Below are 144179 nucleotides of genomic sequence, written 5' to 3'. Positions count from 1 at the left end.
TTGAGCCTGTGCCTTCTTCATCCCCCTTTCGCATAAATAAATACGAATATTGACATGGGATATCTTTTTCGAACCACAATTGCTCTGGAATTATTTAGCGAAGAATCTTAAATGATTACGTATTAATCATTAAAAATCGTTAGCTCATCGCGTTGGCAATTATTTTCCTCCGAAAATAAGATTTTTATTATTATTATTTAAACTAACTCCTAAGACAGAAATAAACTATCACAAAAGCGGTAAGTACATAAAATAGACGTCCAGTAAACTGAAAAATGCAACCAGATTGCAACCCAGAACCAACTTTTATGAACTTTAATTCACATGAAAATCATTGAAAAAGTTCCTTCCCCTCCCCACAGTTCAACTTTACATTTATATGCTTAGCAGTAATTTTAAGATTGCAGCCCTTCATCTGGCATCTTTGGGCTTAATTTTCACCTTTACTCACTAGGAGTTTACTCACTTGTCGACGAATTTTTGTGTGTGTATGACAATAAAAACTAATAATCGGCTCTGTCCGTCGAATGTTTTTTAAATAAAATGAATTTGAATATTTGAATTTGACTGACCGTTTTCTTCGTCTAAATAGTCTCTTATTTAGACAAAGAAAAAGGTCAGTCAAAAGCCGCGTTAGATGTGTGTTTCGTGGATATCACAACTCCTAGTGAGTAAAGGTGAAAAGTAAGCCCAAAGATGCCAGATGAAGGGCTTCTCCTTGGACCACTTGCACCTAATATGATTTCTTCCATGAGTCATACCCTTCTTTCTTCATAACCATTTGAGGTTAGACAGGACTTAGAGCGATGCAGGTGCTACAGATAGTAACAGTTTCATGACAAACTTTCTGTTTTGGAGTTTGAAGTAAAGGAGCAGAGTGAAGAAGTTATCAATGTAGAACCTGGTCTCTTTAGAGGGCATTTCTCCCTATCATAAGCTTTATGACAATACTACCAACAATACTCCATGATAGTATTTTTGCTGAATTCTTATAATTTGTTTGTCACCTTGGAAGGAATGCCCTAAAACGGAAGGGCTCCCTGAAAAACGGCTGACCAGATGTGGGATAAGGATAGTTGGTTGTAGAATTCCCAAAACAAATATGTTTAATTATAACTGCTCAGACAAAAAAAAACACAATACTACCACTAAGTCACGATGTACTACATTTGTCAAGGATGGTGGTCTTCTTTTCCCATATCATCATGATTTACTACTAGCCCGTCATATTTACTGAAGAATGACCCATGAATGGTTGCTGTCTAAACTAATGATTTTGAATCGAGTACAGGCATCAATGCATATTAAACTTGTAACTTTTAAGTACGGCAAAACTAAAAAAGTAAAGAAAAAATTTTTCTAAAAAATGAAGTGCAACATAAGTGGGAAAGTAAACTGGAAATTTTGATTTATATATTGCGTAAATTTGTAGTAGAATGGAATAGACTTTAATTTTTAAAAAATATTTCACAGCATGGTTGCCGAATTTGAATTTTACGTCACATATAGCACTAGTACATACATCATATCGAAAGAATTTGACCTTCACGTCAAACCTAATCCATTGGCTTTCAAGTCAAACACAATCCAATCAAAATACATAAAAAAAGATGAGTCAAAACTTAGTTTAAGTCAAAAACAAAAAATAAATCATAATTTCAATAGCCAGGGGTCTGTTTTTTAACTACTTTATATATTTGACGCTAAAAAAAGGCAAAAGAAACACTAAAAAGAATTTTGACAGTGGAGTTGTCTTACCAAGTGAAATTGAAAGATGGCAATAACTTCTCATCCTTGGGTAGACGATTTAAAAGCATTTGTAGCTGACAAAAGTATTTCTTGAGGGCAACACAGCCACTTGTATCTTTTGCACAGTTGATAGCTGCATATCGACAACCTTCAAATTCTCTTATTTCAGAGGCAAAAGACTCAGGGTTATCTTGGAAGTAATCACGGACAAGCTAAAAGAGTTAAAACATAAATAACTGCACCTTAAAAGTAACGAGCAAGTTCTTCAGAATAAAAATGTCTAATTCGTCACAACCAGTCTTTCCCAGTATGACCTGTCAGATGTTTTTCATCAATGTGCAGTCTTAAGCATGTAGCTATTATGCATACAAAAACTAATTAAATTCTGTCGAAACAAACAGAGGTGCTAACAATCAGGCAGACCAATAGCCCTGCCTAGGTAAAGAGCGAAGTGGGCAGAATGTTTTTTGTTTTGTTTTTTATTTCAGGCACACCGTATAGAAGGTATTGAAGAAACTTCGAAAGGAGCTCATTCGGTTGGGTATTGAATGTCCTAGTACCCTTTTTAAGAGTCATAATGATTGGAGGGCAACCAGCCTCCCTCCCACGCCCATCAATTCCCCAAACACATCCAATCGAAATTCTGGAATAACCATTCAGTTCAGCATAGCTGAAAAATCCAATAGCTATGTCTCTTTGGATGTCACCCCCCCTCCAGCCCTTGGGACAAGGGCTGTAAGTTATGTAATTCTCCCGTTGTTTACATATAGTATTTGTTATTGAGTAAGGTGGGCACGTTTGATCTTTAGTGTTCAAAATGACGAAGGGCATTCACGTGAACCTTTCAGAGAATGTTGAGCGGGGTGTTGAAATAGATCAAACCACACTGCGTGCATATGGGTTGTCAAAAGGGCGTGACTTAGGAATGAATAAGTGTATTTACTTAAAACTTCCAGGAAATCATAAGAGGGATGATCAATGGACCAAAAAGCCAATATTTGTATGCTACTGCTACCACTTCTACATCTGCTGCAACTACTACTACTACTGGTGCTAGAACTGCTACAACTGCAACTACTGCTTCTGTAGCAAGTACTACCGGGCCTTAGGGCATTGAAGAGAAAATCTGAGGAAATATTGAGGGGAAAAGCGAACTAAATTAATACATACTATGTGCATACAGATTGTCAAAAGGGCATATCAGCCGTTTCACTGGAACAGCTAACCATATCAAGCTGAAACTTCCAGGGCATCACGAAGGGATTGTCAACAGGCCAAAAGGCAACATGTACATACTGCTGCTGCTACTACTACTATTAACGAAACACTAATACTACTTCTACTACCACCACTACTACTATGAGTCTTCAAAAGGCATGGGGGGGGCGTTAAAATCATCACAGTTTCTACTCAAGTTGAGTTTGACTCAACGCGTCAAATCATTTATTATAATTTCTGTTTCTTTTGTGTCTCAGTTTTTTATTGATGGTTATTTTTTGGTAGTTTTAAGATTCGAAAATTATTTGACTTTATTTCTTCTCATTTTATGGTTAATGTAGCTCTTTACTTTTCTTTGAAAGGCTTATTTTGAGGAAATAGTTCTTGTGCATTGTTTGAAGTCAGGTGCTTCAGCTTTAGTTCCTGTCGAACGTATTAGAATCAGCACCAGAAAGCCGTCCTGGAATATGTGCCCTGATGTAGAAAAAGCTAAACAACGCGCGAGGTTTTGGCTACGCCTTTGTATTGCTTGTTATTGGCCCAAGCCTAACGAAGTGTTTAAAATTACACCAAATTCGACACGTCAGTTTAGATCTTCTTTCCGTCAAGCTGTATAAAAGCCGAAGCCAATGTGATAAATAGCAGCAAGTGTGTGTCTTCTACCATTTCGGTTCTCCGAATCGATGATTTGTAGCTCATTTTACTCTTTTTTTCTACATTTAATCAATCTATCCAGTTCATGTTTTCCTCCTGAATGAAAAATATCATTCCTCAAATTCTTCAGCAAGCCCATGTATTAGCATTGTCTGGTGATGATATCTACCATGCTTTGAAGATGGTAAAGAGACCAAGTGCTCCTGATATGGATGGTTTGTATTATTATCACTTCACCATAAGTGTACATTATTGTTAACATATTCAACTTTTATTACAAATGTATTTAGCTCAGTCTTTAGTTTCCGATAGTATTCTTTAGGGAATCTTAACAGTGGTTTTTTTAATATTTTTTAACAGTGGTTCTTTATATACTTGGTCGGCTGTTGGTTTTGGGAAAATGCAAAAAAAGGCCACTTTATTTTTGCATGATGGATATTTCAGGTGCATTTGAAAATTTCTTCATTGCTTAGTTCAAGCAGGAGTCAATTTTTCTGTCGGAAATATTATCCGATATCGGTATTATAATTCGTTTGTTTGGTTGAAATGGATGTCTGATAAATCTGAGCCAATCATAGGCAGCATAAGTCAATCGTAGGCTGCGATATTGGCACAGTATATTTTTTTTCTCTAACAAAGGCACTTCGCATAGAAGGAGTTGTCGTAGAAACTTTGAAAGGGGCTCATTCGATTGGAAACTGAAAGTTCTAGTGCCCTTTTTATGAGTCAATAAAGATTGGACGGCAACCAGCCCCACCCCACCCTTATCATTTCCCCAAAGACATCCAATCAATATTTTGAGTTAATCATTTTGTTCAGCATAGTTGACAGGTACAGTAATTATACCCCTGGGAAGGAACCCCCCCACAGTCCTTGGGACAAAAGCTATAGGTTATATTAATTGTCCATTATAAATATATAAAGTTTCTATGGAAGGTGTGGTCATATAAGCTTTGGAGGGGCTCGTTCGATTGGAAATCAAAAGTTCTAGTGCCCTTTTTAAGAGTCTAAAGTTATTGGGGGGTAGCTAGCCCCTCTCCCATGTCCTCATTTGACCAAAATCATGCAATAGAAAATTCAAGATAGCAATTTTGTTCAAAATATTCCAAAGATCATATAACAATGCCTCCATAGTTGACACAACCCCATAGAGCCCAGGGTCAAGGGCTGTAAGCTAAGCACCGCGAGCACATGAGGTTTTTATGGAACGGGTGGTCGTTTAAAGTTCGGGAGGGGCTCATTTGATTGGAAATCGGAAGTTCTAGTTCCCAATTTAGGAGTCAAAAGCGACTGGAGGGCAACCAGCCACTACCCTCTTCAAGCCCATCATTTTCCAAAACACATTAAATCGAAATTTTTAGGCAGCTATTTTGTTCAGGATTGTTGAAAGGTCCAGTAATTATGCCTTTGGGAATAACAACCCCCCCTAGCCCTCTGGGCGGGGCAAGGGTGATCAGGAATAACAAGGGCCCAAGCACAGATCCCTGAGAGACACCAATATTATCTAGAGACCTACGACCAGACACTTGACCATTTACATCCAAATGAATTTTTCGACCATGCTAGGAAGATCTTAAAAACTCAAGTCCTTTGCCTCTGATTCCCACATTATTGATTTTTTCAAGCAGGATTGTATGATTTATCATGTCAAATGCCTTCTTTATTTCATAAAAAGAGTAGAAACTTGATTTAGATTATCATTCTAGATGTTCATTTAGAGAGTCATTAATACTTAGTAAAAGTGCAGAAATAGCTTGTCCAGGTGAATGATAAGACCAAAAGCCAAATTGACTCTTAGAGAAAGAATTTATTTTATCAAATATAAAACAATTCGTTTTTTAATTAGCTTTTCTGATACCTCAGATAAAGGGGAAAGAATCGCTATCAGCAGATAATTACTTGGGTCTGTCTTATGTCCTTTTTTTAAATTGAAAGGACTCGGGCAACTTTCCATGTTTCTGGGAATATCCCAAGTAGTATGGATGTATTAAAAATATGAAGCAATGGAACAGAAATTACAATAACGAGATTTTTAAAAATGTTTGTAGATAATTTGTCTAAACCTAAGGAGTTCCACCCTTTGACTTCATCATTACGCTCTGAAGTTCATTAGGGGTAACAGGGGCAATAAAATATACTAGAATTTTGGGATGGTAAAAGATACCTTTGATATAAATGAGGCGGACATTCTGGAGAATCGAATGTCAGCTAATATTGGAAAAATAGTGAGAGAAATATTCAGCAACACTACTTTTTTCTTCCAGCTTAGTACCACTTTCATTTATGATTAATTCTGGGTGTGTTATGTTATCATTAGTCCCAATTTTTCCTTTAATGAATTTTCATAATAGATTATTTCACTTATTCTGAGAATTTTAGTCAACAAATTTTTATATGTTTTGAACCACTCTATACTATGATCTCAAGGGTACCTCATTCTTATCTTGTAGATACGACTTTTTTCATCAATAGATTTTAATAGTGAGGTGCTTATCCATGGTTTTTTGGGCGAAGGTCTTTTCTGATGCAAAGTATTATAAGGACAGTAAAGATACAACTTTTCGTTTGAAATCTTATAAAATGCACCGAAAGCGTTGTTTGGATCTTTCTCTTTAACTAGTTCATTCCAATCCACATTACTAAGTTTTGATTTTAACCTTGTTACATTTGTCTGTGAGTAAATTCTCCTTTTTATAGAACTACTTTTAGAGACTATCCTTTGTGCTTTGAAATACAACTTATACTTCATACTTTTTTATACTTATACTTTGTGCTTTGAATACAGTGCAAAACGAATCTTCCATAGCCACGAAAGTGGCTTCATATGGATCAGGTGCAAAAATATTGTCGATAAGAGAAGAAGCGGAATTAGTTACCCGAGTCGGGATAAGACGTACAGGGTTTATACTGTATGATAGATTGCACTCTAAGAACTGCAGCACAAGCCTATCAATTCTTTGCTGGTTAGATGGGACAATCTCCATTGAATTAAGGTTGAAGTCACCAAGAACCATAAACGGCATTCGGAGGTCCAGGAAATCTGACTTACTTCATGACAGAGGTTGATAAATTACAACAACTACTAGTTTGTCATTATTGAACATAAAACACTCAACAACACAGCTCTCAAAAACCATTTCAGCATTGAGGGATAAAAACTCTTCTCTTATTCGAGCTTGAAAACAATTTTTACAATCATTGCTAAGCCCCCACCTTTTTGTTGCTTTCTACTTATCTAAAAAAAATGGTAATTATAAATGTTAACTTTGCTTGCGGAATAATCGTCAAAAAAATGTCACTAATCCCAAAAATATCTGATTCTTGAAGGAAATTTTCAATTGCATCCTTTCTGCTACTTCATCTTCGACAATTCCAAAATGATATCCTCTGTGTACTAGGACTTATAGGGACTAAATCACCAGAGAACAAGTATTTGTTGGGAGGGAAAAGAAATTTATTAAGATTATCATTCTCAATGCAAGCTAAAGGTTATTGAAAAACCGCATTAAAAAGGACTGAATCTTTTTCAAATTCCTCTAATCTAGATACAGGGACCCTACAAACCATACAGATATACAAACCATATATATATCAGGACTATGAAGATACATATAATCAGAAGCTTTGACGTAGATAAACTAAGTGACAAGGGCGTCCAATATTCGTTTGGCGTCAAACTGTCCAATAAATTTGAAGCCCAATATAACCTACCAGAAGACGGCAAAGACGCTTGGGAGACGATCCGCAAAAGCTACACGGATACGGCCAAAGGAACCTTTGGGTTTAAAAAACCGGCTAAGCAACAGTGATATCCACAAAGACCTGAGGTCTCATAGAAAATGATAGAAATGTAAAGAAAAATACCACATCCAACAGATGACAATACATGGACAAAAAGGCCAGACGAGCCAAAGAAGCAGCAAGCCATGGAGACACACGAGCCGTATATCACCTTACCAAAGAAATAGTAGGCAAGTCATGTATTCAAGAATTCCAAGTGAAAGATGTAGATGGAAGGCTCCTGAAAGATGCAGAGGAACAATATGTTCATAGTAGATAAGTAGATTTAACTTTTCCTTCTGCAAAGAAACAAAAGTTGAAAGCAGAATCGAACTATTTTTTTTTCACAAGAATCAGAGGGAAAATGAAGTCGAACTAGGTAATAGCTATTACTAAGGAGTTGGCTTTCACCAATAGATCTGAATCAGACTGGTTGTCCACAAAAAGCTCCAGTACTCCAAAAAGAGCAGGCCACATGCCTTCCTTTTAAGACTTATTCCCTTTCTACTTATTTGAATGTTTTTTTTTTTTAACATAGGAGTTCTGATGGCCTTTTCCTCAGACCATGACCAAAAAAAAACTGAATGCATATTCTTGAATTTTATTGAAATTTAACTGTATTTCATAACATTAAATTCTAAAATGTGTTTTTAATTCTTGTAACCTTCACAGTTGCATAATTTTCCACTGCATTTCATATTCATATTTTATCTGATTCTTGGAATAATTCCAAGAGGAGATAGGAAAACTGACCTCATCGAGTCATTGTTGTCCTTTCTTTACAGCCCTTAGGAGAAAAGGCTTGGTCTAAAAAATGGAAAAATGAACCTCAGCCTCAGAAGATAGGGGACAAAAACTCAACTATGGCTGTCCAACAATCTCTTCTTGCAAACCTTGGCTCATCAACAATCCTCTTTTCTTATTCAACAAGGATTTTATGACACAAATTATTAGTTAAAATGAGCAACAATTATGCAAGCTGTTTTCTTTTTTCAGTTTGAATTGTGTGATCAGAAAGTTGGTAATTATCAAGTTGCCACTGCCACTTTAGTTCTTGTATCCATCTTCAGTTCACCCCATCTTTCCTAAGAAATTAAAAAATCCTCCCCTTTCTATGTGTTTCAAATTTGAGAGAAAAAAGCAATTAGGTGATCAATATATCCATTTTCTAAAACTACTAAGTAAATAAAAACTCTTTAAAAAAGAAAATACCCAGCTACACAGCATGGGTTCACTGAAAGAGTTACAGACATACAGCAGCCACTTTATAAGTAAAAAAATGTTGACGAATTTTGTAACTTTTCTTAGGTATTAAAGAAAGTTAGAGTATTACTATGGGTAGGATTTAGAAGTAAACTATTCTATTAGAATTTGAAGTGAAATAATACATTTAAACCATTGTTGAGGTTTTCACGTTGGCCAACATAGCTGACAATAATGGTAAATCTACACCCAATAGAAAACTGATGGAGAAGATTACTGTCAATGCAATGCTTCTATAGGGGTAATCTGTTTCATTCTTAATGTTCTTAATTCTTAATTAATTCTTAATCATTCTTAATTCTTAATCTTTCTCCAGCATTTCAATACATGAAAAAGTACAGGAACGAGAAAAAAACTACAAAGAGATTGTAGACAAACACTTGCAGACAGTTTTGTTTTGCCATTAGATACCTGTCAATATATAAGTCAAATACTAGCAAGAAAGCTTACATGGCTTTCCATGAAGGAATTTTTCATGAGGGAAGACATTTCTATGAAGAGGGCACCAGATTTCCCAGCATTACTTAAAAAACGATCAAAAATTAAATAAAGAAAAACAAGTTTTTTCAACTGAAAGTAAGGAGCAACATTAAAACTTAAAATAGTCAGAAATTATTACGTATATGAGGGGTTCACCCTCTAGTCAATACCTTGCTCTTTACACTAAAGATTTTTAGTATTTAAAACAGCTATTTATTCTAATTAAAGGGCTTTTGTGATTCAGGGGTAATTCTCAAAGAATTGGAACAAAATTCGAACTTTAGCATAAAGAACAAGGTATTGTTTGCTTTAAATCTTAGTTTTGCTCCTTACTTTCAGTCGAAAAAACTTGCTTTTCTTTATTTAAACACAATAAGTATGAAATAAGACTTGCCCAAAACTCAAGCAGATGGATGGAATGACCAAGGGAGTGACAATTCTAGGCTAAGGATGTGAGAGAGATCTATGAAATGTAGGATCTAGACCTAGACAGGTATATAAAAAATCTTTAAAGGGGATAAATTTTACTGCCATGCAGCACTTCCATCAAAGCATACAATAGAAAACCAAAAGGGACTGCTAAGAGCAAGACATTAAACTCTTAAACAAATTTGTTGGGAATTTCATGGGGGGCCTGGGCCCCCTCTAAATATACTACTGCTTCTATATTGCTACTATTATTACTGCTGCTGCTGCTACTAAAGCTAAGGCTACTATTACATTAAATTGAATTAAATATACTGCTACTAAAACTGCTACTACTACTACTGCTACAAAAGCTAGGGTGTTAAGGCTACGTTGAAGCTGTATTGAACTAAATCAAAACACACTAGGTTGTCAAGAGGATGCATCAGCAATGCCTCAAGAATGATTGATGGGAAAGCTGAAACTTTCAGCACGTTTTAAAGGGGATATTGAATAAAACCGAAGATGCTATGTTCCAACTGCTACTAATTGTACTACTGTCAATTGTGCTAAGATACTTTCTCTCTGTGTTTACTTATCCTTTGTCAGGCCACTATTGGAATATGTATATTCACGACCTTCAAGTGAACTCAGTGATGAAATTGAGTGGGTCTAAAAGCGTGTGGTCAGGATCATTTACAAAGAGGGCAAAATTCCATACTCCTTCCTCATTAAAGCTGCGCGCATTACCCCCTTAAAAGAAAGGAGGGGAAAAGTTTGCTTGCATTTCGCTAAATCAGTCATTTCCAGTCCCTGAACTGACGACTTACTCCTGAATTTCCAAATCCCATTAGACCCCAACTCTCCCAGTCAGCCTCCTTAGCAATTCCAACTTACTGTCCCATCCATGCTGTTACAGACAGGTTTCGCAAAAGTTTTATCCCCTTTATTCTGGAGCACCTTAATAATCATTTGTGATTGTGTCCTTACCAAAACCAACTCCTTTGTCTCTCTTCCTGTTGATGGTGTATCACCACATAATGTTCCCCTTCTCATCTATTGCAGTTTTTATTTTTGCTTATATGTAATATTTTTGTTATCTAATCTCTCAGCAATGGTCAAGCTTTCTGATTTGCCATTTATCTTTGATGATTTTGTCTTTTTAATTTAAACCTTTTGATTTTGACATGTTGACTGTTTATTTGACTTAATGTAATGTGTTGAATGTGTTAAGTTGACTTAATGTGCCTATTTGAAATTTTGTTTTCTTTACCTTTATGTGACATATAAAGCAAATTCGGCTCTTAGAGCTTGTGACAGAGCATCATCTCTTGAGGCTGTCATTATACTTTGACAAAGCAAAACGTGGACAATATATCCAATACACCCAGATAAAAAAAAGAATATTCAATTCAATCCGTTTCCTTTTTTGACACAGAATGAGATCCCAACAATCTTTTAGGTATGCCAAGTTCAAATTGTCATTACTTGGGTTTTCTTGCAAAAAAAATTGGGATCAGCACTAATGCATCAAGATACATCTAATCATCTCTAAAATGTAGCCACATTGGTGTTTCTTGATAAAATTAAGTTAAAATAGCAGCTAATATTATATTGATAAAACTGTGTTCCAAGTGTTGAAAATTTTTGTCTGATGTAGTGGAATACCAGACTGAATAAAAATGTTCCTTCAGCCAAATTCAAATATAGATATTGGTTTCTATTATGAGATTCATTCCTTTTATGAACAACAAAGAAATCTTTGCTGGACCACTAAAGCTGATAGAAAGTGGGCCATTCCATATAGTGTTTATAGAGCAACCTATATCACAATATTATATTATAGATATCTAGGTCACACAATTACACTCCACATGATAATCCAATTTCATCCCTATACTTAAGGCAATTTTTTCAGTTTTTTGCTTTGGCTATCTGAATAGCATTTTATACATTTACACATTTAAAAAAAATTGAGGAGAATCAAAGAAATAAAGTAAAAAGAATAAACATGTCAAATGCACCAGGATCTGCCTTCAAGTATACCCCAAGTACTTCAACATGTGTTGGATTGGGTCTCTGACTTACAACAACAGTTACAACAGTTAGACTTGATGTTTTTCCTACATACTGAAACCCTTTTAAAACCAAAAAATTGTTAAATTAAACCTTCAAGAGTTGAAAATGTTTTTTTTTTACAAAAACTGTTGAACCATTGGTATCTTTACCCTAGTACTATAAAGTACCTGTGTGGTGTTTTTAAAGTACTAAATAGTACCTTTATGGTGCCAAACGGCTTCTTTTTTTCAGTTTTTACTGTCATTTTCACTTGCTTTGAGAAAATTGGCTCCAACTTTGCCCCCACCCCAGAATTTTGATGAAATTATGCCCTTGGAGGGGATGCCATTTTAGCCTACAAGTTACTGAGGGCTAATACTCTTCCAGCATTATTCCCTACTATTGGTACCCACTCAAGAACTAGAGGTTATCACCTGAAACTTGCCAAGCAGTCTACAATATTTAGAGTCTGCACTCAAATTTTTTTCATCATGAATTGTCAACAGTTGGAAGAAACTATCTAATGGAACAGTTACTGCTGAATCCATGTGATATTTTCAAATAAAGGCTAGATGCTGAGTGGTCCTCCAGAGAGTGTAAACTGAATTGGGATGTTACTGATCATGGAACAGCACCTGGTCACTAAAGAACTTTGTATTAAACTCAAGACATCATTCTGGAGTTCTAGAAGGAGCAATCCCTAGATTGCTCCTAGTTATAATTTAAGGTACATTAATCAGAATTCTGTGCAAAACCATGTTGTTTACTAGGCTATAATTCTCTTTGGGGGCACCACCCCTCAGGGTGACCCTGCAGAGCTGTTTATAGTCATGGTTAGGCAAACTTGTGAAAATGTAATAAACATAAGGTAGTAATAAAAGGAAACATGATAACCTAATTAGAAGAAACATGCTGCATATTATAAAGTTAGAATTTCGTCATTTTAGTGTTTTCTTTTAGTTATATACATTCAGGCTATATCTGGGACTCAGGGATGAGGGATGGATTGTCCCAAACATGAATATAATATTTGGAAAGCTCATAAAATAAGAGATATGATAATATTACTCTAATTAACATGTTTCCTTCTGTGATGCCATGAATATATACTGTTACCATAAAACACTTTCATTATGCCTCATTTGAGCTGTAGATCTATTTCTGATGATTCTACATGAAAATGCATAGATTGTCAAAGGTCAAAAAAGTCAATGTTCATGGGAGGTGAAGTTGGGCATTTAAAAAGACCTTCCTAGGGTAATGTTGAGACTCTAAACTAAACACCTAGAATTCTACCTAGCACAGGGTAATGGTTTTAAAGCACAATTAGGGTTTTTTATTGTATAATTGGATCATTAAGAAGGAAATACTGAAAAATTCTGAAAAAACTTTAAAATACTGCCTTGTATAATTTCTAAAAGCACTTCACTATACATTACCCCCAGCCCACCTCACCTAATGTGAAATATATAGCTCAAATTAAATATATCCAGCAAATTTTTTCTGTTTTTTCATTATATAGTTCTTTTGTTCAAATAGATTTAGCACCAAAGAGGCAACATCAATGAATGTACAGCTGACAAAACAAATTAGCAAGGATGAAATTGAATAAGTCAACTGATGCTTTTTCATAATTCAATAATTGCTTCAAGGAGAGATTGAATTTTAGCCCTTAAAGGATTAAATCAGCCTATATCAACAGGAAGTTTTAAAATTTGTTTCTAAAAAACTGGCAAGGGGAAAAAATTGTCATTTATAGTTCATTCAGGAATAGTAATTATTATTTTCATTAGCCTAAAACTTTAAATGGTAAAACGTCAGGCTAGTACAAAAACAAAGTTGCAGAAATCTTAGGAAGTGCCAGAAACTTCTTGAAAATTATGTCAGTTTTGATGTGATGTTGTTCCTAGTAGTATTTAGTATTTGGATTAACAATACTTCTGGACTACTAAGGTCCCTGAGCTGACCCTGCAGTGTGTTGCTATACCAAGGTTCAATCTAAAGGTTATGTTTTACCAAACTAAGGTTAAACCCACAGTACCGCTACATGACAGATGTCATTTTCAAAGGGTTTCAAGCTCTATTTAAAAATTCCTGCAATTTTGTATTCAAAATAACATTTTACTATGAAGACTAAGGAAAATGACAATTACCATCCCTGAGTCAGCTACAAATGACAATTTTTCTCACTGGACAGCAATTTTTGGAACATGTTTTAAACTATTTGTAACTTGGGGCAGTTTTAAGATTGGGGGCCTCATTAAGAGCTCAAAATGTAACTTTACAGAAGCAATTATTGAAATATGAGAGAACATAAAAAACATCAAGTGATGTATTCACTTTCAGCCTAGCTAAATTATACTGTCAAATACAAATTTACAGTAAGTTAGCAGTTTTCATTGTAGTTTAGCTAGGATGAAAGTGGATACATAGCTTGATGTCTTTTCTTATGTTCTTCCATTGTTTAATCATTTTTTCAGGGGGAAATTCTATTTTGAGCCCTTAATGGAGCCCCAAAAGGTAAAACAGCCCAGAGAAACAAAAAAAATTAAAAACTTCTTTCTAAAAAACATGTTACTTGATCATGTTGTTTCAAGAAATAAGGTTATAGCTTTTAAAAAAGATTTGGTTGGAACCTCTTTTTAAGAAGGGCAGTGTATAGAACCATAATATGTATGGCATTTGTATGACCTGTTTTACTCAATGCCCCTGAAAAGAGCTTTAAGAATTTGTCTCTTCTTCTTCTTCTTTGGAAAATCAGCACTTGGAGTCTAAAGACAGTCACCTTTTGGCTTCATACAAAAATTTTCTACTAGTTTACTTGTTTCAAAAATTCATACTCGTCTTTCCAATTATACTTCGATTTAAGCAAACTGAAGTAGGTTTCTGGGTCACATCAACCATGCTAAAACTATGTCATTCCTCTTTAGAAAACAAATAATCTCCAAAAATAACATTCTTTGCTCATTTCCTGGCAGCTTGATATTAAGCAGTTCCCTTGTGTCAGGCTTCATTTTCAATCTTGAAAAAACAATTCTTATTTTATTTGTCAACCTTGCAATACTATTGTAGCTAAAGATGAAGCTCTGTGAAGTCTCATAGACTAAAAAACAAAAACTACAATTTGGGTACCCTCTTTTTTCTAGTTGTATTCTTCTTTCCTCTAGATCAATGTATCACTTTTAATTCAGAAGTATAGGGCATTTTCTTCACGTGATGGAAAAATGAGTACTAGCTGTGATAGATTCTTCTTGAGAATTCTCCTCATTTGCATCACATAGAGTTTTTGATTTTAGTGTTGGGTCTATGTGGATGTCTGTGGTTTTATTTGCAAGTAAACTGGCTACCTTATTATGTTTAATACCTTGGTGATTTGGCACATGATGTAGCCTAGATAAAGCATGATATTTCTTCCTTGAATACTCAACATAGATAACTTCAAAGACCACACTGCCTTTCCATGACAAAAGTAAAACAGTTCAAAATAGGGATGATACCTTTTTATTGACAGTGAATAGAGTTTTACTGCTGATGATGAACACTGTATATGTGTTCAAAATATCCAGTTAAATAATTTTATATCTATTCACTGTCAATAAAAAGGTATCATTCCTATTTTTAACTGTTTTACTTTTGTCCTTGAATACTCCTTATTAATTTCCTGAGACTTGCTATATCCGAGTCTATTACTGACCTATGCACTTGGCTTATGAGCTGTAAGGCAGACTTAGAGCATGAGAGCAAGATCACCTTAGTTTCAGGAAGCTTTTTATTAATGGCATTTAGAGCTTCAAATACAGCCTTTAGCTTAGCCAGAAGGATGAATGTGTCATTTGGAAGCCTAGTGGATATATTTAAGCAATATTCAGGAATAACTGCAGTTGCTGCTGCCCTACCTGTAAATATTTGTGAGAAATTCCTGAAGCAGGTTGTCATTTTTGCTTGAAACTAGCTTGCACTTGACTGGGAAGGTAACTTGAATTTTGCCTGGAATAAGCTCCAAGCAAGTTTCAACTGGTGCAAACTTCCATTTGGGGGGCTCTTGAAAATAGTTAAATTGGATGACCTTGTCTTTCCATGTCAAAACTAAATCATTAAAGAGCACCCACAACCTACTTTGGGTATCTAGTTTTTCCAAAGGACTAGAGGCAAAAACTATTTCAAAAACTGGATGATCATAGCCAATTACTTAGATCTTTGTGAAATATTTAACAATCAGTATATTTCTCCTGTCTTGTAAGCATTCCAAAAGAATTCTAAGTGTATAACTTGGCAACTTTTTGGGACATCCATTGCTGACTTTATTTCCATGCTTTCAATGGTTTCCAGCTTCACCAGACTTGTCTAACAGCAGCCTACAAATACTTCTTAGAGTGTATTTTATCTTGGAATGTATAAACCTCTTGTAGAAGTTCAGTATCACAATAGGAGAAATGGCCCATTTTGTGCCAGCTATTCATTTCAAGATCAAAAGTCTCTACACAAAAGATTGTTATTTTACTGATTTTATTCAATTCTTCCAGATCTCTCATAAAATTTAGGCTCTCATATAATCCCCAAAAACATTGGCAAGTGATGACCCATGATTTGCATACTGTCTAGGCAAATAACTGGGGGCTGAAGAAAATTTTCATCTGAAAAGCAACAGCCTTGGTTTTCTTGGCAGTGAATATGCTTTTGAGAATGCCAGCAGCTCTGTCATCATTTTCTCAATTTTCTTTGCCAATTGGTCCAAATCTTTAGCAGTATCCTATATTGCCAGATCATCTGCAAATTCAGCTCTTCTAGCAGTGTTACTAATAAAGAAAAGTTTACTTAAGAGCAATATGAAGAGCAAAGGGCTAAGGGCAAAACCATGTGGTAGGCCAATTTTGTGCATTCAGGTATATTTGTTTATTTTTTTTTTTTCAATTTGTTCAGTCTAAGGAGTTTATTCATTAATTGTGGTACCAACCAACACCCATGGGTTCAATACTTGTACACTGTCATTTGTGTATTGTTGCTTATTGTTTTGTTTACTGTTAATCTGTAATACAACAAGCCTGTGGCCTACTCTGTTTTTACTTAAAATAAATAAATTAAAATAGAAAATAAAACTTTTTAGTGAGAGAAATTGCCATTTATAGCTGATATGGGAATGTTAATTACTAATTCCCTTATTCTTAATAGTAAACTTGTCATTTTGAAAACAAATTTGCAAGAATGGGTAAAATTCTAGTTTAATGACTTCTTACTATCTTGGAAAGGGGTTAGGTTAGGAAAATGAAACTTTCAGAGATGGGTCTACATGCTAAAGTATATCCCAGGAAGGCATTTGAAAGTACCTAACTTGACTCTTTCTCCCTCTAGAGGGCCCTGAAATTTGCCAACATGACAGGTCTATACCTACTGAAATTTTGACAAAACAACATTTTACCTTAATTTTCAGTTACCATTTGCTTTTTCTATGCCTTTAGTTCTAAAAATATAATTTCTGTTATTTGAGTAGAATTTTGAGCCATATCAATGTTTTTTTTTTAAGTTTAGGAAATGTATTTACATATCTTTAAACCTTATAAATTGGGATTGAGCAAAGTTGTGAAACTGAAAACAATTTTGCTGCATTTCATTTCAGCAGAAGATCTACTTTGCAAGGTTTCAATTTTATAAGACACATATTTTTATAGGTCATCAAAGGTCAGGACCCTCTAGAGGGAGAGGGAGTAGAGGTGGGTACTCCAAAATACCTTCACAGGACATACTTTGGTCAATGTTGGTATTACCTGAACAATTGTTTTGGGTCATGAAACTATTGTTAATAGATACATTTTGACTTTTTGAACATCTTTTCTCTCTTGCAAAACTATCACAGACTCACTGTTATGGAGTTATTATATATTTGCAGATTAGGGGGGAGGGGGGGGGGGGGGGTAAAGCATAGTATATATTATATATAGCAATGGTTAGTTTACATATTTAATATATGCTATGCTTTACCCCCACCCCCCTAATGTGCAAATATATAGCCCAAATTTGTTTCTAAAGTATTACAGATTTGCAATTTCAAATATCCAATCAACAAAAACAGAAGTGATTGCAATTCTATATGTATAAATATAAGAATATACCTATCTGGCTGGAATAACTCCATAATGGTGAGTTTGCCGTAGTTTTGCAAGAGAGAATGGATGTTCAAAAAGTCAAATGCATCTATTAACAATAGTTTCATGACCCAAAATAATTGTCAGGTAATACCAACATTAACCCATACTTTAGCCTGTAGACACATCCCTCAAAGTTTCATTTTCCTAACCCAGCTTCTCTTGGAGATAGCAAGAAGTCACTAAACTAGAATTTTACCCAGGAATGTTTAAAAATGTCTATACCTAGAAACCCTTCAGGAATGATGTTGGATTCCTGATGATATCATTTTGAGGGGTTTAAGGCTCTTTTTAGAAATAATCTTTAAGTGGCTCATGGTCCTTAAATATTACATAGTCTTTATGATTCTGAGCATTAACTAGGCTAACAATATTCAAATTCAAAATACATCCTTGGACTTGTGTCTACCCAGCCTACAATTGACAAGAATAGGCTTATCTATGCAATACCTTTTTTAAACAAAATTCCAAGTCACATTCACTATTCCCTTTCTTAAGCTCAAAACTCAGGAAAGGAAGTCTTGGAACATCTTCCATCACCAAGGATATGAATTATAATACCCTTTCCGCTTTCTGACCTATAATTCCCAAATGATGATATTTCTTTCTTCTAATAAATTTATCTGTGCTCAAGTTCAACTCCGGTTTGTTTTCGGCGATTTACCATTTCAAACTTAAACAAACTAAGATTAAATCCACTGCTGTTTGGAAAAAAGGTATTCTCGGCTTTCGTTAGTTGATTAGCTTTCAGTCTATAACACAGCAAATGATTACAAGAGTCAGAGTTTGGTTATTTTAGACAGTGCAGATACTGATATTAACAAAAGAAATGGAAGTAAAATACTTTGAAAATAGAAATGTCAATATGATTGCCGCCAAAATGAAAACGCCTTAAAGAAAGATTGGAAAACTTTTTCCTACTATCGCTGCAACTGCAATAGGATTCTTAAAATTCATTATTTGATGTATCACAGAAAAGTGATTTGATTCTCTTAAGACTTATTTCTATATGTCGTTTTATAGAAAAACAAAATACAAATAGACCAATGAAAGTGCGAAAAATATGTTTATTTAACAGTGAATGGGAAAACTGGGTTTCTAATTGACTGCCTATTTAGAATTTTGTACAAACATAAAATGAAAACGCGGCTTTACACCGTCAATCCATCATCTGGACACAGAATGCAAACAGTAGTCCATGCGATATTGCAGACTAAGCAGAGAACAAAGAGCGAGGCGTCAACCATGTATAATAATCTTTAAATATTGGTGTCGCTGTTCACACTCCAAACTAATTTTGACTTTGGTATTATACTAAGAATTACATAAGAAACGAGTTTTTTTTAACTAAAAGTAAGGATCAAAATCTAAACTTAAAGCGAACTGAAACTGTTCTGTATACTAAGGGGTAGCCCCCTCCTCAATACAGCCTTAAGTTTTTACAATAAAGCCTTTCGCACTTTCTAAGATAGCTTCCTATTCTAATTAAGTGACCTTTGTCTTCTAGTACCCGATCTTATAAAATTGGGACAAACAGTCAAACTTTAGCGTACAGAGCAAGGTGACGAAGAGGAGGATATCCCGTTTATAAACGAAATAATTTCCGTTCGTTCCGAGTTTTAATGTTGCTCCTTACTTCCAATTAAAAAAAAACTTGTTTCTTATTTAGTTTCGGGTCATTTTCAACTAATGCTGGTAAGTCTTGCTCAATTTTTATGAAACAGTTCTCCCCATCTTCACAGGAGAACCCTTGGTGGAAGTTTCCTTACACATAACATACAACTCCCCTAAAATTTCCTCCATACAGTTCTATTCCTGCTGAAAATCTTGCAATGCAGGAGCTCTTGGCATCCGATATAGACAACACAAATTTATATATTTAGCCACAATTCTTCAGAACGAGTTCATTATCTTTCTTTTAGCTCAGGTTTGAGAGAAGATCCTCAACAAAGTTTTGGATTCAGAATTTTTTTCTGTGACACGATGCACGATGTTTCACATTTTGATAAGCTTGCAGAAGTAATCCGCAATACCAACTCAGAAGGGACACCTGGCAAGATACTATTAGATATTAGCAAGGCTAATAACGAGACCGGTCAGGGCCTAGTAGAAAGTACAGTAGGATCATCGTCAAAGAGAGAAATTCCTCGGATAAGCTAGCTTTTCAGTATTATTACTATGTAAGAGCGATGTCTGGTCAATTAAACAGAGCCCAGCAGGACATGTCTAAACTTCTTGATTGGCTTGTGCCCTATATTCCCTGACAGGCCCATAAACTAAACATTATTCAAGAACATAGTGGTAATTCATCTCTTTTGATAGTCAAACTTTTCGACATCCTTGACAAAATAATAGTGTTCTTCTCTTCTTCTACGAAGCATTTTGCCGCCCTTACAGGAAACCGTTAGTCTCCAAAACTTATCGGAAACTCGGTGAACTGCAAAGGCTGAAACAGTACAAACACTTAATTTGAAGCAATAGTTTCAATCATTTACGAAACAAAACAGATAAAGAACACTGATGCTAAGTCTAAGGGACAAGCTAGCGGCCTTCTGAAAAGGATTCTAAACTTACGAATTTATCGCCTGTCTCATCTTTATAAAAAAAAAATCATGTTCGAAGGAGAGGATATCAACATTATCGATGCAATCGAGATATTTGAAGCTATAAAGAAACTTTTTGAAAGAATATTGGAAGATGAAATGAACAATTTCATTGACAGTGCAAAAGTTTTCACCAGAACAAGAGAAGTCAATCTAGAGGAAGATTTCTTCAGACATAATCGTTGGCGACTTGAACCATCTTTTTTTGACACCCGAGTACAGAGGCAAGCCTAGATCTCAATGTATCAACTCTATAGATAACATTTTAGAATCATCATTGAAAGGTTGACAACAATTCTGGGAGATAATCTCAGAGATCGCCTTGTAAATTTTCACCCATTTTGATCCTAAGTTGAGCCTCCTTTAAAAAAAGAGCTTCAGTTGCAGATAATTAGCTAGTAACAAAGTTTTTTTTTCAAACCAAGAAATACCATCAGATCCAAATGCTTTTCAGGTCGAGCTACAAGTTCTGTTTCAGTTTTGCCATGGCACTATTTGCTTCAGAGAAGTCCTAGGTGAATGAAATTGCCGGCAACACCAGCTTAAGCAAGCCAATCGCCTTTGCAAATTGGTTGCGATAACACCTGTTGCAGTTGTTCATGACGAAAGAATATTTAGTAACCTCAAGATTGTCAAGAATTTGCTGAGAACTGCCACAGCTAATTTTTGACTAGATTCCTTATTTTTTTGGCGAATGAAAAGGACCTCACCGTTGCCATTGACTTAAACAAAAGCATCCAGCGGTGGTCGACTTTGAAGAACAGGTGAATACAAACATAGCTGTTTTTAGTTACTAATGATGTATTCTGATTTAGCTTTTTGTTTGTCTCCGCTGTAAAGTACAAATAATAGAACATATATTATAATAAATTTTCAAGAGTCATATAATGCAACATAGGCTTGAAAATTTATATTAAGAAGACTAAGTCGCTAAAATTAGGAATAAGCGAAGATGAAAAGGTGATGTTGAGCAATGAATGTTAAAAAGACTAATTCGCTAAGGCTAGGAATAAGTGAAAGTGAAAAGGTGACGTTGAGCAATGAAAAAATTGATCAGGTGGACAGCTTCACTTACCTTGATAGTATTATTAGTAAAGACGGTGGGAGAAGTGAAGTAGAAAAGTAGAAAGATAAAAGTAGAATAGCCAAGGCTCAGGATGTTTTTTTTTCACAGTTGAAAAAAAGTTTGAAAGAATAGGGATCTAGTTATGCAGACCAAGATTAGAATATTGGAAGCTACAGTGATGACAATGATCAAATATGGCTCTGGAGCATGGGCACTCCGAAAAGGCAGATAAAGCTTAGCTAGATGTTTTTCAGAGAAAGTGCTTACGTTCTGCACTGGGTATCCGGCTAACTGAAAGTGTTTCAAACAGTAGGCTGTACGAAAAATATGGTTCAATCCCGCTTTCTAAGGCTATAGAGAGAGAAAGTTTGAGTGGGCTCGGGCGTATTCTGTGGATGAAGGATTAGAGATTGTCCTTTACAGCCAATCATCTAGGGCTAAATAGAAAGCAGGTCTCTGTGGTTGGGGTAGGAGTATATCATAAAGATGATTTTAAGAAAAATGAGAATTTCCTGGGACTGTGTAAAGAACTTTGAATAGATTGGGATGGAAAGAAAGTGTGCGTAGCTCTATCGGCCTACGACAGCTTGTTGTAACGGTAAGTTGCTAGTAGCAGTAGTAGTAGTAGCATCAGTAGTAGTAGTTCACGCAGGTTAATGAATTTATGTTCACAGTAGTTCACGCAATTTCTGTTAATAATTTGGTTACGTCTAGGCCAGGGTTTTCTTTTGTTTTTAGACAGGCCATGCTATGGAACTGGTTAAATGAGGTTATTAAAATAGTAATTAAAGTCAAATTTAAAAGGGTTTTGAGAATTGAAGTGTTTTCTAAATATTATTTTGATGATTTCGATGGTTTATTCTGTTTTAAAACTCCTCCTGAGGTTATCATTAGGCTGTTTTTTTTTTATTTGTTTGTTTATCCCTCCTCCAAATAACGCTTTGGCATGTGTAGGAGCTGTGCTAATGATAATTTTTGTTTTTAATAACAGATAACTCTAACTTGCTTTTGGAACATATTGAAGGAATGTTGAAAAGGTTGGAGTAAAACTAATCCCCCACCCATTTGCTTTTTAGACGCAATCTCCTAAAACACACCTGGTTTAAAATCTTCATTTGAATTCACAAAGTTCAAAGATTTTCTAAAAAGATATTAATTAATCAATGTTCAGGAAAGGTGTGATTCATCTGAAAAAAGGAGAAATAAATCTGCTCTAATGGTTTGTGATGTGTGATTTTCTTTCTTCCCAACAATGAAAAAATGTTTTTTATGAATGATCTTTACTGGTATTAGTATCATGACTTTAAACACAAAAAATTGTCACGAGGTTAAACATTTCAAGATTCTAATTTGTATTTTACCCCATGACACTGCCTCATATTTGTAGAATACTGAAAAACTGTGTCCGAGGGTTCAGTTGTAGAAAGCTTCAGTTACACAAGGGCTCAGTTGCACGGGGGTTTAGTTGCAAGGGAGCTCAGTTGCATAGGGGCTCAGTTACAGCAGGGTTAAGTTGCATCGGGTTTTAGTTCCATAGAGGTTCAGATCCATGGGGATTCATCTACATGGGGGTTCGCTTAAATGGAATTGAGTTGCAGAGGGGGTTCAGATACAGAAGAGTTCAGTTAAATTAGGTTTAGTTGCACGAGAGTTCATTTACTCAAGGGTTCCGCTGAATGGGGTTTCAGCTACATGGGTCCAGTTTCTTGGGGTTCAGTTAGACGGTAGTTTTTTAAAAACTTCCGCAAGATTTTTATTTGACAACCCTGACATTTAAGCAAAATATATGAACCTAAATACCATGGAACACAAATACTCTGTCTTACTTCCTACCTATAATGAAAAAGAAAATCTTCCGATTATTGTTTGGCTTCTTGTCAAAACGTTTGAAGACAGGTAGTTTTGTAAAATTCTAGTTAATTGACTTCTTGCTATCTCAGAAAGGGTTTAGGCTATGAAAATGAAACTTTCAGGGATGAATCTACAAACTAAAGTATGTCCTGGGAAGGTATTTTGAAGTAACTACCTCTACTCCTTCTCCCTCTAGAAGGCCCTGACCTTTGATGACCTTTAAAAATATGTGTGTTATAAAAGTGAAACCTTGCAAAATAGATCTTCTGCTTAATTGAAGTACAACAAAATTGTTTTCAGCTTCATAAATTTGCTCAATTCCATTTTATAAGGTTTGAAAGATATGCAAATACATATCATTTTTGAAAAAAACATTGATATGGCTCAAAATTCTACTCAAATAACAGTAATGGCATTTTCAGAACTAAAGGCAGAGAAAAAGCAACTAGTAGCCTAACTGAAAATTAAGGTAAAATGTTGTTTTGTCAAAATTTCAATTGGTATAGACCTGTCATGTAGGCAAATTTCAGGGCCCTCTAGAGGGAGAAGTAGTGGAAGTGGGTACTTTAAAATACCTTCCCAAGACATTGGCTACTTTAGCCTGTAGACCCATCCCTGAAAGTTTCATTTTCCTAACCTAACCCATTTCTGAGATAGCAAGAAGTCAATCAACTTGAATTTTACCAGTAGTTTTTTTTTTTTTACTAAATTTACTTTGATGCTGATATTTCATAACATACCTAATGCATTGATGTTGTTGACTGAGGCTACCCTAGGCTACTTTAAATCAGTTTTCCAACAAAAAACCAATTCTTTTAAAAATTGGACACATAAGGCTATTCTTAATACTGCAAAAACCAAAGAAAAGTATAGCCAGTACTCTGAGGTTTTCCAGTCAATATAGTCCAATGAGCACTGTTAATGCAATTTTGCCATAACCTTGTGTAATGTGACCAAATTTAACTTTAAGCAATTCACAACAATTTTCTGGGTAAAACTCTAGTGTAACTACTTTTGGCTTAATTAGAAATAGTGTAGGCTAGGAAAATGAAACTCTCAGTAGGGTAAAGTGACCAGTAGTTGGCCACTTTGATCACTCTGCACACTTTTTGACATTTAATCTACTGTAACTTCTCTATTATACCACCTAGAAACTTGATTTTTTTGCAGTTAGAATTGCCTCTGTTTTTTGAACAAGTAGCCTAATGAATCCAAGGCCAAAAATACACTCCAGGAAGGTATTACCAAGCAACTATGTTAATCTCTTCTGATTTTAAGTCTTTGAAATTCACCTACTTGATAGGTTTATTATACCTTAATACCTTAATTTTTAGGTTATAGTTTTGGTTTTTCTGGTTTTAATCTTGAAAATGCAATTCTTATTATTTGAGTTTAGCTTTAAATCATATCTATAGGTTTTCCTAAATTTAGGAAATTATTTACAGGTCTCCAAAACCTCATAATTTGAGATTAAGCAAAGTTGTGAAGCTGAAAATACTTTTGTTGTACTTAATATAACAGAAGATCTATTTTCAAGGTTTCACTTCTAGATCACAAAGACTTTCAAAGTTTATGAAACGTCAGTGCACTGTACAGAGAGGAGGAGTGGAGGTAGATAATTCAAAATACACTCCCAGGAGATACTTTAGTCTATAGATTCACTTCCAAAATTTTCCTAATCTTACTGCTTTCTAAGATACCAAGAAGAGACAAATTAGAATTTTGCTGATTTGGAAGTCTTGCCTTTTTTTGCTAATACATAGTAGGCTAATCATTAGGAACACAGAACTATTTGAAGGAAGCCCTAAAAAGCTTTTGAAAACTTTTCCTTCCTAAAGGTACATTGATTTACCCTAACCATGTTCCCTGATAAATGAATATACAGTACACTCTATGTATTTTCATTGTGTTTTTGATCTGCAAATAGCAAATGCCTAAAATTTTCAGTTTTATTTATTTATTTAATTGAACTCCAATCTACAAAACTTAAAAATTATAGAGCATAAATAGAAAAAAGAAAAGAAGACAATACAGTAAAAGACTGAAAATAGTGATGACTTTTATTTCAATAAAAGAGAAATATCATCAAAGCCATTACTGCTATTCTTACTATTACTGCTACTTCTTTTATTCCACAAGCAAAGGGTATTAAGGTGAAGCTTTTAAGGAATATTAAGGGAGACATTAAACTAAATCAAAACAAACAATGAGCCTGTGGACTTTCAAAAAGGTGACAAAGCAACACCTGAAGAACAACTTATATTATTAATTTAGACCTTTAAAGGTAATTTGTGGGGAATTTTGCACTAGCCAGAAGGCACTATATGTATATACTTTTAATAATACCACTATAGTTAATGTAATTAATGATGCTAAAGGAATTAAGATAAACTTTTAGAGAGCATTTAGGAGTTTCAATTACAGGAAAAATAGTATGCATGCAGGTTTTCAAAAGGGCATATAAGCAATAGAAATAATATCACTCTATAATAGCTAGAAATATCATTGAAACTTTTAAAGGAGCTAATTCAATTTTAAATTATATGTTCTGTTGCCTTTTTTAGAGTAACAAGAGACTAAAGTTTAAGTTGTTTTGTGACATGGGAGCTTTATAGTTAAGGGACATAGATTGGGAGGGTTCTATTGACCAGTCTCTATAACCTTGGAGATGAAATCATTATCATGACGTTTAGGTCTGCCGAGATGGACAGATTCCCTTGGGAACGAACCAGTAGACAATAGGAACTGTACCTGTACCTTGACTCAAAGACAAACACAGTTATTGACAATAATTTTATTTTCCTTACTTCATATACAACTTCAGGTAAAATGACTCCAATGAAAGATAGCAGTATAAAGTGCATCAAAGAGTGACTACCAAAAAACTGAATTTCACTCCTAACTTTTGGTTCACCTTATATATCTGAATCAACCCGGATTTCTAAATTAAGCACTGGGTAGACTGACCTCAGAAATGTTGCAACACAACTCTTATTTTGATTATACAACATATGGCCTAACCTCCTTGCAAAGATTTATTATAACGAGGGTTTTCACCTTCAGTTTGTTGACCAGACCAGAAATAGAAATCTGGTTTCTAATTGGCTTTATTCAAAACTTTGAATCTAATTTTGGTAGTCAAAAAAGTATCATTTTTTGCTTGCAGTAAGATTTGTACCAAAGGTAAAAAGTATCATTTTATTTGCTTGCTATAAAACTTGTGCCAAAAAGCACAAATCCTATGAGATAATGAATTTACACTTTAAAATCTTTATATGTATAAGAGATTCTTATTTTAAAACCTTCTAGAGTGAATGAATGAGAGATTTGGTTTTGAGTTCTGAAAGGGGGAGGGGGGTTGCTGGTCCATATGTTACATATCCCCTATCCCGCTGTAGATTGACGCCCTCGTCAATCAGAACGTCCCCTGTCCTTAAGTTTTATCTTTCTTACAGTTTCTTATTGTTAAAATATTTTTATTTTAATTCTTTCACCACAAAAATGATTATCTAAAGAAAACGTACATACCTACACCTTGTATTGCACCTACACCTTACACTTGAATTACATTAATACATCACTTGACATGAATAAGGTTTATACGTGAATACCTGGTTTCAAAAAAATTTTTGTTTTTGTATTTATTTAGTTTTCAATTGATCCCAGGTATCCTTACAATAAAGTGTAAAATATACAACATTATATAAAAAGAATTACCACTTGTACTTTTATTAAGTTTCAACTATTCACAATTTGGCACTTTTTAATTGTTCATCACTTTGTATTTTTGGAATATTACACACCGATCACGATTCTCATGTCCTTGCCCTATTTACTGATTGAACTAATATAAATACAAATTGAACAATAAATACAAATATATGTAACATATGGACCAGCAACCCCCCTCCCCCTTTCAGAACTCAAAACCAAATCTCTCATTCATTCACTCTAGAAGGTTTTAAAATAAGAATCTCTTATACATATAAAGATTTTAAAGTGTAAATTCATTATCTCATAGGATTTGTGCTTTTTGGCACAAGTTTTATAGCAAGCAAATAAAATGATACTTTTTACCTTTGGTACAAATCTTACTGCAAGCAAAAAATGATACTTTTAGATTCTAACTTTTGAATAAAGCCAATTAGAAACCAGGTTTCTATTTCTGGTCTGGTCAACAAACAGAAGGTGAAAACCCTCGTTATAATAAACCTTTGCAAGGAGGTTAGGCCATATGTTTTATAATCAAAATAAGAGTTGTGTTGCAACATTTCAGAGGTCAGTCTACCCAGTGCTTAATTTAGAAATCCGGGTTGATTCGGGATATTTAAGGTGAACCAAAAGTTAGGAGTGAAATTCAGTTTTTTGGTAGTCACTTTTTGATGCACTTTATACTGGTATCTTTCATTGGAGTCATTTTACCTGAAGTTGTATATGAAGTAAGAAAATAAAATTATTGTCAATAATTGTGTTTGTCTTTGAGTCAAGGTATAGGTACAGTTCCTATTGTCTACTGGTTCGTTCCCAAGGGAATCTGCCCATCTCGGCAGACCTAAACGTCATGATAATGATTTCGTCTCCAAGGTTATAGAGACTGGTCAATAGAACCCTCCCAATCTATATCCCTTAACTATAAAGCTCCCATGTCACAAAACAACTTAAACTTTATAAGAAATCCATAACTTTATAAGAACCCCCCCCCCCCCGTAACATTTGGCACGGTCGTCAATAAAGACACTAAAGGAACTGTATATGCCTGACAACATGACTACCTGCTACCATAGACAAATATAATTATTTACAAATTATTTTTTGATTTTTAAGTGCATTTAATTTTACATTACTTAAGTTAAGTATAATTTTATTTCTACTTATGTATTTTTTTGTGTGTACCCCATCTTAAAGCAATTAGAATCTTCAGTAGTTAACAACAAATAAATTTTAAATGAAAACTACAATTTTATATACCGCATAGCTTCAATAATTCCTTAAAGAAAAACTGAACTAAAATAACAAATATGGCTCAGGAACAAGATGAATTATTAAAAGCGCAACAAATTATTGCAACTTCGGTAGAAATTGCAAAATCATTACCTGATTATGAAGGGGATACAGATGTAGATCAATTCAACATCCATTTAGGACAATTTGTTGAAATGACAAAAATTGACTTAAAAGTACTAAAAAACATGCTACTCTTAAGACTAAAAGGACAGGCTTTGACATTTTTAAAACAAATCGAAAATACCGTAGGAACTGAAACCACCTCGACAATTAACTCAATAGAGTTATTGCAACAGGCTTTTCAAAAGAGATTCATCGATACTAGTTCGTTGAACAGACCCAAAACGTCAGGGAATATTTAAATAAAATTAGAATCGCAACAGAAGCGCGATACGGTCCAGGTGAAGGGGAATTATATGAAAAAATAATACTAAACGTATTTAAACAGGGACTCAACCCAAAACTATATCGTCTCTTAATTTCCAAAATATCGACAACTTAGAACTGGCAGTTCAGGAGATAGAGACAGCCGTGGAAATCGATTCCATAGTCCTGCAGCATCAAAAACTATCAATAAATGCGGTAGAAAGTAAAACAGCTATAAAATCAAGAAATCCCTCTCCGCGATTTTTCTCCAGAGAATCATCGCCAAAACCGCTTTGAAATCAAATTCGAACCACCACACCTCCAAGACAAGTACGCTTTGCCCCCAATAATCAAATGAGGGCACAAGCCAATAATGAACCACTAAGGTGCTACGCCTGTAACCGGTTAGGTCACATTGCAAGAAATTGTTCTACAAACAATAATTATCGCCCGAATTTTAGGGGATCGAGCAACCATTTGTCCAGGGGGACAAACTATAATGGGTACGCCCCTAGAGGCAATCGAGGGAACACCTTTTTAACAAGAGGTAATTATCCAACCCAAAATTTCCAACGCAGTACGAATCAGTATCGCGGAGGGTATCGCGGAAGGACAAACCAACCTAACAATGGTTGGAATAGAAACACAAGAGGTAACTTTATCAGCCGACGGAACCCATATAACAACTCAACTTCAATTAATGATCAAGAAAACCAAAATAGAACTAATGAAAACTCTACACCCGAAATCTGGGAACCCCAGGGAAACGACTCAAGCCCCCAAAATTCATAGGACCAAAATTTGGTGGCAAAATAATATATAGGTCCCCGCCAGTGATTATACCATTTTTAAGTGCAAATACTAGTAATATGTTACCAGTATTTGAAAATTTTAATGCAGGAAATATTTATTTCTCAGCCCTTATAGATTCAGGGGCAACAGTAAATGTGATAAATACATCCGTATTTAACAAATTACCCAATTATATTAAACGACGAATGAGCAATATATGTCCCAATTTATCAAGTGTGACCGGACATGACCTGGATGTAAAAGGCACTGTGTACCTAACCTTGCGCAAAGATAACAGAAATTTCTATACTCGATTTATAGTTTGTAAAAATCTTCCATACGAGGCGATAATATGCGCTAACTTTTTAAAAGCCAATAAAATATTATTAGATGTAGCAAATTCAAAGTTTATCTATCCGACAATAACCAAATCAGAAATAAATAACATATAAGCAAACAAGGTAAAGGAAAACATAGGCAACATGAAGGAGTATAGAGAGAAACAAATTCAAGAAATTTCATATTTATGGAAAAAACTAGCGAATATAGAAACTCCCAGAAAAAAAACAGAAGATAATATCCTAAACTCAATAAAAGAAAGTCATAACGAAAAATATTATGGATTCGTAGTGAGAAAAACTAAAATTCCCCCTAAATCAATGCAGAGGGTCCAAATATCACAAATGTTAGAACCAGTTAATGATAAAAATGAAATTTGGGTAGCATCGCTGTCGGAAGATCTCCCGAAAAATGTAGTTTGCGAAGAACAAATTATAAATTACGAAAAGGGTGAAGGTTATATTTGGGTAACGAACACCCACGAAAACGACCTAATCACCCTAAGTAAAGGTACATGTTTAGTAGAGATACAAATAGTATCGGAATCCGATATTAATAATTGGAAAAATTCGGAAAAAAACTTAGTGAATAATATCAAAGTTGACAAAGAATATCCACTGACGAGATCTCAATTTCTTGAAAAATTCGAACTAAGTCACATAACCGATGTTTCATTAAAACAAAAATTATGCGACTTATTATGGGAATATAAAGATTTCTTTTCGACATCTGAAGACGACATAGGACTTATCCCATTTTATGAACACGCAATACAAACCACGGGGCCGCCAGTTGCAAAACAACCATACAGAATTCCTTATAAACATAAAGAATGGCTAATAAACAAAATACATGAACTCGAAAAAAATCGAATCATAAGGCCAAGCATAAGCCCAGACTCTGCCCCCGTTATTTTAGTCCCGAAAAAGAATAATGACCTTAGATTAGTGGTAGATTATAGAGCTTCAAATAAACAGGTAGTAAGTGACAAATTTCCCCTACCTAGAATAGACGAAATTCTAGATTCAATATCAAATAAAAATAAAATATTTACTTCCCTAGATTTGACACAAGGTTATCATCAAGTAAAAATAGCAGAGGCCGATGTTTTTAAAACAGCTTTTTCAACAGCAGAATGTGGTTCTTATGAATACTTAAGAGTACCATTTGGACTAAAAACCAGTTCAAGTGCATTGTGTAGACCCCTCCTTCATTTATTAAGAGGTCTAAATAACATAATCATTTTGTTGATGACGTCATAGCTATGGACAAATATACGGAAGACCATTTAGTAACCCTAGCAAAAGTGTTTGAGAAATTTAGAGAAGGCAATTTAAAATGTAGACCAGAAAAAGTAAATCTTTTTCAAACCAAACTAAAATTTTTAGGAGTAGTTGTAACACAAGGACAAATTTCCCCAGACCCTGAAAAGATAGAATCTGTTAAAAATATAAAACCCCCTCAAACAATTAAACAATTACGAGGAATCTTAGGATTAATGAGCTACTTTCGAAAATTTATAAGAAATTACGCACAAGTAGCAAAACCTCTCACGGACCTCACTAGAGGGAACCCCCAAAAAATTACGTGGTCTAAAATAGCTCAAAATTCATTAGATCATTTGAAAAAGGCTTTGACTTCAGAACCTATCTTATCTTTACCCGATTTCCAAACAGGACAATTCGTTGTTACAACGGATGCCTCAACCAAGGGGATTGGGGCGATTCTCTCCCAAATAATAAACGGGGAAGAAAAAGTTATAGCATATGCTTCGCGTACTCTTATACCTGGAGAAAGTAATTATTCTGCGACACAACTTGAATTATTATCGATTATCCACCATTTAGAAAAATTTAAACATTACTTGGTAGGACGAAAATTTAAACTACGTTCCGATCATAAAAGTCTTCAATACCTACAGACTTTCAAAAAGCCGTCCGGAATCCTCGCGAGATGGATCTTAAAAATTCAAGATTTAGATTATGAATTTGAACATCTCAAAGGAAAACAAAACGCCCCATGCGACTATCTTAGTAGGTTTCCAGATAATGCCCCCTTAAAAGATGAAAATGAAGAAATTAACACGATAAAAGAAAAACATGCTCCAAAAAATAAAAATTTAAAAATGCAGACCAATAATTTGGTAGAAGAAAAACACAAAGACAGCCCACTATCTTTAGATAATATAAAAATACATCAAAAGAAAGATAATATTTGTGCTGCGCTAATAGAATATTTCTTATATGATAAAGAGCTACCCGATGAAATGAAATCTTTTAAAAAAGAAATTGATAATTATTATTACGATTTAGATGAACAAATACTATGTAAAATAATGACCGATAGCGATAAAAGAAATCAAACTTTCATTATACCAGTGTTGCCCCAAATTTGGAAAAACCCGCTTTTGAATTTTTTCATTCTGAAGTGGGAGGTCCTCTGGGAATAGATAAGACCTTCCATAGATTAAAACAATACTTTTTCGTTGATTCAGCCTTAACAAAGTTAAAAAATTATGTTAATAATTGTGAAACATGTAATTTAAGAAAAAATCCTCAAGTCTACCCTAATCCAGGAATAGGAAGAATGCCTACGGCCCGGTTCCCCTTTGATATAGTTTCTTTTGATTTATATGGTACTAGCGGAGGACTACCCACGTCTAATGAAGGACACACCTGTGTACTGTCAGTAATTGATCACTTTTCTGGTTTCACGTTTGCTAAACCATTAAAAAAATCAAAGCGCGTATGCAACGTCAAAAGCACTTGCTAAAATATTCCTTAATTTCGGTATTTCTAATACAGTATTAAGCGATAATGGCCCTAACTTCGTGTCAAAAGTAACCAAGGATTTAATGTCTTTTCTTCAAATAAGTATATTGGTATCGAGCCCCTATCACCCCCAGGCCAATGGGAAAATCGAGAACAGACACAAACTATTCTCTAATATTTTAAGTATTTATACGAAAGAAAATCGCAGGGATTGGCACGAAACCTTACCTTATTTAACAAATGTAATTAATACAGCTTATTCCCATGTCATTCGTTATAACCCATTTTATATATTATTCGGACAAGACTTTAGAATCCCCTATAATGAAATTATAGAGTCACGACAATATTATAATGATTCTCAAGATTATAAACAAGTATTTATCAATAGAATGAGGAAAACTTATAAACTTGTAAAACAAGAGATAGAAAAATCAAAAAGGAAGCAAGAGGCAAAAAGTATTCCTAACGTCAAAGGTAAACTCGACTTCCAAGTAGGAGATTGCGTTTACTTAAAAAATGAAAACAAATCGGACGGCAAGAAGCTTTCTGGCCGATACCTAGGACCGTTAAGAATAATTAAGAGGTATGATAATAATGTTACATTTAAACTATTAAAACCAAAAACAGGAAAAACTTATAAAACCCATGTTAGTCGTATAAAAAGGGCAAAATTCCCAGAAACATGGACCCCTCAACCTTCAACGCCAAATACCTCGGAGGACGAAAATGAACCACCTCGCTCTAGACTAAGTGAACTTAAACCATTTAATTTTAAACAAGGATATTTTGAAAATAGTAGCGACGAGGAAAAATTTAATGAATTTGTAACCATGACAAATATGGTTACTCCCAAAAAAAGTACCCTCGTTACGCGGAGACGGAGGAATAGTGATTCATCTTCCAGTGAGGAGTCAGAAGCATTGGACTATACGATTTCTCCAAAGTCACAATTTTTTCCAGATAAAATTTCAACCCCTTACCCCCCAAAACGTTTCCCCGACAATTTGGTGAACCCTGTTTCACCAATAGACTGACCTCAGAAATGTTGCAACACAACTCTTATTTTGATTATACAACATATGGCCTAACCTTCTTGCAAAGATTTATTATAACGAGGGTTTTCACCTTCAGTTTGTTGACCAGACCAGAAATAGAAATCTGGTTTCTAATTGGCTTTATTCAAAAGTTTGAATCTAATTTTGGTAATCAAAAAAGTATCATTTTTTGCTTGCAGTAAGATTTGTACCAAAGGTAAAAAGTATCATTTTTTTGCTTGCTATAAAACTTGTGCCAAAAAGCACAAATCCTATGAGATAACTTTAAAATCTTTATATGTATAAGAGATTCTTATTTTAAAACCTTCTAGAGTGAATGAATGAGAGATTTGGTTTTGAGTTCTGAAAGGGGGAGGGGGGTTGCTGGTCCATATGTTACACAGCGACTATGTCTTTATAGATATTGGGCATGTAAACCCCCCACAATTATACAATCAGCCTATTATGCTTCAAAACTAAATGTTGCTTTAAAATAAATCAATAGTCATTGTGTTTATGGTTGCCAATAAGACACCTCAGCAATACATCAAGAAAAACTAGGGGTATTAAGTCGAAACTTTTTTTGAATACTACTATTACTCCTTCTGCTCTCACAATTTAAATAAATAAAAAAAATGTTTAAGTCTATCCAGGTTGTCAATAAGACCTTCTTTGGAAAAAAGAGACATTCTGTAGAGACCAGATACTATATATAGATAAAATCTTTTTGGAATGATGTTAAGTTTTATTTTCCAGGTCAACTTCAGAAGCTATAAAATTAAATTAAAATATAAATAAAATAAAAATCAAACTGCTAACTGCTATAAAATAAAAAATACTGTTTGTAAAACTCCTGAGGATAAAATATCAAAACAAAGGAGCAACCAACCATAATAAAATATTCTAATATATGATTCATATTTTTTTGTAATTAAACTAGTTCTATTACTATCAAAAACCATTCCTATTAATAACCCTATCAACCCATACATCCGTTACAATAGGCTGATGGTCAGATCCAAAAACTCATAGAGCCCTAAAATCCCCACATACCAACCAGTGGCTTACATCAACTAAAATATAATCAATTACACTGGAACTTCCAATCCCAAAATGTAAAATCAGCCCTTTCTTTATTCTTTTCCAATCTCCTTCTTATTATTTATAACTTATCAATCCCATACAAGTCTAAAGATTTACTTCCCCAACTATTCTTTTTCCACCAACTGGCCTTACTTATCCCTTTTTGTACATCTTCGAATCTTCTTGCATATTTTCATCATTCCTATGTTGTACTAAGTTAATAGATATTCCTGAGATACTGCAGACACGCCCTTTTGTCAACCTGGTTGTGTATAATGTCTTTTAATTATGTTAAATGTTCCCTAATAGCTTCAACTTAATATCCTTAGTTATTGAAGAAATATGGTAAATACATTCTCTTGAAAACCTGTATGCACATAATATATTTTGATTTAGTTCAACATCCCCCTTGTCCAGGGACGTAGCTCCAGCATTTTTATCGGGGTGGGGGTGGGACAAGAGGGTTCTACACCCAGAGAATCAAAAGGCACGGGCTATATAATAGTTTTTCTGCAAATCATTGTGGGGTGGGGGGAAAGTGCCTCTTCCCAAACGACGCCTCTGCCCTTGACATTCCTTGATAGTTTCAACTTAATGCACTTAGCAATCTATGAGATATTGCAGATATCCCTTTTTGAAGACCTGCAAACACACATTGTCTTTTAATTTAGTTCAACATCCCCTTCAGCGTTCTCTGAAAGTTTCAACTAAAAACCCTAAAATGTTACTATGATTTGGTAGATAATAGACTTTGAACTCAACGTTCTGAGGATTATCTCTAGGGGAAGCAGACTACATGACAACTGATCATCAGGTGGAGCTTTTTGACAGATATTCATGCTTTTAGGTCCCTTTTGAAGGTTATCACTGCAAAAGATGTTGCAACTAGTTAGTTCTGTTGTCTCTCCATTAATAGTTTTTTTTCAACTCAGATAAAAAGCATGTATCTGTAGAGCAGCAACTTAGCTGCCATATCAAAATGCCCCTGGAGCAACAGAGGGGGCTTTCCATGATTGTTGCTAGAGTTTGATTTTTTTATGGATCATTTTGGTAAACACTCAAGGAGAGGTGTGTCTGTTGTTGGGGCCTCAGTAAAATTGAGACAATACTTAATCATGGGTCAGGTGTAAAAAACACATATAGATAGAATAGAGCTGCTTGCAAAAAAAAAAAAATCTAGAAGAGGTGTTGAAGTTCTCCCCATTTATGAGAAGAAGTTGACCTCACTCTTCTCAATGGAATAGAGGAAGAAAGATTTAAGGAGATAGATAATCCCTTGAAAACACGAGGACTTGATTGCTATAATAGGTTCTTCTTCAAAAATAGTAATATGGATAGTTTTATATTTATCTTGGTTTATTTAGATACTCTTTAGCCTATCTGTAGTAAAGTTGATGAACCATGCACCATCTCAATCTTATTTTGTCCACAATTCTATTATTTTGGCTGATTCTTCCCTATACCAGATAATCAAGAATTGGGTGTAAATTAAAATGGCATTTGTTTGTGTCTTCAACCGTTTTTTCTTTTTTTTTTTTTTTTTTTTTTTACCAAATTCTTCATCTTATTTGCTAGGGTAGTTTTTATATAAAACTTTTTTTTTTTCAGCAAGTATGACTACGAAATTATTATCATTGACGATGGAAGTCCTGATGGAACACAGAATGCTGCAAAACAATTAGAGAAAATATATGGTTCAGATAAAATTGTAAGCTTTTATTAGAGAAACTAATGGTAATCAAATAAGTATTGTATGGCAATGTCCTTGCATAGAACAAGAAAACACGTGCTCTCTGAATAGAATTGTTCTTTAACAATAAGCATATTAAGATTTTGTTAGAATAGTGTCTTTGTTTTTTACATCTAGGCTATTTTGTCAAAATCCATCATGAACTTCGTCTTTAGTTACAGTCCTTATAATATACTTATTGGTTGTCTTATGTTTGCTATAGCTCTTTGCCTTTTTAAAAGAATAAGAATTGTATCCTATAATTTCCCTAGTACTTTTGAAATTCTGATCTTGCTTTGCAAAATGTTGTCAATTCACAAATAAGGAAATTGTATGATGTTACTCCAAGGCCCAATTTTGAGGTATAGCGTACATTGAACGACTTTCTTTTTTCTAATGTATGAACCTTAATTTTTGGGAATCAATTTACTGAGGGCTTTATATAAAGAGGTTTGGGAAACCTAGGGGTTTGTCTCAGAACAAAAAAAAAAAAAAGTCACCAAACAGTAATAATGTCTAAAAGACAATAATGTCTTTTAATTATGTTAAATGTTCATAGGAACAACATAGGAACATCAATCACTACATCATTATTCATTTTTCGTTTTTGTCTTACATTGAGCAGAAGATAGAAGAACCATTTTTGCTAAAAAAAAAAAAAAAAGGTAACAATAGATATATTTGTGCTGTGGTTTCAGTTCACGAAAATTTAGGAATGGAAATATATTTTTAAAATCTAGGAGAGGGGGGAGAGCAAACTTTCTTTTTTGTCAATTTTTTCAATGAAAATCACCCAGAAAAGAGTATTTTTAAGAAAGTTATTTTTGAGGGGGGAATCTAGGGACACATGCCCCCTGCACTTCCCCTCAAATGACACCATTGTATTTGTGCATCATTTTAAATTAATGTAACTTTTGAGAAATAGTCACTGTATACTTTTTGAGCTTATACTTAAGTATTATTTTTATAAAGCTTTTTTATTCAAGTTTTCATATTTTATTGTGAAACAATATTTTAATATTTATGCTAAGTTTGATGCTAATGTCTGTCCTAACAAAGAAAGTCTAGTTGACATATTTCATATTTATAGACATAATTCTGATAGTTTTAAGGGCATTTTGAAAAGAAATAATGAAGTCGAAATTTTGAAGAAAGTAAGATACATTTTATGGAAATAAGTATAGGCATTAACCTTCAAGTCGAACAATTCTGCAGACAGTTAATATGTAAAGCAAGTTATTCTTTAGAAAACTTGTAAATCAACTATTTTGAGTTGGTTTATTATTATTATTATTATTATTATTGTTAATCAATCCATTTTTGGCTAAAATGTGCTATTTTCCTTCCTTAATGGAATAATTCACCTCGCTCTAACTTGTTAATGAAATGCTGCCGTATTGGATTGCCCCCCCCCCCCGACGCATTTTTCAATTTTTTTTTTGTTCTTAATGTTCAACCATCTGCAAAGTATCTTATACTCTGTAAAAAACAAATTTTTAAAATCAAATGAAAATTTCAATTTCTTTAAAAAAAAGTAAGAATGAGTTGAAAAGATATTTTCCAAAAAAAAAATGTTTGTCAAAGAAAACTAATAAGCAGAACCTGGAAATCAAAATCGAAGAAAAACTATGTCAATGAATAAATGGACCCCAAAACGAAAAGAAATAAAAATGAAAAATCTCATAAAAACATAAAGATAATAGATACTTCTTTGAATGAATAGATAAAACGAGAAGAAATAAAAACAAACAGTCAAATCATATTTAAAACAAATAGAAATAACAACAAATGAAATTAGGACTACCAATCCCTTAACCCTCTAAGGCCAAAGTGTGATTTACCCCTTACTGAAACGATTTGTGTTTTGAGCACTGTGTTTTTGTTTGTTGCAAAATCGACAACAGCAAAGCCATATCGCAAGGCTAATCTGTGTTTACAAAGAAAATGCTTATTTGTAAGCCCTACCGCAATAAAACTGGGGCAAACTCTTCCCCCTCTTAAACCCTGCAAAAGGATTGAATGTCATATGCGCTTTACTGAAAAGATGTGTACTTTGAACAGTGTGTTTTTTTTTTTGCCAAAACACCAACAAAAAGGAAAATCCCGAGAATAGCCAAGAATAACCCGAGAATAACCAAGGTCGTTTTGGGTAGATCGGAGCCAATTTTCCAAAATCAAATGAAAATGACAGTAAAAACTAAAAAATAAGCCATTTAGAACCAGAAAGGTACCAAAAGGCACTTTATAGTACTATAGAGGTAAATGTGTACTATGTTGCGAAAACACCAACAACAGCAAAAAAGAAAATCCCGAGAATTATTAAGATTACAGGAAAGAAAAACAATTCTTATAATAATTTGGTTTGTGACTTTCAATTTAATTCTATTGGACTTAATTCCAATTTAATTCAATTGGAGTCAATTTTCCAAAATCAAGTGAAAATGACAGTAAAAACAAAAAAATAAGCCATTTTGTACCAGAAAGGTACTATAAAGGTACTCTATAGTTCTATAAAGGGTGATGTGTACTATGTTGCCAAAACACAAACAATAGCAAAAAAGAAAATCCCAAGAATAACCAAGATTACAGGAAAGAAAACTTTCTTATAATAATTGGTTTGTGACTTTCAATTTAATTCTATTGGATTTAATTCAATTGTAGCCAATTTTCCAAAATCATGTGAAAATGGCAGTAAAAACTAAAAAATAAGCCATTTGGTACCAGAAAGGTACTATAAAGTACTATAAGTTTACTTTATGGTACTATAAGGTAAATGTGTAAATGTTGCCAAAACACCAACAACAGCAAAAAAGAAAATCCCAACCAAGTAACCGAAGTAACCAAGATTACTGAAAAAAAAAAATCCTATAATAATTTGATTTGTGACTTTCAATTAAATTCTACTGGATTTAATTCCAAATTTATTCAATTGGAACCGATTTTCCAAAATCAAGTGAAAATGACAGTAAAAACTAAAAAATAAGCCGTTTGGTACCAGAAAGGCACTATAAAGTACTATAAAGGTAACTATACAGTACTATAAAAGTAAATGTGGAAATGTTGCCAAAACATCAACAACAGCAAAAAAAGAAAATCTCGAGAATAAACAAGACTACAGAAAAAAAAAGTTCTTAGAATAATTTGGTTTGTGACTTTCAATTTAACTCTATTATTTCAACACGGTGCTTCTTTTGTCAAAACTTGTCCTATTGATTCTATTTCATTCATATATGGGAAGTGATGACAATTTTTTAAGCAATCTGTTCAATTCTTTGGAGCAATATTTTGAGTTAATGAATCAATAAATGATTTTTAACTTTTGGCTTTATAAGCATTTGAGAATGAATATTTTATTTTTATGTATTTTAAATATATTTTGTTTTCAGTAAAGTGCAAATGATGTTCTGCTCCATAGAAGGTTTAGAGGGAAACGGTAGTCCTACTATATATTTAGTAATTAGTGTTTTAGGTTTGACTCTGTTATTAATTGTAGTTTTTTTTTCGTTCTAGGATTCATTTATTCATCCATAGTAGTATATGTTGTATTTATTTTAATTTGATTATTCATTTTAAAGTCTGTTAGTTTTGTGTTTCATTTGTTCATTCATTTTAATTTCTGTTTAGCTATATTACTTTAGTTTTCTAGTTTTAGGTTTTAAAATGGCTCACATATTTTGAAAAATACATATATATATATATATATATATATATATATATATATATATATATATATATATATATATATATATATATACTCTTTAACACATATATGGGAGAAGAACCCATATATACGCCCTGATTAGAGTAGCTGAACAGCTTGCAGCTGTAAGTTTTAAAATGATCAGGAACAAATAGTTCATTGACTTATTTCTGGATCTCCTAGCCATCCAACCCCAAAAAGACTTGTTTCTTTTGGCCAGGGAACGATCCCTGAAAGTATTGACCCAATCGGACATCAAAAATAAAACAAACCTCCCTCTCCCCCTTTTTTCTACTATAAAACAATCTGTAAAGACTTGGCAATTTACATTATTCAGGGCTCCTGCCCGAGAGACTTCGGGGCTGTGTCATTCATGGGCATGTGATTATTGGACCTTCAAAAAATCCTAAAAAAAAATATGGCCGCCTCAAAATTTTAACCCACTATAATGAGAGGTCGGGCCGGAGGCTGGCCATGCTCCAGTTTCTTTAAATAGGCAAGAGAAATTTCCATATGAATTACCTACCTTTAAAGTCTGTACAACCCTTCCCTCCCATACAAACTGGCCGAGGTAAAATAATAAAAGATTATACAGCTTGCCTCTGACTACCGGTTTTTTTACGGATTGTTTGTTTTTATAGGTTTTACGACCACGAGAAAAAAAGCTTGGCTTAGGTACTGCGTATGTCCACGGTATGAAACATGCAACTGGAGATTTCGTTATAATAATGGATGCAGACTTATCTCATCACGTAAGCGTTTTGGTGTACTTACTTGACTATTTCTACTTGAAAATGGAGAAGGGAGAGTTTTGTCAACTTGAAGGGTTGTTGTTATAGGCAAATGAAAAATTTTGAATCAATCGGCCCTAGATTATTTTTGTACTATGGCCTTTCTTTACAAATTATGTATGGTAACAAGAGTGATCTATATCATTATTCTGAGAAGGGAGATGCTTGAGGGTGTTATATTTGTGCCGTGGAGCCACATTACGGCTTGCTAGTTCTTTCTTTTGTGAAAAGCTACGGCTTGCGTAGCTTCTTTCTTAAGGAAAACTTTAGACTTCCAGAAAGTAAAAAAAAAAAAAAATCAAAGATGGACTTTGAAATTTTAATTTTTGAGTTTTTTTTTTTTTAATTCCCGTTTTCAACTCCTGGCCCTTGCGACGAGTGATTTCATTGATGTTTATTAATTGCAGTAAAATTCTATACATTTGTTTTGTAAGAAACTTCATGGATACAAAAATCAGTAGAAAAGAGAAAACAGTTAGCTAGTGGAAGACTTATTTCTTTTGTAGGCTGAATCCGTGGCAAACGTGAACTGAAACATGCAGTTATTTTATTCTTGAGATATAGTCGCATGGGTTGTATTTGTGTCCCATAGGCCACATTTGGTGCAACACTTTACATGATCTGCTCTTTCGCGATTGTACCCTAAATCAGTCTTATTTATAATTTAAGGCTATTAGTTGGGTATACCTTATTCTGTCACATTTTCAAACAGTAAAGGAACAATATCCCATGGAAATACCAAAAAAACTTTATATAGTTTTTAAAAACCAAAAAACTTTGGGTTACAAAATGCATTGTATTTGGTTTTTAAAACTTCCAACTAGGATAGTCCTTTCCCTAAGAGACCTTCGAGCTTTATGAAAATTGTTTACCTTATGCTGTCTTATGTATTTTGTCCTTTGTTCATTTGTATCTCCTTCTGGAGACTCAAGAATTTGAGAGAACATAACTAGACATTAGGTCAAAGAATCATAGAAATAATATGGTGCCGCTTCAGTCATTAAAACGCAAGGCTTTTCTTTTTGGTGGGAGATCATGTTTCTTATTTTTTTTTATTTTTGTTCTCCTTATTTCCTCAGCCAGTCCGAACTACTCCTGGACCTCAAGTGGGAGACGAATTTTAATCAGCATTTTAAGTAAAATTTAAGTTCTATATTTTTATCTATAATAGTATTTATGGTATGATCACATTTGACGCTAGTATTGTTGATAGATTCCTATTGAAACTCTTTAACTGTATACATTTACAATGGGGGTCATCCTACACATCCCGACAAATGGCTATTAATAGGACCCTCCCCCCTAAAAAACGATGTTTTTTCATAGGACCCCCCCCCCTCTCCCCAAGAAAAGGGAATAATAGGTATTAGTAGGGAATTTTGCGGTAATCTACTTCTAAATACTTCATAATTTTGATACAACCAATGAAAACTCTCAGTATACCGTGGTTTTCAAGCATGAGTAGACCTAAAAGGGTCCAGTTGGCAAAAAATTTTTATTGTTTGTGTGTTTTTGGTATTTTAATGGATTTGTAAATTTGGAATTATTTGGAATTATCATTTATTTATTTAACAAGAAATTATTTAGTAAATAATTTGTTTAATTAATATTTATTTATTTTTGCTTCGGGTATCATGATATTATGTAGTGTTATTATGTATGAAAAATTTCCCCTCTAAATGCTAAAGCGAACCTTTTAAATAGTCCAATAGCCTTTCAATCAAAAAACGTTTTATTATAGTAGGTTACATTTGTTCTATAATTCAGTCATAATTCTGGGAGCTCTTATTTTTCTTACCATTTTGACTGTCGTCCTTTTTTAGCCTATGTTAATCCCTATTTTTTAGCCCAAGTTTTCTTAAAAAAATTATTATCACTATCACTACTAATAATTTAATATCAGCTATTAAAAAAACAGCTTAACATAAACAAATCCCCTCCAAATGCTAAAGCAAGCCTTTCGAGTAGTTCAATAGTATTTCAATCAAAAGACGTTACATTGTAGTATGTTACATTTTTCTATATTTCAGTCACAACTCTGGAAGCTCTTATTTTTCTTACCATTTTAACTGTCGTTCTTTTTTAGCCTAAATTTATCCCGAAATTCATAGAAAAACAGAAGGAAAAGGACTATGATATTGTATCTGGGACTCGTTATGAAGGTGGAGGAGGAGTCTGTGGTTGGGATCTCAAACGGAAGCTTATTTCACGAGGAGCCAATTTCCTTACTCAGTTGCTTCTCCGACCTGGTGCCTCTGATTTAACGGGGAGCTTTCGGTAAGTATTTTTTGCTTAGTAAGCATCTGAACCCTTTTTGCTCATTGGTATCTGTTGGTATCATGTTTAATAATATGGGCTATAAGCTTAGCTAAAAGACTGAATTTGTGGATAATTTTTAGTGAAAACTTCTAAAGTTTGCTGAGGTCAAACATAAAGTTTAAAGCAGTAGTTATGATTGTTTTACTTATTGCTTAAGTTTCAGTATATGCGAGCTTAAAATGTATTTTAAAGCAATCACAACTTAATAAGAAAAAAAATGAAACTTTAAGCACAAAGAGCTGGGATCTTAGGGGAATAGCAATTCCCCTCGGATATTTGTAATATCTTTGTTGGCTCTCAATTTTGACACTGGTCATTAATCTATTTGAAAAAGCTTGTTTTCAAGTGTATATTACGTTCGTATTTAATATTATATTCAATAATTTAATAATGATTTATAAATATTTTATCAATATCATATTTATCAATAATTTAAGGGAGACTATCTCCCACTCCTTACACTCAGGTTTAACTTTTTTTTTGTGACAATGCTAGAAGGATCTAAGAGACTATTTAGTGTGTTTACTTAACAGAGTAAATATAAGGACTCCCTCCAACCTGGTCTTTTACCTAAAGTCTTATCAAAAATTTCTAGGAGAGGCGGTCTCTTTGGGAATTCCCCCCCCCCCCACCTTACCCACCTCTGAGGAGGGGAGCACATAAATTTAGCTTTCCCTCTTAAAAGATGATATTTCAGATGACAAAATTATAGTTTATTTCAGAATTTCTGAATTGAGAATTTGCCCTCAGAATGAAAGAATGAAAGTTGGCTTGCTTTTTAACTAAATTACTAGAATTTGAGATGTTCTTGGAACTAGGGAAAAATGAATTTTAAAGGTAAATGAATCTTAAACTAACTGAGATGGTAAATATATTTAATGGTAAAATTGTCTTTAAGGTGGTCCTTTACCACCTTGTCAGGGTTGGTGTGTTGAGAATGACACACTCTGCTTTCCTAGCAGACCCTGTAGGAATATTGTTTTAGAACATTGCTTTACAGTAAACTTGTCTTATAGAGGACTCCATAAAATTCAGATTCTTGACATCAATCATAGTATCAATACTACAGTTAATTAATTTCTCCTGATTTTATGGAAGTAGTTTAATTAGGCTTAGGAGGGTTTGTCAGACACAGTTTCCCCACACAGACATGCAAAGCGGAAATATATAATTGAGTGTTTTTTCCCGCTCCAAGCCTTAAACTATATGTGAAAATACAAGCCTGTACAGTGCATGTATGGAACTGTTTCTGAATGTATCCATGACTATAAAATACCTTCTTTGTATATCCCCCCTCTCCCCGTGAAAAAAAATCCCTGAAAGGAAATACAGGCTATGTCACTGTTTCTAGAATTTCCTTTATTTGTTGGTTAATTCATTATGATATTAATTCGCGTCAAGTGTGTGACTTGTTGCTACAAAAATGTGGTAATAATTTGATGTAAATAAAAATATTACTGAAGGGGGGGGGGAGGTAAAAACCCTATAAGAAAAGAAAACAAAACAATCAGTACAGTGTTATTGTGATAGGTTGAGTGAATAATAGAAGTTGTTGATGAAGCTATTTGAGCTTTGAATATTTTAACGAAGGTAGTGGATACTGTCTCATGTGGTAGTTTTTTCTTTCTTTTTTCTAGACTTTCCATATCATTTCTCCTTTTAAGGTTTGAATAATGGCTTAATCAGAAAGTCATTGTTTGTTTTTCTGCTTTTTTTTTCTCTCTCTCTCTTTTTTTTAGCCTCTATAAGAAATCCGTACTTGAGAAGCTCGTTGCCGAAACGAAATCCAAAGGCTATGTTTTTCAAATGGAAATGATCGTGAGAGCCCGTCAATTTGGTTTTACTATTGGAGAGGTTTGTTTTTAAGTTTCTTTCAAAGGCCAAATCAGTGTGGCACCTAAGCAAGTCTGAGCAGTCGAAAAGCCAAAATGGTTAAAGCTGGTTTCCTGTTGTATTCAGCGTCGATTGGTTTCCATACAAAGATTGCACTCTTTTTGACTGTTTTCCTGTTACTTGAGAGCGACAATCTTTGTTCCGATTTGACTTCTGAATAATTATCTATAAATCATTGTCTCTTGGAAACTGCAACTTGAATGAATGAGAGTAGATGACGGTATTTCATTCTCGGTATTTCATGTTTCATTTCTTTCATACAAAGACTATTTTACGAGATTTTCATTATCCGTTCGAGATTACTGTTCTATTTTCCTAGGCAACAGATGTCGGAGCGTGACGAAAAATCACCTGATTCCATTAAACCAACAAAGGAGAAAAATAAAAAAGACTAAGTAATGTTAAGGCTTTGGCTTGATTCTGAGGCTCTTGTTAAATAGTGGAGAAAATTACAATTATAATGATATAACGCTTAAATAAGGCTAAAAAGCCACTAAAAATGCCCAGAACTGTTGTATGTTTGTTTATGTGGTTAAGTGGGGAGTATATTCTTCATACGATTAATGCTCACGAGCAATGTGTTACATAATTGTCAAGTGTCTGTAATCAAACAGTTCGTGGTAACGAACTGTTTGATTTAATTCTAGAGAAAACTAGTATTTAATTCTAGAGAAAGATTGATCAGGTTGGGAGCTTCAGTTACCTTGGTAGTATTATTAGTAAAGATGGTGGGAGCAGTGAAGATGTATAAAGTAGAATAGCTAAAGCTCAGGGTGTTTTTTCACAGTTAAAAAAAGTTTGGAAGAATAGAAAGATAAGCCTACAAACCAAGATTAGAATATTGGAAGCTACAGTGATGACAGTGGTCAAATATGGCTCTGAAGCATGGACACTCCGAAAAGCAGATGAAAATTTACTAGATGTTTTCCAGAGAAATTGCCTACGGATTGTTCTGGGTACCCGGCTGACTGACCGTATTTCAAACAGTAGGTTGTACGAAAAGTGTGGTTCAATCCCGCTTTCTGGGGCTATAATGAAAGAAAGGTTGAGATGGCTAGGCCACGTTCTGCGGATGAAGGATGACAGATTACCGAAGATTGTCCTTTTTGGCCAACCGTCTGGGGCTACACGGAAAGCAGGTCGTCCTTGTCTGGGTTGGGAGGATGTCATAAATAAGGATTTAAAGGAAATGGGAACTTCCTGGGAGGGTGTAAAGAGGGAGGCTTTAAATAGATTAGGTTGGAGGAGGAGCGTGCGTAGCTGTGTTGGCCTCAGGCGGCTTGGTGCTGCAGTGAGTTATTAGTAGTAGTAGTAGTATGAATTTTACGAAACCTGTCAAAAACTGACAAAAAGTACTGTAAACTATTGGAAAATTTATGAATTCTTGCAATCTTTACGTCAATAAACTTTTTTTTTTTTTTCTTTTTTTTTTTTTGATCAGTCACTTTTTGGAAGCTTATTTTGCAAAATCTCTTGAATAGACGAATGTTTGGACCTCTCTTTGCATTAAATCAGAAAATAAGTTTTTCAACTGAAAGTAAGGAGTAACATTAAAACTTGAAACGAATAGAAGATTTTTCTTATATGAAAGGGGTTGCCCCTTCCTCAATACGTCGCTCTTCACGCTCAAGTTTTTTAATACTTTAAAAAAGCTACTTATTCTAATTAAACGGCTCTTGAGTTCAACATGTTGTATTTAAAGAATGGAGATGAGAAGTCAAAGTCTTGCGTAAAGAGTGGGGTATTGAGGAAGGGGTAACTCCCCTCATATACAGATGAATTATTGTTCGTTTTCAGTTTTAATGTTGATCCTTACTTTCAATTGGAAACACTCGTTTTTCTACTTTAATATCTGGCCACTTTTTAAATAACGCCGGCCCCCAACACGGAAAATTCCTCTGTGGAAAGTCCTTCCCACGTAAAATACCCCTCCCCCCGAAAGTTTCTTGCGGATTATTCTGCCTGAAAAATTCTCCCTAGCATACTTTCATTTGAACAAGACTTTAATTTCAGAGATTTTTTTCAAATCTTCTGGAACCTCTCCATGGAAAATATTTTCTCGAACACACCCCTCCCCAGTGGAAAGCTACGCCCCCGGAGACAATTCCTACTCTGCTGAAAATTTACCCCGGACAATTCCCCCAGAAGATTTCCTCATGTAAAATTGAGGCGACAAAGAGATTGTAATACAAATGAAAAGAATTTCCTATAGGAATTCTAGCAAATTCCCCCAGTGTTAAACTTTCCCTGAAAATTTCATGCAGCGCAACAGTGCTGCCTAAGTAAAGAACGGTGTTGGCACTATGCAATAGTGCTGCAATAGTGCTGCCTAAGTAAAGAACGATGTTGGCACTATGTATTATTTATTGATATTATTTTATTAAGGGTTGTCGTAGAAACTTCAAAAAGGGCTCATTCAATTGGAAATTGAGAGGGCTAGTGCCCTTTTTCATAGGCGAAAGTGATCGGACGGCAAATGAATCCCAACCCACGCCCATCATTTCCCCAAACACTTCTGATCAAAATTTTGATATAGCTGTTTATTTCGTCGTTGTTGAAAGGTCTGGAAATTATGTCTTTGAGGATGTCTTTAATGAGACCTAAGTGTTGTCATAAAAAATTCAAAAAGGGCTCATTCGATTGGAAATTGAGAGAGCTAGTGCCCTTTTTATAGTCGAAAGTGATTAGAGGCCAAATTCCCCCCCCCCAGGTCCATTTTTCCCCAAACATTTCCTATAAAAAATTTTATGTAGCCATTTTGTTCAACGTAGTTGAAAGGTCCGGAAATTATGTATCTGGGGGTGACCCCCCTCCCAGCCCTCAGGGAAAGGGTTATAAGCTATGGCGTGGGGGCATATAAGACTTTTATAGAAAGCGTGGTCATATATACTTAGGAGACGGCTCATTGATTGGTAATCAGAAGCTCTAATGCCCTTTTTAAGAGTCAAAGTAATCGAAGTGATCGATTGCATCTAATAGAAATTGTGAGATAGCCATTTTATTCAAAATAGTCTAAATATCATATAACAAGGATTTTGGAACTGAAACAAACTCCCAGAGCCAGGGGCAAGGGTTGTAAGCTATGCCTCATGGGTGTTTAAGGCTTTTTTTTGGTTGGAAATTGGAGGTTCAAGTTCCTTTTTAGAGTCAAAAGTGGTGTAGGGCAGCTACCCCCCCCCCCTTCCGACTATATTTTTTCACCAAACGAATCTGATTAAAATTGTGAGATAGCGATTATTGCTCAAAATAGTCCAAAGAACATATAACAATGCCTACATTTAGAATTACTCTAGGTTTGACACAACCCCCAAGCGCCCTGGGGATAGGGTCTTAAGTCATCCCCTGGGGGCATGTTAGGTATTAATGGAATGGGTGGTTGTATTGACTTCAGATGGGGCTCATTTGGTTTGAAGTTATAATGCCCTTTTTAAGAGTCAAAAGTGATTTGAGAGCTACCAGCCCCCTCCCCCCTCGCTCATCATTTCCCTAAAGACGTCCAATGAAAATTTAGAGATAGTATCTTCGTTTATTGTAGTTGAAGTATCCAGAAATTATCTCTTTTAGGAATACAACTCCGCCCCCTAAACCTAAATAAGGTTTTTACAGAAAGGGTGGTCGTATGTACTTCGGAGGGGACTCATTGGATGGATAATCAGAATTTCGAGTGCCCTCATGAGTCAAAGTGATCTGAGGACAGCTACCCCCCACGCGTTGTGTTATTCTGAAATATATCCAATAGAAATTTTGAGACAGTCATTTTATTCAAAAATTTCCAAAGATCATATAACAAGACTTGTGGGGCAGATACATAGTACCAGGGCGTGGTAGCGAAGGTTGTAAGTTACGCCGCGTGGGATTTAAGGCTTTTATGTAAGGAATGGCTGTTTACCTTTAGAAGAGGCTCATTCGGTTGAAAGTTTGAAGTTTTATTTCTTTTTTAAGTTTCAAAAATGATGGAGGGCATTAAGCCCCCCCCTGACAACCCTTTTTTCACCAAACGTATCTGATTGAAATTATGAGGTAGTGATTCTGTCCAAAATAGTTCAAAGAACATATAATAATGCCTCCAGCGTTGATATCACCCCCCAGTGCCCTAAGGAATGGGTTGTAAGTTACCCCTATCCTACAGCTCTTAGGGCAAGGGTTGTAAGTTATGCCCTGGGAGCATGTAAGGTTCTTATAGAAAGGGGGTCGTATATACTTTGGATCATATACGACCAATATGCAATATGCACATGTTACTACCGCTCTTAATACTGCTGCTACTACTGCTACTAATACTACTACTAATACAACACTAACGCTGCATCTAATTCTACTACCACCGAAACTACTGTGATAATAGTTCTATTAAGGCCAAGTCTTTGAAGGTAAAATTTGAGAGAATATTGATGGCAAATTTGAACTAACAAAATACACTATGTGCATTTAGATTGTCAAAGTAGGGTATCTTAAGAATTGATTTGTGTATTAAGTTGGAACTCTCAGAGAATACTTAAAGTGGAAGATTAATTGACCAAAAAGCAATATGTACACACTACATACTAATGCTACTGCTACTGCAAAATTTACTAGTTTTACCTCTGCTATTAGTATTGTTCTAACTACTACTTCTATCGCAACTAGTTGTAACGTTAAGAGCATTAACATGAAAATTTCAAGAAATATATGAATCTACAGGTTATCAAAAGAGCAAATCCACAATGTCATAGCAATGGCTAATTGTATTAAGTTGAGTAGTTGCACTACTGCTGTGACTACTATTAAAACTATCCCTAATTGTATGAAAGTGAAATTTTCAGAGAATATTTCTGAAAATTTATATTGTACGGAGGACAACCTGCCATCCGTATGCAGGTTGTCAAAAGGGCATATCAGCAATATCCTAGGAACAGTTTCGTGTACTGCTGCTACTACTACTAGTGCTATCAAAGCTAAGACTACTACTATTAACTCTACTCCTACTGCTACTACTATAACTACCGGTGCTACTACTACTTTTAATAAACCTATGGGTATTAAGGTAAAAATGTTGGACTTTCAACTTCAACTTTATTAATATCAAATAATCAATACATGCATCTCTTTTAACATCCCCACAAAAGACTCCATGGCCTAAGAAAGTAGGGAAAAACATTGCAATCACATCTATCAAGGTTCATAATACAAGATAAGGGAAATAAACACGGAGAGGAAAAAAAATAACAAAAAAGAAAAACAGAAAAATGCAAACAATTATGTCGAGCCGTTTTATTTTTATTAATTATGCTTAATTGAACTGGCAAATTTTGTATTACTATTATTACTTATATTAAAAAAAAAACAGAAAAAAACAAGAAGAATAATTAACCTAAATGAATTTTCATTAATCTTTTGATGACCTCAATAGATTGGCAATCTCTGATTGTCTACGGCAGGGAGTTTCTAACCCTACAACATGCTAAAATCTGACCTCATGGTGTTCGAACAACCAATAAAACTTCAGAGTTACGAGTTAACACTAATTCGGGGTTATAACAATTTCAAAAACAAGAGAGAAGTTGACCCTGAAGGTATTTATGAATAAAAATAGCACAAGATAGGAAATACTGTAGACGGAACCTAAGGAGAGAATTTGTTGGCGTATTATACGTATCTGAAACTAACGGACGGGACTTTTCATGAAAAAGAGAAAGTGGTTTTGATATTGATGGGAAAGTACTCATCCAAAAAATAGAACAGTAATTTATGTACGTCTGTATGGGAAAATTATAAAGAAGCTTCAAAATTCATCCAGGAAAAATATACCTTAGCCTACGTATCATACCTAACTTTCTTGACACTTTTATTCGGAGAAGGCTAATATGGTTCTTAAATTAAGTATTCTCATCGACAAGGACTCCTAGAAACCTAACAAACCTATTTTGTGATCTAGAAATAATACCTTTAGAACTTGGAATAATATTCAAACCCAATATAAAAATATCAATATAAGAATATCAATATAAAACCAAAGATCGCTCTTTCTACCAACTTTGTGGATGACAATTATGCGCGCGGACTTCAGTGCCTGAGGGAAAACTCCACATTCAAACGACCTATTAATAGGTTTTATTAGCGGAGTCAGTATCGCTGGGAGAATAGACTTGACTACTCGAGTGGGTACTAAATCAGGTCCTGAAGAAGACGATCCCTTTAAATTAGAAACTATAATTCTATATAACTATTTCGAAAATCAGGCAAATTTTCTCGGGCTTAGCTTTTGATTGGTAAACCCTAAACTTAATGAATTTTATATATTTGGAATAACCATGAAAAGACAACTCTTTTGATGGATCTATTGATATAAAAATCCCTTTTTTAGTTTCGGTTGCCATTGAGTGGAGTCGCTCCTTAATTAGAGTTCATTACCACGAACCGTTTGATACACGCGTGTTCATGTAACTATAATGATGCAAAGAACCAAATATACTCAGCCGAATTGATTTTTTTGACAGAGTAAATATATGACAAAGTTAAAGCTCAAAAATAATACCGAGAAAAATACGAAGAAACCCTGTATTATCGAGCAAAATTAGCAATAAAAACAACAATCATTTTTATCAAACGAACAATAATACCGAGCAATCCTGTATTATCAAAAAAAAATTAGCAACACAAACAACAATCATTTTTTTTCACTTTTTTTTCTTTCTAGGCATCGATATGCAAATATCTACCGTACATTGGTCCAAAAAAATCAAGGAGTACTTTCAGTATCCAATTTCCTAGGATCAACAACAATCTAAATAACCGTTTCAAAATTCAATGAAGCATTATAATCACTAGATGCAAAAAAAAAAATCCCATCTCAGGGTTTTTTCTTTTTATTAAGTTAATCCCAAACGAAAATTTTTGTCGGAAAACCGACAAACAAGTCAACTTCCATTCGGAGCCAGTCTGTAGGCAGTACCAGACAATAAATTCCTTGTAGTTGCTTAATAACCACCTGCGCTGAAGCGGGAGAATAAAACCCATGCACAAGACAGATTAATCGTATGAACAGTCTCTTAATACAGTTGAAAATACCCCCCCCCCCGCCTATCCTAAATCAACCATTTATTATTTTTAGAAACCATCAAATGAATATGTAAAACAAATTATCTTCAGAGTAAAAAAAGGAGAAAAACCTTATTCTATGTAACATTTATTTTGAATTAAAACGGTTTTTAAATAAAAATAAATATGCGAATATTATCAAAAATTTGTCAATTTATAGAGATACTAGAAATTTAAATATTAATTCAATTTACGATATTATTTTTGAAGATGAACACATAATCAAAAACTGTAATAAAGTGTTGCCAAATCTCCAAGGGATAAAAATAAATACAAACACAAAGACTGGCAGCATCGGATGCTAGCATTAGATTACTTGTCTACAGAATAACCAAGTCTATTTTAAATTTATTGTCTTATTTTTGCCACTTGCTTTTGTCGATTCAAAGAGGTAGCTCGCTAAAAGTATGTTAGTAGTAATTGTATATATTTCAGTTTGATATTTCATTTTATTCTTATATATATATATATATATATATATATATATATATATATATATATATATATATATATATATATATATATATATATATATATTCTTTTCGTCTGAGATTTTAGTTCTTTTTTGTTTTCCTTGAATGCTGCAGACGCCTTGATTTAGAGCTTAAGTGGCTACCGCTTGGTCTTCAGCCACAAGCGAAATATTCGTTTGATTGTTTCTCTTCTTTTTCTTTATACTGACAATAGACCCGTTTGTCTTCTCTATATTTATTTCTTTGTTTCAATCAGGAAAGTCCACTTGGCGTCGAAATTTTACAGATCAAATTCATTTACTGAATACTTACAATATCTGTATGTAACTCAATGATGCTTTTGAATGGTTGTCTCCTTATCGCCCAGCCTATGAAAAAAAAAACTGAAAATATAGTGAAACCTTTGAATATTCTGGTGGTAGAATAATAATTTGAAAAAGGAATGGGTTAGAGCATATCCTCACATAGATAACTATGTTCGGTCAAAATCAATACAATATCCAGGAATAACCCAGGGTATACCAGTTTTTAAGTAGGAATTGTGAATATCTTTAATACCAAAATATCATCTCGTAATAGTGAATATGTCATTTTTTGTGTTTAAAATAAAATAGCAGATAAGAACAACCCTGTGGCTGTGTTTCATCGAAAATGTAGAATTTTTTTGTGAGAATGAAAACGCTGATAATGGTAATTTTCTATTGACCTTTAATGGGATACTCCCTTAAAATAATCCAGAGATAATTGTCGCTGTTACCCCTAAAGGTCGCATCTAAGATTTTTCACACTTGTAATATTTTTGTCAAATGCCATTAACGAAGCTGTTTTATTGCAAACGATCAACAGAGTAATGCACACCAGGAGGATCAAAGTGTAATTTGACATGCATTGTCCTTCTGTTTCGTCCTTCGACAACAGCTTAGCAAACTGTATTTGGCAACAAATATTTGGCAACTATATTAGAAATGTGAAAATGTTAGATTTTTCGTTTGAGCCTGACGGCGACGATATGTATAAATGTTTCAGTGTTAAAGTTGTAATGAAGACCTACGCGATCTGTAATGAACGTGACAATCACGCATAAAGATGTACGGGGATCATAAAAAATAAAAAGCCTTCCTTTTGACTATAAAATTGCTTTTTTCCTTATTTGAAAAATTAAGGAAAAAAGGCTTATGGAAAGCCAATTAACATAATTTCACCAAAATAACGTGTATGAGGTGTTCATGCACTGACTGCGATATTTAATAAAATATTGATCATCTTCTTCTTTAGGGGTCTATGTGCTGTCTCTTTAATTAGCGCACTAAAGCTCTGCTTTTATTTCAGGTTCCAATATCGTTTGTAGATCGAGTTTACGGTGAATCTAAACTTGGCAAAAGTGAAGTCGTACAATTTGTCAAGGGTCTTTTATATTTGTTCGCAACAACATAAAACATTCCGCTCAACCATTAGAATTTTTACGGGAATTTTCTATTTTGCTAGTATTTTATTAGGCTAGAAGTTTTTTTTTCTCTTTAATGTGTCATATACAATATTTTCAAGATACTGCTCCAATTTAGAGTTTATTTGAAACATGAAAGATTTTTAAGTAATTCCGAAAAATTGGTCTGTTTATTATAACTAGGCTAAAAAATAAATTAATAATAACAACCCTAGCCAGCTGAGAGCTAAGCATGATGCTTTTAGTTAGCACATAAATAAATGTAAAGCGACGCCAAGTAACAAAAAGATCTTCGGGTAAAAAAGTAAAACAATAAAATTTGAAGCTGAAAACCTGAAACAAAAGACAAGAGGAAATAGCTAGAGAAGGTTACCTCAGCACAATTATAATGTGATTCAGAATTAAGGCTAAATCTATCACAATTATAATCAGCTAAATCAGAACTAAATCTGATTTAAAAATAATCCTGACTTAAGAATAATCCTGAAGAAATACCTTTTCATTGAAGAACGGCTATTTAAATCTGGGATTATTTAAGTGAAATTAAACTTATTAGAAGCCAAATATTAAAGGTTTCGTATCTAAGTATCTGCTTCTAGTGATTTCAATTCATTTGGATGTTGGCAGCAAGTAATACATTGTTGTCTGCACTGGAAAAAAAAAAGAAATTTTGTGGAAAACCGGATTTTTCATAATTTAACTCTGTCTGATATCCGGAATATCCCGGATGTGTGTTATGATTTGTCTTCAGTGTATATTGCAAAACATTGCTAGAATGAAACCAAAGAATAACTTCCAAGAAAAACACATTCCTTTTGTCAAGATTCCACCTCTACCTGAAAAAAAAAACAATTTTTTTGTGACAAAATAATTTGTTTGTAATTCTTTGGAGATGATTTCGCATATTTAATTGTTCGCCTATCAAATATTCGAAATGTCTGAGTCATGCTGTTGACATAATAGCAAATGTAATTATGATGGAATGGGCAATAAAGTCGTAATTTTTCGCTACTTCTTATAAAATGGGTCAAAAACCACGAAATATAATAATTCAGGCTTTCAAGTCACTAGTTTAGTGCATAAGACTCCTACAATTAAGCTGGGTTTTGATACCAAAGAAAAACAGCCGTGAACTACAGTTTCCACACAATTGCCAAGGAAAGGTCATGTTGTAATTGATAAGTCCCATGTCCAAAATAAGAATAATGTAATACCCGACGCAAGAAAATTGTCTATTTCATTAAAATGTAAAAGCACTATAAATAGAAAATTAATACAAAATGGATACAAGTAAGTTACCAGAAAGGGCTAATGAGAGAAATATTACTAGCATAAACTGGTTACGGTGCTTTGAATCTCTAGGCTAATTCATAGCTGATATACTCCAATTAAAACAACGATCAATTTACTCAATACAAACTAAAATTGCTATAAAAAGGGAGACAAAATTTACGCAGAATCAAAAAATTCAGACCATTCCTGAATAGCTTCCAGTAGCTTCCTTCAATTTATCATACGTTACATAAGACGGTAAGGCAAGCTGATTCGAGCACGTGCGAGGGATTAATAGGTGATCGGTTGCCATATCATCGCTATGAATATGGAATTCGTGTAGTATATTCACTCCTTCAAGGGTAGCAAAGCCTTGAAGATGCATTTTTGAAGAATCTATGACAAATTGCCAAGCTTTGCTCTGTTTCTCTGATTAAAACTATGTAGAGCCCGCCAAATCTTCAACAATAATTTTAGGAAGTGCGGATACTAAAAGTTCCAGGTCTTGTTCATTAGCTATAGATATGAGCCTTTTTTAAGACCCTTTTACTTCTGGAGACAAATTGTCTTCTTTAGGTAGTGGTGTTGGTTAATCCGTAAAATTTGTGGGTTTAGGGGATGGTGGCCCTTGTAGCTCAGCAGGAGTAAGCTCATCCTTTTATTTTTTACAGTTGACCTATGAACTAGCAAGAAAGTCTCTACCGTAGGCTGTAAAGTACAACTCTCAGACGTTTTGGACAGTAATTTCAAATGTTTACTCGAAGTTATCCAAAGTTTATCTAAAACAAGTTGCTCACTAAGATATTTTTCTGGCACTTCTGGCAGAATATAGTCACTTATTTCAACTTCATTGTCAACTCCAACTGAAACTTCTTCAGTAGTAATGTTGCTCTCGTTCGACATCAGTTTGTCTACCTCTAACAGCTCCAGCTGCTGACTGTTGAATTTTTCAATATGGGTCCCACTAAATGAAGAACAAGCTTTTACACAAGAAATAGGCCTGATTAGAGTTGCAGTTAATGGTATCATAAAGGGAAACCGTAAATGTCTAACAGGTCCTTCAAAAGTCTTAGGTTTTGATGGGGTAGATAAAGCCACATTATTGCTGGTAAAGCGATCTACCTTCACACTTTTATAACTTTTGGACGAGTTTGATTCTTCAGCTACTTCTTTCATTTTTTCGCTGACAGTTAGCTTTTGAAGGCAGGAGACGCCGTAACTTATTCAAAAGAATTGAAGTCTTGTCCCTTATCTCACATCCTATTTCCCTGACTTAAACTAGAAGTAGCTTTTAATGTATTTTCTAGGCCTTTTTAGAACAATTCTTAGACATTAATGAATCAAAAACGAGTCCAAGTGAAGGCTCAAAGATCCTATTTAACGTGAATGCCTGAGTTTTAGAGTTTCTTAGTATATTCCTACTTTTGCAGTTCTCAATGCTCCCAATGACGCAATCTACCTTCCTGACGCCTCAAAAATGACGCTGTCAACTCAGGTAATCTCAACAACACAAGAGAGAGTGCCTTCAATATTTGTTCGGTTAATAGAGCTGATCTTTTCGTTAAGCCAGCTTGGCAATTTATCCCCTGATTATCCTATTTCGGATGCAGAGGTGTTAGGGCGTGACAAAACATCCTAGAGACTAGGAACAGAATAATATTTTTTGTCTTTGGGATTTTTCTCTGACTTTTCATCAGCTTCTTCTTTAGGCAAGACACTTTTAGGGAATATTTATACTAGCTAAACAATAACATTTATGGATGAATCCACACAGCAGGTGCGTCTTATGAATGCGCAAGAATACTGTTTTTCTGTACACCTGACACTTCCGAGTCAGTCACATGAAAAATTATGGCTAAGGCACTAGTTTTAAAACCCAGAACAGTATCCATTTTAATGTTGAACCAGTCAGATTTGCCTCTTTTTTAACAGGTAACTGAGCTTCATTTCTTAGAGATGTGTCTTTCATTTGCTCCAAAATAAGACTTTTATCACCCCTGACGGGTTTGACAGTTATAAGAAAGGTTTCATATGACAGATGACAATCTTGAAATTTATACTTTGCTTCAGAAACACATCCACCGACAGGGGCTTTTGTGCGCAAAGGTCCTTCCCCAAGAAAACTCATGTTACAGAAAATGTGCCAAATATTATAGCCGAAATTAGTATTTTACCGACTGTATTTGTCCATTTCACTTTTTGACCAAGGAGTTATAACCATTTCGGCTTTTAAATGAATATTTGATTACTATTGTGACATTTTTGAAAAAAAAGTGAAAATTACACTAAATTAAGTGAGAGTTTTCTCTCTCCTCTTTTGGCGACTACATTTAAGATCGAAAAGTAAAGACTGGCATTTTTTTATTTATTGATAATGACAATTTAAAAATGAAAATAAACGAATAAGATTTTTTGAGGACTTTATGCATGCCTACACCCAGTGCTACATGTTTGACATCCACAGACTTTTTTCTTCTTCTTTTTTTTGGCTAGAAAAATGTCTAGAACTATCGCTTAAAACAAATTTTAATTTGTTCTTAGGTTTTTAGGTTTTTTGGATTCCCACTATTGTCTTGTATTGGATTTAATTACTCTAAAAAAAAAAACTATTTCCATTCCAGGTAACAAAAGTGATAGTTAAAACTTAAATTTTTGATGTGTTTGTTTAAATGTTTTTCTTATGAGTATCAAGCTGTTTTTAAAATTATTTAAAAGTAATACTCAGCTAATCGGTTTGTTTCTTATATTTTATTATAGTTGTATGCTATCATATTATCTACCTTTGTACTAGGGAAACCCAGGGACAGTTAAAAAAAAAAATTGAAAAGTATTAAGGTAGTGAGAAACTAATTGAATTATTTAGCAAGCGTTTATTTCATTATTATAAATGACTTTGTACACTGCACAGCTCCTTTAAATATAGATCTGACTTGACCAGTAACTGGGATCCTCTTAGATTTTAATGAAAAGTAGAAAATGAAAAGTTTCTCGAGTTTGAAGTTAGTCTTTCTAAAGGTGCGTTATTTGTATGTTATTATGTAACTTGTTTGCAATTTAAGGAATTTTGGTTTTGGTGTTACGTAGTTGTAGTTAATATGATATTTCAGTTTGAAATAAATATTACTGATTCAAGCAGATTTTTTTCAATTCAACTCTCTTTTGCTACTAAGAATGAATTTATCTTTGTGTAAGATAGCCTAATTGAACTTTCAAAGATTTTCAGAATCTGATAATTAAGACGATTTATGAAAATTCGGTTCACCTGACATTACTAGTTTCTTTAAATTACGAAAAAAGTTTGTCTCAAACCCATTAAAGTTTAAGTGTTATTTTACTAAAGTTATAACCTATTTTCACCTTTTTTTTCCTTCTTATTTTTGTGTATTTTCGACATAATACCTTAAATTAGTTATATGTTTTCCAAGACCACACTGTCTTTCTATGACAGACAAATAATCGTTCAAATGGGGACAAGCTCTTTTATTAGACAGTGAAAACGGATACAAAAGTCTGGATATTTCAATCATATATACGGCGATCGTCATTTGCAGAATGGGTCACCCAAGTCATCTGCATAATCTGAATCTACGAAGGAGAAATTCACCTTCCCATTCGATTCCATGCTCTCCCATAGCCTTTTTTGTGTGTTCTTTAGGATAAAGTCCATCAAAATAATCTATCAACGGGGAGAGGACACAACCGTGCTTCCTGATTTTAGACCTGATTCTAGACTACTACTAACCTTTCTTCGTACCTTAACCTCTACCTATTTACTTATCTGGTTTACCATCCAATGACAGGACTTTCCCTAAAGTTTTTCTATCTCCTGTGTCAAATTTCTGTCTACAATCCATAAAATTGAGGACTAAACGAGTCTAATGATTCAGATACTTTTCAATTATTAACATAAGATTGAGAAATTAATTTTAAGTCTTTCTGAAAGCTAATAAAAGTGTCAAATGTTCAAAGGCTAAATACGGAAAGAAACTCCGTATTAAAGTTATGATAAGAGAGAGGTTGTCCAGTTTTTACTTCTAAGTAATCTAATGTTCAAGCAGCTGATACGGAAAAGGAATTTATAAGAATGAAAAAAAAAACTTAGTCTTAAAAATGATTGATAAGATAAAAAATAAAAAATTCTTTGATATTGATAAGTCGACTTTAAATGCATATATGCTTTTATACATTTGTGTGTGTTGGCTAACCACCGATTTCGATATTTAATATCATTTTATTTGTGACGAAATATTGTAAAAAAAAATCGCAAAAATCTATGGGTAAAATAAACTTAAAAGGTGGAAATTTTTTATAGATGGTCAAGGATAGGCGTATTATATACTACACCTGAAGCGGTTGTAAGACCTATCGAAATTTGATGGGAAGTACAAGCTAATGTAGTAGTTCTGATGTTAGGGGATCAGGACGCGACCCAATATTTTAGGGGGAATAGGGAGGGCCTTAGAATCTCGTCAACAGGACATCCAGCAGAAAGGGTTATTGGATCTCAACCAAATTCGGTGATGAGTAAGAGTACGTGTCTGTTGGTCCTTACTTCTTTTTATCTCTGTTGAGGGAAGGGCTCCCTAAAGGCTTGTTATACCGACATCTCCTTAAAAGTTTTGGGATTTAAATCAAACTTGGTAGAAAATAGGAGTAAATCTTCTAGTTGTACTTTTTTGTTTCCACATCCATTTTAGTCTCTGTGGGATAGGTAACCCTCCCCCTTCCATTATTTTCATCCTGACATTTTCTAAAACGAGTTGCCAAGCATAAATAAAAAACCGTGAAAGTATTTATAGTAACTTATTATAACGTCTCTTACAAAGACTGGTCCAACAGCAGAGGTTAGGGCAAGTGTCGTCAATTGCGTAAATGGCAAGGAAGCCGCAGTTGGGTATATGTCCTCTTGATCCCCCCCCCCTAATATTTTGGAAAGTAATATTTTCAGGGTAACTCCATTTAAAAAATGCCTTTTTTATATATTTTCATTGAAACAACTGGAAAAAACGAAAAATTCACCTCCGCCCCTAAATTTCATTCAGTTAAAGGGAATAATTTAGGACTATTAGTGTGCAAACAGAAGGTGTGAATCCAACGTGATTAGCCACTGTTGCTTCTGTTGCTCAGAAAATACTTTTTTTGATCCCAGTTGTTGCAGTATTCCATGGGGCAGAGGACTGGCTCGCTCCTTTCTTTTACTTCTTTTTCATAGGCTAGCGATGTCCGGGTTGCAGCGCTAGCTTACAACCTAGTAAGAGACGATCACGTCCAGTTCTAAGAAATACAATAACCCATAACTTCTAAAAATAGTGTCAGATCGAAACACAAAGTACACTATTAGCACCGCCTTGTCCGAAATTCCTACGGAGGAAACATACAGCATATTGGCTTGAACAACAAAGAAAATATGTTGGCTTGAAAAACAAGAAAAGTGGCTTGATCTACCATATTCTGCATCGGCGGCATCTTTTTTTCTGTTCTTTTTTTTTTTTTTCAACTCAGACAACTGGGCACTGGAAAATCATAGAGAGCTGTTTAATGGCTTTATTTAAAGGAATTTGCTACATATAGTGTCTTTAGTAATCCACGTTTATCTTTCGACAAGATAATTTCATTTTAGTTCTCAGTTTAGGATCGCTAAAGTTATTATGTAAATTGCAAAAATATTTATGTTGTCTGAGCAATCGTTTTAATTTTCAAATTAAAACTAGAAAATACCTGAAAATTTTTGACTTAGTTTTTTTTTTGTTAAATTATAACTATTGACCAAGTGATTTTATGGGAATGATTTTAAACATTGACAAGATATGGTCTTCAGTGAACGAAAGAAAAGAAAGTATAACAGAAAAAAGTATCAGAGTCAAGTAATCCAAATATCTACTTTAAGAAAAGAAAACTACAAAAGAAATAGGGATAAAATCCTGAAATATTAGAGAATATTTCAGAAAAGTCTATTTAAGAAAGATAAAAGGGCCGCCGAACGGAATAGAGCTCGAGCGTATGTGAGGATGGTTACTAAGTTGACATGTGATCCATGTTTTAAGAAAATGAAATATGGCAGAGAAAAACAGAGGTATTTAACAGACCATTGGTATCGAGAAGCGAAAATTGAGAGAGCCAACCAAATGATCAAGGAGCGTTATCATAATGATGACGATTACCGAAAATAATATAGAAAAAATTATTGCTACCAAAATAATTAGTAAATAATGGGGTGACGGAAGCTATAGTAAAAAAAAGTCAAACCTATGTAAGGCTGTACCAAAGAACCCATAAAGATAAAGTTAAAAAGTATATCCAGAAGTCCAATTAGACGGCAAAAATGCATGCTTATCTTGATAAACTGAGAAACATTTTACAAATGTATTATCGGGATTACGAAAAGTATTCAAGATTACAGATCTCTTTGAAAGAGCTGATGTTGTTGAAAAGTCGGCTAGAAACTCTCTGTCAAAACTTCATAGTAATATCCAAAAGAAATGTTGTATGTTTAATGAAAAGCTTCCAAGTTATGGACTGGAAACTGTGGAACAATTTACAGATTCAATGGAAAATATTAGACTGCACTGTGAATATACGGAAGCGTACTTCTTAGAAAATTTGTATATTAATCAAACAGTTCGTGGTAACGAACTGTAGTAAGGAGCGACCCGGCTCAATAGTAAACGAAACTCTAAAAAACGGAATTTTGATGCCAAAAGATATATCAAAAGAATCGGATTTTCATGCTGATTTTAAATATATAAGTTTCATCAACTTTAGTCTTCATCATCAAAAGTTACGAGCCTGAGAAAATTTGCCTTATTTAGGAATAACCCCTAAAAATCATAGAATCATAATCACACCATCGCATTCGGCGTATCATAGAACCCTGTAGCAAAAATTTCAAGCTCCTATCTACAAAAATTTAGAATTTTCATATTTTTTGCCAGAAGACAGATCAGGGGTGCGTGTTTATTTATTTTTATTTTCTTTTTTTTCCAGGGGTCATCATATCGACCAAGTGGTCCTAGAATGTCGCAAGAGGGCTCATTCTAACGGAAATGAAAAGTTCTAGTGGCCTTTTTAAGTGACCAAAAAAATTTGAGGGCACCTAGGCCCCCTCCCACGCTCATTTTTTCCCAAAGTCAACGGATCAAAATTTTGAGATTGCCATTTTATTCCACATAGTCGAAAACCATAATAATTATGTCTTTGGAGATGACTTACTCCCCCACAGTCCCTGGGGGAGGGGCTGCAAGTTACAAACTTTGACCAGTGTTTACATACAGTAATGGTTATTGGGAAGTTGTCAGACGTTTTCAGGGGGAGTTTTTTGGTTTTGGGGGTGGGTTTGAGGGGATTTGGCTAGATGGGAGGATCTTTCCTTGGAGGAATATGTCATGGGGGAAGAGAAATTCAATGAAAAGGGCGCAGGATTTTCTAGCATTACTATAAAAAAACAATGAAAAAATACACATGAAAAAGATTTTTCAATTGAAAGTAAGGAGTAGCATTAAAACTTAAAACGAACAGATATTATTACGAATATGAGGGGTTCTTCTCCTCCTAAATACCTCACTCTTTATGCTAAAGTATTTTTAGTAATTTCGACTATTTATTCTACGGCCTTTCTGATTCAGGGGTCATTCTTAAAGAATTGGGACAAAACTTAAGATTTACTTTAAAGAGCGAGGTATTAACGAGGGGACAAACCCCCTCATATACATAATCAAAATATAAGAACATAAAAGTTTGTTACGTAAGTTAATTCTTAAGTTACTTATTTTTTTACTAATAATAACGTTCGTTAAAAATTAAAAGTTCTAGTTCCTTTTTAAGTAACCGAAAAATTGGAGGGCAGCTTGGCCTCCTTCCCACACCTTATTTCTCAAAATCGTCTGATCAAAACTAAGAGAAAGCCATTTAGCCAAAAAAAGAATTAATATACAAATTTCATTTTAATAATTTATGTGCGGAGCGCCAAAATCAAACATGCATTAATTCAAAAACGTTCAGAAATTAAATAAAAAAACTAGTTTTTTTTTAACTGAAAGTAAGGAACGGCATTAAAACCTAAAACGAACAGAAATTATTCTGTGTCTGAAAGGGTCTGTTCCCTTCTCAACGCCCCGCTCTTTACGCTAAAGTTTGACTCTTTCTCTCAATTCTACTTTATTGAACAGCAAAAAACTTTAGCGTAAAGAGCGGGACGTTGAGAAGGGAATATACTGTGTAAGAAGGAATTTCATACACAGTATAATTTCTGTTCGTTTTAAATTTTAATGTCGCTCCTTACTTCAGTTAAAAAAATAGTTTTTTTTTATTTAATTTTGGAAGGATCTATTGCAGTTTATGTACCAGTGATACCAATATATATAAAAGCCTACATATGAACAACGAAGGGAAAGTTATGTTTTTCAGTTATGGCGAAAACGAACCCGGTAGGGTTATTAGCATACGTTTTTGTAAAACTGATGGTTTAGAACAAATTCCTGGAATTACTCCTCAAGAAAAAAGTATTTATAACTATGTTTTCATAATTTATGTTAGTTCTACTGAATATTCGGCAAAAAATGTTTTGTGTAGCAAAACAGGCTCTACTGAAGAGCTCAAGAAAACTATTGAAAAATATTCTGAAACTAGATCTGACAAGGAGATTATGACGACTGAACTCACCAATAACAATTTGATTACACATTCTGAAAAAGAAAAAAAAATGGGCAGCCTTTGACCTGGCAATGTCATCTTGATATCTGCAAGCTCTATCTGACGGATATTGAAACATGTCAAATTCCTTTTGAAATCCTTAAAAATAAAATAACATTAAAATCTTCAAGTTACAAAATCGTTGATTTCTACCTTTGCGGTTTGGATTATTGTGAAATCAATTACAGAGACATAAGAAAGCATGGGTGTTTGTTGTAGTACTGTAGCCCAAACGAGGGATGTCAGAGCTTTTTGCGGTCTCAAGGGGCACTAGCTCCACATTTTCCTGTATTGACGTGTTTCATTAATAGTGTATATAAGGCAGCATCAAAATCTAAGATGATACAATAAATTAATACACTGAAAGTCGAGGGTTCGTACAAAGAACTAAGGGATTATTTAGAAAAAGTATCAAGAAGACTCGATTATAATTGTCAAGGCGTCATCTATAGTGATAGCAATATTAGAGTTTGAAAATGAATTATGCAAATGATATTGCATGAAAATGCAATAGTTAAGTTATTTGGTGAGAGCCTTTATAAGGTGGCTAACATCAGGGATGCATACGCCACAAAGCATTGTGACTGTTATGAGTAGATAAAGACGAAATATCAATTGAAGCCTATAAGATCCCTTTCAAATAGGAAAGGTTTTGATGTAATGTTGTCCATGATTTAGAACACATAGTCGAGGATATACCGGAAGCTCACAAAGAACAGCTGATTGATTGTACAAGTTGGAAAGAGGATGTCATAGATTCATTCACAGTCTGTGATTACTGTGCTGGGAGACTGCTGAAAAGTCAGGAAATGTCCGATCTGTGTTAAGTAACCTTCATATCGACTGTACACCGGAATGTATAAAGTGTCTCAACAAGTTTGAAATGGCGATGATTCGATTTGTTATGCCTTTTCTTACGGTTGTCAGATTAGGGCAAGTAAATGCGTTGAAGAGACCTAGAACAGAACTTATTGACGCTCTTAAGGGTAGAATAGTATATCTACCTGTTGTTGTGCAAGCAAATTGAGACATTCAACCTGAAAAACTTTTTATCATTGATAGTTTTGTAATTATTGTTAATGGTCAGCCTACTTACAATAAGAATGTTTGGACTGCACTAATAGATTTGAGAAAAGTCCATGAAGCACTGTTGTGGATCAGAGAGAACATCAGTATCTGTAAAACAATACACGCATACACCCTAGAAGATTTAAATAAAACACTTGAAACGCGTCTTGCTGAAAAAGCGGTTGATGTTGATATTTCACCTGAAATACGGGAAGCTGCAATCCTTCAGAATCTGACAGAAAGGGCCAAATCTACATTGGTTGAACATTTTTCTGTCCAACCATTCAATTCAGTGGTTCCAAAAGTTTTTATGATAGATTTTAAGCAAATGAAAGATCTTGAAACTGACCAATTTCAAATCAAGAAAAGATGAAAGTGAAGACGTTTTCAGGAAGAACTTGATCTAAAGGTGTTTCCAAATCTTTTCCCAGGGGGCAAAAATGGCATGTGTGACAAAGCAAGACCTTTTTGGATTAGGAATGCAGAATATATCAAATCAAGGCTTCTTAGCAGACAAATAAGTTTCGTCTTGACAAACAGTTTCTTTTTCACAGCTTCCAATTGCAAGAACCTTCCTACATATGTAATAACGTCAGTCATATGCTGCTTACTGTGAAACCAAATCAAAATGCTTGTTAGTTTATAGACAGGCTTCATTCCCGAGATGGGGAGATGGAAGCGGCTTTGTTATCTGTTCAGCCAAAAATCTCAGCAGTGCTTTCAATCTCTTTCCTATAAGTAAAGTCAATGATTGAGCGATTGGGTCCACTGACTTTATTCCTGACAGCTTCATGGGCTGAATAGCACTCTCCTGAACTTATTGACTGCTTACGGACTGTCTACTACTCACCTCAAAAAAAGGCTGTTTGAACCATGTATCATGCATTACAGAAAGAATCCGACGAGATGAAATAGGCTTACTATGGAAGACGAAACTTAGTGTGTCTGCTAAGAAGCCTTGATTTAATATATTCTGCATTCCTAATCCGAAAAGGTCTTTTTTTTAAAAAACCTCCTTCTGTGGAAAAAAATTTTAATTGATCAAACAGCTCGTGGTAACGAACTGTAGTAAGGAGCAACCCAGCTCAATAGTAACCTAAACACGAAAAAATGGAATTTTGATACCATTAGTTACATCAAAAGAATCGCATCTTAATGCTGATTTTAAATATATAAGTTTTATCAGGTTTAGTCTTACCCATCAAAAGTAATGAGCCTGAGAAAATTTGCCTTATTTTAAAAAATAGGGAGAAAGATCCCTTAAAGGTCATACAATCTTAACGAAAATCACACCATCAGATTCAGCGTATCAGAGAACCCTATTGTAGAAGTTTCAAGCTCCTATCTATAAAAATGTGGAATTTCGCATTTTTTGCCAGAAGACACATCACGAATGCGTGTTTATTTGTTTTTATTTTTTGCTTAGGGCTGATTGTGTCGACTCAGTGGTCCTAGAATATCGAAAGAGGGTTCATTCTAACGAAAATTAAAAGTCCTAGTGGCCTTTTTAAGTGACCAAAAAAATCGGAGGACACCTAGCACCCTTCCCACGCTCATTTTATCCCCAAAGTCACCGGATCAAAATTCTGAGATAGGCATTTTATTCACCATAGTCGAAAAACCTAATACTATTTCTTTGGAGACGACTTACTCCCCACAGTCCCCGTGGGAGGGGCTGCAAGTTACAAACTTTGACCAGTGTTTACATATAGTAATGGTTATTGAAAATGTACAGACGTTTTCAGGGGGATTTTTTTGGTTTGCTGGGGTTGAGAAAGGGAGTTACGTGGGAGGACCTTTCCACGGAGGAATTGGTCATGGGGGAAGAGAATTTCAATGAAAGGAGTGCAGGAATTTCTAGCATTATTTGAAAAAAAACAAAGGAAAAAATAAGTATGAAAAGTTTTTCAACTGAAAGTGAGGAGCAGCATTAAAACTTAAAACGAACCGAAATTATTACGCATATGAGGGGTTCACCTTCTCGTAATACCTCGCTCTTTAAGCTAAAGTATTTTTTAATAATTTCAACTATTTATTCTACGGCTTTTGCGATTCAGGGGTCATTCTTAAGGAATTGGGACAAAATTTAAGCTTTAGTGTAAAGACCGAGGTATTGACGAGGGCGTGAACCCCTTCATATACGCAATAAAAACATACGAATATAGAAGTTCGTTACGTAAATTAATTCGTAAGTTACGTATATTTTTTACTAATGAAAACGTTCGTAAAATATTAAAAGTTCTAGTTGCCTTTTTAAGTAACCAAAAATTGGAGGGCAACTAGGCCTCCTCCCCCGTTCCTTTTTTCTCAAAATCTTCCGATTAAAACTATGAGAAAGCCATTTAGCCAAAAAAAAATTGATATGCAAATTTCGTTTTAATTATCTATGTGCGGAGAGCCAAGATCAAAACATGCATTAATTTAAAAACGTTCAGAAATTTAAATGAAAAAACAAGTTTATTTAACTGAAAGTAAGGAGCGACATTGAAACTTAAAACGATCAGAAATTACTCCGTATATGAAAAGGGCTTTTCCTCCTCAACGCCCCGCTCTTTACGCGAAAGTTTTTTACTGTTTTAAAAAGTAGAGTTAAGAGAAAGAGGCAAACTTTAGCGTAAAGAGCGGGGCGTTAAGGAGGAAAAGCGACTCTCATTAAGCGGCAATGCTAATGTGAGACACTGTGAGAGAAAAATGACAGAATCTTTTTTCTAATCTGAAGTTTGAAGGACTTTTTTAAAACAAAACATCTATTATGGAAATTGCTACGAAAAATCTGGCAACCATAGCATGAAATATCAAAGTGATCAAGATATCGCCTGTAGAATAAGTAATTTGCCTCTTCCTAGTCCAGAGAAATGATGGTGATAACGACAAGATTCACATAATTTTAACCTTTTCTAGTAAGTCCTTTGAAAAAATTGTATTTCGAAGGAAAATTGTAATATTCTGGTTTTATTCAATGGTTTTAAATGGGGATGAGGCTACTCTTTAATCTTCCCAAGTTAAAGGGACGGATGCCAAAAATTTTATTTCGTGCAAATTTCTTAGCAGATGTTGTGTTTATTTCCAAAGAAAATGGCAGGGCTTATCAGTTTTTCCGTGGATTTCATGGTGAGAAATTCTCTAAATATGACAAGGTGTTCATATTTTCCATCTTTTGAATTCGAATGCCCAGTGAACAGGTTATTTTTCTTATATTTTATCAAATGTTCGTCTTTTTTTTTGTAGGTACTCTAAATATTCATAATACGTGGCTTCACGAATTAATTGTAAAGTTCTATTTTAACAAAACATAGCAAATCAGTCATTACTAAACTGATATAGATAAAACTGAAGATGTAGTCCTATCAATATTCGACGAGTTTAAGCTATCCAGTTCGTTTGGTAATCCACTTGTCTAACCAAGTGGTTCTCAAACTGTGGTACGCTTACCCCTTGGGGGTACGCATACCCCCCCCCAAAAAAAATTTTTTTACCCACAAATAGTTTAAACAATTTACCCACAAAAAACAAAACCATTTACCCACAAAACAAATTTTTAGGGGTACACGGCCGGCCAGCCAAAAAATAACGCTTAATCTCTAGGACTGGCCATTTTATTTATATTTATGCTACAGTTTGCTTAATACCGGTAACTGAGAAGGGGTAGCTAAAATGTTTTGTGGGTAAGAAGGGCAACAGTGTCTAAATAAGTTTGAGAACCACTGGTCTAACTTATCAATAGTTCGACTCTGTAATTGAGCAAGGTAGTCATTGGGAGAGCCTGAGGGGTTTGGGGATTCAAAACTGTCCCCGAAATTAAAACTGGGACGAAAATCTGCAAATCTGGAAACGTGCATGGTTTTCAAAATCCTCACTTTGGTCAAACCCCTCTCTCTCTCCCTCCCTCCCTCCCTCTTTCCCCCCTCTCTCTCTCCCTCTTTCTTTATGAAACTCAAATATTGCCCTTTTCAAGGGACCAAAAAGATTGGAGCGCAACTGGCCCCCCTTCCACGCCCCTTTTTTTCTGAAAAACGTATCATTCAAATTTTGAGATAGCCATTTGATTGAGGATAGTTGAGACGTCCAATTACTATGCCTTTGGGATGATGTGGCCCCCCCAGAGTCCCCAAAGAAGGGGCTGTAACTTATGCAGTTTGTTAATTGTTCACATTCATATTTGCTATTGGGAAATATACGGACATTTCTGGGGGAATTTTCAGTGGGGTATTTTCACAACGGAGGATTTTTTGTGAAGAAGAAAATTTTCAATGGAAATTTTACATGGGGAGGGGAATTATATAGAGAATTTCCTGGTATGATTTGGAAAACAATCAAAAATCAAATAAAAAACTCTTTTTCAGCTGACAGCAAGAAGCTACATTAAAGCTTAAAATGAACAAAAACTATTCCGTATATAAGGGGGGCTGAATTTTCTCAATTCTCGCTCTTTAAGCTAAACTTTGACTTTTCGTCACAATTCTTTAAGAAAGACTGCTCAAACTCAAGGGCCGTTGGATAAGAATATGAAGTATTTTTGAATAGCTTTAACTTTAGCATGAAGAGCGAGGCTTGAGGAAGAGGCAGCCCCTCATATATGGGATAATTTCTGTTCATTTTAAGTTTTAATGTTGCTCCTTATTTTCAGTTGAAAAAAACTTGCCTTTTCATTCAATTTTTACTAGTATAGTCTTGCTTTTTTTGTTCAAATTTTCACTAGTTTCGTCGTGAATAGATCTTGATTTTGCTACTTATATTCTGATTGCTCACCTAACGCATTGAATACGACACGCGAGTTTTTGTTATCTGACCTTTAAACTATTTTTTAACAAAATGGCTATCTCAAAATTTTTATCGGATGGGTTTGGGGAAAAGGATGTGGGGGAGGGGGACTAGTTGACCTCGGCTCTCTCTTGAGTCTTAAAAAGTGAACTAGAACTTTCAATTTCCAATCAAACGAGTCCTCTCTGAAGTTTATAGCAGCAACCCTTGCATAAGAAACATATGTGCCCCCAGGGCATAACTTACAACGGCTGCCCCCGGGCCCTGGGGCCTTGTATTGACTCTCGAGTTTTCGTTATCTGACCTGCGAACTATTTTTAACAAAATGGATATCTCAAAATGTTTATCTGATGCGTTTGGGGAAAAAAGGGCGTGGGGGGCTAGTTGCCCTCCAATCTCTCCTGACTCTCAAAAACTGAACTAGAACTTTCAAATTCCAATCTAATGAGCCCTTTCTGAAGTTTATACCAGCATCCCTTCCATAAGGACCATGTATATCCCACGGGCATAACTTATAACGACTGCCGCGGGCCCTGGGGGGTTGTGTCGACACCAAAATTTTTGTTATCTGATCTGTGAGCTATTTTTAACAAAATGGCTATCTCAAAATTGTTCCTCAATTTTTCAATTCAATTCAATTTTTCATTTACAAAAAAAAACTAAATTACTAATGACCACCCCAAAATTTGATGCAAAAAAGCACTTGCGACGGGGCGCCTACTTAATTTAAAAAAAAAAAAAATTAATCGAATGAACAGAACCAAATTAAAACAGATAAAAAATAAATAAATTACGTAACTAAAATAAAACTATAACCAATATCTCATAAACCATTCTACCATAATAATAATAATAATAATAATAATAATAATAGGAGCAATAAAAATAATAATAAATATATAAAACTACGAACCTTTTCCTAATAAACATTTTTCAAATTACTTTTAAATAAGCCGAGGTGCTCAACCACCCGAATACTTTCTGGAATGGAGTTCCATACATGGGGTCATGAAAATCTAAAAGGGAAACCAGCCCTCGTTCCACTTTTATTTGGTACAACAAAATTATCAGCATGACGAGTCTCACAACTGTGTAGTGACCTATTGTTACTAAAATAGCCACGAAAAACCTCACGACTTACATAGTTCCAACATTGGTATGCAAAAATTCCTAACTGGTAGTCATGCAACTGTCCTACATTAAGCACTTGTAATTTGTTGAAGCAAGTTGAAGTGTTGGTGACACTTTCTACGTAGCCTCCAATAAAACGTATCGCTTTATATTGATGGATCTGAACACGTTTGAAATTTGTATAAAACTTGCTTGACCTTAACAAGCATTCATATGAAACATAGGAGAGAATCAAAGCGTGGTATAATAACAATAATGCCATTGAGATAAAAAATTCTTAAAGCGTCGAATTGCACCAAGACCACGGGCAACCTTTGTTGCAACAACATCACTGTGACGTTTCCATGATAAACTGCAATCAATATAAAAACCCAAATAATGAATTTTACTGAACTTGTACAATAGGCTTGTTTTCGAACATAATTTTATCAACAATATCACGAGGCTTTACTTATTCTAGAATACAATACAATAATAATCTTGGCAACATTTACTGATAATGCTATCTATATAAACCAAGTAAAGAAGTGGACCGAGGACTGACCCCTGTGGTACACCACCCGATATAGCGAAGAAGAAACACCATAAACCACTACTTTAATAGACCATCCACACAGATAGCTTTCAAACCACTATAAACTCACTCCTTTAATGCCTAAACATTCTAATCTTCGCAGTAAAGTTCTAAAATCAACCGTATCAAATGCTTTTTTTAAATTAAAAAAAGTTGTTAGGGGATCTCGCCTTTTTCAAAACAATTATCTACAAAATCAACAAGATGAATGGCAGCATGGCTAGTTGAATGACCTTTTTGAAACCCCAATTGGGTTTCAATTAGTAGACAATATTTCGTGAGATGTTCATATAAGTGTCGGTGAGTCACTTTCTCCAGTATTTTAGGGAATAACGGCAGTATCGAGATTGGTCTCCAGTTTCCAGAACCTGCCTTGACACCCTTTACAAAGGGGAGTAACTTTAGCTTGCTTCAAGGCTTCTGAAAAGGCCCCGGTATCCAGTGACAAGTTGATGATATAGAGTATACCTGTTAATATATACATCATTACAGCCTTAAAAGTTCTCAGATTCACGCCATCAATCCCAGCCGACTTCAATTTTATGCTTTTCACTATTTTCATCACTTCGTCAGTTGCCTCTGATGTAGACTAGCGTACGTGAATTGAATGTCAATGTACCCTTATCCGAATTGCATCAAGACAGAATAGATGTTTGTCACGTCACCACTGAAAAACATGATGCTTTATTGCGCTAAAGAGATTTACGGTGTGTTCCAGAACTCTTATCATTAATGATAATTAATTTTTTCGTATTAATTATGTTCGAAGACAACGGGTCGCACAAAATTTTTAGGAAATTTGTATTACTGTAAGCGTAAGACGGACTACGATGCTACACTTTTCTATGTAATGCCAAAATTTCAGGGGCTAAATTTGTTGTCATGACTTTTTAGACTGAACGCAGTAACTATTAAAGTCCTGATCATACCCTTAGTTATTTATGTTAAATTACTTGGTATTACAAGGGCGAGGTGCTTAAACTTCAAGAAACTCTTAAGCTTAAACTTCTGGAATACTTCAAGAAGTTATGAAATACCTCCATATCAGGCTTTTACCCAATCATTTGAGTCAATGCTAACAACTACCGGCTTGGTGAGAATCTGAAGTTAGCAACGAATTTGCTGCCGCACTTACCCCAAGACTATAGTTATTTGTACACAGCCCGGACGATTACAGGTGATTACCCTTAGTCATTCAGGAGTTACGCCTTTTTGACAACCTGCGTACACAAGACGTGTTTTGATTTAGTTCAACACTCCCCTTAACATTCTCTGAAAGGCTCACCTGAATACCCTGTGTGTTCTTGGGAAGACGAACGTGCATACCTTTCACAGCCCTGAGGGCTGGGAGAGTTGACATCCCAAAAGGCATAAATAATGGACCTTTCAACAATGCTGAAGAAAATAGATGTCTCGAAGTTTTGAGTTGATGTTTGTTCTGGAAAACAATAGGCATGGGGGTGAGGGCTGGTTACCCTCAAATTACATTTGACTCTTAAAAAGGGCACTATAACTTCCGATTTTCGATCAAATGAGTCCAATATGATGTTTATACGACCACCGATCCCATAAGAAAACTTACAGGGCCCCCGGGGCACAATTTACAACCCTCGCCTCCAGGTTCTGAGGGGTTGTAGTATGATCTTCAGACTATTTAGAACAAAATGGATATCTTGAATTGTTTATCGGCTACATTTAGGGGAAAGAGGATGGAGGGGGGGGCTAGTGGCCCTATTTTGAACAAAATGGCTGTCTCAAAGTTTCTATCTGATGCATTTGGGGAAAGAGGACGTAGCAAGGGGCTAGATGCCCTTTGATCATTTTTTACTCTTAAAAAGGCCACTAGAGCTTTTTTTTTTAAATTAATAACCCACCTCCGAAATTTTTACGACCACCCCTTCTTAAGAAACCCTATATATTAATGATGGGCAACTACTATGACCTACAGCCCTTGCCGTGAGGCCTTTGGGATGAGGGTTTATCCTCAAAGACAAAATTACTGGACCTTTCCACTACGCTGAACAAAATGGCTATCTAAAAATTTTGATTGGATGTGTTTGGGGAAAAGATGGGTGTGGGGGGACTAGCTGCCCTCCAGTTATTTCTTACTTTTTAAAAGTACACTAGAACTTTCAATTTCCAATCACTTGAATTTATACCATTAAATAATTATAATTATACTGTTACCATTAAATCCATTATACATATTAAATTTACACCTATTAAATAATATTACCATTAAATTTATCATTAAATAAAATTATACCATTTTACTTCGGTAACAGTGTTATCTTTCTTTACGCATATGAAGGGAGGTAAGCTAGGGGGTACCCTGCATTCCACACCTTTATCAATCAAACGTTTGCGGATATTAAGCAGCTCCGTGGAACGTCATCTCCAATAAACACAGACTTGTAGGACCCAAACTCTTTCCCTTTAAGATGGTATATTTTCATGACGAAGAGACAATCCATTTACAAGCACGTCCGAAATCAGGGATGCAGCATCGTTGGCAGGTACATCATTCAGACCCCGGAAAAATAAATTGGAAATTTTGTCTCGATTTTCATCAATAATTGACTGGTTGACGACCAAATTTACTTATTCATTGTATTTACCAATCATCTGCGACTGACCCTTGACAATAGTCTTTAGAGCTAGGAGTTCAGATTTAACTCTTGTAAGTTCATTCTCAGTCGAATTATTTTTATTTTTCAGGATTGTTCACGATTATTCATTAAACTCAAATCAGTGTTGATTTCAAGAATATTTTTATTTTCCATTTATTTATTATTATTTTCCAGTATTTGAACAACATTTTCTGCATTCGTTCTCTGACAATCAGCCATGCAGATCTCGTCAGAATTCCTTGTTGAATTCATTGCCTGATCTGATAATTCAGCTTCTATTTGGTTGCGTTTCCCCCTGGTTTTTCTTCCCATGATGGCCAAATGAAACGAAAATCAGTCAATCGCCAATCTTTTTATGAGCTTATTATTTATCCACGCTAGCTCACAGCGTGCGGTTTGCATATGCCGTCACCCAAAATTTGAAAAAACTCGAACGTAGGAATCTTTCGTCAGGAACCCCCCTTTAAGGATATCCACTTACACCATTTCATGCCCGTTAAATTTATAAGTATACTCATAGAAATCTTCAACATATCATAGCCCCGTTGCGTTAGGGCAAGGCAATCAAACCAGTTCGAATGCCCAGTAAAGAAAAACTTGCCTCACAGGTTTATTAATAGTCCAATATCCATTACGAAAATCCAGTTCTCACTCAAAGAAAGCTAGTTTGCTACTGAGGTTAAGTATTTAATATAATGCGTTCTGGGCGACCTGCTTTCCATTATTTTCTGTGTCAGTTTCCGTAATTTGTTTCTAAAGAATTATATTTTCATCATCATTTGGTATATTTCAGTATGATTAACCTAACTTCACTTCTTGAGCGTGGTCGATGTCATGGTTGCAGTGGTAGCTGCAATCTAGTAAAGAGCGGACAACAGCCCATAGTAACCAAAAATTACAAAATACGTTTAGAAAAAAACTGCCTAGTGAAACAGATTGTCATCTGACACCGATTCAAGAATAGCAACTATTATTTAGGTTTGTATTAAAATAAAGTTTTTACGAAAAGAAATTTATGGTGATTTCGAAAAAACCTGAAAACCCTTGAAAATGGCGTCATATCAAAATGAAAACACGCTAAGCTCAAAGAAGATATTGAAAAAAATCGATTTTGCAGTGCGTCAGTGGATGAAGAACTTGAGTGTTGGCGGTATAATACATGAGTACCGTTACACAATTATGATCCTATAAAACCAATAGACTATAATCCGATCATCAGCCGCCGAATTTCAGTTACTAGCGCGTTAAACTTAGAATCAGAATGGCAAGGGTACAAATCGTTAGTCAGGTATTTTTTCGACTATGGTTTTGATTATTTTTCTGCTAATTTTCTATTTTTGCGATTTTTTTTTTGGTGAAATGTGAAATGTTCCATACACTATTTCCGGAACCAAATGCGCCCCAGACCTCAACTCCTTGCCATTTAGGGGCTGGAGGAGTGCAGGCATGTGGCTATGGAAGCACTCAAAGTTCTATCTTCAAAGAAGAATTACTTATCATTATATTTATTTGTTCATATTATTTACTTTTTATACTATTTAGTAGACATAATAAAACTATTTATACTGTATATAAAGAAATCATAGCACTAAAAACCTATTTACATTTTTTTTTTCTGTGATATTTTTCTATTTGTCAGGTTACTTTCCAACTTCCTTTTGTTTGTTGCTATTCCAAACATGTATATCTGAAGTATTTTGGTGTTTATGAGGGGGAGGGGAAGATGTTTAGTAAAATAAGTTATACATACCAACATTTTCTTTAGGTTTTGAAAACCTCAAAAATATCTTTAGAAAAATAGTTACTCTTCCCTAACTGTCAAGGTTGACCAAGTTCAAGAATCGTGTACACCATTTTCTGTCGCATGGATTTCTTGGCGCTATTTGAAAAACAATCAGAAACTAAATAACCAAAAAAGTTTTTTTTTTCAACTGAAACTAAGGAGCGGCATTACAACTTAAAACAAACAGAAATTATCCCTATATGATGGGGGCTGTCCCCCACCCCACACCCAAAAAATAAAAAGATCATTGTAGTGTTCGCTTTTACATTAAATTCAAATTAAAAACGGGCAAAGATTAATTTAAAATAAATAAACAAATTTTTTTAGGGAAGTAAAGAGAGAAGTTGAAACTTAAAACGAACAAAATTATTGTTTCACCATCTATCCAACAGTATCAGTAAAACTAGTACAAATAAACCAACTAATAATTATATTTCCTTATAATACGTAAGTACCCAAACACCAACAATAGGCTTGTTAAAACATAAGTAAAATAGTCATTTTCTGTACTTTGTATAGAGCCACAAAAGTCTGAAGATTCCACATTTCTTTGGCAGGTGGGTAGAACTTTTTTTTCTTTTTTTTTTTTGTTCAACGTTCAAGTCAAACCATTTCTTAAAAAAAAAGGTCTCAAGCTGCGTCTCCTTCCAACAGGAAAGTGACACAGCGTTACCGTAATTTTCGGGGCGGCGGGGGATTTGGACCCACTTGTTTGGCAAATCAAATCTCCGCAAAAGGGAGTGGAGTAGTGAAATGGTACTAGTTGTGGGAAACATTTCGCCCTAGTAAAATCTCTACATGTAGGCTAACATTGACCAGATACAGAAACCTATATTCAACTAGATTTTCTGTCTTACAAAGCACATTGCGTATCGGTAAGACGAAGAATAAGGTAAGCTAGTAAGCAATATACATCGAAATGCTTAAAAAAAGGAAACTCTTTTACGGATTTGCAATTAGCTTCTTGCGCATGTTTCGTATCAAGGTTACATCATGGCCCGGAGTTTAATTTTCTCTCATTCAGAAACCGAGCTAGCCTTAGGATTTAGTATTTTTTTGCGCTTGACGTATACATTGAAATCAGGTGTCAGGGAAAATTGATTAAGAAAAGTTGACTGTGTTAGATAATTGTGAGTTGTCTTTGATTCTTTTAAAGTTAAGGACTTAGTTGAAGTTGGAAAATCGCAAGCAAAAGTTTCTTTAAATAGTTGAACAAAATAGGTTGTACATTGTTACGTAAGTAAACGATATAGATTTCGCAGTTTGTACTTGCAGATATTTCAAAGAGGTTAAGTTCATTGTTATTTTTCCAAAAGACATTTCTGTTTGTTCCTTCTCCTACTAAAACAAAAAAAAAATCATTAGGTGTGTCAGCTTATAAAACTAAGGAAAGTTTTACATTGTTTCTTGGGTCTATTTTTCATCAAGTAGGTTAAAAATGCCTAATAATACTAATTTCAGAAAACATGGCAAACTTTACTCAGTGGTGTCGCTTAGGAGGAACCCAATAATTTGGAGAAAATCGTACTTATCTATTATACCGCCAACACTCAAGTTTACACTGTAAAACTCGAGAACAAACCGGCTTTTTCTGTCTGTTGGCTATTAAGAAACAATTAGCTTACGCCCAGTGGAAAACATGTAGCGTGTGGCAGTTTACATTGGGATTATATAATTCTGGCTATATATTTGCACATTAGGGTGGTTCGGTTAAGTTACCCCCACCTCCCTAATATGCAAATACATAGCCCAAATTTATTTCTAAAGTTGTATATTTTCATCAAGTTTTGGTAGGCTATTTTTCATTAGGATTCATAACCTAACTTTACTTCTTGAGTGTTGGCGGTAGAATACACAAGTACCGAAAAAAATATATATTTATAACCCATGCCCCTTGACCCTCTGGATGGAGACCCCTCTCCCCCCTCCAATAAAAATGTTGGAGCCACGCCCCTGACTCCATTTATAACCCAGGGCTATATTCAAGTATTAGGAGGGGACAGAGACGCAAATGCGACGGATGCGATGTTTTTTATTTGGAAAGTGTTGAGCGAGGAATCGAAAGCTACAAGTTCTTCCTTTTTTAAAGCTAGCCTAGTTTCCACAGACCGTCATGATTTCCTACATAGCGCACTGAAATTGCCCCCACGACAGGTGTAGGGCTAATAGTACGAAGGCCTGGGCCTAGAAGAAGCCTAGACAACTTGGAAAAAGGTTATATGTGTTGTTTTCCAATGGATAAGTGTTCGTACTAGCATCTGCCCCCTTAGCTTTTCTGATATCTATGAAAACCAAAACGCTATTGGGAAAACATTAAGAAATAGCCAATTGGCTTAGAATTAGCCTATCAAAATTGATCTATATTGACTTCCAATCTCAGATCAGATGTCAAATTTCGGTGACAAGTAGGGAGAAATGTAGGGAAGGGTGTGCAAACCACAGGATGGCTGGCCCCCAATCCCCCATTGGATTTCCTGGTTTAAGGGTTGTGAAGCGGAGATCAGCACCACCGGTAGTGATAGGGGCTTTAAGTCCAACGCCATGTTTTCCTTACTTTCCCGTATATGCCATAAATAGACAGACTACCATTATTATGTAATTCAAATATCCAATTAAATTAACACTCATAGAGGATCGGATTGGTAAGCTTTAGCCATTGATGAAGGTCAGTAAATTTTTTAAGGGGAGAGGGTAGCCAAGATCTCAAAAAGCGAATTTTAAGTCAACATTTCTAGCTTTCTAAGAGTATAGAGTGATTAAAAATGACGGCAGAGGGGCACTTAACCTCTGACCTTCCTTCGTTTGAAAGAATATATTTGTATTAAGCCAACCAAATGGGAGGCTACAGGGTAATAACTCGCCTCTTATTATGAAAATGAATGTTTAACAGGAAATATTACTTTGGAAATAGGCTACCAAAACAATGGTATTAATAGCTGCATCTAAGTGCAAAGAGTAGGGCTTGATTCCCTTTTTTTTTATCAGAATTTGGCATAAGCCTAGGATAAGGGGAGAGGGTAGCCAAGATCTCAAAAAGCGAATTTTAAGTCAACATTTCTAGCTTTCTAAGAGTATAGAGTGATTAAAAATGACGGCAGAGGGGCACTTAACCTCTGACCTTCCTTCGTTTGAAAGAATATATTTGTATTAAGCCAACCAAATGGGAGGCTACAGGGTAATAACTCGCCTCTTATTATGAAAATGAATGTTTAACAGGAAATATTACTTTGGAAATAGGCTACCAAAGCAATGGTATTAATAGCTGCATCTAAGTGCAAAGAGTAGGGCTTGATTCCCTTTTTTTTATCAGAATTTGGCATAAGCCTAGGACCTCGGCTATACACAAGAAAACATGTTAAGAAAACAATTCTTACTTCATAATATGCAAAATAATCCTTAGTTCATTTTGCAGGGGAAAAACTTTTATCTTCACTTCTTTCCTTATATTTCCAGTTTTTCTGTCACATTTCTAAATATTTGTGTCTATTCTCTAAGCCTTGAAAAGTGTTTATAAACAAACGACCCCTAACCTAATTTATCACTATTTGTCTATTGACAAGTTTTGTGAGAAATAATTAGATGAAACTGACGGTGTTTAATCGTGTATATATATAGAATATCAAAAACGGAAAAGTGCGGTCAAATCCATGTTTATTTTTCAGATTTTTTTTTTTTTTAAATTGTACAGCAGTGAAAGAAGTGAAGATAAAGGTTCTCCCCCTGCAAAATGCATTAACTGGGATTATTCTGCGTATTATGAAATAACAATTATTTTCTTAACATGTTTCCTTGTTTATAGCTAGGGTCCTAGGCCTATACCCATAATTTTATTTGGTACTTGTGAATTAGCCAGTACACACTCGAGAAGTGAAGTCCGGTTAATCATAATGAAATATATCAAAATATGATGAAAATATAACACTTTAGTAACAAAATAATGGGAATTACAGCAAAGGATTATGGAAGGGACGCATTATATTAAATACCGAATCTAACATAACGTAACACAACCAAAATACCATCTTTATATATTTAATATTTAATAAATATATAACTACAACGTATATTTCAACTGAGCCTAAGCTAATTGTCTCAGCATTCAGACAGCTATAAACCTATTATTGTGTGATCTTGCAGGTCCAAATTCTCTAGTGTGTACTGGGTAATACACAAGTAGATTTATTCTTTTTTTTAACACTTAAAGGAGCCAACCTCTCGAAGCATTATTGTAGAAAGTCTATACTTTGCTGTAAATATGGGCGGCTACGTGGTGGTAGTCGGACTCGTGTTTAACCCTGAACTTGATATTACATGGACAAATTTAATTTAACAGAATTTAAATTGATTTTTTTTTCAGTGAATGGAAAAATTGTCATTTATAAAATTATTCTGGATATGTGGGGGTATTCTGGTTTATTGAGAAAGTGTTCAGGGTTTAACTTCTGCAGATTTTACGATAAGTGTAGATTTCGGACACAATTGATGAACATGCCGTTACATTTTGGAACGCGACGAATAGTTCTTGCCTGGGGCTGAAAAGGGGATTTTAGCTTGTCCTTGAGCCGGAGCCTGATTTGTCTTGGACTCTAATGATTTGCTTTGCCAAGTGTCTATTTCTCCTAGCCATGATCCTGGTTTTGTGTAGAAAGCTTCGTTGCAATTTCTATTTGTAACTCGGTTTGAATTTGTCGTTTAATTTGCTACACTTGGGACTATGGCAGAGAAATGTTATTCACATGTGCTTCGTTAACTTTCATTGTTCTCGCAATGCCAAGAAATTGGAGCCTACCATTTGCTCCTTTCATAATAGTAATATTTTTTTTTTACTTTTTTGGCCTACAAGTAGTGAGGGGGCTCCAGTTTTGAGAGGGGTCCTTGCCCTTCGAGTCCCGATCCCGACAATTTTTTTGAAATTCTTCAAGACGTAGGTGCATATTACGTAATAGGGAATGTTTTCTAAGAAATGCAGGTGTCTGTTACGTAATAGGGAATGTTTACTTTGGCTGTTACGTGATAGGGAGTGTTTCATTTGGTTGTTACGTAATGGGGTTTGGGGTGTTAAGTAATAGAATTTGTTAGTCCACTAGTCAAGGAGGGAAGTTTTTAAGACATTGTTCTTCAGGACGTTTTTTAAACAAGACGTTTTTAAGACATTTCTCTTCAAGACGTTTCAAGACATTCCAAGACGTTTTTCTTCAAAACGTTTTTCATGACATCCCAAGACGTTTTCTAAGACATTTTTCTTCAAGACGTTTCAAGACATCCCAAGATATTTTCTTAGCTATTTTTTCTTCAAGGCGTTTTTCTTCATGATCTCTTTACATCTTATGTAATAGTGGGAATCTTTTCTAATTTAAGGATGACGCATTCACACGTGACTTGTTTCTTCAGGCTCCCGTGGGGGATCCCCCACTTATAACTAAGGAGGACACGCACATGGGTGTTAGGTAATGACGGTGAACACATGGGTTGTTGCATAATACTTTAAGAGATTTCATTTTTTTCAATGCGTTTTTCTCAGGGAACCTTTATGTTCTAAAGACTTTTTTATACCCATTAGCATTCGAAAGGGCATTTCCATACAATGGAATGAAGCCCTAGACAGCTGGACCAGCAATTTGTTCCTATTATTTCTATTCAGGAAATAGATTCTGCGAAATATCCTATTCGACCCATGGAGAAATCCCTGTCCTTCTTGCTAGAGTGATTAAGCTATTGATTACGTGTTTCCTATGACTGCAATTATTCAGATGCAGAGGGGAAAATCGATTGCTAGAAATTGCTTACACTTGGTACGCACGCTCATGTTAAGTAATTCTTTAGAGAGTGTTATCAGATAATATTGCTATCAGAGATGAAATGAAAGTGAGAGTACCATTATGACTAGAATATGCTAAACCTTCATACATGATCCAAATTTGTCTTTTCCTCTTTATTTTACAGAATTTTACACTTATATTAAGGGCATTCTCGAGTGAGCATACCTATGTGCATAGGCTACAAGATGCTTAATTGCATTAGTGTAATAAATTAAAATTTTATCCTGGATCAATAAATCTAAAGGATAGAAACTTTTGTACATACAAATTTTATTAATAAAAGTAAATTTACAATGCATTATTAAAACACAAAAAAGCAGTTAAAACTCAACAACGAAAAAAAAATTATGAAAAATACGACATAGGATAAAATATAACAAAAAGGACCATGAATTAAAGAAAGATGTGAGTCCTAGCAACCATTTTTAGAGGGGGGGGGGTGATATTAGAGGTAAATTTAAGGTTTTAATGAAAATCCTGTTTTGACGCCTTGAAAAACGTCTTGAAGAAAAATGTCTCAGAAAACGGCTTGGAGTGTCTTGAAATGTTTTGAAAAAAAGTCTTGAAGTAAAGCGTTTTAGAAAACATCTTGGGATGTCTTGAAGAGAAATGTCTTCAAAACGTCTTGGGACGTTTTGAAACGTCTTGAAGAGAAATGTCTTAAAAACATCTTGGGATGTCTTGAAACGTCTTGAAGAAACGTCTTGAAGAAAAATGTCTTAAAAACTTCCCTGCTTGACTAGTGGACTCTGACAAACCTTATTATGTAACACCTCAAACCCTGTTACGTAACAACCAAATGAAACCCTCCCTATTGCATAACAGCCAATGTAAACCCCCCTATTACATAACAGCCAAAGTAAACCCTCTCTGTTACATAACAGCCAAAGTAAATCCTTCCTATTACGTAACAGACACCTGCATCTCTTAGAAATATACCCTATTACGTAACATGCACCTGTGTCTTGAAAAAGTTTTACAAAAGTGTCGGGATCAGGATTTGAAGAGATACTGGAACCTCCTCACTACTCCTGCAGCAAGAAAATTCAATTTCGAACTAAGACAGATAGGTTACCATTCTTCAGATAAATAAATAAAAAGGTCTTTTTTTAACTGAAGATGAGAAGCAACTTTAAACTCAAAACAAATAGAAATCAATCCATAAATGAAGAGGTTGCCCCCCTCCTCAATACCTTGCTCTTTACGCTAAAGTTTTATGCACTTTTAAAAAAGCTTCCTATCCTAATGAAACAGCCCTTGTGTTTCGGGAGCCGTTCTTAAAGAATTGGGACAGAAAGTCAAACTTAGGCGTAGAGCGTAAGGTCTTGAGATGGGAGAGGGACCCCTTCACATACGGCTTAGTTTTTGTTTGTTTTGAGTTTTGGTGTTGCTCCTTAAATCAGTTGAAAAAACATGCATATTTTATTTAATTTCTTTTCGTTTCTAAAAACTTCCGGTAAATTTTGTTCAGCCTCCATGAAAAACTATCTCCCCTCACGGGAAACTCCTTTATTGAAATTTCATCCCCGTAAAAAGCACCCCCTTCCGCAAGATTCCGCACAACAAATAATGTGATTAAAAAATGGAAAAATTTCATAATTTGCAGTCCTCTCCCGAAGGGCTGTGGGTTTACGTTACCCATAAAGGCATATTTATTGGATCTTTCGACTATGCTGAACAAAATGACTATCTCAGAATTTGATCTAGTGAATTTGAGGAAAAAAGGATATGAGAGGGAGGATAGTTGCCCTCCACTACATTTGGTCTTCGATCTTCTTCGGCTAATATTTTGATACCATCATCCCTGGGGAAAAGGCCTGTACATGAAAGTGCTTTGATCTGAAATTAAATAATTCTTTAAAGTCTTTAATTACATCCTCTTATAACCTCCAATTTTTATTATAGGATTGCACCTCAAAGTGTGTGACTGGTATTCAGTCCACCACTTGAGAAACCACCCGAAGAATACTCGCTAAAAGATTTTTACTTTTGTTCCTTAAAGAATGATCCTATAGGTCCTCTTTGATGCATGAAATGATCAAGAGCAATTAAAATGTGTTCAACTGTCTGGCATATCACTAGCTTCTATAATTGGTTCACTTTTGAAAGCGACAACATCGATGTGTGTCGACAAATAAATAAATTTGATTTTATGCAGAAACGGTGCCACTCTAATGGAAACTATCATTTGAAAAGCTTGGCAACTATAGTTTCTAGTCAATTGTGAAGAAACAAAACTAAAGCTATGGTGCCTCAACTCTTTTTTGGCAAAATCGACCAAAGTCTGCTGCACCACTTGAAGCTACTTAGCCAACATAAATACAGTTTCATTTTATTAGCTTGTTCTTTTTTCCCTATTTTAAGTCCCAATTGCCGACATAACAAATCTCCTGATTATATGAGTGGTATGTAACCGTGACCTAGAGAACAACTGAAAAGAAAAGAGAGATGAGAGTACAAGAAAAACAAAATAGCTATTACAGTAATTCTCATTTACTCGGTACTTTTTCAGAAGAGACCATAAATGTTACGAACAAATTGAACATATTTGGTAAAATTATAGCAAAAATTGAACAGGCATTTTTTTTCGAAAATTTATTTTTTGGGGAATTCTTGTTAAGCATGAACAACCTCTTTAATTTAATTCTCTTATTTTATATTAGCTGTGTGCTTCTATAATAGACAATAGTATATGTTATGCCCAAACATTTTTTTTCCGTTTAAACTTATCGGTATTTAGTCGAGAATATTAAGCCCATATTTAATTTAAAATAAGTTACATCAAGATTTTCTTCTTTTTGAAAAGAAGATCTCAAGTGCCAAAATGGGTTTTGTGGAATAGATATTGATCACCTGAAAGATACTGCCATCTGTCCAGTCACAAGCAGTGTCTACTCGCAAAAGTTTTAAATCAGCAACACAAGCCGAATTTTAACCTTCAAATGTAAAGTAGGTCTAATTTTGTCATTGTGTTTTCACTAATACGGAGATGTACTATCTTCCCAGTAGAGCTGGGATAAGCTTTGTATCCATCTTTTATTTCTTTTTAGTGGCCTCTGGCCTTCATTTTGAATTGAAGCAGTTTTGGTGGGCTGTGCCTGTATTAAAATTGGTGTTTGGGTTATTTTCTATGTAATTTTGGTTAATTTTTTATTTGTGTAAAAAAAGTAAGAAAAGTTGGCTTCACCAATTTTTAAATTTGTAGTGCAAGTGTTAGAAGCTAGGGAAGGTTGTGGCTCATCTTGTCAGGTTAGCCTAGGCTATATTCCACTGTGCACTATTTAGGCTATCATGGACATTTCCTTTTAAAGCTCTTCATAAATGTGTTGATTGGGGGGAGGTTTGGGTTTAAAGGGAAGCAAACTACATTTAGGAACAACATAAGTAAGAATTTTTGAATGTTTTAAAGGAGTTTTGGTAAATTTCTAGTTAATTGACTTCTTGCTATCTCAGAAAGGCTTTAGGTTAGGAAAATGAAACTTTCAGGGATGAATCTACAGGCTAAAGTGTGTCTTGGGAAGGTATTTTGAAGCAAATATCTCCACTCCTTCCCCCTCTAGTGGGCCCTGACTTAGAATTGATTCTAAATATACTAATGGGTACCCCTTGTCTGTTAATATTTTCTGAATGTCACATTTGATTAATCAAATATGTCAACAATAAAGACAGAGAAGAGAGCATACAATTTTTTATGTTGTCAAAAGACATAGTTTAATTTTCACCAGTGTGGTATTATTTTCAATCCTGAACTTAAGAAGTTCAGCAACTTTTTAATTTAGCAGCAAAGCTAGGTACTAGCTACCAGCATGTAAATACATGGTTTTGACTTTGAATAAAGATGGTTTGCTTTACAATTTCCAAGCATCGAAAAGTATGTAAGCTTGCACATACTAGTGATATTCAAAATTCACAATTTCTGTATAAAATATATTGCCATTGTATTTTTATGAAAAGACAATCATGCAAAGTGTATGTGATCAGTGAACCACCTTCCATTAACCCCTTCCTACCCAAAAAAAAACTGTTGAAAACTTTGCATTACACTAAGGAAAGTTAGCATTCTCTTGATTATTAGCCTGCTGATCAGATATTGCTGGTGAAAAGATAGAGTAAAAGATCAAGATAGAGTAAAAGATGGTGAAAAGATCAAGTAAGGAAAAGATCACCTTACTTGATAAATAATTTAAATTAGTCTAAAATAGAGAAAAAACCCACAATGTGAAAATTCTGTAAAGGGTTTTTGAGACAAATATATTTTGACGCATGCATATTCCTGAAAATTGAAATCCATGAATGGGTGATTTCTCTGGACTAAACAAGCAATAAAATAATTAATTTTCCATTGCCTGAACTTGAAATAAAACTTCTCACAAACAAAAGAAATTATTTAAAAGGTATGAAATGACTTTTTGTATTTTAGCTCTTTTACATTCTGCAATATATTTGCATATTCAAAGGGCTATTTTTAGCTCTTGCCAAGGTCTAACTATCCTTTGTCTGAAAATGTTTTATACCATTGTCCAAAATAAAAAATGTTACTTACCAACATAAAAACAGGTTTAGCTTTGGTATAAAGTGGCCACTATTTTGCACAGAACTTAGTCACACATGCAATACAGTTATTTACTGTCTGCAGTGGCAGATCCAGGGGGCATGTGCCCATCCTTAATGTAGTGGCTGATTTGGGATTGGGACTGCTTGTTATGGGTGGGGCTGGGATGAAAGTTATTTTTTGTATTAGGTTTTCAGTAGTTGTTTTTAATAAGTTTTTAATTGTTAAGACTGTTTCTTTTCACAAACAAGTTTGAAACAAAGTTTCAGTTACTCTGTGCGGTCTATGTTAGATTTTACTGATGATGTATACTGCCTAAAAGCATTTATCAAGGAAATTTCTCTCTATTACAACAAAAGCCAACTGGGAGGTAACAAATCTACATTTCGTAATAACAACAAGGGAAATTTAAAATCTCAACCTCTTAAGGCTGTTGAAATTATATTTCAGGATTGTGCTGTTACACAAGGCTGAAAAACTTTAACATTTAATCTTCTTTTTACTGTCAAAAACTTGTTTTCGAGTCTTGGTATGGCACAGAGACAAAGAAATTGATATCATTCCTTTTTTTTGCTGTCTTAAAATTTGAGTTTGCTTTTTTGCTAAGCAGGGTGGTTTTTACAACATTGTTGTTTTTAAGGGGATTTTTATAATAGAAAGTAAATATATGAGAAGTGCAAAAATCATTAACTTAAGTTTTGAATTTGGTGAGCAAATGGTGGCCACTTTAAGCTTATTTTCATCTAATTTTAAAGCTCTGCATAATATGGAATATCACCTCCTCTGTTCATTTTAAAACATTAAAATAAAGGCCAAACTCTTTAGAAATACCTGAGCTTTAATAAAGGTTTGTAAAAGTCTACACTTATGTATAAGTATATGAATTAAAGTACTCTTTCAAAGGTCAGAGTAGTCATTTAAGGAAAACAGATTTTTGAAAAATTGTTTATAAAAGGGAAATAATTGTGTGTTTTTTTTTCTAACCAGTATAGATTGGTCTCTGACTTCTTGGTTTGAATCAGTGGAATGGCACCAATTTTTTTTCAAAAGTTTACTAAAGAAAGGCTTAAAAAAGTTGATATTCACTCCACTTGAGTTGACCACAGAAATGGAATGCAACTACAATATTATTTAAGAATCTTTCACCTTCTTGATACCAACCAGTCACAACATATAGTTATGTTTTTGTATAGGGGTTGCATATATTTGTTCATTTAATTTTACAAACAGCTATATATACCGCTGAGGAATTTTATACTTACGTGTATACATGCCATTCAATCATATTTCCATGACTGGTTGTTTATAAATCAAAATTACTTAATGCAATTACTTAAGGCTAAATCTGAGCTGATATTTAAAATTTTTATTTTTGTGCTCAACAGACATGTCAGAATTTAAACATTTATATTGAATATCTGAAACTTTAAGATTAAAAAAAATAATTACAAATCTACCACAGCCTGAAACCCTGAGAATTTAAATCACCAATATGTACCTATCAAATACAAAAATCACAAACACATAATTATTTATTTTTGAAGAAGTATTTTGACACATTTACTTAGTTTGAAGCACATACCTACATGCATCTTTATTGGAGTTCATATTTTTCTGACGATTTTCGTCTTTATTTGAATATTTTAGGATGAATAGAAGAGGAAGTACTAACAAAGAGCTCTAAACTGACAGGACTCTAGACTGACAGCACTAGTCATTATAAAAATTCACCGAAATATTTCGGTAGAGATTAACTATGCATGAAATAGACATGGCAGGAGTAGAAATAAAGAAATGGACTTAGCCTTATAAAGCTATGAATTCTGTAATTTATGCAAAATATACCAAACTTTAAAAGGTGGAAAGATATGCTACATTGTTATGAAAAGTGGAATTTTGATTAGTAAATTATGATATTTTGTCAAAGTTTGCACCGTTTATTAAAGTGTTATTTTTAAAAAGAAAGTGACTATTTAATTCTTTATTATCTGTGCTTAAATCCCCTGTTTAAAATTTTTTCTAGATGTTTCTGTCACTTTGTTCTACCCCTAAAAGAACTAATACTTGATGTTTAATACATTTTCTATGAATATAGAAGTTGCATCTTAATCTTCATTTCCTATTCTTCATTACTATCATAATTACTAAGTGATGACACAATGTTAGGTGACATGCTAAATGGTTTGACCTGTGTCGCAAAGGATGCATGACCCAAAAGATGGTTCAAGGCCTTTTTTTTTGTCAATACAAAGCTTAACTCATTCGCTATAGTGGTCAGAAGTGCAAAGGCGAAAAACTATGCCGAAAATATTAAATATCATTTTTTCAGATCTTTAACAGCTTTTTATTTTTTCATTGCAGGGTAGTTTTTATAACGTACTATTTTTTTTCAGTATTTTTGTACCATTTTAATTCCAACAAATTTATCAGAACTTTAACCATTGCCAGATTTTAGATTGAATTGCAACCATTTCCACTACCTATCTATGACGCCTAATTGTTGAGGTTCCTTTTAAATTGCTGGTATTTCTTTGTTTGCAAGTTTATCAAAGCAACCTATTGTGCACACCCTGTTAAAAAATCCTGGATCCGCCCCTGAGTGTCTGCTGACAAAACTTTTGCTAGCAAGACTTCCAGTTCGTTAGTGTAGCCTATTCATCCTAGCCATTCACTTGGAAAAATCAGAGTTTAGAGGCATTTTATTTTATAGGAAAGATGAAGAGTAAAGTAAATATAACTTCTAGGAAAAAATCCAGAGGTAAACTAAGGGTTAGGAAGGGTTTTTCATGTACCCTACTCATTCTCATCCATGTCTTGGACATGAATATTAACTCATTGCACTTTTCTTTCCATGTCATCGGCCACAGTTTCTTAAGGTTTAATTTAGTTAATTGATCACCATTGTTTCCACTATTCTTGTCACATTTATGGTGGTTATCCCCTCTTTGACTACTGCAATACTTTTTCTGTATTATCTGCTAATTTTGATTTATGGGAATATAACCTTCAGAAATTGATCTCTGATGTCCCCCAAAAATACTTATACTGACGTAAAGAACATTATCTCGTAAAATGAAGGTTGAATTAATCTAATTATCTTCAGAACGGTAACTATTTCTGGTATTACGCATGTTCTTATTTCTATGCTCATTTTTTTTAAACATATTTGGATGTTTTGGGAAGTCTGGCTCTTCTGGTGCATTATCATTCCACACTTGATTGTGTCCACATTTTCCCAGTGCCTCCTCTGCGTGGTCTTTTTGATTTTTGAGAAAAAAAGATATTTCAGCAGCTGTGTTAGGTAACAAGGATGGGCAGTTTAGCTTAGTGATTTATTTTTTAATAGATTGACAAAAAACTTAACATAAACACATCACCTCCAAATGCCACAGTGTGATATGGAGGAGGGATAACCAAACAAATAAAAAAACACACAAAAAACGAATTGAAGCAAAGGTAAGACAACCACAGATGAATGCATATGTGTATTGACATGATGCAATAGCCATCATTCTTCACCACAACACAAGTTTGGTTACACTGGATTCATACAGTCTTTCAAGCACTCGAGAAGCTTATTTTGGATGTCAAAATTCACTGCTTTTCTTTCAGGATTTTTGTCACATATTGTTATCAAATAATCTATGTAATTGTAAATTTTTTAGGAGAAGTCTCAGAGGATGAGATGGCCAACATAATTTTGAACCTTTGTGCAAAAAAGTAGAAATCCCAAAATTTTTAGAATCTTAATAGCATGAGCTAGTGCAGTTTTTTTTTCATCCTGTTTTCTTGTTATCAACTACATGGACATTATGTCCTATTCATTTTATCTTTGGAGATATTTTATCTTTTTAGACAGATCTACCCCTCCCACGCTAAATAAAAAGACATGTAAGCATCACACTCCAAAATTACTTTAATCATAGAATCCTATCTGATAACCTGTATGTTTATTTCTGTCCAAGATTTTTGGATGAAAATCATTAAATAACTTACTGTGCTACAGTCAGAATTTTAGTCTCCCCCAGAAAGGTTTTTTTGTGAGAAAAACACAAAAAAAGTAAGATAAATTTCAAAAGGTTCCCACAATTTTAGGGGGAGTGGTAATTTTGAATCACTTCCCTTGAACATTTTGCTGACTCAGATAATAATGGGGCTAGTAATTACTTTAGGAAAAGTAAGCCATATCTGTAGTCAAACTATAAATGTTTACATTTGAATCTTATCAAGATATCAACAAAAAATGAAATGTAGCAAACTTAAATACTCCTATTCTTAAGTAAGTGCTCTTTGGAAGAGTAAAACTAAGGCCACGTTCTGAATAAAAACCCACCTTTGAAAATTTTCAGTATGAAAATATATTCTATGTGTTTCAAAGGGTATCTCAGAGACCTCTTTGTTGTCAGGACACTATTTCTATCAAAATTTTTATTCTTAATCCTGTCCCGTTTCTTGATTTGAAAAAAGGGAACTAATTTATATCACCCAAAGAAAAAAAAAGCATGAAAATGTTAGTATTAAAATTCATGTACAGATCCTATGGGGGGGCTGGAGAAGGTTCCAGTCACCCTGAAGGTTAGAACACTTTCCTGGAAAAAATATTATAGCCTTGTATTCTCTATTCTCTAAACTGTCCCTCTCCCTGTAAGTAATGCAACAACCTCATTTTTTGACATTGGATTTTGACATGCCAGTACTACTACTATGTCAAAATGTTTGGGATTTTATTGCTATACATGCTTACATAGTGATTGTCCTTGTTTGTAAGCTCCCACTTAAACAAAATATCCCTCTCCCATGAAAAAAGAGAAACAAACAATTTGGCAATGATTAATGATTCAGAATTTCCAGCATACATAGAGTCAGGCATGCACTTGGGAGTTTCTTTTGGGTAAAAGGACAAATTCTCGAATTAGCGAAAAGTATGCAAATTGTATGAATATTTAAGGCACTGATTTATTTTCTACTGTATTGTTTTTATTGGGGCACAGCAATTACATTCTAATGCGTATTTTTGTCATTTTCTTGTGGCTGCTTTAACATAAGTGATTAAATAAAGTGTTGCTCTTATATGGTACTGCTTATCAAAGTTGGCTGTACTTCACAGGGAACTAAGCTTACAGTGCATATATACAAAAACATTTCTTTCCAGACACATTCACAGGAATTTAATGCAAAGTTGCTCAACAACTGTTAATAGGTCCAGGGGTACAGATTAAAAAAAGAAAAAAAAAAAAAAAGCAAATTAGACTTGTATCTTCAGCCTTGAAGAAAATATTGCTGCAAAGATTTTGGAGGGGCTACTTACTTCAGTCCTATGCTTTATCTGTTAAATAAAAATAACAAGTTTTTTCAACTGAAAGTAAGGAGCAACATTAAAACTTAAAACAAAGAGAAATCGTTCCGTACATGAATGAGGTTGCAAAGAGAAATCATTCTGTATATGAAGGGGGTTGCTCCCTCTTAAATACCTCGCTCTTCATGCTGAAGTATCCTGGAACTTTTAAAAAACTTCTTATTCTAATTAAACAGTCCTTGTGTTTCAGGAGTCGTTCTTAAAGAATTGGGACAAAAAGTCAAACTTTGGCGTTAATTTGTGTTGGTTTAAGTTTATATGTTGCTCCTTACTTTTAGTTGAAAAAAATTGTTTTTATTCAATTTCTGATTGTTTTACAAAGAATGCCGGATAATCCGCTTGAATTAAAGTTCAGTAGTTGCAGGTGCCAAGCCATGGCTAATTGTTGGAAAACCAAAGACAGATAGTCTAAGTGAATGAGAGGCAGATTTGGAATAAGCCCTCTTTGGGATTGTATAAAATGTCATTTTATTTGTTGATAGATAAGTCTATCGCTCATCTGTCCATACGTCATGCCAAACGATTCTTTCTTCTATGGGTGTATCATTTTGTTTTGCTTGTATATTGTGTTGGTGATCTATATATATAAAAATAAGTTGTCTGTCGAGTGACGTCATTATAAGTCCGCATATGACGTCTGAATTATTTCATCACTAAATGTTGGGGTGGTATTCAGATCTATACTTCATGATTCTAATGATTGCCCTTGAGCTTTGTTGATGGTGATTGCTAATCGACCATTCCCTGTGTTGCCGTCGTCATTATATATCCCCCTGTGCCCCCCGGCGTCCCCGTTGTAGTTCTGTCCCTGAGTCCCGGTCGTCATTTATATTCCCTGTGTCCCGCTCGTCATTTGTGTCCCGGTGTCCCAGTCTGTGATTTCGCTTTGAGTGTCCCAGGCGTCATTTATATTCCTTGTGTCCCGGTGTCCCGGTCGTCATTTGTGTCCCGGTCTGTATATACATTCGTTTTTGAATTGGTCTTTTTTTTTAGTTTTTAGTTTTTTACCTTTTTTTTAGTTTTTTTAGTTATACCTCATGATTCTAAGGATTGCCCTTGAGCTTTGTTGATGGTGATTGCTAATCGAACATTCCCTGTGTCCCCGTCGTCATTTATATATCCCCCTGTGCCCCCGGCGTCCCTGTTGTAGTTGTGTCCCGGTCGTCATTTATATTCCCTGTGTCCCGGTCGTCATATGTATCCCGGTGTCCCGGTCTGTATATACATTCGTTTTTGAAATGGTATATGATGAAATAAATTTTTGTATTTTTCCCCTTTTTTTCTTTTTAGTTTTTTTTTATTTTTATTTTTTTTTTAGTTTTGTTTTTCTCCTTTATTTTTCCCTTTTTTTCCTTTTTTTATTTTTTTTTCTTTTTTTTTTTTATTTTTTTAGCTTTTTTAGTTTTTTTATTAGTTTTTAGTTTTTTTTCTTTTTAGTTTTTTTGTAGTTTTTACCTTTTTTTAGTTTTTTTAGTTTTTTTTTTACTTATGTCCTGGTCGTCATTTATACTCCCTGTGTCCCGGTCGTCATTTGTGTCCTGGTGCTTTGTTGATGGTGATTGCTAATCGAACATTCCTTGTGTCCCGGTCGCTTTCTCTTTGAGTGTCCCGGTCGTCATTTATATTCCCTATGTGCCGGTGTCCCGGTCGTCATTTGTGTCCCGATGTCCCGGTCTGTAATTTCGTCAGTTGAAAACATGACGTCAGTCGACACACAAACATGACGTCACTCGACAGACACACACACACACACAGACAACTTATTTTTATATATGTAGAAGATATACCAATTCAAAAACGAATATATCAAGCCAAAGTAGCTGATTTGGTAGAGCGTTATGTTTCTGGTTGTAGGTCCGAGAGGTTCCAGGTTCGAACCTTGAATACAAAAGAAAAAAAACTAAAAAAGGTAAAAACTACAAAAGAAACTAAAAACAAAATACTAAAAAAGCTAGAAAACTAAAAAAAGGTAAAAAACTAAAAAAAAGGTAAAAACTACAAAACTAAAAACTAAAAAAAGCTAAAAACTACAAAAAAAAACTAAAAAGAAAGAAAAACTAAAAACTAATAAAAAAACTAAAAAAGAAAAAAAAACTAAAAAAAGGAAAAAAACTGGAAAATAATGGAGAAAAAGAAAACTAAAAAAAAACTAAAATTAAAAAAACTAAAAAGGTATGGGACACAACTACAACGGGGACGCCGGGGGGGCAGAGGGGGGATATATAAATGACTGATTAGCAATCACCATCAACAAATCTCAAGGGCAATCATTAGAATAATGAGGTATAGATCTGAATACGGATTGTTTTTCCCATGGACAATTATATGTTGCATGTTCAAGAGTCGGTAAACCTGACAATCTATTTATATGTACAGACAATGGGACAGCGAAGAATGTTGTATATTCGCAAGTTTTACGTAGTTAAAAACATATATATATATATATATATATATATATATATATATATATATATATATATATATATATATATATATATATATATATTCACAGGTGGGACACAGGGACACAACTACAATGGTGCGTAACTAATATAGCGCGTAACGACTTACGCGTGCGGGGGGCTTGGGGGGCGAAGCGCCCCCACCAACTAGGTGTTGGGTTGGCGCGAAGAGCCACCCCAACAGCTAGTATGATAATAAAAGTTAAAAAGCACTGCCGTCTATTATGACGTCTCTCCATAAGAATAGGAAAAGGACTCCCCCTCCTTAAATCAAAGTTTGTCCAAAGAACAACCCCTCCCACAGAGAAATTTTAGAAATTTTGCTTTGAAGTAATTTTTTATGCTTTGATCCCTCTGTAAAGGTCATTTGCTAAGGTTCATCTCCCCCCCTAAGGCTTGTATCTGTCTGCACCTCTATAATTTACCTTAGATTTGACATGTGTGTTTCTTCTAAGTTTCTAATTGTTACAAGAAACGTTTATAGGTTTAAAATTTTCAGGTTTTCCTAATGATATCAATCTGGCATATCAAAGCCCCCCCCCCGAGTATGGGGAGATTTTACACTGGGGGAAAGGGCTATAAGTTATGAAATTTACCTATTGTTTATGTATAATATTTGTTATTGAGGAGATATACGCAATTTTTTTAGGAGGGAGTTGAACTTTTCATGTTGGGACTTTAAAAAAAAATGCAAGTCATGAGAATTTTCGTGGTAGGGGGCTTCAGCGAGATGAATTTTTTGTAGGGAGGGGATTTTCTTGGACAAATTTTCCAAAGAGAGGGAAGGCAGATTTCCCAGCATGATTTGAACAAAGATCAGAAATTAAATACAAAATCAAGTCTTTTCAACTGAATGTAAGGAGCAACATTGAAACTTGAAACAAATAGAAATTATTTCATATATGAGGATCAGAGGAGGGCTATCTTCTCCTCAATGCCTTGCTTTTTGCGGTGAAGTTTGACTTTGTGGCCCAACCCTTTAAGAACTACTCCTGAAAACAAAGGGTCGTTTAATTGGAGTAAGAAGCGTTTTAAAAGCATTCGTGTAACGGGTAAGGGACTGGGGTGGGGACAGCCCCCCTTATACACAGAATAATTTCTCTTCGTTTTAAATTTAAATGTTGTTCATTACTTTCATTTGAAAAAAAAAATATTTAATCACTAAGGTGCTGAATCATTGGACGTCTACTATTGTCAATGGATTTTAAGACTTGAATGATTTTTCTGAATTTAAATTTCTTTTTCAGAGTCATTCTGTCAAGGATGTGTCCGCTGTGGCCCTTTCACATCGTAATTCTGTACGTCCTTGCCTTGTTACCAATCTTTGTGGCAACTGTTAATGGTATTAATCTTGGTACAAAGCTCAAATCATTCAACGTTGAATTTAACTTTACCTCTGAATCTCGTTTAACTGAACATGAAACTACAATTGTATGCTTTGAAGTGGATGATATAGACATGAATATACCAGCACATGAGTTTGAATATGATGCTATTAGCTTGGACGACCGAATTATAGAAGTGACTTCAAACCCTCCAGTTGTTATCAATAATGAAAAAGGAGGGTATTTTAATCTTACTGGTAAGTTTTAATGTACATATGAACATAGATAGATAGATAGATAAGTGTATTTCAAAAACCCATGGGCCATATACACACAAAAATGTAAATAAATAACAAACAAGCAAGGAAATTAACAACAGTACGAATTACAAACACGCACAAAAAAACAGAATTCAACACGAAAAGTGCCTAATCTAACAACAAAAGAAATTAGTCATATAAAACTTTTTCTTCTTATTAAGGATTTATCTATATACACTCCCACTCGAAATATTGTGGTTGGGTTACTATTTTGCAGAATACCCAGAAGCATCAAATTAATCCCATGCAAATAAATTTCCCGTAAATCCAGGGGCACCGGGCATTTCCGGAGAAAATGATCCAAAATGACCCATATTATTAGTCCAAAAAAATATTTTCTTTATCATTTGGATGTTGTTTCCTCAAAGCAGTACAATTTTGTTAGGGATATGCAAGGTCAATATTTACTGTCAAAGTAATTGCATATTCATTTTTTCAATAGCATAACCTTCTCAAATAATTCTGAGAACTTTCTTCATCTTTGAAACTCAGACTTTGTGATTTCTAGGAGAAGAATATCATGATTATTCTAGTTTTTATATTCTTACACATAAGGGAAGAAGGCTTTCTCCCCGAGACCTCTCGAAGATTAATCTTATAAAATACTTAGGATTTTTTTTGTTTACGAATTTCAGTACTTTGTCCTAAAATTACTGTTTTGCTAAATAGTAAAAGTTCCTGCTTCCGAAATAAAGAAAGGTTGTAATAAGTTCGTACTTCTTTTCTCTAGGGTGAAAAAATTCATTTTTCATAGTTGTCCCCCTCCCTTTTAAAGTATACTATGTCCTACCTAAAAAGGAATTCTGACAAAGTCCTCATCAGAAGATTACTCTGAATTTTTTGCTTAGTTACCTAGATGTTTTTGAAAATAATCACTGACCATCCTTTGAAAAAATATGGGTTTTATCTGAAATTCTAAATCATTGCTTTATAACCTGATTAAAAGAAGGATGACTAATTCAACAAACACTTTATCCTTTCATAATAATCATGGTGTGTTCTGTTGATTTGTAAATTAATTACTATTTATGCCACTATAATTACGCATTATGAAATTTCGTTCTTTCTTTGTTTCCTTTTCCCACTGAAAGAACTTACTAAGAAATTTTCTTTGGATTATGAAGGTGTAGAAGCAGTCTTGTAGAGATAATTTCGACCAAAAGTAAGATATATTTAGCCGTCCAAAATTTAAATAGCAAATAAGCTACTTTCAAGAGATAGTTTGAAACTAAGAAAGTCAACAAAAAGATAGCAGGGACCATCACTTTGATACAGAGTAGCTAATTTGCGTACAGGTAGCCTTATCTGTGACAGGAAACTTTATTGAAAGTATTTTGTAGGCTCAGTTCAAGAAAAGACAAAGGATAAAATTCCCCAAAATTAGGTAGAATCTGAGCGTCAAAGTGAATCTTGATTTAATTGTAATTCCAAAATTTTTATTTGATATGTTATAATTCAATGACTCTATCCTTACTATTAGAGGAGCTTTGTCATTTGTATTAATTGGTATGTTATTGTACATGCAATTGCTTGGAATTGTTATGATACTAGAAATGAAGATATGAAGATATAAAAAAGAATAGCTAGCTTGAAAGTTTTGTAGTAATTTTACCCAGAGTTACACAAGGCATTTGTCTAATACCATGTGAGACTGCCACGAAGGAATGTATTTTTTGCTTATTTTTGTGTAAGTTTGCATAAAAAATAACACGAAAATGACCTAGCCATTTATTACCCTGCTTTCAATAACACAATAGATGAAAACTTTCTGGTTCCTATCCTGACTTTCTAACTTTCTGTTCCCGTTTCTTTTCCTGTTCCCGTTTCTTTTCCTGTTCCTTTTTTTGTTCCTGTGTCTGTTTCTGTTTCTGTTCTGTTTCTTTCGTTCCTAACTTTCTGGTTCCTGGTAATATCCTATGATACCTTGACTTTTACTAAAATTGTACAATTTTTGTAAAATGGTGTAAACGAGTACTCTTTTCTGTTATGTTTGAAAGTCTTCAAATACCGGGCCAAATAAAGAGCAAAACTAGATGATTTACTCCCAGGTAACTAAGAAGTCCCTGAAGTAGATCAAATTTAAGTATATCTCTTCGCAAGGTTGCCCATTTTTATATCCCCAAAAAACCAGCCAATGTCCCGAAGCAAACCTCAGTGCTGGCTGAAGATATATATATATATATATATATATATATATATATATATATATATATATATATATATATATATATATATATATATATATATATGTTTTTAACTACGTAAAACTTGCGAATATACAACATTCTTTGCTGTCCCATTGTCTGTGCATATAAATAGATTGTCAGGTTTACCGACTCTTGAACATGCAACATATAATGGTCCATGGGAAAACAATCCGTATTCAGATCTATACCTCATGATTCTAATGATTGCCCTTGAGCTTTGTTGATGGTGATTGCTAATCGACCATTCCCTGAGTCGCCATCGTCATTTATATATCCCCCTGTGCACCCCGGCGTCCCCTTTGTAGTTATGTCCCTGTGTCCCGGTCGTCATTTATATTCCCTGTGTCCCGGTCGTCATTTGTGTCTCGGTGTTCCAGTCTGTGATTTCTCTTTGAGTGTCCCGGGCGTCATTTATATTCCTTGTGTCCCGGTGTCCCGGTCGTCATTTATATCCCCCTGTGCCCCCCGGCGTCCCCATTGTAGTTGTGTCCCTGTGTCCCGGTCGTCATTTATATTCCCTGTGTCCCGGTCGTCATTTGTATCCCGGTGTCCCGGTCTGTATATACATTCGTTTTTTAGTTTTGTTTTTCTCCTTTATTTTTTTCCTTTTTTCTTTTTTTTTCTTTTTTAGTTTATCTAGATTTTTAGATTTTTTAGTTTTTTTATTAGTTTTTAGTTTTTTTGTAGTTTTTACCATTTTTTTAGTTTTTTTTATTTTTTTTTTTTTACTTATGTCCTGGTCGTCATTTATACTCCCTGTGTCCCGGGTCGCCATTTGTGTCTCGGTGCTTTGTTGATTGCTAATTTATATTATATTTATATTTATATTTTTTATATTTATTAATATTTTTTTAGTTTTCTTTTTCTCTTATTTTTCAGTTTTTTCCTTTTTTTTAGTTTTTTCTTTTTTAGTTTTTAGTTTTTTTTTGTTTTTTACCTTTTTTTAGTTTTTTTAGTTTTTTTAGTTTTTTAGCTTTTTTAGTTTTTTTTATTAGTTTTTAGTTTTTTTTTAGTTTTTGCCTTTTTTTAGTTTTTTCAGTTTTTTTTAGTTTTTAGTTTTTTACCTTTTTTAGTTTTTTTAGTTTTTTAGCTTTTTTAGTTTTTTTTCTTTTAGTTTTTTTGTAGTTTTTACCTTTTTTAGTTTTTTTTCTTCTTTTGTATTAGTGTGAAATAATTCAGACGTCATATGCGGACAAACACGACGTCACTCGACAGACAGACAGACAGACATAACCCACAAACAACTTATTTTTATATATATTTATTCATATTTTTTTTAGTTTTCTTTTTCTCTTTTATTTTTCAGTTTTTTCCTTTTTTTTAGTTTTTTTTCTTTTTTAGTTTTTAGTTTTTTTTAGTTTTTTACCTTTTTTTAGTTTTTTTTAGTTTTTTAGCTTTTTTAGTTTTTTTATTAGTTTTTATTTTTTTTGTAGTTTTTGCCTTTTTTTTTTTCAGTTTTTTTTTAGTTATTAGATTTTTACCTTTTTTTTAGTTTTTTTTAGTTTTTTAGCTTTTTTAGTTTTTTTTTCTTTTTAGTTTTTTTTGTAGTTTTTACCTTTTTTAGTTTTTTTCTTTTTTTGTATTAGTGTGAAATAATTCAGACGTCATATGCGGACAAACATGACGTCACCTGATCCACAGATCCACAGATCCACACACAGACAACTTATTTTTATATATATAGATATATACTAGCTGTTGGGGTGGCGCTTCGCGCCACCCCAACACCTAGTTGGTGGGGGCGCTTCGCGCCCCCCCCCCCCAAGCCCCCCCGCGCGCGTAAGTCGTTACGCGCCATAATAGTTACGCGCCATTGTAGTTGTGTCCCTATGTCCCACCTGTGAATATAGATAGATATATATATATATGGTTTTAACTACGTAAAACTTGCGAATATACAACATTCTTTGCTGTCCCATTGTCTTTGCATATAAATAGATTGTCAGGTTTACCGACTCTTGAACATGCAACATATAATGGTCCATGGGAAAACAATCTGTATTCAGATCTATACCTCATGATTCTAATGATTGCCCTTGAGCTTTGTTGATGGTGATTGCTAATCGACCATTCCCTGTCCCGGTGTCCCGGTCGTCATTTACATCCCCCTGTTTCCTCCGGTGTCCCCGTTGTAGTTGTGTCCCTGTGTCCCGGTCGTCATTTATATTCCCTGTGTCCCGGGTCCCGGTCGTCATTTGTATCCCGGTGTCCCGGTCTGTATATACATTCGTTTTTTAGTTTTGTTTTTCTCCTTTATTTTTTTCCTTTTTTTTTCTTTTTTAGCTTATTTAGATTTTTAGATTTTTTAGTTTTTTATTAGTTTTTAGTTTTTTTTTCTTTTTAGTTTTTTTGTCCCGGTCGTCATTTATATCCCCCTGTTCCTCCCTCCCCTCCCCCCCCCCGGTGTCCCCGTTGTAGTTGTGTCCCTGTGTCCCGGTCGTCATTTATATTCCCTGTGTCCCGGTCGTCATTGTATTTTTTTCCTTTTTTTTTCTTTTTTAGCTTATTTAGATTTTTAGATTTTTTAGTTTTTTTATTAGTTTTTAGTTTTTTTTTCTTTTTAGTTTTTTTGTCCCGGTCGTCATTTATATCCCCCTGTTTCCCCCGGGTCGTCATTTATACTCCCTGTGTCCCGGTGCTTTGTTGATTGCTAATCGAACATTCCTTTTGTCCTGGTCGCTTTCTCTTTGAGTGTCGTCATTTATTTTTTTCTTTTTTAGTTCTTTTAGTTTTTACCTTTTTTAGTTTTTTTTTGTTTTTAGTTTTTTTAGTTTTTTTAGTTTTTTTTAGTTTTTTAGCTTTTTTATTTTTTTTATTAGTTTTTAGTTTTTTTGTAGTTTTTGCCTTTTTTTTAGTTTTTTTAGTTTTTTAGCTTTTTTATTAGTTTTTAGTTTTTTTTGTAGTTTTTGCCTTTTTTTAGTTTTTTTAGTTTTTTAGCTTTTTTATTTTTTTTATTAGTTTTTTAGTTTTTTTTGTAGTTTTTGCCTTTTTTTTCTCTTTGAGTGTCGTCATTTATTAGTTTTTTTCCTTTTTTTTTTTAGTTTTTTATTGGTTTTTACCTTTATTTTAGCTTATTTTCAGTTTTTTCCTTTTTTTTAGTTTTTTTTATTTTTTATTTTTTTTAGTTTTTTACCTTTTTTTAGTTTTTTTAGTTTTTTAGCTTTTTTACTTTTTTTATTAGTTTTTAGTTTTTTTTGTAGTTTTTGCCTTTTTTAGTTTTTTCAGTTTTTTTTTTAGTTTTTTATTGGTTTTTACCTTTATAGTTTTTTAGTTTTTTAGCTTTTTTATTTTTTTATTAGTTTTTAGTTTTTTTTTGTAGTTTTTGCCTTTTTTTAGTTTTTTCAGTTTTGACGTCACCTGATCCAGTTTTTTCAGGTGACGTCACCTGACACATCCATCCATCCATCCATCCACAGACAACTTATTTTATATATATAGACTAGCTGTTGGGGTGGCGCTTCGCGCCACCCCAACACCTAGTTGGTGGGGGCGCTTCGCGCCCCCCCCAAGCCCCCCCGCGCGCGTAAGTCGTTTACGCGCCATAATAGTTACGCGCCATTGTAGTTGTGTCCCTATGTCCCACCTGTGAATATAGATATATATATATATATATGGTTTTAACTACGTAAAACTTGCGAATATACAACATTCTTTGCTGTCCCATTGTCTTTGCATATAAATAGATTGTCAGGTTATCCCCCTGTTTCCCCCGGTGTCCCCGTTGTAGTTGTGTCCCTGTGTCCCGGTCGTCATTTATATTCCCTGTGTCCCGGTCCCGGTCATCATTTGTATCCCGGTGTCCCGGTCTGTATATACATTCGTTTTTTAGTTTTGTTTTTCTCCTTTATTTTTTTCCTTTTTTTTTCTTTTTTAGCTTATTTAGATTTTTAGATTTTTTAGTTTTTTTTATTAGTTTTTAGTTTTTATTTCTTTTTAGTTTTTTTGTCCCGGTCGTCATTTATATCCCCCTGTTTCCCCCGGTGTCCCCGTTGTAGTGTGTCCCTGTGTCCCGGTCGTTATTTATATTCCCTGTGTCCCGGAGTTTTTTTTGTAGTTTTTGCCTTTTTTTAGTTTTTTCAGTTTTTTTTTTAGTTTTTTATTGGTTTTTACCTTTATAGTTTTTTTAGTTTTTTAGCTTTTTTATTTTTTTTATTAGTTTTTAGTTTTTTTTGTAGTTTTTGCCTTTTTTTAGTTTTTTTCAGTTTTGACGTCACCTAATCCAGTTTTTTCAGGTGACGTCACCTGACACATCCATCCACACATCCATCCACACATCCACAGACAGACAACTTATTTTTATATATATAGATATATATATATATACTAGCTGTTGGGGTGGCGCTTCGCGCCACCCCAACACCTAGTTGGTGGGGGCGCTTCGCGCCCCCCCCAGCCCCCCCCCGCGCGCGTAAGTCGTTACGCGCCATATTAGTTACGCGCCATTGTAGTTGTGTCCCTACGTCCCACCTGTGAATATAGATATCTTCTATATATATAAAAATAAGTTGTCTGTCTGTGGATGGATGGATGGATCAGGTGACGTCACCTGAAAAAACTGGATCAGGTGACGTCAAAACTGAAAAAACTAAAAAAAAGGCAAAAACTACAAAAAAAACTAAAAACTAATAAAAAAAAATAAAAAAGCTAAAAAAACTAAAAAAACTATAAGGTAAAAACCAATAAAAAACTAAAAAAAAAACTGAAAAAACTAAAAAAAGGCAAAAACTACAAAAAAAAAACTAAAAACTAATAAAAAAAGTAAAAAAGCTAAAAAACTAAAAAAACTAAAAAAACTAAAAAAAGGTAAAAAACTAAAAAAAATAAAAAATAAAAAAAAACTAAAAAAAAGGAAAAAAACTGAAAAATAAGCTAAAATAAAGGTAAAAACCAATAAAAAACTAAAAAAAAAGAAGGAAAAAAACTAATAAATGACGACACTCAAAGAGAAAGCGACCAGGACAAAAGGAATGTTCGATTAGCAATCAACAAAGCACCGGACACAGGGAGTATAAATGACGACCAGGACATAAGTAAAAAAAAAAAAACTATCTATATATATAAAAATAAGTTGTCTGTGGATCTGTGGATCGTGGATCAGGTGACGTCACCTGAAAAAAACTGGATCAGGTGACGTCAAAACTGAAAAAACTAAAAAAAGAGCTAAAAAACTAAAAAAAACTAAAAAAAAAGGCAAAAACTACAAAAAAACTAAAAACTAATAAAAAAAATAAAAAAGCTAAAAAACTAAAAAAACTAAAAAAACTAAAAAAAGGTAAAAAACTAAAAAAACTAAAAACTAAAAAAAACTAAAAAAGGTAAAAACTAAAAGAACTAAAAAGAAAAAAATAAATGACGACACTCAAAGAGAAAGCGACCAGGACAAAAGGAATGTTCGATTAGCAATCAACAAAGCACCGGGACACAGGGAGTATAAATGACGACCAGGACACAAGTAAAAAAAAAATTAACAAAACTAAAAAGAAGGTAAAAACTACAAAAAAACTAAAAAGAAAAAAAAAACTAAAAACTAATAAAAAAACTAAAAAATCTAAAAATCTAAATAAACTAAAAAAGAAAAAAAAAGGAAAAAAATAAAGGAGAAAAACAAAACTAAAAAAACGAATGTATATACAGACCGGTACACCGGGATACAAATGACGACCGGGACACAGGGAATATAAATGACGACCGGGACACAGGGACACAACTACAACGGGGACACCGGGGGAAACAGGGGGATATAAATGACGACCGGGACAAAAAAACTAAAAAGAAAAAAAAAACTAAAAACTAATAAAAAAACTAAAAAATCTAAAATCTAAATAAGCTAAAAAAGAAAAAAAAAGGAAAAAAATAAAGGAGAAAAACAAAACTAAAAACGAATGTATATACAGACCGGGACACCGGGATACAAATGACGACCGGGACCCGGGACACAGGGAATATAAATGACGACCGGGACACAGGGACACAACTACAACGGGGACACCGGGGGAAACAGGGGGATGTAAATGACGACCGGGACACCGGGACAGGGAATGGTCGATTAGCAATCACCATCAACAAAGCTCAAGGGCAATCATTAGAATCATGAGGTATAGATCTGAATACAGATTGTTTTCCCATGGACCATTATATGTTGCATGTTCAAGAGTCGGTAACCTGACAATCTATTTATATGCAAAGACAATGGGACAGCAAAGAATGTTGTATATTCGCAAGTTTTACGTAGTTAAAACCATATATATATATCTATCTATATTCACAGGTGGGACATAGGGACACAACTACAATGGCGCGTAACTATTATGGCGCGTAACGACTTACGCGCGCGGGGGGGCTTGGGGGGGGCGCGAAGCGCCCCCACCAACTAGGTGTTGGGGTGGCGCGAAGCGCCACCCCAACAGCTAGTAGATATATATATATGTTTTTAACTACGTAAAACTTGCGAATATACAACATTCTTTGCTGTCCCATTGTCTGTGCATATAAATAGATTGTTTACCGACTCTTGAAAATGCAACATATAATGGTCCATGGGGAAAACAATCCGTATTCAGATCTATACCTCATGCTTCTAATGATTGCCCTTGAGCTTTGTGATGGTGATTGCTAATCTACCATTCCCTGTGTCGCCATCGTCATTTATATATCCCCTTTTGCCCCCCGGCATCCCCTTTGTAGTTTTGTCCCTGTGTCCCGGTCGTCATTTGTGTCCCGGTGTCCCAGTCTGTGATTCTCTTTGAGTGTCCCGGGCGTCTTTATATTCCATGTGTCCCGGTGTCTCGGTCGTCATTTATATCCCCCTGTGCCCCCCGGCGTCCCCGTTGTAGTTGTGTCCCTGTGTCCCGGTCGTCATTTATATTCCCTGTGTCCCGGTCGTCATTTGTATCCCGGTGTCCTTGTCTGTATATACATTCGGTTTTAGTTTTGTTTTTCTCCTTTATTTTTTCCTTTTTTCTTTTTTTCTTTTTTAGTTTATTTAGATTTTTAGATTTTTTAGTTTTTTTATTAGTTTTTATTTTTTTTTCTTTTTAGTTTTTTTGTAGTTTTTACCTTTTTTTTAGTTTTTTTAGTTTTTTTTACTTATATCCTGGTCGTCATTTATACTCCCTGTGTCCCGGTCGTCATTTGTGTCCCGGTGCTTTGTTGATTGCTAATCGAACATTCCTTTTGTCCCGGTCGCTTCTCTTTGAGTGTCGTCATTCATATTCCCTATGTGCCGGTGTCCCGGTCGTCATTTGTGTCCCGATGTCCCGGTCTGTAATTTCGTCAGTTGAAAAACTTATGATGAAATAAATTTTTAATTTTTTCCTTTTTTTTTGTTTTTAGTTTTTTTTTATTGGTTTTTACCTTTTTTAGGTTTTTTAGTTTTTTTCTTTTTTCTTTTTAGTTTTTTTTTTTGAAGGTTTTTATCTTTTTAGTTTTTTTATTTTTATTTATATTTTTTTAGTTTTCTTTTTCTCCTTTATTTTTCAGTTTTTTCCTTTTTTTTAGTTTTTTTTTCTTTTTTAGTTCTTTTAGTTTTTACCTTTTTTAGTTTTTTTTAGTTTTTTTAGTTTTTTAGCTTTTTTTATTTTTTTTATTAGTTTTTGTTTATTTTATGGTTTTTTCCTTTTTTTAGTTTTTTTTAGTTTTTTATCTTTTTTTAGTTTTTTTTTAGTTTTTAAGCTTTTTTAGATTTTTTTATTTTGTTTTCTTTTTTTTGTAGTTTTTACCTTCTTTAGATTTTTGCTTCTTTTATTTTTGCTTTTTGGTAACATTCTACCTTTTTCAATGTTTTTCAATTTTTCAGTGTTCATTCTAACATTGATGTTAGAAAAAAATTTTACGTACCAAGCATGCAAACACTCGACAATCTATCTATATATATAAAAATAAGTTGTCTGTCCGTTACGCCAGATTATATCTTCTATATATAGAAAAGAAAACAAACTAGAATGTAAAAACTGGAAATTGCATAAATATTTCGAAATATTGACAATAGATTAAAGTAATTCGAAAAAAGGAAACTGGTAAAAAACTAAAAAAAAAAACTAAAAAGAAAAAACTAAAAAAAATTAAAAATTAAAAAAAGAAAAAACCTAAAAAGAAAAAATGTAAAAAAATAAAAAAGATAAAAAACTTAAAAAAACTAAAAAAAGCTAAAAAACTCAAAAAAAGAAAAAACTAAAAAAAACTGGGAATTGCACAAATATTTCAATATATTTTGACAATAGATTAAAGTAATTCGAAAACCTTAAAACAGATACCCCAATTTTTGAGGTTTAATATAAATTGTTTGAGCTTTAGCATGCTTGGCATGTAAAGATTTTTCCAAGTGTCAATGTTAGAATGAACATTGACAAATTGAAGAAAACAAATCAATAAAAAGAAGAAACTAAAAAAAAATAAAAAACTAAAAAATAAAAAAAAATAAAGAAGAAACTGTATCTATATCTATATATATAAAAATAAGTTGTCTGTGTGTGGATCTGTGGATGGATCAGGTGACGTCATGTTTGTTCGCATATGACGTCTGAATTATTTCACACTAATACAAAAGAAGAAAAAAACTAAAAAAGGTAAAAACTACAAAAAAAACTAAAAAGAAAAAAAAACTAAAAAAGCTAAAAAACTAAAAAAAACTAAAAAAAGGTAAAAATCTAATAACTAAAAAAAAACTGAAAAAAACTAAAAAAGGTAAAAAACTAAAAAAAACTAAAAACTAAAAAAGAAAAAAACTAAAAAAAAGGAAAAAACTGAAAAATAAAAGAGAAAAAGAAAACTAAAAAAATATGAATAAATATATATAAAAATAAGTTGTTTGTGGGTTATGTCTGTCTGTCTGTCTGTCGAGTGACGTCGTGTTTGTCCGCATATGACGTCTGAATTATTTCACACTAATACAAAAGAAGAAAAAAAAACTAAAAAAGGTAAAAACTACAAAAAAAAACTAAAAAGAAAAAAAACTAAAAAAGCTAAAAAACTAAAAAAAACTAAAAAAAGGTAAAAAACTAAAAACTAAAAAAAACTGAAAAAACTAAAAAAAGGCAAAAACTAAAAAAAAAACTAAAAACTAATAAAAAAACTAAAAAAAGCTAAAAAACTAAAAAAACTAAAAAAACTAAAAAAAGGTAAAAAACAAAAAAAAACTAAAAACTAAAAAAGAAAAAACTAAAAAAAGGAAAAAACTGAAAAATAAGAGAAAAAGAAAACTAAAAAAATATTAATAAATATAAAAAATATAAATATAAATATAATATAAATTAGCAATCAACAAAGCACCGAGACACAAATGACGACCGGGACACAGGGAGTATAAATGACGACCAGGACATAAGTAAAAAAAAAAACTAAAAAAACTACAAAAAAACTAAAAACTAATAAAAAAACTAATAACTAAATAAATCTAAATAAACTAAAAAAGAAAAAAAAGAAAAAAGGAAAAAAATAAAGGAGAAAAACAAAACTAAAAAACGAATGTATATACAGACCGGGACACCGGGTTACAAATGACGACCGGGACACAGGGAATATAAATGACGACCGGGACACAGGGACACAACTACAATGGGGACGCCGGGGGGCACAGGGGGATATAAATGACGACCGGGACACCGGGACACAAGGAATATAAATGACGCCCGGGACACTCAAAGAGAAATCACAGACTGGAACACCGGGACACAAATGACGACCGGGACACAGGGAATATAAATGACGACCGGGACACAGGGACATAACTACAAAGGGGACGCCAGGGTGCACAGGGGGATATATAAATGACGATGGCGACTCAGGGAATGGTCGATTAGCAATCACCATCAACAAAGCTCAAGGGCAATCATTAGAATCATGAGGTATAGATCTGAATACGGATTGTTTTCCCATGGACCATTATATGTTGCATGTTCAAGAGTCGGTAAACCTGACAATCTATTTATATGCACAGACAATGGGACAGCAAAGAATGTTGTATATTCGCAAGTTTTACGTAGTTAAAAACATATATATATATATATATATATATATATATATATATTATATATATATATATATATATATATATATATATATATATATATATATATATATATATATATATATATCTATCTATATTCACAGGTGGGACATAGGGACACAACTACAATGGCGCGTAACTAATATGGCGCGTAACGACTTACGCGCGCGGGGGGGGCGCGAAGCGCCCCCACCAACTAGGTGTAGGAAAACTCAAAATTATAAATATCTGTTATAAGGTTTCGAATTACTTTAATCTATTGTCAAAATATATAGAAATATTTATGCAATTACCAGTTTCTACATTTTTAGTTTCAGTTTGCTTTTCAGTTTAGTTTCATTTTTTATATATATTTAAGATATAATCTGGCGTAACGGACAGACAACTTATTTTATATATATAGATATATATATATATATATATATATATATATATATATATATATATATATATATATATATATATATATATATATAACTATATTTCCTAGCAAGGTTTCCCATTTTTATATCCCTAAAAACCAGACAATGTCCCCAAGCTTTCCTCAGTAATCTATCTATATATATAAAAATAAGTTGTCTGTCTGTCTGTCTGTGGATCAGGTGACGTCATGTTTCTGTGTCGACTGACGTCATGAAGTTAGTTGTCGTCATTTATGACGAACGTCATAAATTAGGGTTCGTCGACATGTACTTCATAGTGACGCTGAAAAATAAAGAAGAAAAAGAAAACTGAAAAAAGAAAAAAGGTAAAAAACTAAAAAGAAAAAACACTCAAAGAGAAATTACAGACCGGGACACAAATGACGACCGAGACAGAGGGAATATAAGTGACGACCGGGAACCTCAAAGAGAAATTACAGACTGGGACACCCGGACACAAATCACGACCGGGACACAGGGAATATAAATGACGACCGGGACACGGGGACACAACTACAACGGGACGCCGGGGGCACAGGCGGGATATATAAATGACGACCGGGACACAGGGAATGTTCGAATAGAAATTACAGACCGGGACACCGGGACACAAATGACGACCGGGACACCGGGACACAGGGAATATAAATGACGACCGGGACACTCAAAGAGAAATTACAAACTGGGACACCGGGACACAAATGACGACCGGGACACAGGGACACATCATTAGAATAATGAGGTATAGATCTGAATACGAATTGTTTTTCGAGGTATAGATCGAGGAATTGTTTGAGGTATAGATCTGAATACGAATTGTAATACGAATATATAAATATACATATATATATATATACATATATATATATATATATATATATATATATATATATATATATATATATATACATATATATATATAAATATATATATATATATACTCTTTTTAAAGGAAAGTTTATTGGCTATACTGAAGTACAAATTCTTAGAAGAAGAAACGAAAGTCAAATTGAAAGGTCCAAGTCGTTACGCGTTGGTGTCAAACGAGCCGAACGTCCAATTGACAAAGCTTTTACTGGAATTATAGTCTTGTTAGTTTCCATTGCTTTTATCAATATGGGTTGCTCTTTGGACTTGAAAGTTGTAAAAGAGACTCTGCGTCGACCAGTTGGACCAATGATTGGGTTCGTTAGTCAGTTTGCTTTCATGCCTCTGGTAAGTCTTTATTGCTAAACCATTGATTTATACTACTCCAAATAAAAGAAGACTGTATCTTCTCTAACTCTATATAATTTCTTAGAACGGGTAGAAATAAAAATGTAAAAAACGGTTAGACATGTGGGCTATGACAATGAAAATAAAATAGAATACTTGCTTATGCAAAAGTAATAATAAAAGCTTGAATATTTAAGCTTTATATCCAGAAGCATTGCTCAACTGAAAAACAAAAACACTAGCTTAAACAAAACAAATAATAAAAACACCAACTCTAGGCTATATAAAAACAAAAAGGAAATTTACATTTAAGCAAAATCCAATGTGGTAGGCCTATTTTACATAAAAAACACAAGGTACAAGGCAGGTTGTCTGCTTTATATTATTGTAGAGAAGATAACTATTACTACAGAATTATTATTACTACAGAAGATAACTCATACATACACGTACAACAGTGTATAGCAGATATCCTTCCTTATGTTTTGTTTCGTGAAATATCATATTGAACTGTTGTATTTCATAAGTTCTATGTTTTTTCCAAGTACTGTATTGGAGCATGGTCGCTGAATACTTATAAATTAGTCGGTTTTGTGTTTTCAGTAAAGTATTTGTTTTTAGAATTCTTCAAATATTGGAAGATACAAAAAGTCGGGCCATTTGAGCTAGTTTTGTACATATATGTTACGCAATCGGCGAAGCAATAATTTTTGATCGTTTTAAGTTTCAACTTCGGTCTTCACTTCCGAAAGAAAGGGTTTGGTTTTTTATGGCACTTGGTATTAACCAAGTGCGGTTTTGCTAGTTTAGGCACTTCCAGGTAAGCTAGGACGATGAAATTTGGCAGGTGTATCAGGGACCGGACCAGATTAAATTAAAAATAGTCGTTTTCCCGACTTGACCATCGGGGGGGAGAGAGGGGGGGGGCCCGTTAATTCGGAAAAAATAGGAAAAATGAAATATTTTTAACTTACGATATTGATCAGATCTTAATGAAATTTGATGTTTGGAAGGATACCGTGTCTCTGAGCTGTTATTTTAAATGCCGATTGGATCTGGTGACATTGGGGGGGATTTTGGAGGGGAAACCTAAAATATTGGAAAACACTTAGAGTGGAGGGATCGGGATGAAACTTCGTGAGAAAAATAAGCACAAGTCCTAGATACACAATTAACATAACCGGAACGGATCCGCTCTCTTTGGAGTAGTTGGGGGGGGGGGGCTAATTCTGAAAAATCAGAAAAAATGAGGTATTTTTAACTTACGAACGGGTGATCGGATCTCGATGAAATTTGATATTTAGAAGGATATCGTGTCTCAAAGCTCTTATTTTAAATTCCGACCGGATCTGGTGACATTGGGGGAGTTTGGGGGGGGACCTAAAATAATGGAAAACACTTCGATTGGAGGGATCGGGATGAAACTTGGTGAGAAAAATGAGCAGAAGTCTTAGATACGTGACTTACATAATTGGAACGGATCTTCTCTTTCGGGGGGGGGGGGGGGGGGTAATTCTAAAAAATAGAAAAAATGACGTATTTTTAACTTACGAAGGAGTGATCGGATCTTCATGAAATTTGGCAGGCGTATCAGGGACCGGACCAGATTAAATTAAAAATAGTCGTTTTCCCGATTTGACCATCTGGGGGGGAGTGGGGGGCCCGTTAATTCGGATAAAATAGAAAAAATGAAGTATTTTTAACTTGCGAACGGTTGATCGGATCTTAATGGAATCTGATGTTTGGAAGGATATCGTGTCTCAAAGCTGCTATTTTAAATCCCGACTGGATCCGGTGACATTGGGGAGGGGGAACTTAAAATCTTGGAAAACACTTAGAGCGGAGGGATCGGGATGAAACTTGGTGAGAAAAATAAGCACAAGTCCTAGATACATGATTGACATAACCGGAACGGATCTGCTCTCTTTGGGGTAGTGGGGGGGGGGGGTTAATTCTGAAAAATTAGAAAAATGAGGTATTTTTATCTTACGAACGGGTGATCGGATCTCAATAAAATTTGATATTTAGAAAAATATCGTGTCTCAAAGCTCTTATTTGAAATCCTGACCGCATCGGGTGACATTGGGGGAGTTTGGGGGGACCTAAAATCACGGAAAACGCTTAGATTGGAGGGATCGGGATGAAACTAGGTGAGAAAAATAAGCAGAAGTCTTAGATACGTGATTTACATAATTGGAACGGATCCGGTCTATCGGGGGGGGGGGGGGGGTTAATTCTGTAAAATTAGAAAAAATGACATATTTTTAACTTGGGAAGTAGTGCTCGGATCTTCATGAAACTTTATGTTTAGAAGGACCTCGTAACTCAGATCTCTTATTTTAAATCTCAACCGATAGACTTGGATAACCTACGAGTGGGTGATCGGATCTTAATTAAGTTTCATATTTAGAAGGACATCGTGACTCAGAGCTCTTGTTTTAAATCCTGACCGACATTAAGCCTCTGATTTTCCTTTTAAATCAATCTGTTGATTCTTAGAATTTTGTTAGAGTTCATACCATATGAGCTCTTGGCTCTTAGTTCTTCTTGCCTCGTCCCAAGTGCCATATGAGCTCTTAGCTCTTGTTAAATTAATCAATAAAATAGCGAACAGAAGTTAAATATAAGTAATATAGGGCAGAAACTTCCTGGGTGGCAACATCGCCATTGTATGTGGCCATTATTTTTATTTTAAGTTCGCCGTCACTAGTCATGTCATTTTTTTTTTCGTTTTTCGTTTCATTTCTTCATTCATAGTATTGTCTGCTCATTTTAGCTTTGATATATTAGAGAAGCTAATTTCTGCTCGTTTTATGTTTATATTTGGTCTTTATGTTTTGTGGAAAAACGCTGTTTTTCTAAAACTAAGTGTCATGAAGACCCACGTTTTGTTATTTTCTGAAGTACCAAAGACTTCTAAAAGCTGTGGCTTCCATGCATCTATGAAAAAGAAGACTATGTCATTTTCGTAATTTTACTGGAGAAGAGACAAAGTTTCCAAAGATGCAAACATATTTCTATGCTCGCCTTTGTTTCTGTAACGATAAGAGATGCAGATTCTGATTGCATCAATCGTATTACCTCTTCCAGCTTAGCCGTGACGTGTCTATAATCCATTTTTGACCTAGATGGTATACGCATGGATGCAAATTTTGTGACTTGGGGAGGAGGCTCCCCCACACACGCGCATTAAAGTTGAAAGGGCTCTTTAAAATTTGTAAACATTACTTTCAAATATTCCAGCCTTATAAGATCCGATACGAGCCCTTAGCCCTAACCTTTCCAAAAAAAAAGATGGAAAATGTGTGTCTATGGTATTGCTATCGGCCACACCTCAATTTTTATTACGGGAGCAAAGCTAACATCAACCTATCTACAAGAAAAAATAAAAATAACGGAGGCTACTGACGTAATCAAACAGTTCGTGGTAACGAACTGTAAGTAAGGAGCGACCCGGCTCAATAGTAACCGAAACCCTAAAAAATAGAGTTTTAATACCAATAGATATATAAAAAAAATCGGCTTATTATGCAGATTTAAATATTTAAGTTTCATTACGTTTAGTCTAACCGATTAAAGGATACGAACCTGAGAAAATTTGCCATATTTTCGAAAAAAGGAGGAAACACGCCCTAAAAGTATTAGAATCTTAATGAAAATCGCACCATCAGATTCAGCGTATCAGAAAACTCTTCTGTAGTGTTTTCAAGCTCCTATCTACAAAAACATGGAATTTGTATTTTTTTTTTTTGCCAGAAGAAAGATCAAGGTTGCGTATTTATTTGTTTTTGTTTTTTTCTTTCTAGTGGTGGTCGTCTTGACCCAGTGTTCCTAGAATTTGTTCTAGAATCGTGAGAGGGTTCGTTCGATCGGAAATTGAAAGTTCTAGTGCCCTTTTAAAGTGAGCAAAAAGATTTGAGGGCAACCAGGCCGCCTCCCCCGCCCCTTTTTCCCAAAGTCGTCCTATCAAAATTTTCAGATAGCCATTTTGCTTATCATCGATGAAATATCCATTAACAATGCCTTTGGATATCACATGACCCCCCACAGCCCCATGATAAAGGTCTTTAAGGTCGTAAAATTTACCTATTTTATACACATAGTCGCTGTTATTGTGGCTTTTTCAATTTGCTGCTTAGTTTCCAAATGTGATTAATTATTATTCTGGTAAAAAAAAAAAAAAATCATTTAAAAATTATCATTGTAGTCATTCTTTACCCAGTTGGCTAACTCCGTTAAGCAAACAGCGGAGAAAAGAGGCAAATTATATGAATTTTTAATTTCTATTATGTTTTACCAATCATGTATACAACTAGTGGGATTGGGAAAGAAGGAATTCCTCACAGGATGGCTGAATGACTCACAATAATTTTAGAAGTTTCGCATCTATCCTAATAGTTTTTTTGTATCTTGATATGGAAAATATGGCTAAGTTTATTTTTGCATTTAAGAAATCAAATTGAGAACCGAAGAAGGGAGGATAGTTCAGTGTCCATTTTTTCATTTTGGGGTATTAATCCTCATTGGAAAATTGCCAAGTTACAGATTACTTTAGATATCCGTAAACCTTAACTTGAAGGAAAAAACTTGGCTAAAAATATTGTCAATTTGACTTACAGTCATGGAAAATACCAATGGGGGAGCAAAAGCTTCGACCCCCTCCTCCCAAGTCACAAGTTTATGCCCCTACCCCATGTAAATAGATAACATAAATATGCTTTTCCACCATTTGTTCATTGCCAAACTTGAATTCAGAAAACTTTGTTGATAGGAATCTTGGCACCTTTCGTTTGTTAGTTGATTAATATGGGTATTTGTCTTCATTTTATGACCTCGTAAATTTAAAACCGGTATATGCTTGATTTGACCTTTGTTTGTTTGTTTTGGAAAATTGTTTCTACCTGAATTAAATCAACCTTAATTTCAACATATAGTTTAAATCTCAACACATGGTTGCAGCAGTAGCTGCACCTAGTAAAGACCGAATCACAGCTCATAGTAACCAAAAGTTAAAAAAACGCGTTTTGAAAAAAAAAACTGCCTAGTGAAAAAAAATGTCATCTGAAACTGACTCGGGAATGGTAACCATTTTTTCGGCTCGTTTTTAAAAATAAAAGTTAATTGCGAAAAGAAACTTATGGTGATTTGAGCAGGACTTTTGGTGCCATTTCTCAAGAGGAAAAGCTGGGGGTAGTGGGCAACCAGAGCTTTCAAGATTTATGTTTAATGGCTCATTTAAAAGCTATTGCTCATATATACGTGATGTTTATCAATTTTACTATTTATAATGTGACATAGCACTAAAAAAAAAACACTTTTGGAGTCACTTCTTAAGTAAAAAAGCTTGGGAGTATAAAACGATATCATTATAATAATTATAGTCCAAAATCCTTAACTGGAGGTTTGCAAGAACACCTCACTTATGTTCCTCTTCTAAGCCCCTTAAATAAGCTACGTAATTAAGGTACAAACACCAATATACTAAATTATTTCCCGCCTTGGTTTTTTTTTCAATCACGGTTTCCCCCCTATATGATTATTTTTAAGATAAGATAATTTCACTGATTTTGTAAATGGGTTGCACTCATTTTTTAAAGCATGCCCCGGGAAGATATTTTGTCAGGCATGTTGATTTAAAAGGGAATAGAAGTCATCTGGTTCATGGTTTGCAACAACATTCTTAGCAGATCACTAAATCCATACCCCTACGAATGGCATAATTTTTTCAAAATCCTGTGGGGCTGGGGGAAGGGTCTAAGCTGGAGCTATTTTTTCTGAAATCAGGTTAAAATGACAGAGAAAACTGAAAAACAAGCTCTATCGTTGTTGCAGTGGTAGCTGCACCCTAGTAAAGAGTGAACCACAGCCCATAGTAACAAAGAATCAAAAACGCGTTTAGATAAAAGCTACCTAGTGAAAAATACTTATCATCTGACGCCGACTCAGGAATGGTAACTAGTATTACGATTCGTCCTAAAAGTAAAAGCTTGTTGAGAAGAGAAATGTATGGTGATTTATTAAAAAAAACCTGAAACCCCTCGAAAATTACGTCTGATGAAAATGAAATGTGTAGCATTGTAATCAGCATGGTCAATTACAATTTAAGGGGAAATTACAGCCCCTCTCCTTAAACAACAAGGAAAATCTTTTTTTGCATGGGTAGCACTGATCTGTCTCCCGTTTTTTGCTTTCTTTTTTTAATTTTTTTTAGCAGGGCTAGGGGTGACTGGAGCATTATAGAGAGATGTGTAATAGCTCATTCGAACTGAAATTAAATTTTCTAGTGCCGTTTTTAAGTGACCAAAAATATTGGATGGTAACTAGCCCTCCCTCCCTTCAAAGTAATCAATCAAAATTTCGAGATAGCCATTTTGTTCAACATAGTTCAAAGGTCCAAGTATCTATGGTTTTGGTTATGCTATGACCATCTATAGTCTTTGGGGAAAGGGCTGTACGCTGTATCGGTATCGGACGTGTCGATATCACGATGGGCGTATTGTTATTGGGCGTATTGGTATCGCCTGTATCTTGGACAGGTTCTTAGTTGCTCAAATAAAAGATATTGCTCATATATGCGTGCTACCTACAAATTCCACCATCAGCAAGTTCCAAACGGCACTAAAAACGGCATTTTTGGTGCCTTGTCTCAAGTGGAAAAGCTGAGGCTACTGGACTTCCAGAAATTTTTTTGAGTGGCGTCTAATGGCTTATTTGAAAGCTATTGCTGACATCTACATGTTTTTTTTTTTTTTATCAAGTCTAACATCCGTAAGTGTGATATAGCACTAAAAGCAGCGGCATAGTTTCTTCAAAATCGTAAAGTGGGGGGGGGGGGCAAAGGTGGACCAAACTTCCCCAGATCAAGTGAAAATGTCAGTGAGAAATGAAAAATTAGTCTTATTTTACCATAAAAGCAAAGAATTACTTAAAAAAAACTGTCCTGTTTCTCTGATAATGATTATGCAGGCTTGTCTTAGTTTCGACAAGATTTTCGAAGAAACTAAATTTCAGCTGAGGGGGGTGGTGGTGGCAAAATGGGGTTTCAGGGGGCAATTACCCCGTGCCTCTTAGCAAATTTTGCCCTTGACTGAAAACAACTCTTTTGATGTCACCTCTTAAGTAGAAAATCTTGGGAGCATAAAACGATATTATCATTGTAATAATTATGGTCTAAAACCCTTGACTGGATTTTTAGAGGCGTGGTTGTGTTAGTACAGCGTTGGACAACAAATTAGAGTGTCTTCGGTTCGATTCCTAATTGTTTTTGTTTTTTGTTTTTTTTTTGTTTTTTTTTTATTCACGGTTTTGTCCCCTTCTACATGATCATTTTCAGATGATTTTGCTGATTTTATAAATATGATTACCTCATTTTTTAAAGCATGTCCCGGGAAGGTATTTTATCAAGCATTTTGATTCAAAAGGGAGTAGAGGTCATCCAGTTCATGGTTTACTACGACATTCTTAATTGATCACTACTTCCATACCCCAGCGTATGGCGTAATTTTGTCAAAATCCTGTGTGGGAGAGGGGTAAAAGCTGGAGCCAATTTTCCGAAATCAAGTGAAGAGAAAACTGAAAAACGAGCCTTATAGTAATAAAAAAGGTAAAGATCTACTAAAGAAAACTGACCTGTTTCAGTGGATGCTTGAATTATGCAGGTTTATTTTAGTTTTGACAACACTTATAGAGAAACTAAATTTCTGCTGGGGGTGGCAAACTGGGGTCTGGGAGAAAAATGCAGTCTGGGAGAGGCAGTTGCCCTCTCTGTCCCATAGTAAATTACGCTCCTGACCCCAACCCCTTGTCACTTAGTTGTAGGAGAAGTGTAGGCATGTGGTCTTGGAACTGCTCAAAGTTGTATATTAAAAAGAAGGATTACATATTGTTATACTTACTTATTCAAATTATTTTCTTGACAATTCCTCCGTAATGTTTTTTCCATACGTAAGATTGTGCATCTAAAGAGGAAGACAGACAAATGAAAACAGTTCTGTTGGAGATTTCAGGTAATTTTTCGCGAAATTTTCGAAATGAAATCAAACTTGATTTATAGCACGATTTATTGTACCTAAGCAAGAAATGATCATTTTTTTTTTTGAAATTTCGATTCATTTGTAAGTAACGAATGGCCTTTCTATTTAGGGACAGGTCAAATAACTCCTTAAGTATAAAGGCACATTTCTGTTGAGCTAGCAAAATTTACCTCAAGCATGTCGATATACAAACCTGTCTGCTTAGTTAACCTTTTGCATAGAAGCTACTCGCCTGGAGCTACTTTCTTAAGTGCTACTAAATTTATTTTTTAAAACAAAGAATAAAAGGTATATTTCTTCTTTAAAAAAAATACAAAAAGAAACGACACTATTTTTCCCTAGATTGGAGGCGATTATAATTTATATATAAAAAAATAACTTTTGAACTGAAACTAAGGAGCAACATTAAAACGAACAGAAATTATTCCGTAACATAAAAAAGATCATAGAAATGTTGTTTCTAAACTGAATTTTAATCAAAAACGAGCAAAGAATAATTTAAAAAACGAAGTTTTTCTGAGGGAAGTAAAGAGCGAAGTTGAAACTTAAAACGAGCAAAACTTATTACTTCACACCCCATCTAACGTATATCAATAAAAGTAATGCAAATAAATCAACTGGTGATATTTCCCTATGTTGTAGGATTACAGAAAACTAACGCTTTACTGAAAACACAAAACAAAGTAGGAGTTTTGGTACGGTAATAGCAAACCATTTTTGAAACACTACGATAATGGAAGATTTTTGAAACACTCGTAATGCCAGAACTTACAGATAAATGCTACATGCCGCTATATCAGTTTGGCTTCCAAAAAGGCCTAGGGTGTGCCCACGCGCTTACTGCACTATCGTCAATACTTATAGATGTTGATAAGTCTGGTGATTAGATCGTCCTAGGGAGTCATGATGTAAGCCTTGCTTTCGACTCTCTGATTCACGCAGAAATTCTCCTTGAGCTATATAAACGTGTAGTTGACACGTCTGCCATTCGTGCTTTAAATGATATGTATAACCATCTTCCTGTTGTAATCAGGCTACCTGATGGGACCATAACACGTTTCGTTATTTCAGTCCGTCGAGGCGTTAGACAGGGTGCCCTTACCTCTCCAGTTGCCTTCAATAACTGTATCCTGAACGCCCAATCCAGCGCAGTTCCTTCGTGTATTTTAAAAAGGATTGATGTGTTACTGATCGTTTATGCATATGATATTTTAACCCCAGTCGAACAGTACAGTCGTTCGAAAGAAATTTTGCTATTTCAAGTAAAGAATATGCTAAGATTAACCTTACATTCTATAGAGAAAAATCGGACGTGGTTCTGTTCAACTGGGGTGAAACTCGAGCAGGATTTACTATTAATCTCGACGGCGCGCCAGTTACCCCAAAATCACCAATGAAATATTTAGGGCTTCCTATCGTTGACACTCTTAAAGCAACTAGAAGGCTCTTAATCCTTCATTTCCAACATCGAACAGCAACTGCATACGGAAGCTTGGTAGCAAACAAACTTCAACTCAACCGCAAATTGCTAGCGAAAGTTTACAATGCTGCTGCACTCCCGAATTTCCTATACCTTGCACCTTTTTGGCGTACCTTTACGATAACCGAGACGAAGGAGCTTCGGCGAATCTATTTCCGGTATGTCAAATACCTGCCTGCCCTTCCACCATGGTCAAGCAATTCCTGGGTCATTAAAAGATACGGCATCAAAGACCCGAATGCTTCTATCAGAAAAAGCATAGAAGCTTATAATAGTAGAATTGGTCGGCACCCATGGAGCGCTATTTTGATTCAATAAATGTTTTGCTTTTGTATGTTTTAATTGTTTTTAAGTAAGGTGAAGTGTTGTTTAGTTTTTTAGGTCATTTTCTTTTCCCTCTTTTGTTTTATTCACGTTATACTCCGTTTTTCATGTGTATTACAACGGGTTATAAATAAATTCAATTCAATTTAACAGTATACAAGCAAAGCATTTTTAGATTGTTGCCTTTTTTTAATTTGGCATCACTTCTGCACAATGAGCTCAGTTCAATGATTGACTGTCGTTTTGGATCTGAAAAGGACATTTCATGATTATCTTGTAGATAAGCTCGAAGTGAAGGAATCTTATTTGTATTAAGACTACTCACTCGCTTTAAAATCTTTATCGCAACTTGAAATTCTCTGTTTTATAGAGAGAAAAAACTGGATTTCCAGAGTTCATGTTACAGTTGAAATGTTCGACATTTGGAGTAATACTAGGTGAGACAAAGATGTTACCTGATAAATCAGTCCATTATTTTTTATGCTGTTTAATGATTATAAACTTATTATTTTCATGCCTAAGTTTTTAAGATAATTTTAATTGTATACTGAGAGTTACTGATAGCACAGCTCCTGTAAGACTATGAAAAAGCGTTATAGGTCAGTTTGTTGTTGTGAGGCTACGTATATACTTTTGACTCCTAAATCAATTTTCATTTGTTTATCCTTGGCTTTTGTGTTTTCAGTAAAGCGCCAGTTTTCTGTAATCCTACAAACATAAGAAAATATCACCAGTTGATTTATTTGCACTAGTTTTATTGATATATGTTAGATAGGCTCTGAATTAATAATTCTTGTTCGTTATAAGTTTCAACTTCGCTCTTTACTCCCCTTGGAATTTTTTTTTAATTAATCGAACAGTTCGTGGTAACGAACTGTAGTAAGGAGCGACCCGGCTCAATAGTAAACGAAACTCTAAAAAATGGAAATTGATGCTAAGAGATATATCAAAAGAATCGGATTTTTATGCTGATTTTAAATATATAAGTTTCATCAAATTTAGTTTTGTCATCAAAAGTTACGAGCCTGAGAAAATTTGCCTTATTTTGGAAAATAGGGGGAAACACCCCCTAAAAGTCAAAGGATCTTAACGAAAATCACACCATCGCATTCAGCGTATCAGAGAACCCTATAGAAAAAATTTCAAGGTCCAATCTACAAAAATGTGGAATTTTGTACTTTTTGCCAGAAGACAGATCACGGGTTTATTTGTTTGTTTGTTTTTTGTTGTTTTTTTTCCAGGGGTCATCGTATCGACCAAGTGATCGCAGAGTGTTGCAAGAAGGCTCATTCTAACGGAAATGAAAAGTTCTAGTGCCCTTTTTAAGTGACCAAAAAAATTGAAGGGCACCTAGACCCCCTCCCACGCTCATTTTTCCCAAATTCAACGGATCAAAATTTTGAGATAGCCATTTTGTTCCGTATAGTCGAAAATCATAATAACTATATCTTTGGGGATGACTTACTCCCCCACAGTCCCTAAGGGAGGGGCCGCAAGTTACAAACTTTGACCAACGTTTATATACAGTAATGGTTATTGGGAAGTGTACCGACGTTTTCAGGGGGATTTTTTTGGTTTGGGTGTGGGGTTGAGGGGAGGGGGCTATGTGGGAGGCTCTTTCCTTGGAGGAATATTTCATGAGGGAAGAGAAATTCAATTAAAAGGGCGCAGGATTTTCTAGCAATAAATACTTCGCTCTTTATGCTAAAGTATTTTTAGTAATTTCAACTATTTATTCTACGGCCTTTCTGATTGAGGGGTCATTATTAAAGAATTGGGACAAAACTTAAGATTTAGTTAGAAGAGCGGGGTATTCACGAGGGGACAAACCCCCTCATATATATAATAAAAAATATAAGAATATAAAAGTTTGTTACATAAGTTAATTCTTAAGTTATGTATATTTTTTACTAATAAAAACGTTCGTTAAAAATTAAAAGTTCTAGTTGCCTTTTTAAGTAACCGAAAAATTGGAGGGCAACTAGGACTCCTTCCCCACCCCTTATTTCTCAAAATCGCCTGATCAAAACTAAGAGAAAGCCATTTAGCCAAAAAAGGATTATTATGCAAATTTCATTTTAATAATTTATGTACGGAGAGTCAAAATCAAACATGCATTAATTCAAAAACGTTAAGAAATTAAATAAAAAAACTAGTCTTTTTTAACTGGAAGTAAGGAGCGACATTAAAACTTAAAACGAACAGAAATTACTCCGTATATGAAATGGGTTGTCTCCTCCGCAATCCCTCGCTCTTTACGTTAAAGTTTGACTCTTTGCCACAATTCTATTTTTTAAAACAATTAAAAACTTTAGCGTAAAGAGCGAGGGATTGCGGAGGGGACAACCCATTTCATATACGGAGTAATTTCTGTTCGTTTTAAGTTTTAATGTCGCTCCTTACTTTCAGTTGAAAAAAAAACTTGTTTTTTTATTTAATAATAACAAGAACCTAGTACCTAGGCTTTACAAAAACTCATGAAAGTATACTTTTGTTTGAAATCATGTAAAGAGGAATACTTGTAGTAGCGCTTAGTGAAGTGTATCCTTTCATCATATCTTTTGGTTGATCTAGTGATCTAGGACGCTGTTCAAAATAGTCTATATGAATGTTTGGCTTGTTTCCACCAAATTGAAAGCAAAAGTTCACCTACCGTCTTCCATTGCTGTTTTTGTGCTTTTAGTTTGATCTCCATGAATCTCTTAATCGTTTGATGTGTTTCTAAGCCTTCAATCACTTATTTATACAGGCCTCAACATATGTATACCTCCTGTGTATTCGAAATGACATATAGCATATATAGGATTTCATTGACAGATCTACTTTATTTCGCGGTATCCGCAAGGATAAATAGACTGTGACACACTAAACTAGACATAGAACTCACTTATGTCTCTATCAGTAGTAATGGATTAGCTGTGTGACAAATGTATACTTACACGGGGAGCTGGAATAGCAGCCCAGTCAACAAAGTTACCGTAATTTGCCCCTGTTTTCGTATTCCTCTGTAGTTTATTCATAATTTGCCTTTTTTTTTGTTGTTCTGACTAGTGTTGTCAATTGAGAGCGGGCAAAGGGGTTATGTGCCCCATAGATTTTTTTGCTCCCATTCAGAAAATACCCTTTTTTTTGGGGGGGGGGGTGAAATTTTCTTCGAAAAATGCCGTTTTTGGTTTTGATGGCACTTGGTATTAACCAAGTGACATATAGCAATCGCAAATTCTGTCGGTCCTGGTTTTGCTACTTTAGGCACTTCCAGGTAAGCTAGGACGATGAAATTTGGCAAGCGTATCAGGGACCGGACCAGATTAAATTAGAAATAGTCTTGGGGTAGTTGGGGGGGGGGGGTAATTCTGAAAAATTAGAAAAAATGAGGTATTTATAACTTACGAACGGGTGATCGGATCTCAATGAAATTTGATGTTTAGAAGGATATCGTGTCTTAGAGCTCTTATTTTAAATCCCGACCGGATCTGGTGACATTGGGGGGGGGGGGGGTTTGGGAGGTGGAAACCTAAAACTTGGAAAACACTTAGAGTGGAGGGACCGGGATGAAACTTGGTGGGAAAAATAAACACAAGTCCTAGATACATGATTGACATAAACGGAACGGATCCGCTCTCTTTGAGGTAGTTGGGGGGGGGGGGTTATTTCTGAAAAATTAGAAAAAATGAGGTATTTTTAACTTACGAACGGGTGATCGGATCTCAATGAAATTTGAATTTTAGAAGGATATCGTGTCTCAGAGCTCTTATTTGAAATCCCGACCGGGTCTGGTGACATTGGGGGGGAGTTGGGAGGGGGAAACCTAAAACTTGGAAAACACTTAGAGTGGAGGGATCGGGATGAAACTTGGTGGAAAAAATAAGCACAAGTCCTAGATACATGATTGACATAACTGGAACGGATCCTCTCTCTTTGGGGTAGTTGGGGGAGGGGTTAATTCTGAAAAATTAGAAAATATGAGGTATTTTTAACTTACGAACGGGTGATCGGATCTCAATGAAATTTGATATTTAGAAGGATATCGTGTCTCAAAACTCTTATTTTAAATCCTGACCGGATCTGGTGACATTGGGGGAAGTTTGGGGTGGGGGAACCTAAAATCATGGAAAACGCTTAGATTGGAGGGATCGGGATGAATCTTGGTGGGAAAAATAAGCAGAAGTCTTACCTACGTGATTTACATAATTGGAACGGATCCGCTCTATTGGAGGGGGGGGGGGGTAATTCTGAAAAATAAGAATCAATTACGTATTTTTAACTTACGAAGGAGTGATCGGATCTTCATGAAACTTTATATTTAGAAGGACCTCGTAACTCAGATCTCTTATTTTAAATCTCAACCGGATCAAGCGTAATTGGGGGGGGGGGGCAGTTGGGGGGACCGGAAATCTTAGAAAATACTTAAAGCGTTGAGATCAGGATGAAACTGGATGGGAAGAATAGAAACCTGTCTAAGATACGTGACTGATATAACCGGTCCAGATCTGCTCTCTTTGGTGGAATTGGGGGGGGGGGTAATTTTGAAAATTGAGGTATTTGTAACTTACGAAAGGGTGACCAAATCTTAATGAAATTTGACATTTAGAAGGATCTTGTGCTTTAAAGTTCTAATTTTAAATTCCGACCAGATCCTATGACATTGGGGGGAGTTGGAGGGGGAAACCGGAATTCTTGGAAAACGTGAAAATTGGGATATTTTTATCTTACGAATAGGTGATCGGATCTTAATGGAATTTGATATTTAGAAGGAATTTATGTCTCAGAGCTCTTATTTCAAATTCCGACCAGATCTTTTGACATTGGGGGGAGTTGGAGGGGGAAATCTTGGAAAAACACTTGGAGTGGAGGAATCGGGATGAAGCTTGGTGGATAGAATAAACAAATTTCCTTGATACGTGATTGACAGAATCGTACTGGATTCGCTCTCTTTGGAGGAGTTGGGGGGAGGGGTTCAGTGATTTGGCGAGTTTGGTGCTTCTGGACGTGCTAGGACGATGAAAATTGGCAGGCGTGTCAGGGATCTGCACAAATTGACTTGATAAAGTAGTTTTCCCAGATTAGACCATCTGGGGGGCTAAAGGGAGAGGAAAAATTAGAAAAAATTAGATATTTATAACTTACGAGTGGGTGATCGGATCTTAATGAATCTTGATATTTAGAAGGACATCATGACTCAGAGCTCTTATTTTAAATCCTGATCGGCATTAAGCCTCTTGTTTTCCTTTTAAATCAATCTATTGATTCATAGAACTTTTGCTAGAGCTCATACCATATGATCTCTTGGCTCTTAGCTCTTCTCGCCTTGTCACAAGTGCCATATGAGCTCTTAGCTCTTGTTTATATAAAAAATGAAAAAAATACAAATTCGCCCACCTAGATTCAGAAAAATGTATTTTGCCCCCCCCCCCCACAAAAAAATGTGAGTTGACGCCACTGGCTCCGAAAAATTTGCCTCGTCACCGAAATAAGTTTCTGCTAACGAAAGAAAAGTGTTGCTAATAGATACTTGGTTCCCAAATTGTTTCGATAAGTTTTTTATAACTGTAGCACAATGTCATTACTACAGTGGTAGAAACTATAAATATTTTAGGAGACCAATGATAGTAACCATATGTTTTTATCATTTGTGGTGCTCTTTTTTTCTTTTCTTTTTTTTACTACTGTGTCTTTTTTAGCATCATTGTAATGTTTATAGTACTGTACAAGCCCTAGTATTAGGCTTTTTAGTATTTCTTTTTCTATTAATTGGTTTTACCTTTTATTGAGACACCCTTCATCCCGCTCACGCAAAAAATACATTATTTGGTGGAGTTTTGATAAGATTGCTGATGCTAGAACCCAATATTTACCTAATTTATCAAAAAGAAAAATAACTTCTTCAAACAAGACTTTTGCTTGAATTTTGATTAAAATATTTCTTTTATATTAGACTATTAGATGTAGTTGTTTTATATTTGAAGATGTTTATTTGAACATCTTAAAGATTTAGAAATGAAATGCAGCTCTATCAGATTTTTTTTTTAATGACATTCCTCTATTTACTGTTCATTTTGTAATACTATACATTGGTTTTTGTTTGAGTCGATGTAATTCGAATCTAATTTATGTAGTGCTTCGTTTTAAATAAGCTAGCTTAGAAACGTATCCAATTACAATGACACATTGTTACCTAGGAGAGACACTTTCAATATTTTCTCAAATCGAACTGGAATTACTGCTAGGTCGAGCTTTATACGAACTGTTCATAGGCTAATTTAACTAGGTCAGTCAAACAACTATGGAAAAAATTAAAAAAGAACGTTCATTGATGGTTTAGGTATTTGTTGGGTATTTGTTGGCTGGGGTTGGGGTTTGGGTATTGTAAAAAATTAAAAAAGAACGTTCATTGCTGGCTAGGGAGGATTTAAGGTTTTTACTGGTATTTGGCTATATGCTAGAATATATAGAATATGCCTGAGTGTATTTTAGAATGAGTTTGTTTGCACTGATTCTTATTTTGGAGAATATCCTTGCGGATACGCCAAGTTATGATTTTACCAAGCGCTTAGCACTGATCCTAGAAAATATAGTACATGGAATAAGTCGGACTAGTTTCTGAAAGGCTCATGTACACCGCTACCAACACTTTGAGAAAAAAATTGTACCAGTTTTCCAACTAAAATTGGACCGCCAGAGATTATTCTCTACTATCCGAACAGCAGGTTAAAAATTGGTTGTAACAAGAAGAAAATTTTCTATAAACTAAAGCCTGAACAGATATCCGAGTCAGAAAGGAGCAAGTAAAACCAATTGTTCCGGAAAATTTTAAATGTACCGCATTCTACCAGGACCTCTAAATTGTACCAAAAACGGTACAATTGTACCATGTTGGCAACGCCGCCCATGTATTAACCTTTTATAGAGGGTAGCCTGAATTCAGTGTCGGATGGGGAAGAACTCATGTCTGGATAAGGCACTGGACTGTTTCTTACTGCTAAAGTAAACCTAATTTCATGGCTAATGTATATTCGAAAGGTAGAAATCACGCTTAAAGGCAGAATTATGATAATTTATTATTATCAGTTAAGTAGTTTTTATAACTCCTTATCCGTCAAGAGCTAAATGAACTAAAATTCTATTTTTATGTCTTAAACCTTCACATGCATATAATTTAGCTAAAATTCCGTTGGACATTAAATCTTTGCTATGCATTCAAAATAATAAGCATTGAGTCATAGGATATACGAATTACGAAACATCATTCATGATTATTTAAAATTGAAAGGTTTACATGTCCCACTTACATAAGTCCCTTTAAGAATAAGATTTATGCTATGCTGTTCCCAGGTTATATATTTTAGAAAACGGACTAATACCAGTTCCAGTGGTATTCTGAGCTTACTTATTTTGTTTTTCCTTTCAGTGTGCTTTTGTTTTGGGTTTGCTGCTATTTCCAAAAAATCCAGAGCTTCAATTAGGCCTTTTCGTCACAGGCTGTAGTCCTGGTGGAGGAGGATCTAATTTATGGACATATATCCTGGATGGAAATTTGAACCTTTCTGTTACCATGACCTGTATCAGTACTTTTGCAGCTTTTGGTAAGGAATCTTTTTCTTCTTTTATAGTGCTAATTCTGTTAAAGGGATTGATGATATTGAGTTGTTTAAAACTCAGGCTCTCGTAATGTTCATTATAAGGTTTGTTAATTCATCTTTTTAATGGTACTTGAATTTAGATAACAAAATGCATTTCAGTATAAATCGAAGCTTAAAATTTTATGCAGAATTTCTTACAAAAATTCTTCTAACCACTTAGGATGTATTTGTCTCTGATCTCTTAAAAATATATTTTTCATTTCATGTGTATTAAATGCTTTGTGAATAACTGTCACCAACAAAATTCACTTGAGAACGATTTTATCCTTAAAGTAAACCTGAACTACTGCTAACAACTCACCGCAGCACCAAGCCGCTTGAGGCCAACAGAGCTACGCACGGTCTCCCTCCATCCCAATGTATTCAAAGACTCCGCTTTACACCCTCCAAGGAAGTTCCCTCGTCCTTTAAATCTTTCTTTATGACATCCTTCCACCCCAAAGAGGACGACCTGCTTTCCGTTTAGCCCTTGACGGTTGGCCGAAAAGGATAATCTTCGACACACTGTCATCTTTCATCCCCAGAACATGCCCTGGCCATCTCGACCTTTCTCTCATTATAACACTAGAAAGCAGGATTGAACCTTACTTTTCGTACAGCCTACTATTTGAAATACAGCCAATGAGCCGGGTACCCAGAACAATCTGTTGGCAATATCTCTGGAAAACATCTAGCAAATCTTCATCCGCTTTTCGGAGCGCCCATGCTTCAGAGCCATATTTGACCACTCTCATTACTGTAGCTTCCAATATTCTAATCTTGTTTTGCAGACTTGTCTTCCTTTTCATTCAAACTTTTTTTAACTGTGAAAAAACAGCCGGATCCTTTGCTATTCTACTTTTTAACATCTTCACTGCTCTCACCGTCTTTACTAATAATGCTGCTAAGGTAAGTGAAGCTGCCCATCTGATCAATATTTTCGTTACCCAACGTCACCGTTTCATCTTCACTTATTCCTAGCGATAGTGACTTCGTCTTCTTAACTTTAATTTACAAACCTATTCTTTCACTTTCACTTGCTCACACTTTCATCTAGGATCCTTAAATCATCAGCATAATCTAAAGTTCAAGGTAGTTTTTCCTCTCCGGTTGATTCCGTGGTCTCCCATTGCCTTTCCTGTGCTCCTTAATACAGAGTCTATCAAAAAGTTCCATAGAAAGGAGAATAGAAGGCAACTGTGCTTAACTCCTAATTTAACACAAAACCAGCTGCTAACCTCATTTCCAACTACCTAGCCTCATTTTTTCATCCTTTTAGTACTGTCGCTAATTCTTCCTCATAAAACAAATCTTCCTCCACATCCAAGGTATCGCAAACTTTTTCATTTTCCTCTATATCTTTTCGTGCAACTCTATCTGGGCTTAGCAACACATTCTCAAAATGATTTGCCCATCTCTCTTTAACTCTTTCCTTGTCACTAATTATGGCCCCGTTCCTATCTTTAACTTGGACAAGTCCGTATTGACTACTCCCTCTCAATTTATTAACATGCCAGTACAACATTTTACTATTATGCCGCCTAGCTGCATCTTCCGGATCTTCAGCAATTTTATCCATGGCTTCCACTTTACATGTCCTTAGTTCATTTTTCAATGCTTCCTCCACTTTCTTTACATTCCTTTTGTTCTCATATGGTCTATCACTCAGATAATCCTTGTACAAGACCCTTCTCCTCTCTATTAAACATAAAGCCTTTTCACTAATATTCCTTGCTGCAGTCCTAACTTTCTTCCCTAAGACGCCATCAGCAACTTCACAAATTGTTTTTCTAAAATATTTCCATCCGTCTTCCGTACTATGAAATTTTAAACTTATCAGTCTAGTATTCAACTGTTCTTGGAAAGTTTCTCCTTAATTCTCATCCTGGAGTCTACCAACATCATAACTTCCCGGTGGATAGCTACCCTTCCGAAACTTCAGCTTTTAATTAACCCTAGACACTACTAGATGGTGATCTTTACTTTTAACATCAATAAAACCACTTCTATATACCCTAGTATCTTGCATTGACCCTGTCAGTGTTTGGTTTCCAATAACGTAATCAATAAGGTTTGTTTTTCTTACCATTACGTCAATACCATGTCAACTTATAGAGTATTTTATGACCAAACATAGTACTGGTTATAATTAGATTGTTATACCTATAAAACTGCAAAAGTCTTTAGCCTTTTCTATTTTCTTTTCCTACGCCAAATTTACCTAGGCTAAGATACCATCTATCCCTATTTCTACCGACCTGGCCTTTAAAATCTCGTAATAAAAACACGATATTTCTACCTCGGACCCTGTCTATTTGCTCCTGTAACTGTAAGTAAAATTATCTGAGTTTCTAGTAACTCCGTCAGTCGGCTCTAAAGGGGCATATTCTACTATAACTGATATCCGGAACTTTAAGTCATAAAATGAGCAATTAGTATTCTATTATTTGTACCTACCCAGTCTGAACAAGACTTCGCGGCTTCATTATTTATCATGAGCCCTACTCCCTGTCTGTGTATCCAATCCTTCCTGCCAGAGTAAACAAATTCATATCGCCTCATTTCATGCTTCTACCCCTTGGATATGAGTTTCTGAAACTCCTAATATAAACAGTTCCAATCGTCTAAATTCGTCAGTCAAAATATCGATAAGATAGTTATTTTTTAACGTCGTAACATTCCAAGTTCCAATTTTCATGTTTTTTAGTTATTGAAATTATATTGGCCTCAGGAAAAGTAATGATCCCGGATACCAGTGCGGGACGAGGATCAACACATCTTCTTAAGTCTAGACCGAAGCGCTTAAGCTGGCTTAGAACCGGACTGCAAGAAGTCAATGGGACCTCCAGAATGAATGGAGGCTTTGTGCAATCCTGGGCCCATCTTGGTCACAACAAGGTTTCAGCACTTGGTGATGCTCTTTTACAAATAAATTCTTCACTGACAGTCTCAAGCCTATTATATCCAACTTATTAAAAACAGACCAAGCCATGAAGAGTTATTCATTAATCAGAATCCCATGCAAATGCGTGTCATTTACTAGGCTATAATTTCCTCGAAGGGCGCCATTCCTCAAGTGGGAACATGAGTTGGCCGCAAGATCCTATGTCTTGCAGCTATCCCGGAAAGGTCGAGGCAGCCCTTTATAGAGGCCTTTGTTCATAGATCTGGATCTTACGCCCTGCCGCAGTTATCCTCCTATAGAACTAAATGAAACTCCACTTTGTTATAAACCATTGTTCAGTGACACCAGTTTACAAAAATGCAGGAAGGGGCGAGGATTTTTTTTATGATATAAAAACAGACGTTTTTCAAAATAAGAGTGGGTGGAGTATACTTTTTAAATGTGCTTTAATGAAAATGCCATACGTGTATTTTTTGGAGTCAAGGGTTGGGTGCAATTATCTCCCCGGATTTTTCTCACCCCCCCCCAATTGGCGTCCTGCTTGCCTGACTTATCTGACATGTTATTAGACGACTAACGTTTTCTCTTTTCATTCACAGGCTCCCATCTGCACTCGGTCATATATAAACTAGTCTGTACAACATACTTCTACCGAATTAGTCAGTAATTTTGTTCATTAGTGTGAACACAGAAAACAATTTGCTTTTATTAAGATTACGCCTGACAGATTCCCTTATATCTATCAGAACTTTCACTTTTTAGTTTTTTTTGTGATTATAATATAATAACTCCTTAGTTGTTTAAAATGAATTACCCACTGTACCATAAATAAATGGTTCATTGTTTGTACTCTAAAGCTGTTGATGATAAAGTGATAGTGCTTAATAGAGTCTTTGTTTAGCAAATATTGCCCTGAAAGTTTGGAATTTTGATAGATAAGGTTGCTTGCTTTAAAAAAAGAGAAAAAATATGTTTTTATGTTTATCCTCTACGATCAGATAAGCCGATGTTTAGAGGTTCGGGATAGGGTTAAGTTGCAAGATTTTAGACTAAAGATACCAGCCCAACTTCAGATATTGATTAGTTACTCATTTAGTTGTATTTGTTTCCATTAATTGAATGACATAATATTAATATAGCCAAGGGATTCGTTAAGTTTAAAAAATCGTTCACACCATACGATGTGCGCCAGGCATGGCTTAAGTGTCTTACGCCGGACGAGTAGTAGACAATGTTTGGACCAATTAGGAATTGCACGGAGAGCTCTTGCGACGCGTGGCAGAACACGTAGTGCTCCAAAGATCTACACGACATGGCAGATAGTGAGTGACCCCTCTAATGTAGCTATTTCCTCGGCGCATGTTCAACGATTTTTCATGTTTTGTATGTCCCCATTTAGAGGCATTCCGGAACGATGTTTGTCTTAGACAGAATGAAATTGGTCATTCGATTGCTTCTTCCATCACCAAGTTACTCTTTCTTGGACCGGTAACCCTCTCTATTGATACAATTCAAGTTGGTACAGAAACAGTTTCATCTTGCATTCCTCTTGGGTATTTAGACCTTCCATTTGTAGAATCATTTAATGCCACGAGCCACCTTATAGTCAATTCTTTGAAAGAAAAGCTAAGAAAATCCTACGCGTATCTCCCCAGGCTAGAGGGCCAATTTGATCAGAGAACGCTTGATCGACCATATAATGTTCTTTTTTGCACCGCATGTGTTCTCTTGACGCTATTTAAAAATTCTTCTCCGCCTCGGATAAAAAGCAGATCCGATGGTTATTATTCAGGTTCTGTAAACACTTTTCCAGCATCCTTATTCGGATTTGTAATAGTTAAATTTTCAAAAGGATTTTTAAAATACTTTTTACCTTGACAATTTGACAGAGTAAATGAATCCCCCTCCCTAAGATTGATTTCTGAGACTACACACTCTTCATCCTTCTAGGAATTGGGATTTACTAGCCTAAAACGTGGTTTTTTGGTGTTTATGACCTTTCTTTGGAAGAAATACTCTGATGCCTTTTCCTCCGAAAAGGAAATTTTCACCTGTGTCCATATTCAAACCCTGATAGGATAGGAGAGAGTGAGGAGGGGATTCCCCCATCAAGGCTGGTCTAAAGAACTCCTTCACAGAATATGGTTAAGATAGAGACTAAAAATAGATTTGATTTCGCACTTTCACCTGCTAGAGATTTTGAACTACCGTTTATGCTTAACATTTTGATTTTAAAAATATTCTGCTAGAGCTAAACCGTAATGTTCAATTAATTGCACAAAACAAGAACAAATAAACAGGCTTTCTTTTATGTATTGGTCTTATCGTGTGAACTAATAGCGTAGAATTAGCGTAAAATTCATTGTGATTCATCAGGACGATGTCTAGGATTTTGTATTCGGATCGGGACAGGGTAAACTATTAAAAATATTTTTTTTTTTAGTCTTTTTAGCCAAATGAAGCGGAAAAATGTGACTTTTTTGTATAATTTTTGTTATTTCTGTGAGAGAAGATTCACATTGGAAGTTGTTCTATTAGTTTTCCTTACGGTACTTACGTGTTATGGCGATTACATCCAAGAAGTGCAGTTAGGATAATCCTAATGCAATATACCAAAATATGATGAAAATATAAGGCTTTGTAACAAAATTATGGGAGCTACAACAGAGAATTAAGGGAAAGCTGACCGCCTAGATCACATTATATTACATATTTAATTAAAATGTACCTGCATAGTAGTTTATCTTACTGAGACTAAGCTAATTGTCACCGAATGCACACAAAGAAACCGGTTTTACTCAAGTCAAGAACAACAGTTTGGTCGCTTTAACACGTAAGTATTTTTAATACCTATAATGGACGTGTTTAGGCTATTCCCTAAAATACTTATATTCAGATTTGTCAAATATCTGATGGTGTTTTTTTTTCAGCTATGATTCCGTTTTGGTCGTTCACCCTGGGCCGTATCGTCTTCAGTCAATCAGCTATTCAGATCCCATATATGAGAATCGTGACGATGGCTGCTGGGCTTGTTGTGCCGCTTGCTGTTGGTATAGCCATTCGTCGTTTTTTACCCCGTGTTGCTGATGTGTTAGTCAAGATGTTAAAGCCAATGGCGTCTCTTTTCATTGTTTTTATAATTGTGTTCGGAGTGTATACGAATCTCTATATGTTTCAGATAATGGGATGGCAGGTTAGTGACTTTAATTGAATATTAAGGGGTCCCGTACTATTACTAACAACCCACTGCAGCATCAAGTCATTTGGGGTGAACAGCTTTGCACGCTGCTCCTCCAGCCCGATCTTTTCAAAAGTTTATTTCACATGGTCTCCATAGGGTCAATAAAAGATTATTTTGAAGTTTGTCTTTTACTTTGGAAAAGAGTGACCTTTCCTAGCTCAAAAAAGCTCTTGTCCAGATATTTATTAAATTTTCAGGAATTGATCCTATATTTCAAATCAGAACCTTAAGGGTAGTTTGAAGTCCCAACTCCGCCGCATTGTGAAGACAAACTTCACTGATTTTGTGAAGACAGGTCATAAATCTTGGAAATAAGTTCAAACTTGGCTTAAAGTCTTCTCGTCTAGGCTGTGGTAATCCGGATTTAAGCCAAACTCTTGGACAAATTCGATCTTTCTTTTTTTAAGTTTTTTAATCTATTCCATTGAAATGTGCCTTGTTTTATCACAGTGTGACGTGCCGGTCAGTTCCAAAGGATTTTATAAACCTGACCCAAGTACTTTCCGAGCTACTGGAATACCGCCCTGCTTTGCGTTCACCATCTGTGGTCGTCTTGAGATGTCCCAGTGTTTAAAAGTGGCAAAGCTAAAAGAATAAAATATTTTAAGGAGGCGAAACAAGTTTTTTTTATACCAATAATATTTTTTTAAACGCTTACACCGCTCGGGATGTAAATTGGTGCTATAGCCATGTTTTGAAAGACTAATTCTTTACGTTTGGCATTGTATTTATTCACATCTGTCAAGATATAAATTGAGAACAGTTAAACAAAATATCCATAAAATATTTTTTGCTACCAAATGAGGCAAATATTTTCAAAGTGTGCGTCACCAATTCTCTAGTATTAAAAAAGGTGGAAATATATTTGGATAACTTTTGTCTCTTCTCAATAAACGTCTGCGTGGGAATTTATTCCTAGGAATATATTAATTTTTTTTTCTTAATCATTGGTTTGTACATATCCTTTCTTCTCAACCTTGGAATCATAGAATTATTTGAAATTAACTCTGCTATCTTAGTTTCAGAATGGGAATCACTGAAAATATATGTGTTACTCTTAAATAGCCTAATTCTAAGATGGGGAAAATATAGAAATTTACTGCAGCATATATGTTTAGAATAAGCAGATAATAACTCTGCTATCTGAGTTTCAGAATGGTAATCACTGAAAAGATATGTGTTACTCTTAAATAGCCTAATTCTAAGATGGGGAAAATATGGAAATTTCTCTAACTAATTTTTTTAATAATTGTATTTGATTTTTGATAATCGGATCTAATTATTTAATTAAATAAAATAACTTTTTAATAGTTAATTTTTCTGATTAATAAATTTCTTTAAATTCCAAACAAATTTATTCGTTCTTGAGTCTAAGAAAGAGAAAATAAAGGTCAAGTTTCTTACCAAGAATTTCAGTAACAGGCAATAATATTGATTTTAACCTAATTATTGTACTTGTGATATAGCCAAATGCAATTGACGCAAATAAGCTGTGGAGCACTTACAGTAGGAAATGTAGCAGACTTTTGACCTATTAAATGGAAAAAGCAAGTTTTTTTTAACCAAAAGTAAGGAGCAACATTAAAGCTTAAAACAAGAAGAAATTACTACGTATATGAGGGAGGCCACCCCGTCTTCAATATCTCGGTCGTTACGCCAAAGTTGATTTTTTTTGTTCCAGTTATTTAAGAATGACAAAGGTCGTTCGATTAGGATAATAAGCTCTTTTAAAAGTTCTAATAAAAACTTAAGCGTAAAGAGTGAGACATTGAGGAGAGGGCGACCTCCTCATTTGCGTAGTAATTTCTGTTCGTTTTAAGTTTTAATGTTGTTTCTGACTTTCAGCTGAAAAATTTGTTTTTTTTTTATTTTAATTTCTGATCGTTTTTTAAATAACGCTGGGAAATCCACTCCCCTTCCATGGAAAGATCGTCTCACAGAACCCAACACTCCCCCCCCCCTCAGCCATAAAAATATCCCAAAAGGTCATCACCAGAAACGTCTGTATACTTCTCAGTAACCAATACTATACGTAAGCTATGGGCCAAGTTCACAGCTTGCAGCCCTTCCTCCGGGGACTGTGGGGGTCAAATCATTATCAAAGACATACTTTTAAGATTTCTCGACTTTGGGGGGAAATGAGCGTGGGAGGGAGGCTAACTCCCCTCTAATATTTTGGTCACTTAAAAAGGGCACTTAAACTTTTGATTTCCGATCAAATGAGCCCTCTCCCGATCTTTTATAATCACAGGTTCGATACAATCACCCCTGGGGAAAACGAATAAAAAAATAAACACGCCTCCATGATCTTTCTTCCGACAAAATATGCAAAATCCATGTTTTTTGTACATAAGAGCTTGAAACCTCTACAGTAGGGTTCTCTTGGATGCTGAATCTGATGGTGTTATTGTTATTAAGATTAGTTGATGTTTTTGGGGATATTTCCCCTTTTTTAAAAATTGTATAAAACTCCCCAGGCTTTTAACTTTTGATGGGTAACATTAATGTTGATAAATTTTAGATGTTGCGAATAAGTATCAAAATTCAATTGTTTTTATGTATTTATTGCTATCAAGACTCTGTTTCTTAGAGTTTAGGTTATTATTGAGCCGCATCGCTCCTTACTTATAGTTCGTTACCACGAACTGTTTGATAAAAAGAGTTCCGCTTGACACGTTTGTTGTTATTATAGAAATAATTTGCATTTTCTATCTAAATAAAGACATGTTTAAGGTTCTAGCACTACTAAAGACAGTTGAATTCAACACCCAATCGCAATAAGCATCATGTAACGTGCTCATATTCAGACGGGTGATGGACGTACAAGAGAAACTGGGATTGTAAGGCAAATAGGTCTTTGTAAGACCTTAGTGTTAGAGAGGCTTAGCTAGAAATATGTCTAATCTACATTTTAACCTCCGTGGACGTTTGACTGTCCTTCGTTTTTAATATTGCCTATAATCTATTGTCATTTCCTCGTCATAGCATTTATAGAAAGTTACAAGAATTTTACTTTTTCCATAATTTAAGTATTATAGTAGATTAACTGTTTTTCTGTGAGAGGATGTATGTCATTACTTATGATGCAATTCCACACTACACGAAAACAACCTTTTGAGCAATAATGATATTTTAGGAATTTGATGGGTTTCTTTCTGTACACATTATCAGATATGAAACTTGTTGTGCGTTTTAAATGTCAAAGGATTAGTTATCCAATAAGTATGATTACTATGATATACCAGTCTCAACGAAGTTCGAATCAAATAAGCTTGTTTTTAGCTAGATCAACAAATCTTCTGTTTGAACGGGTTGGGTCTCAACTGACTCCCTCAAAAAGTTAGCATTAAATCTCAATGTTAGTAAAACCACATCGTGAAATGACTTACTTAATCGATATCGCGACAGACATTGCCATAAAAAATAGTATTCTTCCTCAAATTTTTAACTCTAAAAAAAAAAAAGAGTGAAAAAAAACGAACTGAAGGTGTGATTTCGTCACGACAATAAAGTTTATGCTTTTATATCAAGAGAAAGGCCACCGGTATATTTTTTTTTACTATTAATGTGTTTTTCTTCTTTTTTATTATTAGTTTTTTTATGATGATGATTTCATTTTTTAGACGTTTTTATGTATAATTTTTTAATTAATTTTAGCTATATGTTCAATCAAAATTACAGAGATAGAAGAGTAATGTATTATAACTGGAACCATTATAAGAAATTGAAAGAAACGACAACAGGAAAATAGTCTCTTAGTTGCAAAACAGGAACCGTAAATTGTCTAGTTTTTAGGGTTATCTCCTCTATTAGGATGTACAGTTATCTCCTGTTAAAGTTTAGGTTAGAACGTGAACCTAAATTAATTCAGTATTATGGGTAAAACAGCTCAAATCTTAGGCTATGATAAATGCTGGCCAATATATTTATTAGGATAGATGCACATAGTCTGGGCCAAGGAATATCAGGACATTTTCCTAATGATCATCTTACAAAATAAATTTTATGCGTGGTTAAGGCCGTATCTAGGGAGGGGGATTACGAGTTCGAACCCCCCTCTATAAATTGCTGTCCTCCTCGTAAAAAACGTAACAAAATCCACGTAAACGAATTTGTGATGTGTTTTTTTTTTTTAAAGTTTGATTTGTAAGCCACTCCCCTACCCTACTCCGAAAAAAATCTTTCCCCAAGCAAAAATCCTGGCTACGCCCTTTTGCGTGGTTTATTACAGTTAGGCTAAATTCAGAAAGGGTGGGAACCATGCCCATTCGTGTACATCGTTATGGGTATAATTTCTTGTATTTTGTACGAATTTCTTTTTAGGTGTTCACTGCCGGTTTTTCTCTACCATTCCTAGGCTATTGTTTTGGGGCCGTAGCTGCGTATTTGTTGCGACGTCCAATTGAAGACGTTATTGCAATTTCTGTTGAAACTGGTCTACAAAATACGGGCATTGCCATTTTTCTCCTTAGATTTACGCTACCTCAACCTGATGCTGATTTAAATACAGGTATGCAGAAATCTTATGTTTCTCTAGATATAGAAATTCTTGATATATATTTATTTCTTGTATAATACTGGAGATATATTTCTTTTGAAATAGTGAATTTGCAGGATGCGGCTGAATCTAAGGTTTTCAAAATTGAACGGTTTACACTGGAATTGGCATCTAATTAAAAAATAATCTTGGTATCTGTAGTATATTTAACATTCCCTCAGTTTTCCATTGATCTACCGAATCAATGCGTACAAGATAGACAATTGAAGCATGGGAGAGTCTAGCCTGGGTTTTGTAGAACAAACAAGAAATTAAACACAAGACCTTTTGCAGAATGCAAAAAATATATCACTAGATCTGTTTTTGAAGCTAGTATTATCTTATTAGCTTCTTACTTTCTCTCTTTTTCTTCTTCAAACACCAAAGGCTTTGCTGGTATGGTACAAATATCAAACTGCTCATATTTTATGTTTTTACATTAAGGCCATAGTCGTTCTAGATTTAGATAGAAACTCCCGGGATTAGCCAATCAGTCATGAAAGAAAGTACGCTAATCTATCCCTTTGCTGCTAAAAGAGGATCGTAAGGGACAAGGTCTGTTTTACACAGACCTTGGCGAGCTGAGCCTCGTTCGATTTACCCTATATGTGAACTGATAATTATATTTTGCCGTTTTTTTTGGATTGGGCTCCGCCTTTTATGGACTTGCTATTTTTAGAATATTTACACTCGTGACACCATAAGAAAGAAATCCCTGCATCCTTTAAGAGTATGAACAAGTCTATATATTTCTTTGTTTCACTTTGTTTCTTGGCAATTTTTTTTCACAGACCTTGGCGGGCTGAGCCTCGTTCGACTTACCCTATATGCTAACTAATAAGTATATTTTGCCGTTTTTTTTTTTTTTGAATTCCTAGTTAACTTTGAACGTTTTTTTGGACCAACGGATTCTTCGTTAACTAAAAAGTTGACTAAGAAACAATTATTTAGAATTCTTCGTTCTTATATATATATACAAAGAGTTTCTGGCAAGGAATTTGAACTCGACAGCTTATGCTAGCCTCTATTGTAAAAGGCTTTCATGGTAAAAGTAAACTCTTGCAAAATATGATGATTCATTTTGGGTTTCCCAGATTGAATGATGCAGTTGCTTATTAAAATCGCTCACTCAGAGGCTGAATTTCTAAGGCTTGAGTTTACTTTTCTTTCTGTAAGAGGAAACACAAGATTTAAAATTTTCACTTAAAGGCTAATTTCGTGTTAGTCTAAATGATTTCGGCCTACTTCATTGTTTTGACTATTTCAGGCCTCACCTTTCTAAACCTGATGGTCCGTTCCTAATATCTTGTACGGCTCACGTTATAGCAACTTCGAGTTTTCTGCCAAACTTTTCTTTCTATTTACAAAAGCCTGGTGAACTTTTTTGGCTCACTTTCTGGCAGATAAAACGCAAAAAAGCGAAAAAATTATACTTGTTTGTTAACTAAGTTTAGTTAAGTCGAAGGAAACTCCGAATGACTTGTTAGTTGGAATATTTAGTTTCTTATATCAGAGAATTTTGCGTAAAGTGAGCTACTTGCTGTAACATTTATGCAACATTTTGCAGAACTTGACGACTTTGCTTAGCAATAAATTCAGGTCCATTTTAAAATAAAGATAAACCACAGAAAAAACAAAATCTAATTTGAAAAGTATTTTCAATAATGATTTAGTCCGTTAAGCTTAATTTGTAATATTGTTTTCCAGTTTGTTAGGTAAAAGTCAACCTTGTATCTTATTGCACAAGGTCGCGTGATCAGAAGTCTCGTTACAGATGAAATATCTTATTCAATCAAGGTCATCAACATGTTTGTTACCTTAGGAACAGGGATACAAACATCATTTGGGAAAATAAGATTACTGTCTTCAAATAAGAAGTTGAAGATGCTATCTGACGGGCATTTTTGTTTTGTTATTATTATCACCTAAGTTTTACCAGGTGAGATTATGAGTAAGTATTCTGCGTCTGAGAATGGGGCGGATAGTAGCGTCAAGTATAGAGGGACTATATTATCTCAGTTGCGAAAATGTCAATAATTACTGAAGAAACCTGCATCTTAAGGTGACCCTTAGTAATTTTAACGATGTGCGAATGAGACCCCAAAGAGGAATCGAAATAATACTAAGCCTTATCGCACTAATATTCGTAATATAATAAATACTCCTATAAGAATATGAGGTAAACCATCACTGCCCATACCTGCCTTCTCTTTATGCCCAAATTAAACTTATCTAGAGCTCTGTATAGAGTATGGTCAATATATAATCTTGAATTGTCTTAAGTTTCAAAACTTTAACTTTGACACAATGGGAGTAAGTCTAATTATAGTGGCAACCCCCTTCTTGCTTAAGATAACCCCCTTCAATATGATACAAAAAGGAACGGCAATGAAAATAAAGAAAACTTTTTCAAATAATAGTAAAAAGCAATAAAAAATTAAAATAAATATTAATACTACTTATACAAAATAGGCAAAAACTATACAAAAGATTAAAATTTAGAATAAAGGTAAGGCGCTGAAGGAACAGAAGTTAACCCCTCACCTTCTCTTTATAATCAATTATTTTGTTCTTTATGTATCAATATCCTTTTCAAAAGTTTGGCCGCTGTCGAACGAATATACCTTTCTTCTTCAAAAAAATGTCGTAAAAGTTCCTTAGCCGTCTGATAAACAAATTTCAATAGCTGTTACTATTGTTTCGAAAAAATGCCACAAAAACTGCCTAACTGTCGGATAAGCTGTTTCAACAGTTTTTAATGTCGTGTAGAGAAAATTGCCTTAAATATTGCTTAGCTCTACAGTAAAACGACTTCAACAGCTGTTAGTGCTGTGGAAGAAAATGGTTGTAAAAGCTGCTTAGTAGTCTGATAAAATTTTCTCAACTCATAATATTGCTTGACAAAGTAGAGGTGATAAACAAATATTGCTCCTGTATGAGCACCTGTGTGAACCTAGGCTTGCACATTATTGACACTCATTTGGCTACTTGAATAACTCTAGGTTAAATAATGTTTTGAAACCGATAAAATCCTCTCAAAAATGTAGATAGTAAAGAGGCTAGAAAGACCTGTTTTTAACTAATTGATTCATCAGTAGTTGAGACACTGAAAGACTATTGTGGCAACCATGGGTAGTCGCCTACCTGCTATGAAGAAAAGCGGCACCGCAAATGTAACCACACTATAGGATCTTTTCACCTTGCTAACTCGTTTTCAAGAAAAATTTTTGGGTTAAGGACTTATTTTATGCGCAAAGGTGACAAGATTTGTCGTAAGTGTTGTTCATAGTTAGTGAAAGCTAATAACAATAATAATAACAGTCGTCTAGATATTTTCTGCATGTTTTTCTTTTTTATTCCGATTGTTAATTTAGAAAAGATATTTCTAAAATAGGTGAGGTATCTCCAGTCCCTCATTTAGGGATAAAACAATAGAATTCTGCCAGAAAAGGGTAGAAAGAGAAAAGAGTAGAAAATAGAAGAAAAGTAGGAAATAAGACACTAATAGTAGAAAAAATGAGAATTAATTATAATGGAATCAAATATGTTGCTTAATATATACGTTACTTAATATAATGGATGGATGAATGAAATACTTTATTATCCACCAAAACAAAAAAGTGACAAAGATGGAGTACAGAAAGAGAGAAAAACAAGAAATATAAATAAGTATCAAAAATAGATACTGTACATAAAAGTGAAATATCAAATAGATAGGCATCTGTAGCTATGACATCTTTTTCGTCGTTTTTTAACTTGTTTTAAGTAAGTAATGGACGCAATCAAATTTAAAGAAGCATTGAGTGTCGCCGAATCTACAGAAATTTTTCATTTCGCCTTTATGTTTTAGCTGTATTTATAACGATAGTGATTCTTAGCAAAAAATAAAAAAAAAAGTCATAAAGCCAACTCGAATTTTAAGATAGAGACATGGAAATATTGAAATTAACATCTGTTACTCTTGATTTTAATTAATATTAAAACAGCCGAGAAAACAAAAGTAATGAAAAAAAAATTCCTCTCCTCCTTCTTTTTCCAGAATTCTTTCTCTAGTTGTAAAAAAGGAAATAAATGGAAATTTTTCACATCAAACTATTCTGAGTGAAATATTTATGAAGCGTTTATATAGTTTAGTGCTGAATGGAATTATCGAGAGCTTCTCTTCTCTTTTAGTTGTTCCCGTGGCATCTGCAATTATGACTCCTTTGCCGCTAACCATTGCTCTTATCATTCTTAAGCTCCGTGCTTGGAAGGCGAAGAGCATGGAGACTGAAAAGAAAGCTCCTAGTACAATTTTGGTCGCACATGATAGTATTACTCCTCTCACTTATGTAGAAGCATAGAATGCGGCAGCACTGCGAAGCAGAACAATATAGTTTTCGGTGTTTTATTCGGTGCAAGGCTAAACTGTGATTTATTTTAGAAGCTTCCTCATCTCACTCAACTGTTGAGTTAACGGTTTATATAAATATACGCAAACATATATATATTAATTCTTTTCACTCTCATCTTTGTTTTAGCCTCAGCTCATCCCTTTATCACATGAGAGGATAGAAGTAATGTCTCATAACACAACTAAGCCTCAGTATGAGCTTGAGTAAATTTTTATGTGCTGACAAGATAGAATTGTTTAAGAGAATAAAGCCGAATATCATCTATCAATTTGACTGAGAACAGGCCCATCCCAGAGCTGAATCTACGATTAGGGTTATGCTTCGTTTCTACAGTACATTAGCTGTTTTCTACAAGTACATGAATTCGCCTCCTTCAGGCGAACTTTTTCGCATTGTACCCCTCTTTGTTCAGTCATCAAGGCAGACACGAAGGCACACAGGTTGGTCCAACTGTCTAAAGGAAAACACGCCAAGAACCGAGTACTTGATGAACAGCTTCATCGGGTGTGCACTATTATATGAGATGATCTTCCTGAGAATGTTGCCCCTGATGCTTCGAAACGCGCTAAATGAATAGCGGCATATCAGATACGTTTTTGTACCTGGCGCCGTGAAAATATGAATAAAAAAGCTGTGTCGAATATATTCGTGAGTAAGCTGTGCCGATCCTTTGGTTTATTCTGTGAGACGTGCAGAGATTGCTTGTTGCAGTCACTTACAAAATTAGGAAGCTGATCTTCTTCCCGATTTTTGTTTATTTTAAGCCACCTATAGGACAGAGCGATCCAACAAATGCTAAAGGCGAATGAGAGAGAGAGAGAGAGAGAGAAAGATCGGTTTATTAATATAAACAACAAAACAAAACAAACAAATGGCCCGAAGCAAAGCTTGTTTGGGCTTACAGCCCCAATACACAAACAAATAAAAACAATACGAAAAGACGAAGAAAAGAAAAGCAAAGGAAAAGAAAAAGAAATGAAGAAGAAGAAAAAATTCAATTACCCTGCAATTCAATCGATACGGAATTACACTTCAAAAAGGACAAAACAAAAAGAAACTAAAACCACTTGACCAGTATCGCCTAGAACGAAACCAACATCTTGGCTCCACTTGAAGTCCACTCAACTATCAAAACCATAAATATTAAGGCAAAATAGCTCTAATTCCCGGCGAAATTCAAAAAAGTTATCCATGTTTCTCAAAGTCGTAGGTAAACAATTCCATGCATGGGGTCCTAGATGCCAAATAGAAAATTGAGATCTACGGGTAATAGCAAGCGGAAGACGAATTATATCGGACTGTCTCGTAGAATGTGTAGAATATCACTTCCTAATTCATACGTGCTTTTAAAACATATTGGTAAACAATTTTGAAAATATTTGTATATAAACTGGCTTCGATAAAAAGTAACAAGTCCTGCTAAAGGCAAGATTTTGCAATCTATATACCCTTTTTGTACCGAGAGGCTTAAGCAAGCTGTCTTGGAGGTGGATAAGAGCTATTCTTTGATTGTTTTGTAAGAAAGTCAGGAAAAATTTTGTATCGTATCTTAAGAATTGCAGGGGCCTGAATTGTGATCAAACAGAACATGTGTTCTGGAATGAACAAAGAAGACCCAAAAACTTTTAAATTTAACGGCTTACGACTAGAAACTCAACTTTCGCTAAAACAAACAGATGAATTCTATCAAAAGTCAAGGTTTTTTTTTCTGTTACTCTATTATGTTTTGTTTCTTCCTCTAAAGACTGTAGCCCATGCGAAAAGAGTTCCAAAACTGTTTTGAGTTAAGTTTAGTTATACGGAAAAAGTCGTCGGGATGGAAATAACATTTCTAAATCTTGACATTTCTAAAGAGGCAAAATACTGGGAATTTCAGGTTAAGAGAATTGAGTTGGACTCTTTGTTTAGCTAAGCTGATGTTAGTGCATGTGAATCTTCTTTTACGAGTCGGACAGGTAAATGGGCAAGATTTA

At 34.5% G+C, this 144179-nt stretch overlaps 3 protein-coding genes across 10 annotated transcripts in view; 2 read left to right on the top strand and 1 right to left on the bottom strand.

Moving 5' to 3' along the window:
- LOC136028176 (tyrosine-protein phosphatase non-receptor type 23-like) overlaps positions 1-18385 on the bottom strand; it is a 143682-nt gene extending 125297 nt beyond the window's left edge. For 2 of the 4 annotated variants that reach the window (XM_065705872.1, XM_065705871.1), the window contains exons 1-2: positions 18198-18385; positions 1759-1961 (exon numbers count right to left, since the gene is read on the bottom strand). In XM_065705872.1, coding sequence (XP_065561944.1) covers positions 1759-1961; positions 18198-18284 — 290 coding nt within the window. In that variant the 5' untranslated portion in view covers positions 18285-18385. The remainder of the gene's footprint in view (positions 1-1758; positions 1962-18197) is intronic. The other 2 variants (XM_065705874.1, XM_065705873.1) reach the window with 2 other exon arrangements.
- A 4803-nt stretch (positions 18386-23188) lies between these two features.
- LOC136028173 (dolichol-phosphate mannosyltransferase subunit 1-like) lies at positions 23189-58492 on the top strand. Its single transcript, XM_065705867.1, has 6 exons — positions 23189-23312; positions 36268-36367; positions 40730-40840; positions 42966-43156; positions 44938-45052; positions 53971-58492. Exons 1-6 carry the CDS (start codon positions 23203-23205, stop codon positions 54073-54075), a joined length of 732 nt encoding a protein of 243 aa, XP_065561939.1. The 5' UTR covers positions 23189-23202; the 3' UTR covers positions 54076-58492.
- Positions 58493-68210: 9718 nt separating this feature from the next.
- Positions 68211-142307, top strand: LOC136028172 (ileal sodium/bile acid cotransporter-like). Of its 5 annotated transcripts, none has more exons than XM_065705863.1 (7): positions 68211-68250; positions 95429-95763; positions 109411-109673; positions 126919-127093; positions 132965-133227; positions 137599-137785; positions 141986-142307. In XM_065705863.1, the coding sequence occupies exons 1-7, from the start codon at positions 68222-68224 to the stop codon at positions 142153-142155; spliced, it is 1422 nt and encodes a 473-aa protein (XP_065561935.1). In that variant the 5' UTR covers positions 68211-68221; the 3' UTR covers positions 142156-142307. The 5 variants fall into 5 exon arrangements, with proteins under 5 accessions (XP_065561935.1, XP_065561934.1, XP_065561936.1 ...); XM_065705862.1 differs by having other exon boundaries at positions 68219-68295; XM_065705864.1 differs by lacking the exon at positions 68211-68250 and adding an exon at positions 77020-77122.
- Positions 142308-144179: the final 1872 nt, after the last annotated feature.

The sequence above is a fragment of the Artemia franciscana genome, chromosome 6, assembly GCF_032884065.1.
Source record: "Artemia franciscana chromosome 6, ASM3288406v1, whole genome shotgun sequence".
NCBI lineage: Eukaryota > Metazoa > Arthropoda > Branchiopoda > Anostraca > Artemiidae > Artemia > Artemia franciscana.
Note: the sequence above shows the minus strand (reverse complement) of the source record. Positions and strands in the feature narration are given on the sequence as shown.

Coding starts and splice junctions, on each gene's coding strand:
- LOC136028173 (XM_065705867.1), top strand. CDS start 23,203: ATGAACCTAAATACCATGGAACACAAATACTCTGTCTTACTTCCTACC. Junction 23,313..36,267: donor GTCAAAACGTTTGAAGACAG/GTAGTTTTGTAA, acceptor TTTTTTTTTCAG/CAAGTATGACTACGAAATTA. Junction 40,841..42,965: donor ATGCAGACTTATCTCATCAC/GTAAGCGTTTTG, acceptor GTTCTTTTTTAG/CCTAAATTTATCCCGAAATT.
- LOC136028172 (XM_065705862.1), top strand. CDS start 68,222: ATGGTGAGAAATTCTCTAAATATGACAAGGTGTTCATATTTTCCATCT. Junction 109,674..126,918: donor AGTTTGCTTTCATGCCTCTG/GTAAGTCTTTAT, acceptor TTTTCCTTTCAG/TGTGCTTTTGTTTTGGGTTT. Junction 137,786..141,985: donor TGATGCTGATTTAAATACAG/GTATGCAGAAAT, acceptor CTTCTCTTTTAG/TTGTTCCCGTGGCATCTGCA.